Below are 144,179 nucleotides of genomic sequence, written 5' to 3'. Positions count from 1 at the left end.
AAAACAAGAACCTTAAAGCAGCGTCAGTTATAAAAGAAACCCATGGAAAAGGGCTGGATTTACCTCCCTGCTTCACGGGATAATGATGCTAAAATGTATTCTGAGTGAATATAGAATTTAAATAGAATGTAAATATCTCTTTCTTGCTTTCAACTGGAGATAAATTGGTTTTAGCCATTTAGAGCGCAGGGTTTCTTGCCTGACATTAGTGTATGGAGTAGCCAGTTGTCTCTGTGCTGTAGTTTATTCATTGTTCGGGAGAAAAGTAACAAATATTGGCTACCCACCAGTAACTGTTTGAGAAAACCAGATATGTGCTGCAGAGTCTGGCTGTGTTGCTAGTCCTTATATAAGCAAAATGGGCTGTTTCTAAAACACGGCGCTCGTCTGAACCAGGCGTACAGATGGTATTTGTACTAACCGAGCGCATTCTGCCCTCCACAGCATCCGCGCCAAGGCCACTGCCAAGCTTGTATCCCATTTGGGAGGAGTGTGGAAGCGGGGAGCTTTGGTTGCTGGAGAGGCACACCAGTGTGGGTAGAGATCCTAATTCCCCCTGTTCAAAACGGGAACAGAAAGGAAACCTTATAAATCCTCCTTATGAATTCCCCTTAGCTCCAAACCCCTTTACAAATCCCTCCAGCCCTCCTGCCTGAACCATGCCATGCACCCTCCCACCTGTGGTCCCTCCTGTTTTATGGGAGGGAGATTCCCATATGGGATGAGTTCCTTAGGGTTTCCTATGGGCTGCAACCAGTACGATATCCTGCACCCGCAGCCATCGTTGCAACCACTGCTAATGCACTGGCATGGCCCAAAGCTCCCCATGGCCAGCTTCAGAGAGAAACCCAACAATGGTGCACTGTATTTAATCCTGTGTGCTGTGGGAAATGGAGACAACACAAATAGACTTTATATTACTACATAAAAAATGTTACACCCTTTGGTAATATGTAACTAACAACTTAAATCCATTAAAAAGCCGTGTTCTGTATGATACAGCTCACAAGCAGAGCCAAAGCTGTAAAAATTCATGAAGGAGTCAGTAGCAGGCGGGCTGGGGTTACAAAATCTACAGAACCTGCTCGAAGTCACAGCTTTCCCTACGGAAGTTGTGGCCATAACAAATATACCACACAGCTTGCTCTCTAATCCATTCCCAGGAAGCTGCGTTGTGTGAGGCTGAGTGGATCTCAACATCCAGCAAGGTTGGGAAGCAGCAGGGCCAGAGAGGAGGGTGTGCGAGGATGAGATGGAGGCAGGGTCCCCCTGGACCCCAAAACATCCCTGACCCTCTAGACCTGGGTTTGCCCCGTTGTGGATGACGCAGAGCTGGGAGTTGACTGAGCACACTGGGGAACAAAAGCTGCTCCTGGAAGAAAAGGGCTCCTTTTCATTTCCGTTCCCCGTGTCAGGCAAAAATTAATGACTAAAGGAACCTTTCTCTGATGTTGTCCATCATGCAAATACTGGTGGGCAGGAGTCAATATGAACTTTAAACACACCTGACACAGGTGGCTCTGGCTTTTCAATGCTAAATGGCCACTGGCCAACAATTCACGGCGCAGTATAAAGGAATCCTTGTGGCGAGCAGCCTTCCCTCTGTTTATATTTGTTATTTCAGAATGAAGCTATTCATCGGGGCTGAGATGAAACTGCCCAGGTGAATAACTTCCTGAAACCCATAGCTCCTGCAGGAGCGCGACCAAAATCAACTGCAAAATGAATGTGGTGTGTGAGTTTGAACATCAGAGGGAAAGCACGGGAATCGGAGAGATGATGGAAGGCAGGACGCAGCTGGGAGGAGATGCCCGGTTGTCTGGATCCCACTGCCCCAGCATCCTTGTCCCGGTGTCTCTCCCAGGCACTGGTCAAGCTGAATCATTACCCTGGGGATTTTTATCCAACCAGTGGTCTTCTGGTCCTTTGGGCCATGTCCTTCTGCCAACGGACCAAGAGTGACATAGCATGGATGGAAAACAGATCAGTGCATGGTGTTACGTGTCCTGATTGTAGCAGTCTGTGGGTTTTTCCTAAAACAGGAATCTGAAATAGAATTGAGGCCATTCTCAGAAGGGATTCAACAGCACTGCTCTTTTCCTATAAAGCACTCGCAGCTTATCTCCAGGAAAGCAGATGTAACCCCCATCTTCTGCAAGTACTTCATGCTTCTGCAATTTCAGTGCAAGCCCCTGCATTAATTTGTCCCATTTGGAGGAAGCGAATCCTACTCCAAAATCTTTCCATCAATATAAAAAATAGACTGCACTGTATCCCAAAAAGACACACAGACAAAATATTTTGGTGTGTAGTCACCAAAATAACTGTAAAGGGGATTTTGTAAGAAGTTTGGGAAGTTTTCTTTCAGTTTATGCAGAGAAAAATCTTTCCATACTATCAGAGTCGGGATTAATTTATCACCAAGCCCAGGAACTGTTCCCAATCGGAATTAGCCACACTAATGTCTGGAGCTGACAAGCACAGCTGCAGCAAGCTCGCTCATGTTTATTGTTGTAGTTTTTCTTGTCTTTTAGCAGTTTGTACCCTAATGGGAGAGCTAAAACTGCTCTTCCTTGCTCTACTGTTGCAATGGGTTCGTTCAGACAATAAAGCATCTTAAGGCTGGTTTTTAAGCTCTTGGTGGGATCAGTAGTAGGTGCAGAAAATAGCTGCATGCTTCTAAGTCTTTTCTAGCTGTTCTTTTAGGAAATCTCTGGAAGGCAAGTACAGAAGTTGCATTCAGTCTCATCTTTCTCTGTGGCTTGATTCCTGTTTTAAAGCCTACTTTGGAAAATAGTGCTGTGTAGCAAAGGATGGGAGAGACAGGCCCTAAGTGAATAGGGAAACTAAGCAAAATTTAAAAGAAGGAAACTCGAATTTAGCTGGTGTATATATACATATATATATATATATTTCAAATACAGTGACTAGCAGAAAGAGGGTATCAACCGATGCAGCTGGCAAAGTTGGGATATTATGGCATCAAACAGTGTTTTATTTTCCTTGATGCATGTGCCGGTTGGAAGTCATTCTGCCTCTGAAAAGGAAATGTACTGACAGCATGAAAATCTTGTTTATTCAATAAGAAATTGCCATAGATCAAACTGACAGGTCATCAACTGGTGTGTATTAAACTCCCATGCAGCGCTCGTGGTATAATCTAGACCTTAGGGTTTATACCAGGGCTCCACCTTGGCTGTAGACAAATCTCTGCACTGGGACCCATGGCCACATTAATTCTTTTGGGCTTTGCTGTGGCTTTGGGTCTATGTCCTCATTTATTTTCCCCATGGAAACCATGGAGCAGGGTGAGAAAGCGGGTCTGACTTCTGTCTCACCTGCCATGGGAGCTGGGAGACAGCCAGGACAGGCATCTGGACCGAGGACTTGGAAGCAATTCCAGGTCCTGTATTCTAGGCAGCATAATAGGTCAGTAACGTATTTCTATCCTCAAGCTCATTCCGAGCATCATGTGTACACTAATTCATCTGGAATGCATCCAGATTATCTATCCATTTATCCAGGAAAACAGCCAGAGGCAGACCTGCCGAGGAGACAGTGCTGGTGACTGCCAGATGTCGCGTATCCCGCAAGATCCCTGTTTGGCTGGTGGCCCTCACCCTGCCTGCTCAGACCAGGCACCTCTGCCAGACACGAGCCACACCACCTGCCTCAGGGTCCCTCTGCTTCCTTCCAGCCTCCTGGCCCTGTCCTATGACGGGTCTGGGGGGCTGTGGGAGGGGAGAAGCAGTGGGGAGGGATGGAGAAGAAGAGGGGAATGAATTGCAGAGGGACAGAAGAAGGGGGAAGGAAGGGAGGCTTCTCCCAGAGTTTGCATAGTGCTCATCGCAACCCCGAGGGTATTCACCCCGTCCTACCTGTATCCACTTCTCGAAGAGGAAAGAGCTGTGCTGGCAGCCTGGCTCTGCATCTCTGCTGCTCCCCCAGGTGGGAAAACCCAGAATTAACTCCGGAGCAGCCGGCAGAGGTAATGCACTTCCCAGCGAGCCAAGGACCGAGGAAACGCTTCCCCACCTGGTCCTGACAAACCCATCTCACAAGGCTCTGCGCGTGTGCGATCCGCTGATTCAGACCCAGGCTAAATTTTCTCACCATTTTCCATCATGTATAACTACGTTTCCCTCAGTCACCCACGGCGATTAAGATACTCCACGGGTACCGTTAATGAGCTAATGGAGCCCTTTACCTGCAGCTACCCAGCAGTCCAGCCCAGCAAAGCTTAAAGGCTGTATTTTCAGCTGTAGAAGAAGGAATGGGGGAAGGTATCAGTTCAAACAGGGAAGCAGCTGGGAGAGAAGCAGACTTTAGGATTTCTTTTGGTTGATGTTTTTGCAGGAAAACTGAGGCGAAAAGCAAGAAGTACTCCGGCAGAGCAAGGAGAAGGAAAATAACTAAATGAGACTGCTTGTTAGGGAGATGGGGAAGCAAATTAATTGCTTTATCACCTTTGCTTCTTTTCTCCCACCCTTCCCCACTCCCCTTTAGCTCTGATAGGTCAGTGCAAGTATCTCACTAAGGCTGTATGGCTACAGACACACAGGTTCTCAGTCCCCTGGGTGGCTGCTCTGTGCTGAGATGGACAAACCTGCTGTGCCTGGGGGTCCTGGACTCTCCTTTTTTAGCTTTTCATGCCTGTCAGGGCCAAAACAAAGAACAAGCAGGTAGCAAAGGGGCTGGGTGTTTAGGTTCCTGCATTTGTGCTGACCAGCATCACTAAGCCTTGGAGTGGACTTGCAGAGCATCCCCCTGTGCTGTACCAGTAATAGGTAAACACCTTGTGCTGCCTTTTCCTTCATGACCATTGGAGGGCAAGCCCTGGGATGGATTGCTCTGCTGAGACAGGAGCTGGGGCACAGGGGGTGTCTCCCTGTTGCACTGACCAGGAGGAGAAGGTATCACTCCAATTAGAGCAAAGTCCTGATGCACAGACAGCAGAGGAAAGCTGCATCCCTTCCCTTTGCCTCCAGCACTATGCTGCTCTCCTATAGTTATATTCATTTCAGCTGTATGCCAGCTTGAAGGCTTCAAGGATTTTCCTGCAGTGACCTCTAAATCCCTTCACTGGTCAATATGATGCATCACCATTCAGTATAATATCCTTCTGTCTGGTTTGCTGGCTCCAGACTTATTATTTTATGTTTCTGTACATTAAACTGCATTTTCCATTCACTGGCCCAGGCAACCGGTGGATTCAAATCCCTTGTTCCTCGTTATTTGTTCCCTCTCCAATTTTGTGCCCTCTGCAAACTTTGATAGTTTGTGGAGGTACTTTCATTCAAGTCATTTGCAGGTATTATAAATGAGGGAAGTCCCTTGGTGTTCTCATTTGTTGAGCCTTTACAGTACAGGATTACCTTTTCAGAGGAGGATGTAGGGTTTAGCAGCATGACTACTGGATATTAATAGATACCTCTTGGTACAGAGCCTCTGAAAAATGCTGCTGCTGCCACTGTGGCTTTCATCTTTGCATAGATGAAGGCTGTGCATCAGAGCAAGGGCTCATGTCTTTGGTTGAAATGGCTCCAGAATGTAAAGTCTGAAAAATGGAAAGAGAAAAAGGGGAAAGGTAAGGCATTAGGAAGTGGGAGCTCTTGTGGGAAAACAGGAATATGAGGCACCAGAACTAATGCTGTAGGTGCAAAAGGGAATTTGGATGTGGAATAGGGACAAGACTGCAAAGGAAACACATTCCCTCTATTGATGCGTTCCTTTGACCCTGCTTTGTGCGTCACCCTTCCCATCAGCTTTTAGCCCTGCTACCTACCCCTGGTTTGCTGGCAGGTTTTTCCTCATGTTCCAATTGGAAAACCGGAATTGTAACCCCAAAAGCTGCAGAATTAAACTGGATCCCTGAGCCTGGTGTCTGACCCCAGCCCAGTGCCACCGCGGGAGCAAGCACAGGCCACCAGCCTGCAGCAATGGCACAAGCTCAGTTCAAGCCCAGATTCCTTATGGATATTTACAGCCACCACGGCACCACAAAAGGAAACAAAAGGGTCTCCCCATCAACCACGCAGGTTTTATTAAACATGTGTTTTGGTTTGAAGCCAACCTGCGCTCCGTTGTTTTATCACTGTTTATTCCTGTCTTTCACAGCCTTTATCAGTTATCCACATCAGACCTGTGAGCACCGCGAGGGCTGAGTCACACAAACAGGGCTTTTATCTGCGCTCAGATCTCAAATCAGGCAGCAAACCCCTCCCTCATCTCGCTTCTATTTAGAATCCCAGCTCAGGGTCTTAAGGAAAAAGGGACTTCACAAAGGAATTTCAGTAATTATCCTTCCCTTCCATCCCCCAGATGTTGTTTGGTATGATATAGGTACCTGTGGGTACTTGAAAAGCGAGCTCAGAGTTGCCGTCTCTTTAATGGAAAGACTTTGAGGAAAGTGAACTTTAACTTTTAAACTTCCCTATGAAAAACAGATCCATGTTAAGTTTGATACCATTTGCCTCAGGATGATCTCAGCTCTTAAAATATGATGGGTTTAGTCGGATTAAGAGCCTATATTGTTGCTGAAGAGAAAGAAGGGTGCCTCTTTAATTGCAGCTCAAATCTACCTAACAATTGCCACATGTTGAACAAGATTTAAGAGTTATTAAATATGAAAGCCCCTATTGCTCCTCCACCATGAGCAGCCATTGGTTTTGAAACCTGGAAAGCACTAAATAAAAGGGGGAGGAAAATATAAAAGAATAAACAAAAAACCCTACTGAAACCCTGAGGTTTTTCAGTATGAATTATGCAAAGGTACGTTTGCTGGCTGTGAAGGCTGAAGTAAGTGCAATGAATTTCTCTCTGCAGCAGCCCCCGCTGTGTTAACTGAAACAAACTCCAGGCAGGTCTGATAATCTTATTGCTAGGACAACTTTATACAACTTCACAACAGACGTTGGTTTGCTGCCATCTGTTATCTGAGGTTATTTACGAGCAATGGGCTGGTAACCTGACCAGAGCTGTGCTAAGCAGAGTCTCCTCTGACTCTGGAGCTGGCTCATGATCTGCATCTTGACTGCTGCCATGTCTCCCTGGAGCAAGCCTGCTGGCTCACCCAGCAGCAAAGCCCTAGCTGCAGGATTAGATGAGCTCACGTTGATGGCATCGGTTTGGGTCACTTGGCTTTGCAAACCAAAAGCACACCTAAGCCCAGGTACCAATCCCAGGGTAGGCAGAAGCCCTCAGGCAGGGCAATCTGCACCCCTCTCTGCTGCAGAGGAGGTTTAGGTTAGTGGGATGCTCAGGGACCTCTCTGTGCCTAAGAGCTTCTGTAGGAAAGGGGCTCTTCTGCAGAGCTCTCTACTAACTTTGCATCCCTCCATGCTATACATTACTCTTTGCTGCTTAGAGCACTGATCCCTGCGGTAGCTCAGCTGGCTGTATCCCAGAGCCCTGACACAGGTCTGGAAGGATCTTCAAAGTGGAGCATTCTCTCCTTCTCCAGCTGTGCTCAGAACAGCAAGGGTCACTCAAGAGACTTCTTCCATTGCTCATCAGTGTGAATTTTCCACTGAATGTGCCACATTCTTTTCTCTTTTCATGCTAGAGATAAACCTCCTGAGGACAGAAGCTCTGCTGGGCTGTGGTGCCTCTATGGGGATGGTCTGCATGGCTTGAGCTATCAGCTTCAGTTCCAAAGTAACAAGCCAGCACATCCACTCAACTGAGACTACAGGATACAACTGTGTAGTAGGCAAGAGCAGACATAAAACAGGTCAAGGGAGTAAGAGGTGTTTTTTATAAATCATCTGTTGTAATTTGTAGAAAGTCAATGTTGGGTCAGATGAAGAATTACAGCCACTGTATCTGAAAATAAAAGGAGAAAGAAAATCCTAGCCCGTGATTTTCAGAGGTCAGTGATTAGATTTCTTTTCAGATGTTAGCCCTCTCCTCCCTTTCCATTGTGCTTGAGAGTATTTCAGAGACATCCTCAGCCTCCAGCAGCAGGAGTTTAACGTTATGGCGATAGAGTTTTCATACAGTACATTATTCATTTGTCTAGGTCTCCATTTAGCGATCCTGGCAGCTAAGCAGGATGGTATAGTTTAGGACAGGGGCCACTGCAGGTCTTTGCAGTCTGGCAGGAGAACTCAGCTAAGCCTCTCAGGTTACAAAGGAAAAGCAATTTTCATTTTCCCTCCTGCTCAGCAGAGGAAAACCCAGCTCCTAATTTTCAGCAGAGGAATCACAATGGTTGGACTCCCCGTGTCTGATCTCAGACCTACCCCTGTAAATCTGGAGATGCTTAAAGAGCTGGGAACACGGTTCCCTCTATGGCAAGGTGTGGGAATGGGGAAAGCAACTGGCTTTCTACCCCGTTCTTAACCTTCCCTTTCTATTGGGCTAACAGAAGCCATTTGTTCCTCCCAAGCACTTGTACTGTCTCAGCGTTGCCCCTGAGATACCTGCTGGGAAACGCTCCCGCAGCACATTCTCCAGCCAGTTTCCAACCTCTCCTTGCCATAGCTCGGTGTCAGCCTCTTCCTTCTTCCCCACACACCAGATCAGCTGCTCATGGAACCAAGTCCTAGCTGAGGGGGTGGAAATGAAAAGAGGCCAGCAGAGACGCAAACTTTTTCCACAGCCTAAAATCTCCTTGACTAATTGCAATTTGTGCTTACAAGGCGAAATTAACCCCCTTCATCCTTACAGTAGGTGGAAGCGTTGTTTAGAGTATGTGCTTGTCGCCAGGAGTCCCAGGTTCTGCTTTAGTCCATTCTGCTGTGTTTCTATGGATTGCATTCCCCCAGGCGTGATGTTTTGGATATTTGACCAACAGGACCAACTTCCAGAACAAAACCAAACCTTTGTCCTCTTATCCATCCCCATGATAGAACTGGAAAGCTGGAAGAACAATTTCTTGACTAATTGCCAGGGGAAAGGGAACAATTGGGGCATTCAGGGCATAAATCAGCTTTCCTGAGCTTTCACTCTTTGGCTCCACCTTTTTCCCTCAATAATAAAACAGATCTTCAGTTGTTGTGCTAACAATTATGTGGACAGGGAATTGGCATTGTTTCCTCTTCTTTTCCTTCTTCTTCATTTTCTTCTTCAACTTTTCAACTTTTCTTTATTATAAAATTCCAGCTTCCAGCTGACCCTTGAATAATTGGTTTTGTTGCAAGGGTTATTTGAGGTCTAAATGAGCCTGATGACATCTGTTTAATTTTAGATGCCTGGAAAATGTTCGGAAATTAATGAAATCCAAATGTACGGCAAACTAACAGGACAATTTTATTTATTAAAAAGGATGGTGAAAATAGTTCTAAACATTTCAGGAAAACAAAAGAGGTGAATGGGATTTGTCAGTGTTTAAATTGTACTTTATTACATTACATTTCAGTGAAATGCCCTCTCAACCTTGCACAGTTCGCTCGATTTCCTCGTCAGGCTCCTTCCAGCTAATTTGCTTTGACAGAAACAGAAAGAAAAGAACTCAAGAATCAAAAGCAGTCATCCAATATTTGGGGTCTCGCTGCTGATTATAGCCAGAGACAAATAAGAATGAATGGAACTTGCTAAAAGTAGGACCATGTTATTAATTCTTCATGAATATTTGGATGGTCATGGGAAATGGAGGAAGCCATGCAGATCTCAGCCGTGTCACAAAGTGTAGCTTGAGTGCTCGCTCCTTTTAAAAATGTGCAGCTGAAATGCACAATTTGCTGGGTTTCTCTTTAGCAAGCCTCAGTCCGCCTCTTTGGGCTGCAGAAACATTAGGTGGCTTAAGAAAGCAATCACAAATCAGGAGTGAGGAAAGGTGATTTATCCATTTTATGCACTTGATTTGCTACATGTATTCTTTTGGAAGGAATGCTTAGCCAGGGGAATTACACAGGCATCATGGATCAACCAGGGCACTATTTCCGCTGGCATTTGTAATGGTCTCAGTGCAACTGGTGCTGGGATTCTCTTTAACTATCACCTCTTGCGTGGCTTAAAACTCTCCAAAATAAATACAAATTACAGTTTATGGGAGAATGTATGCACATGCATAATACACATCTTTTAATAGGAAATAAGATAGACCAACATGGGGTTTTATGGTACTTTTACATACTATAGTATTATAAAGTGAGCGATAAACAGCAAATTGGTCAGCACAAGTGACTTCTCTTGGCTCCTTGGTTGAAGCTGCCAGACAAAGGTATTCATATTGCAGCTCTGCTTTTGTACTCTGGCAATTCACAATTGTTGTTGCAGGTTACTTTGCTTTCTAGGTAAAGGTAACTAGTTCCTGTCACAGGTCAAAAGCCGTCTAACCTGTTCCCAAATTCTCTGAGCAGTGTTAGGTAGTTTGGTACTTCCTCAAATAGCTGCATATTTGAGAGGAATACCTCACCTTGCATAGGAATTGCAGGCAATTTTTTGATGAAATTCCAAGATTTCTGTAGGGGTGGGCAGAATGCATTCTGATGCCTCTGAAATCTGTCAGATTCTTAAGAATCAGTGATTGACTGGTAGCAGTAAATTAGGCTAACACTGACAAATAGGTAAAGGATTGGTGGAATCAGGGTGATCAGCATCATTCTGGAAGCTGGTTGTATTTGCTATACTTATATCTGACAACAAAGTAAAACTGTTTAACTATAGTTTATTGGACATTTCTCTGTAGTACAGGTGCTGAGCCCCAGATAACTGTGTTACGTGGCTCAGTGCTTAACCTTATCATTCAGTCATTTTTAGCTCAGTTGACAGAAGGATCACTGGTGTAGCTGTAATTGGAGTTTACAATGTTTGCAAGTATTAGGTGACTTGTAGCTTAATGCCATAACTATAGGGACAATAAATTACACGGTCATTAGAGGGCTTTAGCTATTCATACAGTATTAAGCATAAGAAGGACAGTAACATTTCTCTAATCACACATAAAATGTATATTCCAATTAAAACCATAATAGGATAGAGTTGGCATTACATTACAGCCTCTCATGAATTTCACTGCTCAGAAATTATTACCGTTACAATCATGATTTCAAAGACAGCACACTGGGGTAATAAATTCTCATAAGCAGGTTTAGACAGAAGCATTGTGCCCCCATGGAGGAAGACTGTGCTTTAAAGCTGTGAAAATTCAGTTAGTAAGCAAAGGGTTGAGAGGTTGGGTTTCTTGCTTTCCTTTCTCTTCTCTGCACTGGCTGGCTCTCCAAACCAAGGGAGGCTTAATTAAAAGCAATTGAGCAAGCAAAAAGCAGTCAAAAATTACATTTAGAGGCTTTTACCTTCTTCTAGAAGCAGTTCTGCCCCTGTGTGTTATTTACTGTGTTCTTGGGAGGCTTATTTGAAGGGATGTTGAAGCCACCTCATTTTTAAATCCCAGCCTGTTTTCTGTCCTTGATATGTGCAGGGTTTCATTTACCACAACGCAGGTAGGCAGTAGGCTTTGTCAAAGAAAGATTTGAATGTAATATATTCTCCAGTGTTCAAATACAAATTTTTTTGCCCCTCTTTCCCCTCACCATTTGTGTCCCCAAGGGCAGCACACAGCTGCTATGTGTGTGCATTCAGATGTCAGGGCTTGGTATATTCATTATCCCAAGGGTATGTTTCATTTATGTTTGAAGGTATTGAGTCTTATGAAACTCAAGCATCTGTCTCACTGCAAAGAAACAAGAATGTGCTTATATGACCTTCCAGAAGAAGGCTGCTGGTCAGAATGGGACCCCCTTTCTTTATCTGAGATTAGGCCTCCTTGTTTGTTCACCCACCACTTTATCCTTGTAAAGCTGTAAGAGATACGGAACTGTTTGGAAGACAAACTAAACTGTGCTTCCTTGGTGAGTTCTTCACCCCTCTCTCCCTGCCCATCCTGCAATAACCTCCATAAGTCTCGGTTGTTAAAATGGTTATAAACTCTCTTTGGGAGATTATGGGTTTGCATCACAGTTATTTGAAGTGTGGTTAACATGGACTAGGAGTTATCTCCCAAAGCTGTTTCACAACAAGCAGAACTACTAAAGACCTCATTCCAGATTGTTAGGAGACTAGAAAAGAAAGTTAAATAGGTCCCCAGGGAGGAAAAATGAAACACCTTTTAGAAAACAAGAATGTTTCTTGAAACACACTTTCAAGGATGGCGAAGGGATGTAGTTACTATTTTTCTTCAGGAATCTTCAGCACCAGGCAGAAAACAACAACAAATAAGCAAGACCGAAGCCACTACCAAGATGAGGAGAGTATCAGAGCCCTGTATTGGATTGGGAGCTGCTCTTTTCCCTACAGTTGTAGCAGACCGCAAAACTAGATGTAAGAATTACCCTTCTTGTGCTGTTGAGGGCTTGGCTGAACAATGTAGACTGAATAGTTCCAATCAGCTGCAAGTTACGTCCTTCTGATGTATTCCCCCCTAAAGGACCCCTCCTCGTACTTTAGGAGTTGAAGCACAATCTGCCCCTGCTCTTCCCTACCAAAGTTTCTGGTATATAATAAAAATAAACAAAGAATAGTCTCCAGGGCACAGGCCAGAGATCTTATAGTTGCTGTAGGAAACATACGCAAGCATCTTCCAATGGAAACAACGTGATGTCTTCTTGCATGTCCAGAAGTTTTTCATTCTGTCATAACATTGTGGTCTCTCCACTCCTTTTCATAAGCCCTTCATCCCTCTTTGCTAATGGTTTACAATACAGAACAATTTAACTGTATATATTGATGTAAATCATGTCACCTTCTCTGTGAATTATATAAAATAATTCATACTGAAGAACTCATGGAAGAGGCTTTAAGGCTGCAATTAATCTTCCCTTTTCCATTACCCTGGGCAAGAATAAAAGCCAGATACAAATTTGGCTCTTTCCTTTGGAAAAGATAAAATGTAGCTATTTGATACCTGAAAGAGTAGCTCCTCTATATTGGTAAATTGGACTGTACAAGCTCTGAGAATGGTGTGATAGTCTGCACTCTTCACTGAAATCAGTGGAGCTATGGAGAGCAGACAGCATAGGTTATATTTGTTTGTAAAGTCCCAACTAGTCAGTAATACTAAAATAATTGTAGAGAAAACCAACTTATCAGGTTTTTGGCTTCCTACTCAGTCACAAAATAATTTTCATAGCAAGTCTAATCAGTTGGTGCTTGTACACTTGGAAATGGCTATTGGATGGTCTGGTGATGAGCTGCCTCTTCCCCCATCTGTGTAGTATAATTGACGTTAGTGAGGTTGGACCAGGCTGCATTTCATTCCTTGCTCCAAGCTAGCTATGATATCCTACAAACACAAGAAAACATTGGATATCCAAGACTCCAGCTTGTCACTGGGCACCGCCTTTGGGGTAGCCATAGAGGATGGTACCACTTTTCCTTCCAAAATGCTATAACAAGCATCCATGAATTCACCCAGCAAGAGAAGGGAGGAAGTATGGGTTGTAGCAGCTGCATTACCTTGGGAGTGGGCAGTCCTGTCCTATGCTCACCCTCTGATCACTGAATGCACAGGGTTTGGATTGGTATCATGGACTGGATCCCTCAACCAGCCACCACATCTATAACCAGGAATGACCCTGCACATTCCCAAGCTGAGAAGTAACGCTTTTGTAATCTTAGCATCCTTGTAGCTTTTTGGAAAGCTGCCAGGCTTCTTTAAAAGGGGTCATATTTTATTCAACTTGCGTTTTCCCAGCCTCTGGTTGCCAACACTAGCCCACAGGGCTGGCTGATTCACACGTAAGATCTGATATTGAAATACAGGCACTTAAGCAAGTATTGGGGATTTAAATGGTCCAATTTGAGCATATGAAATAAGACTTTCATACATTTTTTCTCAACCTCACCACCCAAAAGTGAGATTTAGATACCCATTTAGGTGGCCACATCTGAGCAACTGGCACTCGAAACATATACATGCTCATTAAGCATGCAATTGTGGTCACCTAATTGTGGTATTCCACCATAGGGGCAATTGCTTGGATTTCCTGTGGGGAGAAATGAGCATACGTCCTCTGTGGAACAGGAGAATATTCAAACTGTATGCAGCTGTACTTATATGCACAGAATGCTTGGAAAAGCCTTGATGTGGGGCATCTGTGTTAAAACCAGACAAGGAGAGCCCCAGAAACTCAGGTATTAGGAGTTAACATTATAATAGCACAACTTTTGAAATCCCTCCTTGTACTGTCACTTTAAATGTTTTATTGATTAAGGCCTAGATTACTTAACCTAAAGCCCTGTATTTATATTTAGCCAAGGTAAGTTATGAGTCACGAGTAATCCTTTTGATCCAGAGGTTGCCATGGGTCACCAGAGAAATGAGTTGAGTTATAATATCCTAGCAAACTAGCTGTGTGTACAGAAGAGTAAATTAAATAAACTCTCCTTTAGCAAGTCCCACTGATTCCGTCCTCTGTTTCTGTTTAAGCAGAAAATGTTGTGTTTGTTTTCTTTTCTCCCCCCCCCCCCCCCCATCTAAACCCGAAATCTATTTGTGATGACAGATGCAAATACAGCCGCTGAGGTTTGCAGCCAGCTGAATTGTCTTTCCACTAAGGGTGTCAGCACTTCAGTCCTGAGTGTTGGCTGCTCCAGATGAGAACTGAAGTCTTTAAAAACACGTGTGAATAAATCTGAGCTCCAAGTTGAAGTGGCATCACCCAGGTGTGTTTGCATCTGTCTGAGCACGTCTGTTGTTCACTGCTACAGCCAAATAAAGCTGATCATCATAAACTTCCGAACCCACAAAGCAGATGGAATACAAGCGTATGTCTAAGTATTCCCTTGTCTATGCAATCCAAGTCTAACTGCAGTGCAGGAAGTTATTTCAGTTCTCAAGCAGGCCAGGTCTGCAGACCCTAAGGAGAATAGGAATGATTTGGTTTTCTTGCTTTTTATAGTCTTGGAGCCTGTTAACCGAGGTGGTGAGGACTCCCCTTCAAATCCTGCAGGCCTGTTCTGACAGTAGCATCTTTGTCTTCCAGGGATTGTTGCCTGTATCAGTCATGGATGCAGAGAGCACCTTCAAGGACTAACACTGTCACACTAGCACTGGAACATCGCACCACTTTTCTTACTCGGTGACGTAGGTGAGATGTAAGCCACCTAAATGAAAGAGAAACTGTCTTCATTGACAGCCTGGTGGGAATAAAACGTTCTCACAAAGTGATGGAGAAAAGGGGAGAAGATGACTCTTTAAAACATCTCTCCTGCATGGCTGACCATTGCATGTCTCTACCGATCTGAACTGATCACCAGTATTGGCACAAGCAGAGCTTTATATTCTTGGAGGCTGAAAAAGTTATTAAGTGTGAGAGTGAATGATGCAAATTCTGAAAGTACCCTCTTGTCAACATTGCCAACGGGCAGCATGTGCTAGTAAGAAAACAGGTTAAAAAGGGTAAGTCATTAGAATGCACAGACAATTTGTCTCATCTTTTGCTTGTTGGATATTTGTTACTACAACTTTTGTTCTGATCAAGGACATTCAGACTAGAGAGCCAAGCGAGCTATAACAATTACTATTTGTCTTCACAAGTTTTGACTTAAATTCCTCTATTCTTGTATATGAAGCTCCTTTAAAAATGCCCCCTTGAAAATGTGGGTAAGCAACCATCCCCAATGACCTGAATCCTAAACCACGCTGGCCATGACTTGACCTTGCAGGAGACTGGTCTGGGAAGAAAGGAGGAATCTGGACAACAGGTGCTCTTGTCAGCATCCCTCTCCTTTGAGGGCAGCATAACTTACAGTGCAATTTGTATTGCAACATAAATCATGGCTGCCTCAAGTTCCATGTAATTCCTCTGGTGCAGAGTCTGCAGTTCATGTGATACGGTGGGGGCTGAAAGCTGGTGCTGCAACAGATGTTGGTGAAGAAACTAGGTGACAAGTGACACAGCAAAGGTTGATGGATCGTAGCCTTTGTATGACAAACTCAAACATATGGAAGCAGAACGGAGGTGGGACATGGTTCTCATCTAGTCACACTCTTGAGTAATGTTCTTGTCACAAACCCCTCAGAAAATGGCACTGGACAGATGTCACTGTTCTTCAGCCAAACCCCACTCCTAATCCCCTTTTTTGTGTGCTTGAGACGGACTGTAACCAAAAAAGAGGAGGAGAAGAAAATCCAGGAGAAACTTAGACCTTTCCCGCACATACCACAGAGAGGCACCACGGTGGAAAGCATTGCTGAGCTTTGAGGAGCCGGCGGACTTGGAAGCTTGCAGGCAGGGTTGCAGGCAGCTTCCCCTTTTACTGGGACTTGGAAAATTCATTAGGCCTGCGGATTGCCAGCTCTGCTCCGAGGGGAAGGGAGAAGGCTCATGTACGGCTTGGAGAAAATTCAAACCCCTTTTCTTTTAATTTGCAGATTGTGAAAAATCGACCTGAGCTTCCAATTGTACCGGTTTGCCTAATAATAAAATGGGGTGGGGCTGATCCAGGCAGGAGATACCGTGATGAAGTGTTGGGCCTGGGCAGTTTCCACTGGCAGAGATCTTTTGGAACCCAGACTGGGTTTTAAAGCTCCCTGCAGGAGCAAAGCTGGCCACTGGTGCTCATTCTGTTCTGCTTCTTCATCGGCACTAATCCATACGTGCAGCAGCACCCCGGTTATTTATAGTCGACCTATATTCAAAAGTTGGTTAGGACTGTGCACCGAAAAGAGGCAGAAGGCAACTTAGAGGATACCTACGCCAGAGGGATGTGCATCCAAAAGGAGAGGGCAGTGGTAATAGTATGGAGCAGGTTGACAATGAGTTTTGAAAGCTGGGATTTGTTGGCCGCTGATTAACAAAATGAAAACCTGAGGTAGAGTTCAATGAGGAGGATTAGTGTGAGCTCCTAACTCCTCCCCAGCTCCTGAGAGAGGGGTTTGTCCAAGTGACCTTTTGTGGGGCTGGGCTGGAAAGATAGAAATGAGCTCATCATGCACGAATATTTTCATTTAATAAAAGTGCCCCCAAATGTGTTTGGAGTTCCCAGGCTTCTCAGGAGGAATAGAAAGAGAGCTATTATGTTCTACACAAACAGTGACATTTTACCCTCTCTGTTTACTCTTCCAATAGAAAATCTGCTGTAGGACAAGATCCCTATCACAGCAACACTTGGCACTTCTACTGTGCATTTCACATGCTGTTGGACAGCCAAATATGCTTGGAGAAGCACTTTGCTTCATTTGCCAGTCAGTGCTCCACCTTCCCTGCAGTAAAATGAGTTACCTTAAAGTCTTCCTGACAAATAATCCCTCTTAGCCTGAAGAAGGATGGGTTAAAAATAGATGGAGATGCACAGGAAACCATTCAAACTCCTGCATGTGAAATCTGGGAGGTGCTGGAGCCACATCTCGAGCAGTCCCACAAGTGCATTGAAGGCAGGTGAGGCAGGACCACTTGGTACCAGTGAGCAGTGAAGCCCATGCATGTCTTCCTTGTGCCTGCTGCTTCCAAGCTGAGAGTTAAAGGAAGGGAGGGCCTGGCCAACAACTCTGAAAGCTCAACAAGAGCTCATTAACGTTCATTTGGAAACACCAGTGCATCCCTTGTGCAATGCTGCATGAACGAAACATGCTGAGTTGTCCATACAGCAATGATGTGGGGAGGGTCAGGGGAAAGCAGCATCAGCGATGGGGACCTGGGGCAGTGTGAAGTGATCCCCCTCTTTGCTCACCTCAGCTCCTTCAAGCCAAGGTACACACGGAGGACTTGAGGCAGACACTGGTCATAAGACACTGCCAGAAATGAGCCCGTTGCTTACTCAGTGTCCCCAGTTTAAACCCTACATGGTGTTTCAGAGCCACGGGTGCTTGTATGGTCAGATGCATTTGTCAGTCCCCAGCTCATTTTGCAGAGCCTGAGAAGGGGAAAGCATAAAAAATACCCAAACTAGAAAGGAGAGTCCCTGGGCCAAGTCTCCGGCTCTGCAATCTCAGCACTCCAATCTGAGTTGGGAGAGGCTCTAGGCTGGCTGGGGCTGCCATACAAGAGATGTTTCAGCAGAGGTTGCCACTGTTTCTTGTTTCCACGGCATACTTTTCCTTGGCATGCATGTCCTGGGCTGTTAAAGGGGAATGGCTGCCTTTACTGCAGGAAAGCTGAGGAGAAATGGAGCCATTGATAAGTCACTAAAATATCCACTTTCCTTTGAAAGCCTCCCCGTGTGGTTTGCTTGAGTACCAAGCAACTTAATTGTTGGACATATTTAAGTAATATTAAACTCTGCCTTTTTTTCTTCATGTTCAAAGGGAAAGAGCCTGTATCGGTAAAGTTCATTTTTTAAAGCCTTTTAAAAGTTCTCTTTGGCAACTCCTCTTTGAAGTCTAATCCAATCTGCAATATACGTCTTCCAAGTTAATCCCAATTTTTTCAGGACAACCAACAACGTTACATAAAGGCCTTGCAAAGAATAACAAGAGTGCAAGGCACAATATAGTTAAATCTCCTGATAAGGGGGACAATTCGGCTGTTATTTACAACAGCATAAACCTACAGTGGGTTGCCCATGCAGGACCAGCCCCCGGGAAACCTATTTACTTCTCAGTTTTGCTGGGTTTACTCTGCGTTTGCCCCTTGAACTGAGATTTGGGTTCAAAATGTTAATTTTCAGTAAGGCAGCAGTTTTATTTTAGAAGTCTCCAGGAACCAGTTCTGGTTTGTGTTCACCGCAGAGCTTTATGGCTTTCTCAGGACCTCTCTAAATATTCCGTACGCATTTTCCAAGTACCTTTCTATGCAAGCTGTGCTACGTTTGACCCCTGAAGAGTGAAATTAGGGACTCCTTCTTCTGACATAAAATAAGACACTGGATAAATAAGGCATTGGATAAAAAGGACCCTTAAGTGGAAGGAAAGGTCCGTAAGTGGAAATAAAATTCTAGGTTGCGCTACCAATCCTTAAATGTCACAACTAGAAACCTGTTTGAGGTTGGCAGACAAACCAACGAAGCCAAGGATAGGAAAAGCAAAACTGGAACTAGGAAAGTAAACTTGAAACACAGCGTCAGTTATCAACGGAACAGCTTTGCAAGGGCCGTAACAGTCTCCATCACTTGAACTCTGGTCTTATGGCCCATTATGATTTTCCTCACGCAACTTCCTTCTTCAGCTACCCCTCTAAAACTCCAGCTCTGTGTCCCACAGGGTTAAATCTTACCTCCTTCTTCAGCTGCCAATCACCCTTTTTGCTCAGACTAATGAAATGATTAACATAATCACACCAAGCAGAGGTTTTCTCAGCCTGCGTTGGCTTTTGTGACCCAAACCTCCTCCATTGTTTTCCAGGAATATCTGGCTAGTGCAGAAACATCTCCTCTCCTCACAGACCGTGCCTCTTCAAACCATGTCTTGTGAAAAACGCTTCCAGCGGCTCAGCCATGTGTTGCTGTTGAGTGTGGTGCAGGAAGGATTGACTTCAACGAAGAGAAGGGCAGCCCCCATTATTCCTCTGTTCCTTAGGGCCTCCACTCTGTGCCAGACTGACTCGGGAAGGTCTCTATAGTAAGGTTTCCCCCAAAACACCTTCAGAACTGGGTTACTACTTCTTTGCCATCAGAAAAACACCTGGGCAAAAGTGGTGTCCGGTCTGAGCTGTTTTGGGTTTGATTGTGCTTTGTGCTCCTGGATGGTGGGTGCAGGGAGACGTTATGTTCACAAGCCAGCTTTTCTGGGCCATAGCTGCTTTCCAGGACTTTCATTCTGTGATGCAGGTGTTCTGCATTATAACTCATTTTTCACTCACAGGGCTGTAAGAAGATAGTGCAGTCCTGCTTATTATTGTCTTGTTTTACCAAAGCATCTGTATTGGCGCTTGCTGTTCGCTGATGGCTCATTTGTGCCGTCAATGGTATGATATGTCTAGTAATATGACCCAGCAGATTTACTGCACAGTTGGCAGCATTAGAGCACCCTGAGATAGCCAGAATGAAGTCCAGAATAGATTAGGTGGATTGCTATTGCAGATATAATATGCTCTATAATGTTGTTTGCAGGGTTCATTTGGATACTGTTAATGCGTTTGGCTACGAAACATAAACCTGTTTCCATCTATGTTTATTTACCTTGCAGCATGTACATGCTATTTGTGTGTACACATCAGTGCATACACATGTGCCTGTGTGTTCATCTAGATGAGGTTATGCACATATATATGTATGTGTTTACCACTGAAGTATTTTTCAGTCCAAGAACCCCTCACATGTCATTCCATCTCTTCCCTCTTACTGATTTAAAAGGCATGTCTACTGAAAACAGTTAATCTTCCCTTGCTTTCTTCCCTGAAGATGTGCTGCAAGAGTACGGAAATGTGATCAAAATGACTGTTTATACGATGGAGACATGAACGAAGAAATGTAGCATCCGCTTTGCAGATAGATGTTACTGATGTGTGGAGCTGATAAAAGATTGGGCAAGATTCTGCTGCAGAAAATGTGATGAAAACAAAGTTTCCATTAAGAGCAACTTGTTGGCAGGAACTCACACATAAAATTTGCACTTTTCAGCAGATGCGTTTCAGCACCCGGGTTTTCCTTTTCCCAGTGCAAAGACAAAGCTTTTAGCAGAAGGGAAGCACCGCACATGAATTTATTACAATTGGAACAATAGTTTTCCACAGAAAAAAACCCAGATTTTTTAGTTCTAATTTTTTTAAATAAGGCCTAGCTGTGTGGTTTTTTGGCTTCAGACTCTAATTCCAGAACTGGCTTAAACTAATATCTGGCAAGACGAACAAACCTCAGTTAGATTTAGGTCATATGTTGAGCACTCATGTCCCAAATTATTGCCTTGTTGCCTGTATGACTTTATAATGTTTCACCAACACAATCTGATCCCTTTGTTGGACAGATAAACAGCGCGTTAGATCATGCTGCCATCTTCAGAGTGGGTTAAACCCCTTTCTGGTCAAAAAACTCCTCATGCTGCTTGCGATAAGCAGAGAACTCACCTCATCAGTTAGTTATGGAAGTAGTAAGTTTGTGAAGACGTTGCAGGGCTGGATATAACCCATACCGCAGTGGTTGCACAATAACAAGGCAGAGCTATGATATGATTTTAGGCTGAGAAATGCCGTATTTCTGTCCGGGTCTTGCTTTCACCAAGTACATACCGCAAGGTGACCTGTGCAACACAGGGGCTGCAGGGGCCCTTTGGGTAGGCAGTGGCTGCTATTGCTCTGAAGAGTATGCATTTAAGTGGGACAAATTGAAGCAAAAAGGATTAAAATGCCCAATCCCCCGTGGTCAATATCTGTACCATTGTTATTCCCTTCTTTAAGCATTGCCCCACATGGAGGCTTTCCCAAAATGAAAAGGGAATGGGTTCCCTTTTTCCTGGCTGCAAAAGATGTGGCCTTGTGCACAGAGCAATGCACAAAGGTAATTGCCTTTACCAGACTTGTGTTTCCAAGAACACAGTCCCTGAAGAACAGGGAAAGCAACTTATTCCTTTCATTTTAAACTGAAAACTGAGATTCCACTTCGCATTTCTAGGTCTCCTCTGCCAAGAAAAGGAGTTAGAAAGGCCAGTGGCTTTGCAGACCTATGAAATTCCCCCTGAGCTGTTCTGAAAATAAACAGCATCAAAACTAGATAGTTCTGCTGAAATATAACCCTGCGTTAATAAAACAAATGACTAACACTTTCTATTGGTCTACGTAAAGTAGTACATGAAACATACATGCAAGCAAGTCAAGATGGATGAGTCATCTTGACTTCATAAAGCTTACAGAGACTTGCTAAACATTTGAGAAGTCACATGCCAGGAGCCTTCATCACTTGTTTTGTGAGACTCCTGCTTTGCCAAGCCAAACCAGGCAGAAATCATAAAAAATAATGCACACAATCTGTCTGAAAATGCAGGTTTTGAGCAGGAGCTGTCTTGGTTTACAGCAGCGAGTCCTTCATTCCGCCATCGGAATTGTGCAATGGGGAGCATGACTTCCTCTTCTCATAAGGTAAGCAAATGTTTTGCATTTATCAAGTTCCCAGAGTCTAAATGGAGATAGAGAGTCAGCAGACCTCACATGTTTATGTTTCTGTCCTGGAAATGAGCCACGGGAAGTTGCAGTTAAAAGGTTGCTATGTCCCAGGGTTCAAGGGACACAATAGACTTCAATGACTAACATAGCTGAACATGTGAAGCCCTGTTTGCCTTCAATATGAATTATAAGTGCTCAGAACCTCCTTAAAGAGGGCAAGAAACCAGAAACCTACATTTATTCATGAAGTTTATGTTGTTTTACAACCTTGATTTCCTATTAAAACACTAATTGCAGCCCCCACCCTGTCACTCTAAATCCCATCCAATCTAGAGCTACTCCTACATCTGGGTTTCCCTGGACATATTTTCCCACTTCTCCTGAAAACTTTGGCAGTGTAATTTGGAGATTTATTTATGTATTTATTTGTTAGCTTTTAGGGATGGATATCCAGATGTTTGGCAACCCAGCTGGGTTATTGTGCCAGTTTAGCTGCTGGCCACCCCGAAGTTTCAGCTCTATCCATCGCCCATGGTTAGATCAAAGCAATCACAAATGTGCATTGAGAGAAGTGCTTTGGGAATAGTCAAGACCTACTGCTTGTCATCTGCAGATGCAATCTGTGGTAGTGATAAATGCGATGTGTTCAAGACATAGTGGGCTTGTACCGATACATGTAAAGAGGGATTGAGTCTTCCCAGCAATGGCAAGATCATTAAATATGTCTAAAAGTGGAAATACTCAAGTGGTGTCTGGAAAGAAATACTGTAAGATAACCCAACAGTGCATGAAAAGGCAACAAGAAAAACTCGTTCCTTGAATCAAAAGCAGGGAATGCAACCAGACAGGTGAAAGGATTGAAGTTTCAGTTCCAGTTTCCCTCCATATTACTGGTGTAGGCTGAATCTGTTACTCACTAAGCACAAATGTAAGAATCAAGAGTCAAACAGGCTGCTCTTCCCTTGCAACTGCACTCCATAAATCAGAACTCAGGTGTGGCCCTTTGGCAACAGAGATAAATGAGTGATTGAATGTCAGTGGAACAAAACAAGTGACAGAAAGGGCTAAACATTATACACCGGCTTGCTGGGGAATTACATTAGCTTAATTGACCAGGGATGGATAAAATTTCTCTTGTTACCTGTCAGTTGCGTTACATTCACCATCTAAGGGCTTAATGCAGATTTAGCTCTCTGCTGTACGCATGCTCGGTGCCTGGGAAGAGTTGGTGTGCTGCTGAGCTGGAGCTCTGCAGTTATAAACAGGAAGGAACAGCATTTGGCTTTTACTGTTGAATGTGTGTCCCACAGCCTTCCTCCCATCACTTGTCTCTGACATGGAAGAGGCAGCCACAAGATTACTGGAAAAAGCTGATGAGGCAGCTCCCTGGACCACTCCAGACCCCTCTTTCCACCCTAGAGATGGAAAGACAACACAGGCCCTATGTGGTAAGGTGGAAAAGCAGACCCCCTCTTGGGAATGCCTTCACAGGAGTTTAGAGGAGTATCAATAAGCTAAACAGTTGTAAAAAATAGGTAATATAACCCCACAGCAGAACAAACTACACAGGGATTTATAAACATGGATTCAGGAATTCTTTTGTATTTGTTGGCTGCTTTCAAGGAAATCAGTTGGTACTATGCATCAATGACAATAACTTCACTCAATTTATGATGTTTTTAACTACTGAAATTCAGTGGCCAAACCATGGACACCAAGATGAACACAATTAGTTATTTATTAGTGTTGGAATTTTAATGAATAGGACTCTTTCTGTTAATGGCATACTTAAATGGAATGGTGTTTTCCCTTTTTGATGGTATCTACCTTGGTGTTTCATCCCTTCATAAATAGTGACAGATCAGAGATTTGACACTACTGTAGAACAGTCTGAATTATGTTATTAATATTATTAATTATTAATATGGGCATTATTAATATACAGTGCTTCTTTTTGCCTCTTTTCCTATGATTTTCAGAGTAAGGAAATGATTTTCATTCCGAAGTATCTTAAAGGATGCAGCACCCCTTCCTTTTCAGCCATCTTCTTTGTGTTTGCTGTGCACTGTGTTCCCCCTAATAAAACAAAATATCCAGACTCCCATTTTACAAGCTTTTAAAAGAACACCAGGCTCCAGCGACTCGGTAAAATCTCTTGGTTTTTAACCAAAGCTTAAAGAAAAGGAGAAGGAGTAGATAACTTGGGAATGTGTGGCATTCGTATTTGCTCTGAAAGCCTTTGATTTGACAGCATTCGCAACCACGTTTTGTACACGGTTGTTCAAGACAAGCAGTCACTGGGCTTGCTTATCTTGGGCTGTGCAGATCCTCAGTGGGAATAGCCCTCTTTATGTACAGTCCGAGGTATTTCTTTAGCAAAATGTGCTTTTGCCTCTATTGTTTAATTGCACTCAGAATGCAGAATAACTCTGACAGTTTTAATATCACAGTTATCTTTTAAATTCAACTGTAATGTTTTCGTGGTGTGTGCTTGAGAGAAACACCTTTAATTGAGCCTGAAGGGAGAACGTTTTGTCAGCACATGATTATTACTCATAATACCAGAGTTTCAGTTTTTTACTTCATGTTCATTTAAGTCTAACCTACTGAGAGCTTCGCAAATCTTTAAGATGACCTTGGAGAACTCTGAATCAGGTCCTAAATGCTTCAAACTAACTGAAAAATACAAGCAAAAAAGAGACGCGGCAGAATATTAACCAGAAAAGACTACATTTTGTTTGATTCCTACAGGCTAAAATGAGTCATTTCAAACTATGGAAGTTGTTGATTATTTTCACGGAGAGGTTTCCTCAAGTCCTATGTTTCTTAAGTCACTAAAAAGAAAGAGATTCAGGTTAGCTGATTACATTTATCTGCTTTATTTTTCCTGTAGAACCCCCCTACAATCAAATCGGCTTTATTTTTATAACATAAAAATGGAAAGGGGTTTTGAGCTAGGGAAATGTTTTCTCTGTGCATCAGCAGAAACAACAGAGAAGCAGCTTAAATATCAGTGGTGGATGGTAAGACCCTTCTCTTGTTAGTCTGCGCAGCTGAACTGTATGATAGCAGTTTGTTAGGCTATAGGGTTTTATTGAAATGCCTATTGAGTAAAACATAATTCATGCTGCTGTTCGCCCTTAAAACAGGAAATAATATACCCATTTAACTTAATCACAATTTATATTACATGTGCATATTTCTAAACAAGTGCTGTAGATGGAGAGTTTGGTAGCAATAATATTTATGAATTACACTTTTAGTTAGCAAAGGAAAATGTGTGACCTCTTACATTTTGTTTGACATTTGAATTTGGTATCCCGTATATGTGACAGGGGTGATGGATGCTTATTAACACAGCGTATAAACAGGAAATGCTTCTAAGCTGACCATTTATTAGCACAGTATGTGTGCAAACTGAAATCTGAATTTTAGGCGCCGTATTCCTCTCTGACAACTGAAATATAAGGCGGATTTCTCTTTTTTCTTGCCTGCTTTCCTGTACAGAATGGACAGATATAACAGCATATAAGGTTTATATTGAAATCAGTTTTCGATATGGAGCCTGAGTAAGGATATGAACACAAAGGCTTTCCTATGAATTGTACGAAAAGGAAATGCATCCAGTGGCATTCCTAGTGACTTTTCCTGGGCTAAATACATAAATATATGTGCCCACATTCCCCCTCGCATCCTGACGTATGCAAGAGCCGTTTCCCCCTTTACTTCATCGCTGCAGAAACTCAGGGAAGAGTATCATTGGCTTCACGGCAGCTTTGACTGCCGATCCACTTCTGATCTGTCCTTTGCAGGACTGGAGGCATGATCATTTTTCATTCACCCTTAACAGCTTCTTTAAGAAAACCTTAAATCCCTGACAAATATCCCAAAAGCTTTTTTCAGGGAAAGTTTCAACACTTCATCTTATCAAAGCAGAAGTGAAAAACATGTATTTAGATGGATTCTTCCAGTGGAGAGCAGCTTAAAAAGCAACCCCTCCTCTCCAGTGTTCCTGATGATTTACTGGGGGAAATATAGACTAATACAGAGAATCTGTTTCCCTTTCTGCATCGCATTTAGAGCCAGCCCTCAGGAGAGAGAACACGAATCTGGTTTTTCCTAAGCGCGGGCTTAATATTCCAGAGCATTTGGATAAAAATGATTTGTTTAATGAAAGCGCTGTGATGAGCCAGTAAAGTATCTCAAAGGGAAGATTTCATTTCAAATATCTCTGTCCAAAGGGTTCTACTGTATTGCACAGTGTAGGTGAAGGAAATTATTCTCTGTTTAAAAAGTCAGTGGAGAGCCTCCATCTCTTGTAAGTAGCAGGTATAAAACCAACTTGACTGCTACTATTAATATTAAATATCTTCACTAAATACACAGCTTTCCACATTTCAGGACCCAATCACAGGAAGGTTAGCAACCTGGAAATTGAAACTGGCAGATCTTTAATCTAGCGTTCTGCTGCTCGGTGGAAAAAGAAGTAATGTCTTTATAGATGAGAGTCAAAGGTTAAATTTAGTTTGTATCGGATTACAAAAATATGCTTTTGGTGAGGTTAGATTCTCATGCTCAGAGCAATTCGAACTGTAATGAAAGCAAACATTGAAAGAGATAATCCCATTAAAGATGAACTATTCACTTTAACCTCAAATATTTGGTGACTAAAATAAAACCATCCTAGTAGGAGGATGAAGTTCAGCTCCAAAGGGAAACTGGAACTCAATGCAATACCTCAGACTGCAAGAGGCAAATAACAGCACTCCTGTTTCTAAAAGAAAACCCTCTTTTGGGGGAACAAATTAATCCGTGTTCTCCTTTTGAGGTCTACACCAAACAGTGGTGACCCTTTTGACGCCGTGGGCTTGTGCACTGCAGGGTCAATCATGCTTTGCTCAAAGGAGCAGTGAATCCTGTGCAGTGTTGTTGGACAGCAGGGACTTGGAAGCAGGGGGATGGATGTCTGCAGCTGCGAGCTGGCTCAGGCTCATGTGTGGCATCCCATAGCAAAGGTCTGTGCCTACTCTTCCTCTGTGCCTACTCTTCTTCCATACATTCCATGCCTTTCTTTCACATCAGTCCCCTGTTTCCCTCATCTCGTTTCTGAGAGGGAACTAAAATTCTGCTAAAAACCTTAAATCTGAGCTCAGAATAAAATATCAAGGAAACCCGATTTCAGTTATCCCATTCTGATCCCTGTGTCCCCACAGCCTGGCATAAAGTGGGGAGTGTAGAGGGACTACTTACCTGGGGCTTGGTCAAGGTACTGAGTGTGGTCTGGAGGTGCTGGTGATTAAAAATGATCCACTTTTCTGAACAAGAAGGGGAGGAAGAAATAGTTTTAAAGCCCCATTGCTAAAGAATTGAGCCCTTTGATATAATATGACAAAGCTTTTGGCTTTCAAGAAATACCAAGAAGTGTCTTTAATCCCTGAACTTCTGATACCCCAATGAAAACTCACCCCTAAATGCAACCACAGCCAGAGTCTTTCTTCGTTCCCAGAGGCCTGGATGCTGATTGAAAGAATTTGGGAAGAGTCTCATATTCTTTCCTTTTACAACTTAAAATAGACTGAGGAGATTTTTTGCTAAGGTTAAATAAAGAAAAGAAAACAACAATCATAGACTGATATTTCTTTTTTTATGCCAAGTTTCAGCTTGCAGAAAATTTTATGGCTGAGTTCTAATCCCTCCCAAACCCTGGTTTATACCAGAAATGCTGACACAATGATAACTACAACGTTACGAACGCTGGCGTTATGATATTTATTGCTCCCTAGTGCCAGTAGGGGTTAATCCTTATTAAATGCATTCATTTTCTGGCCTTGTGGAGAATGGATCTTTTAGTGATCAGGCAGAGTATGGGTCCCTGGTAGCGTTAATGGAAGATATCACCAAAGACATAGTAAGTGAGGAGTCTTTAAGGGGGCTACTGTAGGTGTTTTTGAGGGTTAAGTGGTCTTCTCTGGAGGCTTGAGTTCAAATCCAGAGTGTCTATGTCCAAGAAGTGTCTTTGCTGCAGCAGAGCAGCACTCTGAGAACTGTGTTCTTTTCAGCACCAAGTAAGAGTATGAAGGGAAACACGACATTATCATCTCTTTCCACAGTGGAACAGATCCCACAGATAGGAATTATCGATCTCTCACACCTGCATATCCAAAATCCTCTTCTATATTGACCAGTCCTATTTAACAGTGTTAAAGCTGAGGAATAACCAGATTTCAGTTAAATATCTACCAGCTGATCCTTCTATTATTTACCAGAGAAAGAGGAACTTACAGTTTGATTGCATTCAAAAGTCTTTCACATCCCATCCTCATAAACCTGTATTTTAGCGACAAAAGGAACTGCAAATATCACAAAACTTTTCCATGAAGCTATGTGGGATGATGGGTGTTTTCTTCCCAGGGATTTACACACTGACACGATGTTCGCTGTATTTATATGACAAACTGGACAAGCATGAAGGGAAGTTGCAGATTTAGTTTCGAAAAGAGGAGGATACAGTGGGCATTTTCCTCTTGCTCTGGGTTATCCGGTATGAGCCTGAAATCACCTGCCAAGCTCTGAGACTTAGAAATCAGTCTGCGGAGCTTCAGCAAGGGGTTTGCCGGCTATGAAAAACCCATCTCAGGACAAAAGGAGTGAGCGTGCGTGCAAAGTTCATGATGAGTTCAGTGAATGATCACATTTTCCCCACAATAATAAATACTTCTATAATTTACAAATGCCTCGGAAGGCTGAGATATGTGGGGGATGCAGAATCAAAGTGTCTTGACAGGAGAGAGACAAAGGAATGAGCCCGAGAGTGAGCTGCCTACTAAAATTCCTCATCTCTGATTTGTTTCTCTTAGAACTTGTCCCCAGAGAAAAAGCTGCACTTTCTAGAGAGGCTTAAACAATAAAAAGAAATCCTCTGGGCTTGTGAACAGCCAAGGAGAGTTTAAAACCCCTTCAGTCTGAGCACAGAGCTGAAGGGCAGTGCTGATGGTTTTCTTCTCTTTGCTGACTGTTCTTTAAAATAGGAGCTACGAGACAGAGACAAAAGTGAGGCTTTTTACAGAGAGATTAAAATCACAGATAGGTTTTCATCATTCCAATGTTCTGCCTTGCTGCAAATCTCTAGTCAAGGAGAACCAAAGTAATTCTTATCAGAAGTACTTAAAACAAACCCAAAGTGTTCAAGAGATCAGAAAGCCATGTCTTCAGAGCTGGGAAGAACATGTTTCCATTAAAGAGATGTATTGAAAGAAAAGGGGTTAACACACGTTGCCTTGGTATGGAGAGGAACTGGAAAGGAAAATAAAACCAGCTTTATTTTTGTTTAATATATCCACAGGGCAAAATACAAAGTGATGACCTCCTCCACCTGAGAGAGAACATGAAAATGCTCATGTGAAGAAAACAGCCACTGGAATGTTCAGAAAGGTGCCTTTGACAATAAGTTGGGAAGGAGTTGCTTCCTTTTGTCCTTCAGTGGGGAAAACCAGTTGTGTGTGGGATTATGGGCTCCAGGGAACCAGATCAGACCAAGCCCAGGACTGCAAGGTCCAGAGCATCCCCAGAGCCCACTGACTATTAATAGGAGCTGTGGAAGGACTGGCAGGGTCAGACACAGCCCATTCTTATCTGGCCTGTCCACTGCACCATCCAATGGGAATGATGGTTTGGGCAAAGGTGGGCACAAGGCAGTTAATGAAATTTCTGGCATAGAGGAATTATTGAAATGGGGAAAGAACGGTATTAAATCCTACTGAAGTGGTCGCAGGGGTGCCAAGGTCTTCCAGGGCCTTCTCTGCAGAGCAGAGAGGAAAACCAGAGATTCACTCCTTACTTGTAGGGTCTCTTAGCCTCACCTGGCTGCTCATTTGTTCTCTGCCTTCATTCTGAAGGAGGATTGAGCTCTACAACTGGAAGAAATGTTTTCTCACCCATTAGCCATTTGACAGAGATAGATTCACGCAGAAATCAAACCCAGCCTCTTATTATCTGCCCCACCAGCATAGAGTGGTCCAACACAGCTTTCTACAGCTTTGAAGTCGGCAGCATAAGCGAGCCAGGTCTTTTTATAAGGTTGCACGTGAGATTGTCAGAAGAACGAAACCATTTGCAGATGGTGCAGTGATAAAGATGGTACAGTATCGCAGTGTCTCACTTGTGCTTGCCCCTCATTTCCTTGGGAAGAGAAGGAAAAGGGGAGGAGGGAAAGGAAAGCAAAAAGGCAGTGGAAGGAGAGAGAAATGAAATTCCTTTGACAACACAGTGTTGAAGGAGTAAGTGAGATTTCTGGCAAACCCACCAGGACTCTGAAGACAAGCTGACTGCTGCAGTATTTATTACTTTGCTTTCATGCAACCTCTGACATCAAGGACTTTGTTAGTGACTGATTTTTGTCAGAATAATGCTGCAGGAACTGGAAGTGACAGATGATTTTTTTTGGACATGAAGCCTGTGTATAATGGCATGAGAAAGAGGACATAAAAATGTCTGCCCTGAAGCAGCTTAATGTGGCCCTGGAGAGCAGAGCTGTTATCACTGCTTACTGATGTAGTCACAGCAAGAGGAACTGTTATCGAAGAGCCATAGTGAAGGCAGACAGTTCAGTGTGGGGAAGGTTTTCTATGAGCTGTGCTCCCTTATCCCAGCCTCATGGAGGTTGGGACAAGCAGGAGGAAATCAGGCTGAGGAATGAACCTCCAGAAATGAAATAGGAGTTGTCTTTATTGTGTCAGGTCTCTCCTCTGTATTGCAATACCACAAGAGCACACGCAGCAGCGAGAAACACGTTGAGCTTGACGCACGTTGCTGGGGCTTGTAACAGCCATTGACACAGAACACAATATCCCTTTGCTTATTCTTCTGTATTCCTGAGCACAGGGCGTGCAGGGTAAAAGGATACTGATGTGCCTACCATGAAGCGATTGCAGATACACACAACCCCAAAAACCTTCTAGAAGAAATGTTCCCAGACCAGCCATAGGATCGCATAAGCTTGTGTGCAGCCAGCTTTTCAAATAGTAGTTAGTACCTGGTTACTATAGAGCATCCAGGATTATGTCAATGGAGAAAGTTGGGGAATAATTGCAGATGTGGGCTTGGAGCAACCTGGTCTAGTGGAAGGTGTCCCTTCCTGTGGAACTAGAGGAGCTTTAAGGACCCTTACAACCCAAACCATTCTGTGATTCTATATAGTATACAGTAGTGGAGGGTTTTTTCGAAGTCAGTAGTTGCTTATAATACTAACCACCTTTTTCTCATGTCCATGTATACAATCATAGAATAGTTAGGGTTGGAAAGGACCTTATGATCATCTAGATTGAAATGTGGGAGAAACCTGCAGGTCAGTCTGGCCTGGGGAAGATACCTCTTCTGGTTTTCTTCCTATCAAAACCAGAAACACAGCTACAGTGCTCTGCAACAGGATGGTCGTCTTTAAACCTAGAGGCTGGTGTGGCGGAAAGACCCCGCAGTCCTCTCTGGGCATCTCAGTACGTTTCTCTGTGCTGTACAAACACGTTTCTGCTTTGCTTACACCTCATGCAGCGCAGTCAGGCTTGCTTTCCATGGGAATATTGTGTGGTGTGGTTCTATATTTTGATGGAAAAAAGCAAAATCTTTTCAGACCCCAAACGCTGTTTTTATTAAAATCAGATTTTGTTCTGACTCGCCTAATGCCGGCTGGACATTGAGATGTGGGCTTTATTCAAAGCATAAATCTGCCTGAAAAAGGAACTGGACAAAATGTGTTGTAGCTACTGATATTGTAAGTGTAGAAGAACACCTTCCTGAATGGTAGATACCACTTATTAGCCTAGGGAAGCAGTGTCGCTATCAGGCAATTGGTTACTCTGGGATGTGCTGAATTCCTTTTGTTCCCTAGAAAAGGATAAATAAGCAACTGCTAACTCTCGAAACATCTGTACGTCTGAGGCCTTGAGTGGGAATTTATAATTCATACATTCCCCAAGAATGTGACAGGATTTCCAAGTACTGGAATAGCAGACTCTGCGAGAGGCTGTAAATTAACCCACATGTGGAACCGCCGGCTCTGTCATTCCTGTTCATTGACTCATTTCAGTTGAATTGACAAGGCAGGATTTCTCCCTGGATCTCTGTATGTTACATACACCTGTCAAGCAGAAGCTTCAAGCCAGCCCTGGGGGAACGTCTTGAAAAGACACTCCTGCAATACCAATGAACTCCCCATGCACTGGCAGGCTGGTTCTTTAATAGGATCATCGATTTAAGAACACACTGACCTAACTGCTGTGATTTGCACAGAGCGTGCTCTAGGGCTGAGTGTGATAATGCCCAGGTTTGGACCTGCACCTCCTATTGCACACCCACAAGTGAGGGTAGATCTCAGAGAGCACTACCCCATTGCAAAAGGTATAAAGAGAGGGCATAGTGGCTGGTTAGCAGCCTTCCAGTATCTGAAGGGGGCCTATAGGGATGCTGGGGAGGGACTCTTCATTAGGGACTGTAGTGACAGGACAAGGGGTAACGGGTTCAAACTGAAACAGGGGAAGTTTAGATTGGATCTAAGGAGGAAATTCTTTCCTGTTAGGGTGGTGAGGCACTGGAATGGATTGCCCAGGGAGGTTGTGAGTGCTCCATCCCTGGCAGTGTTCTAGGCCAGGTTGGATGAAGCCTTGTGTGGGATGGTTTAGTGTGAGGTGTCCCTGCCCACGGCAGGGGCGTTGGAACTAGAAGATCTTAAGGCCCTTTCCAACTCTAACTATTCTGTGATTCTATGATTGCACCAGTACCTTGACCTGAGGGAAGCAATAAGCATTTCTGAAGGAGCTCTGGCTTTCAGCTATGCAAAGTTACAAGTCATTAAGATTTTATAGTAACTCTCATGAGTGTTGCACATATCTCGTAGACAATATTGCAATGTTCTGACCCCACTGCTCAGCAAAGACCCGGGTGTACAAAGCACATCCATGAGCAGCACTCAATGGAGCTGCCATACACAGCCCGCAGGCTGCTCCATGCAACTGGTCCCCTGACTTCTTTCTACCACGGGTTTCAGGGACTCCACTTGCTGCTGCTCTGAGTCAGGCCCTCTTCTCCTTGGCATGGGTGTGAGTAACAAGGGCCCAGGGACCTCACGCAAGAAGCTTGGAGTCACTGGGTCTGCACATGAACCTCTCTAAATCCTGTCTGCTTGCTCAGGAATGTGGATACCAACTCAGCCACGGGCTAATGAAGCAGATGAAGTGTTGCCTTGTGCATCAGAAAGAGCATCTTAACCCCAGCAGGACCCTGCTGACTGCTCTTAGGCAAAAAACCCTCTTGTTTGCTTTGTACAAGATGGGAGGATTCGGCTGATGGTTTAAACTGAGCTAAAATGTGTCACTGGCTTCTTTCCCTTTTCATTGTACTTTTGCAGTGCGTGCTGGCTCGTAACTTTACAAACTGGTTTTCAAGCATCTTTGGGCGGTTTAAATTTGTCCTTAATAAGTGGAAAGATTTACTAAACCAGGCCTGATGTGAAGACTTGGGAGGGATTATTCACCCCTGATGCCAATATATTCCAGACAGCCTGAAGAGTTAAGCACTCTGGGTGTCGAAAGCAAGCTGAATATCTCCTATAACTTGTGTTGAGGGGAGCTTTTGTCTGCAGGGAGTGAGAGCATCAGGAATCCAGGGCAAGGCAAGAGGCTGCTTGGCAGGTGAATGCAGGTAAGACCTCACTTTGCATTTTCAGATGGTGAAACCTGCCTGATAAAGCTGTGGGGCACAGCACAGCGTTGATGAATGGTGTTCTTCACACCTGCGTTCCTCCCAAGTGCTGCTGTCACTCACATTGTGTTTTATTCTAATGTGTGCTGTATCCCAGGGGTTAGGAATTTTCCCTTGACCCTCTTATCCTGCTTGTGCTTTCCCCCCTTTTTAAGGAAACAGATTTAACCACTTATAAACAGAATCTGCTAACAGTTTTTAATGGTGGGCTCTCAGACGGGAAAGGAATCCTAAGGAACTGCAGACGCTCCCAATGGATCAATGCATGCAGGTAGCACTGGTATAAGTCAAAGCAGAGTCCTGGCAGGATGGCACATCCTGTGAGAAGGGCTTTCCAGTGAGATCATTCAGGCATTGACGTGCTGAGAAACAGGCAAAGGGAATGCCAGGAATTATTCCCCAGGATGAAGCATGGCCAAAGCTGCATTGGTGTAGGATGCTTTTTGGTGAAATAGGCTCAGTTCCAAGGCCAGGTTGGATGAAGCCTTGTGTGGGATGGTTTAGTGTGAGGTGTCCCTGTCCATGGCAGGGGGGTTGGAACTGGATGATCTTGAGGTCCTTTCCAACCCTAACTATTCTATGATTCTATGATTCTATGATGTGTTTGGCTGTGTGTGAGCACTCTGTAGAAGGCAGAGGTCTCAGCTTATATCACGGCAATGTCCTCTGGTCAGTTTTCCTAAATGAGTGTTTTCCCAGATCAATGGACAGCTGGCAAGCAGCAGGAAGCTTATTTTCCCGTATTGCTGGCTTTCTTCCTCATGTCCACCTGTTAAAATGTCATACAGACTGTTAAATACCTATCTAAAGATGAGCGTGAAATATTACTTCTGCTGTAATAGCAAAAAGAATGTTATAGTACTGTGAATGCAAAGAGAAAAGGCTCTTTTAATTGCAAATGAATAGACTCATCCAATGACAGAGCCTTGAAAACCCTTTGTCGACCCAGTGTGGATACTGATTTGTTTTACTTATGTTAGAAATAAGCCTGTACTTAGTCAATTCTATGTATATGCATGAGCTTGTGTGACCTGTGGAAGGGTGTCTGCTAAGGAGACTGTGGAAAGTTCCTCTTGGCATGTCCTTTTGCATGACATAGCTGGTGATCAAAGCACAGATTCCAAGTCTAGTTTAACATCTTTCCTTCCACACTTACAGAGAGGACAGCATGAGGTGCTCGAGCTATTGCTCCAGCAAAGAAGTTCTTCACACCAAACACATGGATTTCCTTATTTTCTTGTTTCTGGTGTGTTTGTGAGGGTCCATTCGAAGATGTCTTGACTACAAGGAATAAGAGTGAACTGTAAGAGAAATCCTTTGACATGACTGGTTTGGTTTCTGGCTTTCCCTATTGGATAGTCACCTTTGAAACCAAGGCCTGGCAAGTTTCAGCTAGGGAAGTGGTGCCAATTCCAAGTCTGGAATCTCACTTCTGCTGCACACACAGTTGCCTGTGTTCAAAGTTAGGGGCTTGCTGCGGCTTCCCTAGAGCTAAACATTAGCCAGGAAAGTTGGGATCCAGATGCCCTTTTTACACACAATCTTTTTCATCACTATACAGCATACAAGGATGTCAAGATCATGACATACAGTCCAGAGGGCAGGTACAACTCATGGAATTTTATGTTAAACTGCCATTCCCAGTGTTCTCCATTGGTGATGCAGCCTCATGGTGCTTGATGGAAGACAGGCTGCCAGGGACAGGACCTTTGTGTTTAGGTGTGTAAGGACTTCCACTTCGGGAAGTAAACACCTTCAGTGGGAGCTGGGTCTGGCCGTAACCCTTGGATCTTCCTCTCTCCTTCTCTTGTGACCATTAAAAACCTTTACGGGCTTTGCTTACAGCCAAATTACTTCGTTCTACGTTATTTCTTTATAAGAAGTTATCCTGGCTGGAAGATCTGATTCACATTTGCCCACTACATAAAGCATCTCAGAAGGCAGTAAATTGTACAGCTAAGTCCCTGGTGGTACAAGACAATGAGCCTCTTCCCTCTGCCCCATCCTTAAGCATTCCTAGAACTACCTCACTGTAGGAAAATGAATTGGCTGGATCCATATGAAGCAATCCCAGCAGGGCAAAACCATACTCAGCTGAAAGATACATTTTAGCCTTTTGGATATAGTTTCAACATTCAAGATAACCATTCCTTTGAGGGGCTTTCACTATAAATCCCAAAGTGCCCGCAAGGAGTTGGGTGGAAGCCAAAAATGCCAAGTCAGAGGGAAGTAATTGTTTTCAAATGGAGACAAACCTGGAATGTCGGCAGAGAGCAGAGGGGTTGTGCTGCTGAATGGAGATAGCCACGGAACTCAGGGCTGCGAGCGCTGTACACTAACCAGAGCCTAACTTCTCCACAGGGTGTTCAGCTGCTGCCAGCGCAGAAGGGGACTGGTCTGCACTGGTCTAACTCACACGGCAGAAATTATATTGGAAGAGAATCTAAAGACGTGGGGTTTAGGCAGAATGTGTGCTGCTGATGCTTTGGCTTGTTCTGGTTTAGTTTCCAGAGGTGAAGAAATGACATCAATTGTTGCACTGAAAATAATTTGACAGCTCGGTCTGGGGTTTTTGGTGTCATTATGAAGCGTTGGTTGAGGCTGCGCAAGGCAATACAATAACTATACCGGCAAGAATGTCTGAGGATGAAGGATCCTTCGAGTGGAGGCTTTGCCACTGGTGTTGGTCTGGGTTCCTTTGTACCCTGGACAGATGCCTACGCAGCGTGAGAACGTGCTTCAGGAGCAGCACTGCTTTAGAAACTGCAGTTGCAAGTCATACGGAATCAGCTTGAGGGAGCCTGGTGATTACTTTCTAAGGACATCTACATATAAAAGAAGGTATGCCTGGTGGTATAAATCAGCATAGCAATGCTGACTGCAGCATAGCTGCATCCATCTACTCCAGCTGAGCATCTGGACAAAAGCACTTAGGCAGCACAGAGAACTGAAAACTACCAGAACACCTTTAAAGCTAATGTGCCAGCAAGCAAGAGGGGCATTCAGCTGCGTGGAGTAGGCTTCTTTCATCTGGGGTAGTTCAAGCAGGAAAGTGAACTTTAGATTCTCACCATTTTACTGCGTCTGTTAAAGCAGTATTGGCTTTCAGCAATGAAACGAGTGTTCAGGCCAAGTGTCTCTGCAGAATTTCGGGCACTTCATGAACGGATAAGATTTCAATTGCAGAAACAAGAGAAAGTACCAGACACAAATGCACCACGTATTACATTTAGGGGAAGACAGGGAAGCGGGCAGGTTACACCGTGGGAATAGGCAGCAGCTGGTGGCTGACCCTGGTGTTATGATTAAGTCATCGACGAGGCCACAGGAAAGTGAAGAACATCAGTAAGTGAAGGCAGCCTGCCCTTAGAAACCCAGGAGGGCTGGTCTGTGGGATAGAGCAGAGAACCACTAAGAGCTGGGCTTGGGCTCCAAGCCGCGTCCCTTGTTCCCAAGCAGACAGAGCTGGCAACAGCCCGCATCACTCTCTGGTGGCCCCTCGGGCCAGAAAGAGGAGGTATATTGGCAGCCCAGCGAGGGAACAGCAGCCAGCTCCCCTTGCCAGAAATCAGGTTGCTGAGGAAAAGGCGAAAGCAGGGCCCCTTTGATGCAGCAGGCATGGGGAGACGCACGGAAAAGACCTGTGACCGTGCCATTAGGATACGAGGCTGGAAAAGCCCAAGCCAGGTGGGACTCACCAGTCAGACGCCTGCTGGTCCAGCGAGCGATCCCGGTTGTCCTTGCTGCTGGCATGCTGCAGAGCCGGGTGCTGGCACAGCCTGGGATGTGAGTCACTGTCCCACCTGGCCAGAGCAGAGATTTCCTGAAGACATCTGTGCTTCAGCAGCTCCTGCGCCTGGAACGGGCTGCGGCTCTGGCTTCCCCATGCTCAGGGCTCTCTGCATATGGCTTTTCTCTTTCCACTGCTGCTCTGGACAGGCCTCCCGCTCATCCTTTCACTTCATTAAGAGGGCCTCAGCCCCTCCTCCAGCATCCTTAGAGACAGTGCTGGGACAGTCAGCAGTGACAGGAGTGACAGGCAGAACCGGAGCAGATACTGCACCCTTCTACTTAAAGCCCCTGCAATTACCTCCTGTCTAGGTGGGAATCTCTCCCAGTGATTATCTGGCTCTTCTGATTTTCATCAGCTGGAGAGCTGCATCTTTGGGATTATCCTCTCAGCATCCTTGCTTACCCCTTAATGTCACAGGCTTTGGCCACTTAGTCCAGTTATAGCTTCACTCAATTCCAGCCTCATCCTCCTGCAAGAGTAACTCACAAATAAAGCAAAGTGGGAGTTGCCATGTTAATGTGCTTTCCTCGAGCCCTCAGGGAAAGGTCCTGGACATGATTCCTTCCGCTTGGATGGAAAGAGGAATTTCTGTTCGAGCCTCCATGAAATTACCGTCTTCTTTCTCTCTTTTATGAAATGTAAAACAAAGTCAATATTACCTTAGAGTCTCTTATTCGTGTTGCAATAAAATGAGACACTTCCTTGGAAATCAGTTTTAAGACCCAAGTCTTGTAATGTTCGTATTTATTGGAGTGGAGCTCACGGCTGACCTGAGCTCTGGAGGGTTTGGAAGCAATGGTCTATGTGAACTTCCAATTCTTTCCCTCCTTCTCCAGCACACGAGGTGCAAAACTGGTCACTTATTCAGAGACTTCCCCACCCTTCATAAGCTCGTGTGCTCATATATCTCTCACGGTACATAAAGAACGACATATTGCAGTGAATCCGCTAAGAATAGCTTGTAAAATACATCATTATATGAATCAGCCTCATTAGAAGCCTCCTTCTCTCATGATTTAAAACAGACACAGTACTTGCAGGAATGGAAAGCAGGGCTCTTTTTCCCCTCTCTCTTGCTGGCATGTTGTGCTCCACCAAATGTTGAAACAGGAGAAAGTAATTCTCTGTACTCAAGGCCAGAAGTAGAAAGCAAGCACTGCATTACCCTGATGCCCCTCCGGCATAATGAAGGCTTTGGGTGTTTCCCTGCATATATGGCTTTCCAGATCATTAATAAAATATTATGTTGCTCTTCTAAACAGCACCAAGCCGCATTCTTTGCATACTCCAAACCCCCGGACTCAGGACCCTCTAACACCTCACATTCAGCATCCTCAGCCGTTGCAGGCTTTTCTCCCCCAGCTGCTGCTGTGTTTATGGAGGGGATTACAGGACATGGTGCCTGTGATAGCAGGAGACAAGGCTGGGTGACCCACGAGGCCCCTCTCAGTCCTATTTTATGCAAGGACTGGTGCACCAGGTGCTGCAGGGCTCAGGCCTTGCTCACATTGCTCACATGCTGCTGCAGCCGCTTGCCATACACTCAATGGAGCCAGTGTTTTACCTTAGACAAGACCACAGCAGACGTGATCCAAACGACACACAGGGATCACAGCAGCGCTGGGCTATGGCCGTATCACGCAGGACACATGGTGGAAAAGGGGTGGCTCTTTGCTCCAAAGCAATGACATAAACTCTCATTCCCATTCGCTCTCGGCATGTTGCAGAGGTCACTGACAAACTGCTGGTGCAGCAACATTTTAATGCTTCTCCCTTGTCACTTCAGCATCAGAGAATGTTTCTTGCTGTTATTTCTTTTATACCATGCCAGCACACACCCTCCACAGCATGTTTTGCCTTATGAGCCTCTGGCTCTGAATCACACTGGGTTTTTAATCAGTTGTGATAAGTACAATTACTCAGCTATCCTCGGTTGTTCTGATCTCTTCATGCTCCCAACCATGTAACCCAAGCCTTGCGTTGTGGGCTTGTCACCAAAGAGCTTTCTTGGCTGAACACTGCAGTACGTTTCTGCCTCCCACCCATGATTTTGGGTCATGGACCTCACGAGGAGCCTTGTCACAATCAAGGCATCATGCCTTTGAAGTCAAGCTGTATTTATCTTGAGCTTACTTGTTTACTAGACTGCTTTGACTAAGATGCTAAGATGGTCAGAGGCTGCACTAAATAAGCCAGAGAGAGACAGAGGCCGTGTGTCCTGCAGCTGCACTAGGGAAGGAAGCTCTTAAAGTCTCTCTTGTACTTTGGACATCATCTATGTTTTTATCAGTAGCAAATACAAACCCCTGATTTTCCTTCCGCCATAGGCTGGCTCTTCCAGCTGGTGACCAACCAATGTCTAAAGATGAAGGAGTATTTGCTTGTGCTCTGCACCTCACTCTGGCAGTGGCATTTCAGGGCAGAGAACAAGCACATTCCCTCTCTTGTTTCTAGACCTGGTCATCCTTTCCCACACATTTGCCTCATTTGTCATGATTTGGAGGAATTCTCTTTAAGAGCAATTCACATAACCTTTGCATCACTGCCGGTTTGCCACTGACAGAAGCGGGTTTACATTTCTTTATCACTCACTTTGCTTATCAATAACTGTTTTACAAGACACGCTGCATTTTAGCTGTGATTTTTTGCCTCGGGACTCGGCATCCTTGTAATGCAAGTCTTGCCTCCTGTCCTTTGGATTTGATGGGGAGGATCTGGTTCCCAAAGCTGGGATTTCACAGCTGTGGTCTGACTGGCTTCCTATCAGCACATACAAAAGAAGTGAGCGCAGCGCAACAGCTAAATACCCACTTCAAACTTCAGACTTCTCAGCTGGAACAACTGCTGCGGTTGGAAGTTGTTTTGTTAACTTCTTTGGCTAATTGATAACATCTGCATCTCACCACCCTTTCCTTGTGTCTTAAGCTACTTCCAAGGAGATTGGATAGATAATACTGGGGCAGATCTCAGTTTCTGTAGGAGCGAGATGCCGTTCCGCTTTGGAAAGTTGTGTGAGAACAGGGAGATGTCTTCAAATAATGCCTCCTTTATAAGGGCTTCTTTCACACAGTCACAGAAACAAGCCCAGAGACACTAATAAAACCCCATGCGATTCATCTGGCATTTCTCTCGTGATCGTGTTCAGATAAAAGAACTTTGGATTTCACACTTTTTTTCCTTCTGTTTTTCCCTACTGCAATTCCGAAGTTTGAAATTTACATCTGGGCTTTAAAATATGGGAATTAGTTTTTATTTTTCATCAGTTTTCTTTGCATTACAATGGATGGATCAGGAACGGGTATACGTGATATTGTAGTAAATAAAATCCTCGTATTCAGGATCACTCTTGAAGTCTGGTAATACACAGTGACACCATATAGGTCCCAAGGAGACATTATGGTTGTAATGGAAATATCACATATCTCATATCCCAGGTCTGATATACCAGCTCAGCAATAAAAAGAAACAGGATATTTGCAACTATATTTTAACAGGGATTTTGCTGTTACCATGAGAACATGGATTACGTGGAAATTTTGGTGAGAAAACCCTTTAATGGTTTCATCAATGTCCAACCCCAGGAGATTTCAGTTCTCTCACTGCTATTGAAAGACCTATTAATGCAGTGAAAATCAGAAACCTATGAGTGTGTTTCATTGGTGTCTTACTGTACATCTCAGACTTAGTCCATGTCAGATGGCCCCTTCTATCATATTTCAGGATTCCCAAGATCAGATGTGGGTTATGCCTAGAAACACACGTCCGCTAAGAGCTCTTCACAGCTTGACATCTTCCCAGCTTTGACTGGGGACAGGTTCCCTCCATCTCCACTTCCCTCTGGCTCTTGGGATAGTTAATGCTGTTACTGAGCGAGGCTCGGGATGTCTGCAGGCCCTATGGTGCGCAGGGAACCAGGCTAAGCCAAGACTTGAGGGCTTGACATGGCTCAGCCAGCCAGAAAGGCCTTGTGAATTTCCTTGTAAAAGGAATTTCTTAGGATTCAGGGAGACTTGTATTACATAATCCTTTGAAAACAACATCTGACACAGGATAAGGCTATCCCCTTTGCGAAGTCCCCAACAGAACCTGCAAGATGCCATAAGAACTGCTATTGTTGCAACTCGCTTTGCGCCCTTTCAGCATCGCAAGCATCCACAAAAGAAGTTAGACCAATTCCCAGACACGGATCTCATAGCTTTACCTAACGCAAGCTCAACACATTTGGTCTTAATCTGAGTGCCTGGACTGGGATGAGCTCTGCAGGGCTGTAATAAAACAAATATTTTGCTGCACTGAGAACGGCTCAGTGGAAGGTTCAATGTCGGGTCAGCACAGCGAGTTCTTCAACCGCGTTTTGTTAGACATGGACCACGTCTTCACCTAAGGAACTGTCCCAGCTCCATAGAAGCTGGTGGAACGGAAGTGATTTAAACCTCTTGCTCACTTGAAATGCTGGATTTGGTCAGTGTTTAGAGGGCCGTGGGCACAGCCCCAGCTTCCAGAGACAAACCCCAGTAGTGAATGAGGGACTTCCTGTGGTGTTCCCTTTCCTTTCCTGCCTGCTCAAGTTGGATTACCCACAGAAACAAAGAGAACAAGCAGCCTTGTTGCACAAACTAAGCCCAGGTGAGTTACTGGGAGCTCCTTAACAGCTAGCACTATAGGGAGAGCTCTTTTAATTGCTTTTTTCCAAGCAAACCTGAGCCACCTGTTCTGCCCTCTTAAAGCAGGGAGGAAAGGAAGTGAGTCACAGGCATGGTATAAAAGGGAAGCAGGGCGGGTTAGGTGGGGTTCTTGCCTTTCTGCTGCAGCATGAGGCAGAGTTTAGGAAGTCAGTGACTGGCTGCTTGGCTGCTTTGTGCCCCTGCTCAGCTGGGGCAAAGACAGCATGGACATCAGAAGAGTTTGTGAAGGTCAGTAGCTTTACATTCCTTCTCAATCGTGTTGTTTATTGGTATGCCATAGATGAATGAAAAACCCCATCTCCTCTCCAGTTGATTCCAAAAGCCCTTCCTATGGAGAATGTTACTATACTAAAAGTTTTGGTATCCTTACATCTATTTTTTGCCACCTCTCTTGCAGCTGGGTGCTGCTGTAGGGTCAAGACAGTGCCCTTTCAGTTTAGTGAGAATAGATTGTGAGCCTTAAAGTTCAGCTCTTTAGGTAGTGGTTCCTTAAATTGAACTGATTTATCAAGTAGCTTTGTTAAAGACTTATGCTTTCCTTGTTTGGGAAGTGAATCATCTTTTACCCAAGCGTGCAGGTAGCTGCTGGATGGTAGCTCCATTGTGCCAGTTAGAAGCACCTTTCTCATTTCTAGGCTCATACCAGCCCATACAGAGTGCACAGAGGTTTGAGAAAGTTCATGAGGCGGACTATGAGCGGAGCTGGAAATGAATGCAGGGGGTTTGGTTCCAGGTCTTAGACCTCTGGCTAATTAATTACTCACTGATGTGAACTGGTCTTCAGAAAGATCAGCCTTACCCTCCACAGAGTATCTCAGTTCAAAGCGGAGGTACCACATGCACACCTGCAGACCTGGGTCAGCAAGGAAGCCATTGTGTGCTCATAGCAGAAGTGGGTGATGCTCTTCATCTGGGCCTAGAACTTTTACTACTCCTTTAATTCAGCAAATGCACTCATTGTAATCTCATCTCTCTTGATAAAGCCCGGCTCTTCTTGTTCAATGAGATAGTTATTTACTAAGATACTGCAGAAAGAGAAACGCTTTTCATGGTTGGATTTACTGCAAAAATCATCATTTGGGATGTGTTTTCCAGAGAGGACTTTTAAGGAAAGATAGATCTAAGCATGTATTGTTTGTTCCGTGGCCGCCAGTAGAGAGGTTGTGTTCTGTCCGTGTAGGAGCTGGTTAAGTGAAAGTATTTCTTTATGGCCATTGCCACTTATCCTTTCATTTTAGAGCAGCACTAATCTTTCTCCTTTTAGGGTGTGTCAGTACATTTACAGTCTATGATAAGTTGCCCTGCATTGAAGGGTTTACAACCATATGTATATTTCTGATTTTTTGGGACACATACAGAGCATGTTAAAAACCAGAAGTCCATTGTTCAATCAATCAAGTTAATCCTGGTGCTCCTTGATAACTATAGCTATCGCATTTCAGAGTGATTTTATTGGATATTACTGGGATTACTTGTAGTAGCCACTCAGTCTAGACAGGGGTTTCTATTACAGTGAACACAGACAAAAGGGTAAGAAATATTAATGCCCAGCATCCATTAACCATGCACAAACTGCATATCGGGGAGTGGATCCTGTTCACTTGGCTGTGGTTCCCCCTCTCTTTTGTACATCTCTCAGGAGGGCACTGGCTTTTTCTTAATTAAAAAGAAACAGGTTGCTTTAAAGGGAGTCTGGGGGAGGAAGAGCAGCTTGGGAAGAGCTTTGGGAGAACTTTGTCACTTGGAAGTTGGATGCTTTGAACTGTCCTGGTATGGAAAGGTCCAAGTGTTTTGGCCAGAGAGCTGTCTTCAGAATGGTTTTCTCTTGACCTTTCTGCAAGATGGGAGCAGGGTCATGGTGATATTCCTTATAGAACCATAGAATAGTCAGGGTTCCAAAGCGCCTGCCATGGGCAGGGACACCTCCCACTGAACCATGTTACCCAAGGCTCTGCCCAACCTGGCCTTGAACACAGCCAGGGATGGAGCACTCACAACCTCCCTGGGCAACCCATTCCAGTGCCTCACCACCCTAACAGGAAAGAACTTCTTCCTTCTATCCAATCTAAACTTCCCCTGTTTAAGTTTTAAAGTTGGATCTCTGAGGATCCTGTTGTTGCAAGCAGTGTGGTGAAGTTGTTCTCAAGACTGTCATCAGTGCTGGATAAAATTATCCTCCTCGTCTTGTCTCTGAAACAAACCCATTCAGAATGACAAGCACTCCAGGAATGCTGCTGTTGGAATAGATGTAATGTGGCAGTGACATGTAGTTCCCACCACCCCCTACCAGACAAGTCTGCTACATTAGGGCAGTTGGTTGATTAAAATTAGGCCTCATTAACAAGGCACTGAGTGAGGTGGTAATGTTAAACTCGAAAGCATGGATAAAGACTCGTAACATGGGCAAACATTGCAATGCTGCCTAGACCATGTGTTGTGTTACGGATTGCAGTTTGGATATGGTGTGTCATAGACCGGTTTGTGTTGGAAGGGACCTTAAAGCTCATCCAGTTCCAACCCCTGCCACAGGCAGGGACTCCTTTCCACTGGAGCAGCTTGCTCCAAGCCCTGTGTCCAACCTGGCCTTGAGCACTGCCAGGGATGGGGCAGCCACAGCTTCTCTGGGCACCCTGTGCCAGCGCCTCAGCACCCTCACAGGGAAGAGCTTCTGTTGGTTGACATAGCTCAAAAGTAGGTTTGGTGGCTCCCAGGTCTCCCCTCCAGGCAGAGGGGAATGAGCCATGTGGTTGGTTTGGGTTGTTTTTCCTGTGAGTTGTGTTTCTATCCCTACTTTATGGCATGGAAATGTTGCCATCACGAGGTTAAGGGCCCGATTTATCAAGCTGTGCAAGTACCTTATTCTCTGGGTTATATTAATCAGCAGTTATGTTCTTAATCCTGTTATTAATATATTAAATGCAGAAAACCTCTGGAGCAGGGCAGTGTAGTTGGGTTCCTTCAAATTTTAGGCTTTCCAATGAATGTGTGTTTCCTCTTGCTGTGTATATGTTCATCCAGAAGCTGAAGGTCTGTTTGCCCTGATACACCTCCTCCCTTGGACTCTCACTGGTAATAAGCCAGGTATTTCCAGGTTACTTTTCATAGCAGCATCAGAAAGAAGAGGGAAGTATAGACTTCTGCCCTCATTTCCAGGAAGATCATCATGAGTGGTGTGTTTTGCGCCCTTCTTTTGAATGCAAAGCATTTCAGGTAAGCCCATGGCAGCAGCCTTCTCCACGCAGTCAGTGAGTAGACAAAAGCTAGTGCTTGGAGAGCAAACCCAACCTTCCTTGCAATAGATCGCCTTATTTTCTTGCAGGTGTGTGCATTGGAAGTGGCAATTCTTGCTGTGCCTTCCGTAAGGTGGAGGGTGATCCAAAGAAAGCATATGGTGTGCTGTTAGAGCCTGGGAAGAACACTATCAGAAAATCTCCCCTATGGAAACACTGCCTTTGTCCAGGGTGTTTTGCCAAACAGCATAACCTGGCTCTATTGAGAGAGTTGAATTATTGCTGTATAGCTTTAAAAACACAGGATCAAACTATCCCTATAATTTGAGGCTGTTTTTTAATAAGGGTTTTCTCTTGCCTGTGGTTCCCTCTGGTTTCAATGTTCTCAACTTCTTGGTCAGATAAATAACAGCTTAGAACAGTGCTTCTAGGAACAGATGATGCTGGGCGATGCCTGGGGTTTCTGTGGCTTTCAGCACGCTTTAGAAGGCTTGGGCTTATGTGTGTGCTCTTCAAGGAAACAGAGAGAACAACTTGGGAAGGTTTTAGCTGAAACATCATTTAAGACAACCTCTGCTTCGATTGTGGGAGCTAATGGGGGGGTTTCTCTTTATTCTGACTATAACTGGGCCTTCTCGACCTGTGTACACCTACCCATGGTTTTACTTTATTCTCTCATACTTTCCTTTGTCTTTGCTTCCTTGTTGCTCATCCATTCTTTCATGTCTCTGTGCTCCTCTCGCTGTTTCTCTTCCCATTTTCCCTTCCCAGTTCTTCTGCAGTTCTAAATTACCTTGTCTAGAACTGTTCCAACCAGCCCTGGCAAAAGTCAGCTCCTTGTCAAGGCCAAATTATGGTCTTGATCTAATGTGGAGATCGCATCTCATCCCAAATGTGCCTACATTAAAAGGGATAACACTATAGAAATGTGGAGATGAGGGCAGGGAAGCTTGGAGGAGTGCACCATGGAATGTCCCTGCTTCACTTCAGGCTCGTTTCCACAGGGCTATCAACAGCGGAGGGAGGATGATGAGGTGTGAATGAGAGCAGAGAACACAGCTCAATGTCTTGGATCTTCTGGAGGCAGAAGATGGGTCCGGGTGCTCTGGGTCTGTGGGATGTGGGACGCACAAACTCAAGGCCTGGGTTTTATTATAGAGTTTTATTAAAACATAGCTGGGGGTGGGAAAGTGACTGGGCCTAAAGAAGCAGAACCAGAGAGGTCCTTACCATGGAGTATCCGAAGGTTTTTGGCTGATTCCACTGGCTTGTGGCTGAGGTGGCTGCTTTGAGGAAGCTGGAAACAAGGAGGTTTCTTCCTTGTGCCAGATCCTCTTTGGATCCCTTCTCTCCCACCTGCTGGATACCCTGTGAAGCCTGGCCCTGTGGTGTCAGTGGATGACAACCACCAGGAGCTACCTGTGGCGATGTGGGATTAACTGTTGTGGAGGATGACAAAGTCCTGAGATTTCCCCTTTTCTGCCCAAATTATGCTATTTGACAAATCCACTGCTTGACTGTGCTGTCACTTCCCCGCAGTTCCCACTTCCCAGCTGCATAGATCAGCTCTGGATTTTAGGAAGCAAAATGCTCTTCAGACCCAAAGACAGCGAACTGCATTGATTTATGTGGCCTCTGTCTGTCCCATGAGTTTTTCCATATTCCATTACTTCCCAAATGCCGCTTGGGCTCCTGCGAAGTGAGCAGTCAATGGGGCAGTGTATTAATGTACCAGTGGCCTTAACTTTGCATCCAGACTTTTCTCTTTAACGTTTTCAGGGATGTGGACACTTTGGAAGTTACGGGCTCTGAAGGAAGTGATAATTGTCTGTGGGAAAGGCTGACTGATGTTAGTTCTGTGGCCATCTGGCTGGGAGATCCTGGTTGTACAGCTTCAGGCAGCTTTAAAAAGACTGAAGATGTAGATGTTTAAATGGTGATTAATAACAGTTTTCATCTCGGTGATTCTCTTGGCAAAACTCCTGCTTTAACATTGGCTTTCATAAAGCTCGGCCATCTTAAACTCTCATTTTAAGCAGAAAAATGCTTCTAAAGTTTCAGATTTAGAAGCTATTTCAGATCTTCATAAAAAATTGCTTTTGGGGCAAAGCGCAGTTGGTAGCTGGACTGATGGCTTCTAGGTAAAAACACGTCCCTTCTGTTTGCTGCACTTGAAGCTGCTGAAGTTCTTTGTCTTGCCTCATCTGAGCATCTTTTACCATCTCATAAGCATTAGAGAGAAGGGGGAAAATGCCTCCAGCATCACCAATAGAGAGAACTTGAGAGAGTCTCTTCCATGACTTTGTATTGATGTGGGAAGGACCTGGAGAGGTACCAGGGTGCTGGGGAGAAGAGGATGCTCTGTAATGCACACAGTAAATGGGATGGTCAAATGCTCCACTGTGCTTCACAAACTATCATGGGGTATGTAGGCAGCAGGATGGCCAAGTCCACCAGGCCTTTGTGTAGGAGCAATGTGCCCGTCATCCTTACCTGTTCTGTGACCAACCTGCCAGTAACAGGGCAAAGTGCTCCAATATATAAAAGTGTTGTGATGGAGGCTTCTGGTTTAAGCTGCATATAAGGTCCTATAGAGACAGTAATGACAGTGGTGGGAATCCTCATAGATGCTGTTGGGTTTGAACAGATAAGCAACAGCAAAATAACCAGAGAAATGTGGGCTACTCAAAGAGAATGATTTAGGGGAAGACACATTCACGTATGAATTGAGTGGGTAAAACGCCTTTCTGGGATGTGGCTCATCCTATTGCCACATTCCTGGACGCCTCTCGCTTCTCTAGGAAGAAGTTAACAAAAGGAATAAAAGGAAATCAAAAAGTTAATCTCTTCCCTAACTAGTAGCTGTATCTCTTTACCAGCTTAGCACTTCTGGGGCATATATCCATGTAGGAACCCCAGTTGTAGCTCTTTTTATGTGTATTGACTTAGTGGAGTGCAAACATGTTAAAAAGTTCACTTTCTCCTTTATACGAGTCTATAAAAAAGCTCTTAAAATGGAGTCATAGGGTTTCAATGAGACAAATGAATGATCAGCCGAGGCCCAACAGCCCTTCCCGATGGATTAGGTGCTGTAGTGTGAGAAACTCTAGGATGCTAATCAGCCTGAGTTTTCATGCCTCCAGCGCTATGTAATGACACCGAACACAGTGATGCCTCCAAGTTATGATGGAATAGGTGAGGAGGATGCAGTAATAGCTATCACTTGTGCTGCTTGAGTCCAGTTAAAACTCCGTTTGCAGAAGTCTCTAGGCAGCAGAGATTTCCCATGCATTTATGGGAACTTGAGTAAAACTAACCACGCACACACGAGCTTGGAAATGTTTCTAACAGCTCTTTGGACACAGCAATGCACAGATCTAATTGTAAACACATGCACAAGTGGATCAGTGCGTGTTTTCGATGCCTGCTGTTAGGACGAGTAACACATTAACATACTTTGTGTCTTGCAAACGCACGGCACAATTGGAGCCCAATAAACTTCACTTTGTATGTTCTCCCAAACTGATGACACCGGTAGAAAATCAAGATGTTTTCCAGTTGGGATTTAGGAAGCTGTAAGACACGACAGAAGCGTTCATAATAGGAGGTTTCAGCACAAACTTGAACTCCCCCGGAGGTATCGGCAGTCAGCTCTGCAGTGAGGAATGGATCTGTTTACAGCGCTTCCTGGGGAAGGGATCGATCCCACTGCCAGAGCAGTAAAACACATTTGCTGCAATAGCACAGAAGCAGGTCACAGCTTCCCAGAAGGAATCGCTTACAGTACGGAGCTGCTGCGCCTTAGTTCTGCACACTTGGGAATCTTCTTGTCCTGTCGCTTACCGCAGGTGTGCGAGTGCTGTGTTTGCGTTCTGCGCTGGTTGCTGACATCCCAAACATGATCAGCGCTGGGAAATGAAGGAGAACAAGCAGGATAATTCCTCCCCATGTCTTTCTAGGGGTGGTATTGATTTTTGGGGCGATGAAGAGCAAAATGGAAGTGTTTGAACACAGCCCCCAGACAGTGCTTTCTACAGGCTTCACTGGGCATCAACAGGAAGCACCTGAGCTAGTGCTGAAGTGGTTAACTAATAACACAAGGCTATTAGGAAATCAGCATCCATCCCTGGCATGACTGCTGCAGGAATGCTGCCAGAAGCCAGTAGCTGAAAGCCTCCCTGAAAACAACAGGACAACACTGTTAAATGCCTGGAGCGTTAAATGGTTGGTAGCTTGTCAAGGTGACACGCTTGTGGTCTTTACTGAAGTGCAGGCTGAGAGATATCCCATAGACATGAGTAAGCAATGCAGTTTGTGGACACTGCTGTCATTACAAGAACAAAATGTTATCTGCTTAATTACGAAGCTATATTCTGACAGGGATTCTTATTTAAGCCTGTTCCATGCTCCAGCAAAGCAGGAAATCCCTTTCTGAGCACCATTAATAATGGAGCACTGGGATTCTGTGATTCTGTGATTCTGTTTGATTTTTCTTTCTTCGTATGCATCTATTTACTTTTGAAACAACTGTTTTGGTGCTTTCTAGGGTTGCTTTCTCAGGTGTTGGAGGGGTCTTTTCCCTGTACCTGGCTACAAGAAGGAATGTCTCTGCAATTACTTCTGGTCGTGGTCCCTGTGCCTTGTTGGGAGCATTCCTCTTCTCGGTGCAGCCCACGGCAGGTGGGTGATGTAGTGAGGGGGGTATGTCGGCTCTAGGCAAAGTGCATGGGCCAGGAGAGGTTGATGATGTTCAGAGATTGCTTTTGGTAAGGATCAAACTGAATTTCCTTGTGGAGAAAATAGTGATACTTAGTGGTGGATTTGGCAGTGTTAGGTTAATGGCTGGACTTGATCATAAAGGTCTTTTCCAACCTGAATGATTCTATGATTCTATATGATGCCAGAGGACTAAAATACCTCTAGTTTTCCCTCAGCAACCTTAGTAGAGTCCATGGCCATATCCTCAGGGATGCTTCAAGCATGGACTCACACCTAGGCAGTGCCTTCAGTGGTGGTGGGGCTCTCCTGGGAATGCTCCTTGGGGACTAAAAGGGCTTTTCAGGCTGTGCTGACCCAGCCCTTCCCTCTCCGAGCCCAGTGAGTAAAGGTGCAGCATCCTTGTGTGCAGAGCTGTGACAGGTTTGGGAAATACTGTGCTCTTCATACTGAAAAGGGAAGGGAAGGAGTGTGAACCCTACAAAGGGAGAGGAGGGAGAAGGCAGGCAGGAGGGAAGGGTGGATGGGTGATTCCTGGTGGTTAAAGCTTCCTAGAGGCAACCCCACTCCCTGGGCAGAACCTGCCTGGGTGCTCCTTCTGCTGGTGCACACCAGATACATTGGCACAGCCAAGGATAATACAAAGAAATGGCCACCAGCAGTCAGGCTTTGCTTCTTGAGCCACTGGGAACTTGTATCTGGAGAGGCTGAGGAGCTGGTCCTGCATTTAGTGCTGTGTCCAGCTGGGATGTGGTCAGACAAGAGGGGACCAGTCCAAGGAAACCTGGCTTCCTCCAGGGATTCCCACAGTGCAGAACCCTGACACTGAAGGATGTCAGCAGGCTAACCCGCACTTACTCTGCTTAATGCCGCTTGCTGCCAGGATCCATGGATGTATCTCCCCAGGTTTAAGGCACAGCAGTAAATTAAACAGTAGAAGAAGAAGGCAGAATGAAACCCTTTTCCTAAGCTGGGCTCTTGAAGAACACGTTAAGTATAACATTAAGTTATGTAAGTATAATGTCAAGTACAACATTAGCATTATGTGGCTTTATTATGAACTTGTATCCTCTTGGATTTAAAGGCCAGTGGCTGGATGGTGGGAAGGGGAGAAGGGAAAGCATGTCTTTTCCTGTGTCAGTACAAAGGATGACGAATGTCACCAAGAACAGCTGCAGTGCACTTGAAACCATGGGAGACCAGCTGATTCCTGCCGTGCTTCCCAGCCAACAGGCACCACCTGAGCCCTGCCAGGTAAAAACCAGGCTCTGTGCTTTGTCCAAGTCATTACAGCCCCGCTTGGAGAGCAGAAAGCAAGGAACAAGCTTTGCTTCATTGCTTAAAGAGCTGCTCCAGGGAGGAAAAAATACCTGGAAGAAACGTTTCAGTCCATGGTAATATTTGCTTGGGTGCTTTGTGAAACGCCCTGCAGGTCACGAGCCATTCATCCTGCTGTGTGTTTCCCTTTAAGAAGGTGCTTGTAAGTACTACTGGAACACATGTGGGATGAGGGGTTGCCATGGCAAACAGGTCTTGGCACTATTTAAGACAGGGTTTTATTGCAGGGCAGAATAAATAAGCATGTTAAAGCCACATACAGTAACTTGTTGGCACATACATTAGTGCTCCCAAGGGCTGCAATAACTTAAGCACCCTCCCTTTAAATCTTTTTCAGTGTTTTTTCTCTTTTATTGACTACATGCATTTAGTATTAGGGTGAGGAATGTCCCATTTCCACCCCCTTTTGAAGTGAGTGATTGAGGCAAAAAAGGGGGACTGTCTAATAAATCAGAAAGGGGCATTGTGCATGGGCAAGAGGGGCAATTTTCCCATTCCTGACATTCATGAGGATAAGCCAGTGTGGGACCTGGCTGTGCGCTAAACCCTGACTTCAGATGGAGCAGATTGGCCTGTTTGTGTTTCTGATGGAGCCTCAATAACCAGCAAGTTGCACACCGTTTGCTGCTGCCTCTTTCATGCCAAGCCCGTCTCCCACATCACAGCAGCGAGCTGGTTACTCCGGCTTTAGTCATCTTAGGAACCACTTGTTCTGTTCCCAGTTTGGCTTCCCAGTTCACACCAGTGAGTCCTGTTGGGTCCGGAAACACTCCCAGCTTTGAGGAAGTGCTGCGGGGAGGCAAGAGGCAAATCGGTGGCTGGAAGAGGGCTCAGGGTTGTGATGCTCTTAAAGGTGAACATAAATTACACTTGATAATGAAAGCTCCGGTTTAAGAACCAGTTGTTAGTGTATTCGGCTGGGCTTTACCAGCTCGGAGCCATGTGGGAGGTGTGACACTGGCTCCCTCTTCTGTGGGAAGCGGAAACTTCCCTGCTTTGGAGAAAGCTGAAGCTGTCAACACAGGCCAAGTGCAGTCTCCCCCATCCCCTCCCACTTCGGGTCACCAGTACACAGCGCATCAGTGTGGATGCGGTCAGATAACACAGCTGGAGGGCGAGTGGTCCAGTTGCATCCTCCCCGGCGGAGCAGAGGATGGCTGAGGCTGTCAGTAATTGATTTCAGTTCAAAAACTGAGGAACTGGTGAGTGGATGGACCTGATTCTGCTAGGTTTGTTGGTGAAAGTTACTTGGGAGAAAAGTCTGGTTTTATTGGTTTATTAGGAAGAGCATCCTCCCTGTGAGGGTGCTGAGGCGCTGGCACAGGGTGCCCAGAGAAGCTGTGGCTGCCACATCCCTGTTCAAGGCCAGGCTGGACGGGGCTTGGAGCAAGCTGCTCCAGTGGAAGGTGTCCCTGCCCATGGCAGGGGTTGGAACTGGATGAGCTTTAAGGTCCCTTCAACCCAAACCAGTCTATGACACTCTCTATGGTTTAAGGATGAAAGCTGTAATGTATTTTGCCTTTTGTCTCATTGCAAGGCTTAGGCCAATCATCACAGCTACTTGTTTCTCCTAAACTTTGTTGTATGCTTGGCAATCACTGAAGCTGGCTCAGGCCTGTGAAACGGGGAAGGAAATAGAGCAGCTTATTTCATGAAACATACATGTTTAATGCTGCACACTGATAGCTTCATTATGAATTGCAATTTGCTGAATAAGAGAGCTCACAAGGGAGGGACAGTGCCTGCGGAGGGAAGAAAGAAGAAGAGGGAGGTGATTTTATGTCTGTAAAGGTGTCTCCCGGGTATAACCGGAGTTGAAGACCTACCATTTCCTTCCAGCTGTTTGGATTTGCTGGCAATTAAAGCCTAGTGAAGCTGTCAGGGGCTGTTGACAAATATATTATAAGCAACTCAGGTTAAGTGAAAGTTACTTAGAATTAATCCATCCCTGCACAAGACTCCTGTTTCACTTCAGAGGAATGCACCAGGAGGAATTCATACGCTCCTGGCCATGTTCGGAAAACCTCCTCAAGGTGGAAACTTGCAAATAGGGCTACTGTAGTATGTAATGAGAAGCTGCAGGGCTTTCAATTATCCCACATAGTCTGTCTCTTTGCAACTTGACTGACAGTTAATTATGCTGGTGCCATTTTTTTGGCAGTGGAATTTAATCTCCCCGATGGAAAGCAAATCAATCTGCCCATCGCTGCAGCTGAGGCATACTTTGGCTCAACTTTAATTTATTCTCCTAAGCCCAAGAAGGCTCTCGTCGTTTCAAGGTACAGGAATATCACGTGTCTGCTGTTAACCAGGCTGGTGGAAAAGTGTGGAAGAGTTGGGATTTCATAGGCTACGCTGGGAAACGTTGTCGCTCCTTCCTCCGCGGTTCGGAAGCAGCATCCTGTCCCCTTGATTCCTGTTTGTGGAGTCTTGACAGGGAAGAAGCATTTATGAGCAGGTTGCTAGTGATAATGGTTAAACATGAGTTGTGGAGGCATTAAGTAGGATTCTATGGAGGAATGAACTAAATCTCTGAAGAACTTGACACGGGAAGGAATCGGTGGCAATTTTCAAGCACTTCAGCCAGTGTGCAATAGCCTGGCTCCCCTTGGGTTTCATGTCAGGGATAGGGAAACAATCCTCTACTTACCTGCACTCTTCAGGCCTATCAATTATGCTGCTCCCTCTGAGCTGCTGTTACAACTTTAGGCATTACCGTCCTCTGTAAAACCATTGCAGAGCAGCGTATGTGACTGGTTGCCACCGGCTACAGACCTGATCCTCAAGTACTTGGGCACCTGCAGCTTCCGTCAGTAGGAATTTTTTTCAGGCTAGAAAACCTGATTTTAGCTAGGATCAAGGGGAAAGGAGCTCACAAGAACATGGTGTTAATGAGTGCTGGGAAATCAGAGCCTTGTTGTTCTGCAGACTTCTGTTTGGTTTAATGCGCTCTCAGACTGGTGTGGTACTGATGCTTTTCCCTTTTGGGATACTTTGATTTCTTAATCTGTTGGGTTATTCAATGCGTTTTTGGAGCATTTACAAATAGAAAGGTTCCCAATTCCCCTTCTTACTGGAAAAGGCATTTCTAAGAGTGTTTTTCTTACACCTAATTAGTTTGATTCTCTTTCTCACATTTGTACAAAAAACACAGCTGTTTTACTGACTCTTCCTTAGTACATTTGGAGGCTGAAGGGTTACAGGCCCTCTTACCTAGCTCTTAATACCCATATTCATATTATACATATTATGTTGATGCTGCTCCTAATAAGCTCTTGAATGACACTTTAATTATCATGAAATCTTCTACATGGAAGCATTTGTTCATGATGAATCTCTGGAGAACAGATGTTGTGATGCTGTCCCATCACTGCTGTGCTGTGTGATATATTGCTGCAGTGTGGTAGTTGAGGCAGCCTGTGTGATGGCCTCACAGTCTGCAGCAGGGAGATCATGCAGTAGATGATCAGAGCACTAATTAGTCTGTAGGAAGAGTGATCAATACCTGGGGAAATTCGGTGCAGGAGCAACTGCAATTCCTTTGGAAAGGAATGTCCTGTGTGCCTTGTAGCTATGTTTGAGGTTATAAATGCTGTTTAAAGCTGCAGGTATTTTGTTGAAAGTGTACATGTAGCACATGGGAATTCAAATCACCCAGAAATCACCAGCAAAATGAAGCATCATGAACCCCATCACTGCCACCAGATATTCAGACTTAGCATTTTGGTAAATTCACGGTTACATCAGCCCATGGCAGACCTTGGCACATCAGCACAAGTAGGTGGCCAAACAAGGACCAACCCCAACAGCAGCTATGGAAGTATGGTTAAGACTTTTCCCAGTTCCATCCCTGTTTGTGGCCTGGGGTCCCCATTTCCTCATGCTTTCAGATGAGCAGGCAGCAACCAGCAGCACTGCCCTCCACTCCTCACGTTGGAGTCTTAGGTCTTCAATGGTACATATTATCATCAGCTTTAAACTTCTGGGATGATTAAGAACAAACCTGAACATCCAAAATGTTGACACCCAGCAAGGAGCTGAAGGAAAAGCAGTCGGGGTTGTTACTGGGTCTTAAATGAATTGTGAAGGCTGGAGGGCTGAGTTCAGTGGGATGTAACATGAGGCTGAAAGTCTTACCTGTCCATCAGCACACTAACCAGCCAGCAGCCTCATCTGCATTACTGCTAGCAAATAATCCACCCTTCCCAAATGGTTTCAGGCAAGTAAAGGTTACGCAAATGTTGTTCATTGCTCCCATTTTCAGGATTAAAGGAAGGACTTCAGGGGAGCAAGGATTCAGAGAGCTACAGCATGGTTATTAGCTCTCTACTTTAGGGGGGGAAATGACCCCCAAACTTGGGTTTTTGCTTGCTTTCTCTCTAGGGCACAGCCAGGCTTCTGCTGGGAGCTAATTGCAGCTACACCCAGCCTGGCAACCAGGCCATGAACAGGGCAGGGTAATTACACATCTCACACAGGCTGACAGCTCGGGGTGAGGGGAGCTTCAGGAGGATGATGGGCTGTGAAATCAGAGGGAGCTTCTAAAGTTACCCAATTTGGTGCACCCTAAGGACAGCATTACAATGAATTTTTGTACGTGGAAACAGTTGACTGAAAGCAGGGAAGTGGTGAGAGCAGGATTTGAAAACTGCGAGTTGAAAATGCTGTTGGCTGTAAAATGCTTTCTATCTTTTAGAGTATTGAAACACTTAAAGAATGTCTATTTTAACTACTAATTTCAGGTAAGATCCATAAAGGGACTTACCAGTAAGAAAATGAACTGTAAAGGCCTTTTAACTGGGGTTTTACTGGATGTGGCAATCCCAAAATGCAATTGGTATATTTCATTTGCAAGTGAAGCTTGCACATTTATCTGTGACAAGCAAAATGCAAGAGAGATTCCCAAAGCAATGTTGTCCTGGCTGCAGGGCATATTAGGAGGAATTCCTTCTCTTGTTTTCCTTGTTATGGATGTGACATGGTATAACACTTTTCAGGGTCTTGAATATATGCCAGAACCTACTTGGGTTGTCCTGTGTGGCTGAGTTCAAGCGTGTTCTGGGATTCTCTGCCTTTCTTGACAGAGCCTGCTGGATCCTGGAACAGAAGAGGCTTCTTCAGGCTGTGGGGAAGGTGGGTGAATACTGATGCAGAGGCAGGGCCAGACTGGCTCACCCTCTGTGTACAGCGACTGTACACAGGAGCAAAACATGGGCCACAGTTACCAGTTAGGATGGGAAGAGAGGCTTCCTGGAAGTGGTTGGGCTGTGGCCTGGCCCACCATGGGACGGCAATGAAGCATCTTCCTTGCTGAAGGTGTTGTGTAAAGAGTCCTTGTTAGGTGACTTTTGGTTGCACAGGGTTATACACTAGGTATAGAGTAAACTCCACAGTGCAAAGAGACTGAGAGCTGTAACCTGTACACACATTTTGATGCCCATGTTCTTTCTGTGTTAAAAATCCCCTTCTGCGCTGAAAACATTAGGGCCCTTCTCCCACCGAGTGTTCCCTGAGGTACCTGCTCAGTTGTGCTTTATTTTCCAATCCTTTTAGTGACACCTAGTGCGACCTGTGGGAAGTGCAAGTTTCCGTTTTCCTCACGAGAACCCATGTCACTGCAGTTAACACACTTCAAAATCAAACTGAAGTCCTTAAGCTACGCATCCTTAGTATTTGGTAGTCCTGAGCTGACTGTTCAGTCAGCTGGCTTTGGTCCACTCTTTCCTGAGTGGCTGTGAAATCTCTTTCATCAATGATGAGGTTTTCCACAGAGATGGAAAATGTGGGCCTCCTACCTCGAAAGCAAGCTAAAGACTTCAAAGGAAGAGCTTCCTCCTCTGAGTGAGCATTCCCAGGCAATGCCTTTTGGAAGTGCAACCTCTTCTTTCTCACAAAACCAAGTGGCTTCTGTAAGGGTTTATGCTGGTATGGATTTCAGCTGTGTGAATGATATGGCAACCTATACAAACTGGGCTCATAAATTCCTGCAAAAAAATGCAGGCCAATATTAAATGGCTGGAACTAGTTAAAAATTCCTAGGCCTTGCTTGGGCTAAAAGGCTTTAACCTCCTAAACTAAACCACCCCTGAAGTCAGATGCTGAACAGAAGGATCCAAAGCACCAAGTGGAGAAAACCCTGACCAGAGCATCTCTGAGCATCCATGGGTCCAGCTGGCCCAGGTAAAAGGCTCAGCATCACCACACACAGTTCCAGGCCACCAGTTCTGATCTGTCCTTCTCACAACTAACTATCCACTTAGAAAACACAGGCTTAAGGTCAAAATTAATCCAAGTACACCACCAGCACCAGTTCAAACATTTTACTAAATCAATTCACACAATCTCAAAATTGTAAATATAATTAAGGACAACAGGGTTTCTGTATCTGGGTTTTTTCTCTTCCAGGTTTCTCATTAAGACAATAAACAAACACAAATTAGGTTTATAGCATCTGTTCTTTAAAAAAAATGAAAGGAACGCCACTCGATGTATCGATAAAGCACCACAACACAGTTACAAAATAGGGTTGGCCTGTTTCTGTCACAAGTAAAAGACTACGTACTCCTACCAGCTTCCTGCCTCAATCCAGACTTCATTAAAATAAAACTATAAAATCTCCTAGATTACACTAAGGTCAGATGATGCCTGGTATACAGTGCATTGACAGCAGTAATGCCAACTATCAGTGCCAACAGAAAACAGTTTAGAAAGTAAAAACAAACAAAAAAACCCCCAAACAAAATAAAAACCAACAAAAATCCACCTTTATTCCCCTCGATGAGCAAAATTCAAAATAAGGGGGGCTCTGCGCCACAATGAGTTAAGGATTTGGGGAGGATGAGGGGTAGAGGAAGGAGGGGGGGGGCTGGTACTGCAGCTTTCCAGGCTTAATTGGCATCTAGTTTGGCCATTTCCTGCACGTAGATCCCTATACTCTCGCTGTCAAAGAGCACGAAGTACACAGTCTTGATTGAAGAAGACATTGTTGACACGAAGTAGCTGGAGATGGCTTTCAGGATCAGCTGAGCAGCTGTTTGCTTTGGGAAACCATTTCTAGGAGAGACAAAAAGAAGAAAGGAAAATCAGGACTTGCTGACCCAGCTTTGGATGGTGCAGCCTTGCAGGGAATGTGCCAACTTCTCTCTACCACTGCACGGCTCAGTGGTTACAGCCTGGATTAGAAGATGCAAACTTGTTTGCTTAGACTTATAATATTCAAAATTCCCAAAATATGGATATAGAATCTATACACTTTAATGGGTTGAACCTTACAATATCTGATGGGTCAATTACTCTCACTTAACAGACAGGTAAACCAACAGCCTGAAGGGGTCAGGAAGCAGCTATAGATATCAGGGCTGCAGAGTCAAGCCTGCCCTGAAAGCAAGCCAACCATTAAAGAAGAATAAAAAGGGACAGAGAACTTGATAAGGAAAATGGAGCATGAAAATAAAGAGTACAAAATGGTTTTACCCCTACTAATGGTTAATAATAGAGCACAACATTTTAAAAGTTACTTGTACAGCCTTGCTGCAGGCTGGAAAGGAAAAGTGAGTTCTAGTAGTTTGGTAGCAAGAAACAGCTCTGGCAGCACCCTGAATCACTTCAAATGTGGTAACTCAAGTAAAGCAGCCCGAGTGATGTGGAGAGCCTCCTGGGTCACATCAAGCCTTGTCTGAATGGATCACTCTGACTTTACTGGGGCTGGGAAGCAGAAGTACCTGTGTCAGGTCTGACCTAAGGGACCTGGTGGCTTTTCTATAAGTCAGCCTCAGCATTATTTCCAACACTCCTTACATGCTTTTTAATTACAGGCTGATTCAATGTAAGTGCAGTCCTAAGAAAAAGATCTTGAAAGCCATCTGCTTCGTATTAGCTGCAGAGATCTGAAAACCAAAACCCTTTCTACTCCTCCAGCTCCTGCCTCCTCCTGGAGAAGCCACAGCCACACAGAATAACCCTCGCTGCTTTCCTAGAGGACAAAACTCTGCATGACTGAATTTCAAAGCTCACTGCCCAATTTGGGACCAGTTCTCACAAGCTTTTTCACATTTTTATCCAGCAGCCCTCGTCCAAAAGTTTTATCTAATCTTAGAACAGGTCAAGCACAAATAGAACGGTATGAACAAAGCCATGACTTGAACTCTAAGTTTTATAGGTCGTGGCAAACTCCTGGTAACTACACTGAATGAGGTCAAAAGCTCTGCTGCTGCATTACCCATGAAGTACTGCTGCCCACCGACTGGGGTTTCACTGCAGCCCAAGTCCTAAGTGCTCCCCAAACCACAGTGAAGCATGCTGCAGTAACCAGCCCGAAGGGGATGGGACACAATCACTGTTACGAGTGGGACCCAAAGAGAATCAGAATGAGCCCATTGAACATCACCTGGCTCCTCACAAAGCACTTATAGATGTATGGTGGTCAATACTCCCCATTATAAAGCATGTAGTATTAACACTGATTCACAGATTACACAAGCAGCTGAGTTTCTTGGAGTTTCCTCAGCAATTTGAAGAAGCTGGGCTAAATCCACCTCTGGCACTAACAGCCACCACATTGCTCAGCATTTGCTCTCTGAAGCACCACACTGATCACAAATGCTGTTGTACTCTCCTCCTCATTACATGCTGCAAGACACAAAATGAGAAAGGCAACCGGCTGTGTCATGGCCCACTTACTGCACATTACCTTACCATAAAATATACTCTGAAAGCAATGCTGTAGTAGTGCTGCCTGTAATGTGATATTATACCTGCTGCCTGAAGGTAATGCTTGTTATATTTCAAAAATGATGTCATGAAATAGCTCATGCTATTTCTTTCTTTTCTGAAAATGACAATTTATCTTTCACTGAAGAAGGGGAAGAAAAAAAAAGGCAAAAGGCATTGTGAAAAACCCTTGTACTCTTCCAAAGCCAAATGAGCTGGTCAGGGAGAATCAGCTGGGTGACAAGTTAACCAACTGAGAGCATAGTTTTGACATAGGAGCTGCTTCCCACTGTCAGCTTACCTAGAGAACAAGACAGACTCGGCATGCCTCCACAGCTGATCACTTGCTAGGTACTTATGAAGGCTGCATCCTGGCAAATAGTGAACAAATCTTCGAGGAATTTTGCTCCTGAGCAGGAATTGTCATGCAGGCCAGTATCAAAACCAGGGTATGCACTGCTATTGAATCGCTCACAGAGGACACAAGGCATCCAACTGCCCCTTCAGCAGCGTGGTCACCACAGGGCAAGTGAAAGAGCAGCAGCCTGGTCAGAAGGGGGCATGCACATGGGGAAGTCAACAATGTAAATTGTTTAGGACCACACTCCCAAAAGAAAGGAGAGTAGAAAAATGAGAAGGAAGGTGCTGACCATGTGGCCATGTGTGGGCTGCAAGGAACAGAAGCCTCTTGCACTGATCTAGTAGTGGTCTGAGTTAAACTCCTGTGAAAAGGCAGTGTGAGGCTTTACCAAGCTAGTGTCAATTCAGATCAAAGTCAGAGCCACAGGATGAAATCCCTACTCCAACGATGGTTTTACATTCAATCCCTAACTCTCCCTTTTCTCCTGCTGGCCCTACCAGACTGAACTCCAGGCTACCTCTGCACAGCACCCAACTTGTGCTTTCCACAAGTTGGCCGTAGCTGAGCATCTGGCCCACTGAACGCTACAAGTATGTGATTTTATTTCCCCCCGTGATTTATTTGAACTGCCCTCATGTAATCCCATTCCTCAACTATAAAAGAGAATGAAACTGTTTATGTGGGTTTATTGGGTGATGTCTGCTTGACAGATGTCTGTACTAGAGCAGCTGCATACATGTGGTGTCTCTGGCATTTGCTGTCTTTAAAAGCTTGACTTTTATTTTTCTTTTAATGCGCCTGACTTCATAAAGACAAGTCAAGAGCATTGTCAGAATATATTATGTTCTCTCCAAATTTAATTTATGCTTAAGTATCTCTAATTAAGAGGAAAAGAAAATACACAACCTCATCTATTTCTCAAGGCCTTTTGATTCCTCTCCATCGTTTAAAAGCACCACTTCAACTGGCTTGAGCGAGAACGATGTGCACATGCCAAGTGGAGGACTTCGCCTCAGATCTTGCCTGTCAGTAATCAGGTTTCATAACAGAATGTGAATCTAATGATTGTTCGGGGTTTCATCATCTTCCAATACCAATCAACTACTTCACAATGAGGGTTGGGAAGGATTCTTCCCTGGGAGCTCTCCAGGAAAGACAGGGAAGATACTTCACATAGTCTTGTTTTTAGATAACCAATTCCATAGTTGCTCTACAGCCTGTGGAGGAATAGAGTTTCTCCCAAAAGCAGTTCAAAGCTTCTCTTTGTACTGACTAGCCCATGAACCTCACAGCTAATTCAACTGGTTAGTACAAACCCTCTGCTATACTCCTCTACTGTTGCACAAGGTTTGCTCCTATTATCCTCTTAAAAAGACTCTCATGCAAATTAACCTTATTTGAAGCTTTGACTCACACAAGTTGCTTAAATTTATTATCCTTATTTATTATATGGAACTTCTACTTCTTTATTGCCATTCACCCAAAAGCTCAAATAGTGCTTTCTGCTCTAACCCAAGGAACAGGCAGGAATTAATCCAGTGCTGCAACACGGAACAATGGGAAGAATATTCTTCCTGTACCTCAGCCAACTCCTTTCATGGCAAATTCAAAGAGGGCAGTTGTGCAGGGTTAAATACACAACCATGTTGTTCAGCCTAGAGTTGGCCTCATACTGAGCCATCATTAAGGTCCAAGTGTTCCCTTCCCACCCCAAACCCAAGAGCCTCAGATTAACAGCATAGCCCATACCCAGACTCCACAGGCACCGAGCATCTTGTATAAAGCCAGAGGACCTTAACTTTAGACTTAGGCTTTCAAACACCACATCTTGAGAATCAAGGCATTTTAGCTTTGCTGCATAAGCGAACACTAAGTCGCATCTTCTGGCTATCCCAGGATAAACATTGCAGTAAGTTTAATTATGCACTAAAACTAGGTAAAATTGACCCCTTCATGTCCTCCTCTACATGCCAATTTATATGAACTATTTGTCTGAAAAAAACCCTCTCTTATAGTATCCTTGTTAGAAGTTTATTTTATGATATTTAACCTATTTGCATGCTTTAACATTCTGCAGGGATTACTATGAGACCTGCCTGAACTAGTGTTCATACTGCAAGCTCCACACACAGCTTGAACAAGCCTAGAAGAAGCATTTCATTTAGGGAATGGATTTAAACAAAGAATAAAGTCAGCATTGTACCAATGGGTTTGTACACGAGAAGGGACTGCAACATACGAGATGGCACTTAGAAAACGTGACCTATTTGGCATTGGGGTTGTGTAACAGCCTTACCTGCCACTGCCAATTGAAGGAAACGCAATTGATTTCAGCTTCTTTTCATCAGCCAGAGCCAAGCAGTTCTTCACCGTCTTTTCCAGCAGCTCCTCGCATTTGTCTGAGCCCCAGCCTGGGCTATTACAGTGGATCACAAATTTTGCAGGCAATCCATGGCCAGCACTGACAACAGCTAGTAAAAACCGAAAGTGAAACATAATTGCTTTCCTCTCCTTAGGATTAAAAGAGTGCAAATGTGATTAAAATCGCAAACAACTGACAGACATTCCTTTAGCCCCAGTGAATGTTTTAGATTACAAATCACACAGCCTTCAAATATAACAACATGATTACAGAGACTTTGTATTTTCCATTTCCAGCTGCACTTTGCTGTGGTAATTTATAAATCATAGCTATAATCGAGCTTATTTTCGAGAGAGCAAGAATTCATGGCTGACATCAAAGGAAACATTTAAATTGGGGTTTGTGCAAACCTGCGCAACGTTGAAGGAAAAAGGCAGTAATCTTTTAGAAGCTAAACCTGTTCAAGGGATGATCTTGCTTTGGTTCAGTTTATTGCAGAGCTACAGTAAGTATCAGGGTGCTGGACAGACACATAAAGACTTGTGAGACCTTCAGCTAAATACAATTTGTTTAGGTTGTATGTAAAAAGAAACCACACTACTCACAAGAACATAAACTGAACCTTCACAAACAGTCAGGCTCCTAACATGCTTTGGGATATAATTATACACAGCCACAAAAGTGTAGGGGTAAAATGGCAGTTTATGCCTTCAAAAACAATAGTAAAAATACCAATAATTTAAAAAATAATAAAAACTAAGGAGGTTTGTAAAGGTGCTTAGAGGGCAGAAACCCTCCACTCCATTCTGGAATGTTTATGAGGCATTTTGTTATTTAAGTGTAGTAGAAAAAACCTCTTGGAGCACAATCATCACATATGGATACTATCCTAGAGCTGCTGCAGGAATGAGAAAATAGACTTTGTCATATGCCATTCTGACTAGAGGTGAATCAGAAGAGTGCATTCTGAAGGACAATGGAAGCATGAGCATTTCTGTTCTGATGGGTTTGCAGATCCCCAACATGTTGAACAGCCTCACTGTTAAGCAATGTTAATTTGTCATAATGTGCAACTAAAATGTTGGCAGATTCAGAATACATCATAAATCCCAGGAAAAAAAAAAATAAATCTATTAAAAGCAGCTGACGTATCTCTAGTCAGACGTGAAATGTGGATAATAACTTCATCCTGCAATAATAAAACACTGTATTCACACACATCACCAACTTCACTATTTCTCAGGGACTGTTTTCTGGGGTTGTCATTAATTAACTCATTAGGATGCTGTTGAGGATAACTGTTCATTACCAAGAGCAGTTGTCCCTTAATACAAATGCAAATGCTCTGAAAGGGGAAGTTATGCTTCTGCTATAGAAAGAGACAAGCATGGAAGCATTCTGTGCCGGCTACAGTTACATTTCAGCTAAGGATCCTGATTATTAGTAGATTAAAGGGATATCTATATAATTGAGAAGTCTGAAAACTGGGTATCCATATGACTGAGAAACTGACACGTATCAACTCTTCTCTAGTCCTCCTACAAGTCCCTGCCACCCAGTTTCTCACAGTGCAGTGTAGAGCTCCCCATGAGATAAGACTGCCAAGCAGCTTCCACATCTGGGGGAACTTCTCTCTTCAACTTGCAACCTATTTGTAAGCAGCTGGATGTGGGCTGATAAGGAATATTGTACAGAACAAAAAATAAATAACTGATTCTACAAACTTCTGCAGGACAAAAATTCCAAGCAAAATGTATAAAAATTTTAAAAAGCCAGGGAAAAAATAACCCCAACTCAATGTATTAAGCACCAGAAGTAAACAGTTGTAATTTTTCCTGTCAGAGCTGAAGCCTTACATCTCCCCTTCAGCTTTAGTTAGAATTCGTTTACAAAACTGCGCACACTGTATTTATTTTTATAGCATAAACACAGATGGCAGAATCAGCCTTCTATATGAACAACATGTATCAGCAATTTCACAGATGGTGTAAAATTATATATCGCCATTACCACACTTTATTACTCATATAGTAGATTTTTCTCAGATATTACATAAATTTTGATAACTAGGCATCAAAAAGTCGTAAGCTTTTATAGTGATGATTTTGGCACTGACTAAACCAAGTGCCCAAGCAGATGCTGAACTTTAAGCACGTGCTGAAGTTCAGTGAAAGTGGGCAGCATTTCAGCAAAGCAGATGTTTAACAGAGTTGGACTCAACTGTTCTGAAAAATAAGTCTCATGAATTGCTTTTCTTAGTAATCAGTGTTCACTGTGTATGTGTATACCTGTTAAGAGACTGCTCTTACTAGGAGTATCGCACCACTTTCCTGGTAATGGTGACTTAAGATGCAACGCGTGTATATTAACTTTGGAGAACAGAAGTATCATGTAAGCCATAAAAGCTGCGTGCAGATCCCAAGCGTTGTATTAGTGCACTAGTAGGAGCTCTGCTGTCTGAATGCTGCAGACAGTGAAGCCAGGTGCCTGTGTGTTTTGGCTGCATGTTACCGAGCGCAGATCCTCACCTCCAGCTATGTCCAATGGCCCGTTCTTTTTGCGGAGCTCAATGACAGCTTCCACAAACTCCTTGCCGCCTTTCTTTTCCAAAGTGCTCCCTGAACAGAGAATGGTTATTTTACTCATCTGATCCCAGTTTCCACAGCAAACATGTGACTCATCATTATTTTATGACATTCCTCTAGAGTTTTCTACCCAAACATTTTTTTTTTGGGGACTGCAAAGTAAGATCTAAACCTTTTGGGACTTGAGAATTAGCTACTCATTAAAAACAACAACAACAACAACAGAAAGTAAAAACCAAAAGAGACAACCCTAACAACCCAAAAACCTCACATTGGTTTATCCCTTGCTAACATTCTCCGATTTCAATGTCAAAACATCTGACATGACATCCCTACCTCTTTCCTTATCACGAGCATCTGTTAGGGTGCAATGTTCCAGCAGGATGCGCTAGCTCATGAGTGGTCGAAGGTTCATAATTCCTTCCCCTAAGATTCATTTTCCCCTCTCTCTTACAAATTGCTTTAAAGAGCCATTTGCCACAATAAGAATTTGAAACTCACCTGTTCTTGGTCCCTGACCCCAACAGGTGGCACCAGGAATGAAACAGTCTCGTGAGTGCAGCGGGCTGCTTTACTTGGTAACTGCCCAGCTTGTTGAGCCACCTTTAACCAAGAGGAAGAGCCTCAGAAATAAGGAGAATCTCTAAGGAACATATTCCTCCAACGCACTTCTCTAACTACAGCTAAGGAGCTGGACAACGTCATTCTGGGAGGAGAAGAGCTGTGTAGTGTTTTGGGGCAACCAAAACGTATGCTGTTTACAAAGGCAGTCCATCACTAAATGGTTTAGATCTTATTTTGCAGCTCTAGTTGTAAATATTAATGTATATAAAACAGCCCAAGAAAGCATTTTCCTAACTACATAAGCATCCCACATAATTTTGCACTGTGCATATTAATTACAGAGGTAGATAACGCAAAAAGCGGTGATGTTTCATAAAGGCTCCGATTTATTACTTTGAAAACTGATTTCCATCAATTCAGAACTAGGATCTATAAAGATCTAGACATTCATTTGGTGGAACCCCTTACTTTCACTGATAAAGAAAGAAAACAAATGCATTTTCTGATGGAAGTGCACATACTATATGCTCAAGGAAGCAGAGCCCTTCCTCCAAGAGTCCGTTTACTAAATAGGGTTATAGCTCTAAGCACTAAGAGGACTGAAAGATGCTTTTGTTTTGATACCATTGCTAAATTTCTTCCAAACTGGAAATTAAATGTTGGAAACACCACATTCAAAAACTGACTCTGCGGCCCTGCCTCTATTTTGCTATTGGGAAGTTCATGCTTTTTGAGGTACAAAAGCTGAGGACAATTACAAAGGGTCTGTCTGTCTTTCATTTTGCCTTTTTTCATAACCATTTCATACTGGGTGCTTGCCAAAAGCTGGATTGTGAGGTCAGACTGTGGAGGTCAGAGTGTGATTTGCTTTTTGTGCTCATTTAAGCTTTTTTATAGAAATGCTTCAGTCTAACCTTATTCATAATCCTAAGAATTTTGTGAAACTCCAAGTTACCCATCCCTGTGCAGCTCAGATCCCCCAAATCTCTTGGGAAAGGCAATAACTGCTCTTTCTGTAGCAGCAAAGAGTCTTAGGAGAGTGCTAAGGAAAGAGATCCACATCAGCACGGAGGTGCCTAGATATGTGCTGCCCTTCCAAGGCAGGGACGTGCTGGGCGGCACGAAGCCCTGTGCTGAACCAGCCTGATGCAGCAGTCTTACACAATCACTCTGACAGAGAGGGGATGGGGAGGGAAAGCAGCAGTCTTCCATTCTAGTTATATCCCTGCTGTATGTATTTCCATACCATTCCTATTTATATTTGCTTATATTCCAGTTATATTCCCCTTGAGTCCATGAACTCAGATCAGTCCAAAACCCCATGACATGCATAATCCTTAATTTCTCTTGTTTCAAGGGGAAACATAATTAAGCCTTGCACAGAACCTAGGAACAGAAAAGATCTATTAAGTAGGTCATTTCTTTGCCATTGCAAAGCTGTTGTACATTTAATGGAATTTAGCCTAGTTTGGTTTAATTCAGTCCAGAAGGATCAGCTTTTTCCCTTCTACTGGGAATTAATTCATAATTAAAAGCAATGAACAACACTGTCAGTCTATTTCACTGAGCTCTCTGCTTGCAGATCTGGTCTATAGAAGAGCAAAAGCAGTGTTTGGTATGACTCAGTAAGGTTTTCTGCATTTACTCCTCAATTATGTTCTCTTTCTGATTAATAGCAAGGGTTTATATTGAAATTATATTTCAGAACTATGTTGTAAATTAGCTTCATCTGGGAAAGGACAGACTGTAGTTAAGCATTTTCCACTACATTAGCAAGTTTCTTGATGGAAGTCTTGCTTCACAGCTTCAAGGTTAGTAGCTTATTTGCTCACAGGCATAAATATGTGTCACTCCCATGAGAATAAGATCATTATCTCATGCTTTCCAAGCAGGCATTGGTATCAGTGTTGAAAACAGCGTTAGCAGAAATTTAGGCTCTAAAATTCTCAGGATAAACCCCCAGTACATTTAAATTGTTAGGGAAAAAAAAAACCAACAGAAATTAAAAAAAATTAAAAAAAAAAAAATTTAGATGGGGAAAAGTTAATCATTGGAAGCTAAGCATTTGTGCACTTCTATTCTTTCTTACAGCAGTCAGAGGCAACAGGAACCTACGCTAAGGAATGAGCAGTACAGCTTCAAGAGACAATTTTCTCTGTAGGGTAGCAAAGCATTTCTTTGTCAAAGAGTAGGAGGCACATGAGCTAAATGGGTCTGACTTTAGAAAGTTAGAACTTTAGACAGTTCTAGACTTCAGAAGTGTATGCTTCAGATACAGGGTGTTACGACACTTGTTTCAATGTCTTTGCATGATGTTTAGCCAGCCAAGTCACAGCTGTTCCTGCCCAACAGGCCATACAGAGCTACATTAGTCTACACGTTACTTGGAAAGTAGCCCCTTTGGAAAAAGCAGGAGTTGTGGGCCATGCCAGCTCTGCGGCAGGACATGTGTCCCGCTAACCAGGTACTCGAACAGGGCTGCAGGCGTGGAAGCAGACCATCTGTATAGCGATGATAAGGTTAGGGTGAGATGTAGAGCAGAGCCTGGCAGCTTAAGCATGGTGGGTCATCACCTTTACCAGTAATTCCACATTCAGCCCAAATGCTGATTTGCCTTCTCAAATTACCAAGGCAGTTCAGTTAAATTACTGCTACCCTTTTAGAAAGTCCTTCTAAATACCATACCTAGAGCAGGGTGTTATTAAGGGAGGAGTTACTCAAGGGACACTGGAGATACTGAATAGAGATGTCATGTTTCTATCATGCCTTCTCTCATCGGCGTAGCTTAGGTGTCTGATTGCCTGAAAAACATATGTAGCATCACTACCTGTGTGCTTGTGTGTGTGAGGACTGTTGACTGGACTATGGATATAATCAGTCCATAAACCACAAAAAACCTAACCTAAGAGTTCAGAAAATATGGATGGGTTAGATCCAGCATGTCAGATGTGAACATCTGAAACTTGGCATGGAGAGGGTGCACTGGAACTGGTTAGAAGTCTGAAGATCAAGACTCAAACCACATTCAAAACAGGCACTTAACATGTCAAACAAACAATGTGGTAATTCATTTTCCTCGGTCACATGCCTGCACTGAACGTACTGTTCCTGCACTTCAAATTTTGGCGGTGCAATCTACTGTTACTTCTGAAGAGTCTGATTTGATGATAAAACCCAAAAATGCCTACTGGGTTTGCAATTCTTCATTTCTTTTAATATCAGTCAGGACTGCTGGAAGTGAGAAATGAATGCAAATCTGCATAGCTACAACAAGCTTGTGGCTGCTGATTGACCATGCACACACATACAAACTCCGCAGCACTGAACTTGCCATTACCTACTTCACCACCGGTGTAGAAGTCAGAGTTTGTCGGGTGAACGACAGCATCACTGTCGATCGTGGCAATGTCAGCCTGTACAACTTGCAACTACAACAGGTAAACAGATGTATATCAACCACGTTGGACAGAGACCCAGCACAGGCTCTACATTTACACATGTACCAACGTCCATATTTTCCTACCTTTACATCTCCAAACCTTGCGCCAAAGGAGTATGCTGAGTTGTGTGTGCAGGTGTGTGTAGCGAAAGGGGTGTAGGGAACAGGAGGAGGAATATTGAGTATGACATGATCAAATAAATGTTAAAATGACAAGTCAGAGCAATCACATGAGATCATTTCCAAAGCTTTAAAATCAGCTAATACCCCATTTCACTTGGCAGTAACCTAGAACAACCAGTTCCCCACAGAGCATGACACTAAAATATGGAATCTGTTTAAAAAAAAGAAATTCAGGATCATCAAGCCAAACAAAATAACTAGTTTCTCCATTTTGTCAGCATCAATAAGCTGACAGGCACTAAGCTTCATATGGATAGGACGCATCGTTTTGTTTCTATAAATGACAGTCTCCTTCATATGGAGGAAACGGTATCTGCAGGCAGGGTTGTACTGAACGGGCTTTAAAAAACAGAAACGATTGTTCTTATATTTTAAAGGTTAAGGCACATTTTCTAGTTATGTGTTGAATGGCTGAGACACTTGTAAAAATGTACATATTTCTGGGAAAGGCTGATTTAAGTCTTTTCCTTGTTAAATTACTGTGTACGCTCCCATAGGAAACACAGTAGTAGAAGAATTATGGTGTGTATTCCATTAAGGAAGTTTAAAACCAAGACAGCAGCAGGTGTACTCAAATAAGAAAGGAATGCAGTACTTAATGCATGGCAGTTAATCTTTTTTTAACTTTTCCTGAAGAACAGACTTCTGTTGAAGAAGGATTTACTTATTTTTCAATATGGAGCAAGACAGAAGCTTTAGAAGCGATACATCCTATACGATAGTATCTACAAGTTCAGCGTTGGTATAACATCAGTATTTGTTTTCAGCTGAATGAAAGTGCCAAGGAGTAATTGAAGTGTAATGGAAATAAAACTATTTGACTGAATTAAACATGAAATTGAGGTAGGAAAGATTTGGGAATAGTTAATTATTTAATCAATCCTCTTTAGAAATATTTATGCCTACACTAAGCATCAGAAAAAAAACCCAGATTGCAGCGAGAATGGAGAAACTGCTTATTTTGAAAACAACCTGACAAAGAAGTATTTTAGTCCTCAAAGTATCCAAATAAGAAACCCCCCAAAATAGCTAACAGTCACATATGATCATTATGGAAAAGAATTTATGAGTTTGCTTTAACAGGCATCAAGACTAGCAATTGCTGCGAGTAATCAGATTTGGTGAAAAAGGATTTTGAACGTAGTTCTTCAACAAAACAGAACCTGCAGGATTTGAATTTCTGCTCTTTTTAAATATAGGAAGCCCTAGAGAGTAAATTCTGGGTTCCATAATTTCCATGTGACCATTAGTTGTGTCAACCCATGCCCCATTTACCTAGGTCATCTTTAAGGTCAATGTCAGCATTGGTAGGATTGATAATGGCCTCCACCTCGAAGCCGGCTAAATTACTGATTTCACTGTGAATAAGGTTCAGCTGAAAAGAAAAGCATGAGGTGGGAAATAACAGGACAGCTGGGAAATCACAGAGAAGCTGCAGAAAAGTGAGCTTTGCAACACAGATGGAGATAGCATCACTGCAAACAAATATGCAAAATAAAAGGCAGGTCATAAAGGAGGGTTATTATCCAAATAAAATTCAAACACAAGACTCAAACATTGTTCACACTGGGAGGGGGGGCACTAAAGGTATCTACTAACAAGGTCTAGTTTGGCTTTATGCTGACCACTATCAGATTGTTATAAGAGGGTATTTGTTTCTCCTCTAAGTACAGATGAAGGACACCCTGACCATTTCTTTAAGTACCAATTACAGGAATGTGCCATGACCCTTGGGCACTGAAACTTGGATAAACGATGCTGCTCCTCCTCCTTTAAGCCAGTAAATTTGAGAAAGCACATGTGTCTCCAGCAATGCCTCCAGCCTAACAAGGGGATGTGTTCCCTTATGAGTGGTCAACACATTCCATATTGTAGTTTTCATTTGCATTTTCATCTACAGCCTTTGGGAAGGGCTGGGGATGTCCCATAAGCAGGCATTATTATGCGCTTACTGCTGCTAGGTTTTATTTTATTTGCTTTATTTCCTTCTGTCAGCTACAAAAATAGAGATTCTGCCCCCATCCATTAATGCTCATGAGCTTCTCCCACTAACACCATGTATTTCAAGCATGCCTTTCAATTTCTGTCTGAACTGCTACAAAATTGGAAGGATTTCTCATGGGCACACAGTAAATTGAGGAAGTCAGCACAGATAATGTATTAGGAAAATATTCTTCCCTGTGAGGGTGTTGAGGCACTGGCACAGATTGCCCAGGGAAGCTGTGGCTGCCCCATCCCTGGCAGCGCCCAAGGCCAGGTTGGACAGGCCTTGGAGCAAGCTGCTCTAGTGGGAGGTGTCCCTGCCCGTGGCAGGCGGTTGGAACTGGATGAGCATTAAGGTCCCTTCCAACCCAAACCATTCTATGATATCTCGCATCTGTACTACCTGTTCTTAAAAGAATAAAAAGAATTAACGAAATATGAGGAAGTGCAGATTTCAACTTCTAACAACAAATTCTGAGCAAGACTTAACAAAATATCGTATAAAATAAGAAGTCAGTGAAAAAGTCAGACCAGCAATGGTAACAAACTGATCCTGCCATGTCTTTCTAGTAAGAATGCTTATTTGGAAGTAGTTAGAGGTGTAAAGTGACAGCCCAGCTTGCTTCCTACTGATAGTAGAGAAAGTTCTCATTCATTTATGCAAGCCTTGAAGCCAACTGTAGCTAAAGCCAGGCTTTCCTTCCAATCCCAAACCCACCAGGTTCAACCTCTGAAGCGTAATATTCAGGCATAGCAATTTATCTCATCAATAATAATTTTGTCTCTTGGTTTGTATCCCATGTTCTATAAAATGAACTCTTCAAATCTCCTCCTTGTGTCCCTTACTTTATTAATAGGGAATATGAACTAATTCATGGAACCAGTACAAGTGAATGGGTCATTTAAGGAGGCCAACATCTATGTATTTGAGTTTTATGAATAAATTGTTTCCATTTAATTCATGTGATTATATGAATTGACCTTCTTTCTCTTCTTAAAAGCCTGCAATTTCATGTAATTTGCAGATGGTGCTTGACTAAACTATGGTACCTCAAAATAGGGTTATTTTGGCTAAAAATGAGTGTAATTCAGCCCTGCTTTAAGTATGGATCTGTTGAGGAATTTGTAATAAAATCTAAGCAGGCTTGCTTTCCAAATAGCTTAGAATCCTTTAATATTTCACACATGGTGACTTACTCATACTGGAGTTTGAGTCTTGAGTTTGACTACAAGCAACTGCTGTTTAAAAAATAAGGTCAAATCAAATCAAACCAAAATGTAAAAAAAACCCCACAAAAACCAAAACCAAAAAACTTGATGAATTTTGAAATCAGAAAAAAAAAAAAAACGAAAAAAAAAAAACCAATGACAAAACACATGCACACACCAAAATACTGTTTTGTGGGGATTTTAGTATGTTCCTAAGCATATTTTGTTCATTTAGGTGATGCTCTGATTCCTATGTTCTACAGGTTTATGCTCCAGAATACTGGCTGCAGAGCATTTTGGTGTCAGACCGCTAACCTATCTCTGTGCCTACTCATACATGGGATTTACGTAGTAATTAGATGGCAATTAAAGTTTCAATTTAACAGTAACATCAAAAGGCTTTAAAAGCTGCTCATCACTGACAGTGAATGCTGTTCAATGTAGTGTTAGTGACTGCCCAAAACAAAATGCCCCAGAAGTTTTCCTATAGAATTAAATCCTTCAGTGTGTTATTGCTCAATTTTACTACCCAATAGTCTGAAGCACGTATTAAGACAGAAGTGATCTCCCCTAAAGAGCCACTTAAAACCGTATAAACAGGCATGACTTGCACATACATGTGCAGCAAAGAATGGATGTAACTTTAGGTAGCATTTAAATTGAATGTTAGATAAAATGCAGATGGTACTTAGCACATCCATGAATATTCTCTGGGCCAAGCCTTGCATTTCTTATTTCAGACAAAATTACTTTCAAAGTCTTGGGAGTGCTTCTGGTACGAGTTTCATACGTAAAACTGAAGATGCCTGTTGCAGGCAACAAGCTGAGGAGCTTGGAAATTCCAAACCCTAATGCTTAGGCTTGAGGCCTTACAATTCTGCCTCTACTCTGTAATTGTCTCAGGGAAAACAAACTAGCTGATGTCAGAACATCATGTTTCCATTGGGACATCACTTGTAGATGTGCAATCATTTCCGTATTAGCTAGATTTTAATGCTTAGTGTGGCACTAATATACTTCCAAAGGTGTAGCTGAAGGGTTTGTTGCCCTTTCCTGACCTCTAAGAGTTTCTAGTTGAATGCCAGCAAGATTTAATGATTTCATGTCAAGATTTAATGCAGTAACTACATTCGAAAAACTGCGTAATACCCAGGTTTGCAGTATTCTCATTTGTGTTTTCAGTAATTAAATCTGGGGATATTAGAAGCATGAAGAACTACTCTTGCAAATAAAACCCTTCCCTTCTGCAAGCTTGGAGCCAAGAAGATTTTTCCCATTAAACACTTCTGAATGACATGATCCTAAGGATTACTTTCTCCCTTCTCTGCATTTAGTCCATTATTTCCTGATCTAGCAGGTAGTGGTTTTGCAGCCCAAAGAGACACGCTGTAAAGGTGTCCAAAGACATCACAGGAGGTCCAAAAGGTACAGATTATTTGTTTGGCTGGGTTTTTCAGTCTCAGGTTTCTGTGTTTGCACTGCACTTTATTAAGAACACACAGAACATGAAAATCTGTATGTATAAACTCAAAAAAAAAATCAAATAACTATGACTAATATGAGTGGGTTTGCTTTTCAAATGGAAAAGTTCAAAGTGTTTTATCATATTAAGCTTTCCTACCATCACTGTGAAGAGTATCTCCAAGTGTGTCTCCATTATGCAAATGTGGAAGGCAACAGAGGGTGAGGAGATGATTTACAGTACCTCTGACTTGCCCAAAACCAGAAGCCAGAGTCATGGATTCCAGGCCTCCAGGTGAACCTGAACACACTATCCTCCCTATGCAAGAAACCAGTGTATTTCTCCTTCCCTCAAAATGCTGTTTAAAGGAGTGCAGGCTCTGCTGAACAGAAGGAAGGTCCTTCCCTTCTGCCCTCATGCTCTCCAAACAGGCAACACACACACATCTAAGGAATCAAACTGCAACTCTACTGTCTGCAATAACTACTGACAAAATTCTTCCTTCATTATGTTTATGAATACCTTGTGGCATTCATTTAAGACAACCCTAACAAATGTGATTTCTTGCTGTTAAGCATCAGATTTAAATTTAGACAACTAGTTTAAGAACCAAATATTACCTTTTTAAACAGCAATTGCATGTAGAAATGACTAAGCAGAAGCATTTACCTGATTAGAAGCCACTTGAGTTTTTATAGAGAACTGTTACATTTAATTTGTAGATTTGCCAAATAAATAGCATTTATTTGGGACTGCCAAGTGTCAGTTCACCAACAACCACCTTAGTAGGCTGCTAAACCTGCACGTAGCAGCAGATATCCTGTCACACCCGGGATCTCCTGGCCCATGCAAAACACATCTCATGTTTGGGAGCATTCAACTCTCCCCAGTTCCATGATTGACTGTTTTATCTTCATCTTTTTTATCACAAGAAAATCAAAATTTTTTGGGGTAGTTTTGAAAAGGCATGTTTTGAAATGAATTTCTGGCGAATGGTCTGAAAATATTCCTGGGAATAGGCCAGCATAGGGTGTTTTTTTGGTTATTTTAATGCTACATAAAATCTCTTTGATCACTATAGTGTAAAGGGGTTTTTGTATTTTAAGCTTTTCACATTTTCAGTCTTAAAAGAATTTAGGTTGGTCTCCACATGCTATTCTGGGGGTAAAAACTGGAACAGAGACATGAATACATTATTTAGTAGCTCAAGCAAGGCAAGAATTTCATTTTTAACTCAGAATACAGAAAATTCTTATATTTGTTAGACATAGCCTATCTTTAGATTTGTATGCTAACCATTCACTGCCTCTGAAGACACTTTCTGCCAGGGAATCAGAAGCAAACTATAATCTGTGCTAGACAAATGTGCTACACTCATCTCCACAGCACCTATGCACGCTCTATCCCTCAGAAAACAATCCATTGCATTTAGAGTGTTCACTCTAAATGGAGGGGGTTTAATTTTTGTTACAAATAAATGCTAAAACCTGTCCCCCTCTCACATGAAGGGCTAACTGACCGCGAACCAGTACAGGGGTGGACATAACATTGATTTTTAATAGGGGGCTGCCCTCCAGGTGAAGGAGAAAGCCAAAAAGTCCATTTCCCAGTGCAAGGGACTCACTGGAAAGCTCTACAACAGGCACTGGCTTCGCTCATCATAGCTTAAAGCAGTCCCAGAGCTCATGACTCTTCCACTGAGGCCGACAGCAAAGCCCCACTGATTTGATGGGTCACTCTTGCTGGAACACAACACTAGGCGTTACTACAGGATTCCTATGGTAACTAAAAGCTGTTCAAAATCAGGTCCAAGAGTCTGACGCTACTTGCTTTCATGAAACACTAATGTGTTTTACAAGTTTGGGGTTCTGATTTAGTCATCAAACTATGTTCAAAACCAGCCCCTTAGCAGTAGTCAAACAACAACCCCCTACCATAGCAGCAATCTGGCTCTAGCTGTAAAATTCATTGTGGAAAACCAAAACTCTTGCAAAAAATAACAGTACTCTCATGCATGTTAAACCGAGCAAACAAACTGTGGAAGGGTAAATGGAGAACAACCTCAGCATGAAATAAAAATGAGTCAGAGGAGATGCATTCCACAATGGACAATGGCTCATCGTTTATGACTTACAACACAATGAGCTGATTACTGAATGATAGAAGAAAGATGCAGTTTTACTTCACAAAATTTTCTATCACAAACTAAAGGCAGGTTTCAAGATAAAAGACCAAATTAATTTAATGAATTGCCTCTTTAACTGGATCCTCTCTTTAAGCAGATATTTCTGTTAGACCACCCCATGTCCCAAAGCATATTCACAGGGAAGAAAGGATTGTTGATTTCTAGCTTTTCATAAAAAGCATCATTCATTATTACACAGCATTAACTTTTGTAAATAACAAAGCAGAACAAAACATAAAACCACTATTATGAACCAATGTTTAAAAGAGGTTTTGATAAAAACCTGGAAATCATTTCCATCAGCAATGAAGCGGGCTGCCCATTGGAAAAAAGACAGTTCATTTTTAGGATTAGCTTTGGCAGAAGGTTAGCTGGAACAATTCTGCTGTTATGAATAAGGTAAGAGATACAAGCACACAGGCTTGCCTTCTCTTTGAGTATTACGAAGCCATCTGAAGACTCTCTTGTATATTTTTAATGTGTTCTAAAAGTTGTTTCAGAGAATTGCTTTGTCCAAAAATTAACATACATCTCCTCAAGTGCTCAGTGGGGAAATGTCCATTGTACGTAGGTGGTTTGGGGAACGGGGAGGGGTGCAAAGGGGTATTCCCTAGGAAGCACTGAGAAATAGGTATTCATTTAGAAAAATGCTGGAGCATACCTTCTGTCCAAGAAACAGACTTTTGGTGGACAGGACTGTGAAACCATCTGCCGGAGTTCCCTCTGTTGTGCTGTCAGCACTGGCTGATTTGCTCACTTCTCCCTGCTTCTTCTTCCAAAAATATAGTTAATTAGTTAACTCAAGGCTGAGAAAAACAGTTTGATAACACTGATATATGACATGCCATAAATGCTCACAGGCAATAAAGCGCCAGTACAAACACCGGCATTTCGATTTTATCCTTTAGTCTAACTGAAGTGACTGATTACAGCTGAAGGAATCAATAGGAAAAGTGACCTCAGTGTCTGTATATCTACATAAGTCTTTTCTTGCCTATCACAGTGCACACTTCAGAAGACAGTTGTCTTAAATAAGAAAACAAACAGCCTGAAACTTTTAACAGATTCCTAATGGCTTGTGTGGAAAAAGATAACGTATTTGTTCATATGTATGAAAAGACATTCATTTTAAGGTAAAACCTGACTTGCCAGAGTGCAAATTCTCTCTCTGTGCGAAGAGAGGAGCTCCCAGATGTCACAAAGTTCTGTTTTAGAAATGCTGCTTTGTAATCTGGCCGCCCTTAGAGGCAGGGTCAGAAGAACACATCTACTTTCTACCTGCCTAGTAGTAGCAAATGAACTGAATCATTTTCTCTGTCTTGTTTAACACCGTCACCCTCCTTTATCTCCAGTAAAGCTGTAGTGGAGAGGGTGTTCCCCTCCACCACCATTCCTTTTTTCAACTGTATTCCTTAAGTAAAATAACAGGTTTCAGGAATGAAATGATTTAATGAATAGAAAGAGAATTAGGAACATTTTGAAAGGGATGTTTCATGGAGATAGTGAATTGACTGCTGTGGTTATAAAGTCAGTTTGTGCCAAAAATAATTTCATATTTTCAATAAAAATACTATTTATGATTTCATATAAATACTTGGTGCCTCAGCAGTACCTATGCTGAAGCTAAAAAGCACACCTGGAATATTAAGCAAGCCACTGTTCTCCTATTGGCCCTTTCCAAAGTATATAAACTAAATCTGTGGCTGAGCAACTAAAATGACTGATGCAAGGTATACTGGTGCTTTAGAAGCTGTAACCATGCTTTGCTTTACACAAATGTTTTGGAAATTAGATTTTCATGGGCTCTCTTTCAATTCCCCAGGAGTTTACTGTTAGCCAAATACCAATATAGTAAGCAGACAATACAGTTTATTGTGTGGAAGAAAAACAGAACCCCACAACAGACTTCCTGCTTTTGTAATCAAGTAAGGGGAAAAAAATTCCAGATTTAGGGAACTTATTAGTGCATGGTTATTAGAAGCACTGCACTTGAAATGTCAGCTAGTCTGTGTTCTAAGAGAGAAAACTAAATTCAACAGTTCAAAACAAGAGTGAAACAATCATTTGAGTGACCAAGTAATTAGTAACAGAGACACACAGTTCTGTTTGACCTGGAAGCAACTTTCCACATGCACTGTTCATTTCATGTGAAAATCATGTACTTTTCTTCCCATTTTCATAACCTATGGCTTGACAGTAGTTGTTTTGCAAAACAAACAAAAGATCCTTTCTCACACACAGACATTAGAAAGATTCCCTGTTCCTACAAACAGACTAAGAAAAAGGAATGAAGGAATGTTCTCCTCAGCTTAAAAATAAGATGCTATTCTTAGAAAAAAAAAAATCACATTTTGGTCCTCTTGTTCTTGCCCTCACCTCCATATTTCATTTTGAATGACTTTCATTGATTACTAGGAAATACCCCCTCCCCCCAAAAAAATAAACATGGAATAGTCCCAACTCTAACATACTAACAACAGAGAAGGTCATTTGTGGGACTTCAGCTCAGCCAAAGACATCCTGTATAGCCAACAATACAGTTTCTTTGATGCAGCTATCTGATGTTAGCAGTATTGCATCCTACTTCAGGGGTATTTCTCGCTCCTTGGGTTTCATCAAATCAGCTATGAGGAACCTTACACTAAACTAGACCAAACCAAAATGCCTTAAAAAACCCAAGCAACAGAAAACCACAAAACTTGAAAACAGGACTCTGTCATGCTAATGGCTGAGGGCATTGTTATAAGTGACTTAGGCTGTTGTTTTCATTCATCATTTAAAATTGCAAAATGCTGCTTTAGTTTGACTTTACCTGCTCAAAGAAACACCCCAACCCCGGATTCTTTGTTTCTTGCAGGCCCACAGCAATACCTGAACAAAGTCCAAGCCCGTGCACTCTGCCCAGCCCAATGCAGGCACTTGAACAGTCACAGCAGACCCGCACCTTTAGTCACTTCCTATGATCTTTTTGGTCATGGGTAAGGCATGACTTACCCTCCCCACACCCTTCTTCTGTTTCCTGGTGCCTTCAGTGTGTGCCCACCTAAAGGCTGCTTCATACAGTGTATTTACAGCTTGTCTGCAGTCTGTCCTGCAGACCTATGCCACTTCTGATGGCTGTCAGGGTTCCAGCTGCGCTAGGGAGAGGGCAGCACTCCATTCAGGATTTGCTTACACTGTACTGTCATCACTACTATCAACAACACATGGAACAGACCATCTACCCTACACATGCTGCTCCCTGCAGCTACTACTAGTAAGCTTGTTTGGGTTTAAAATGAACAGATTATTCTACCTTGGATTTCCTTGCCCCTTTCTTGCCGCCTGTTTTCTTTGATACAGTTTTTTTCTGTGATGGAGACTTTGCCTTCTTTGCTGGAGGTGGTGTGATGATGGCTTCCAGTTTTCCTTTTGATCCCCGCTTCTTTGCCAGCAGCTCTGGGTGAATATTGGGTAACACTCCACCACTGGCTATGGTGACCCCTTTCAATAGCTAATGAGAAAATATAAGAACAAGTTGTAGGTGACAAATTCCAGCATTTACTCACCAATCAATAGCAAATGACATTTACTGCAAACACTGCACATTGTCTTGAGATTTAACTGGTTCTTGCATGTTTTTCAACACATTGTCCTTAAAGAAGGAACATGAAATGTACAAAATGAACTTGATCACATATCAGATTTTAACTATAAAGGGATTATGTATTCTTACACACATGCTTGTAACTATCAGTGCCTCTTGGGCTCACATAAGGTCTGTTTCTGTGAAGCCATGAAATGAAAACTGTTACCCAGCTATGAGAAAACACGACAGCCCCAGGCACAGACGTGAGGGCAGCTTGTGAGAGAGAAATGGGATCCCAAAGTCCATCATACAGGACTGCAATGGGTACCACGCTGTGGAGAACCCAATGTGTGTCCTAACTGATGAATTTTCTTAAAAGTGTATTTTTAAAACAGACTTTTTTTTTTTTCCTTAAAAAGAGAAGCTTCAGCTATAGGGTAACATTCATACAAATCTCTATACCTGGAAATCTTTCTTCAAAAAAACTTTATGTAGTTAAAGAAAAAACTATCAAAAGTGTACAGCTCATTCAAGCCTATAAAAGCAGAGGTGAAATAGATCATGTTCTGTATTTAAAATGACTTTAACCCATTTTTTATATATCTAACAGGGACTAATTCACAATCCAGGAAGATACAAACAGTGACAAAGTCCCTCAGGTACTCCCACCTTCTGATTTGTGTTTACTGCTCTCCAACCACAACTCAGTGAGGCTCCAAGCTTACAAAGGGATGATGAGTGGAAAGTATTATCGGACAAAGCCAGAAGGAGGGTGGTTTGGGGATATTATTCTCCCTATCACGATAAAAAGGTTTGGAAAAAGTATCTTTTCAGATGTGTTTTTATGGCGCCTCACACAAAGGTGCTTTAATCTTCGCCTATGACTCTGGCTGACACCACAGCACTGTAATAAAAACAAAGTCCAAGTTTTCTGTGGCCAAGTTAAAAGCATCTTGAAATCTACAAAGGACACAGACTTGCAAGAGTTCCAGAGCTCTTAATTCTGTGGTCACAGTGATGGACTTCAATGGGAACAGGATAGGTCCCACTGAGTCCTAAGCTACGTAACAGGGAAAACAAAACAAAACAGAAAACCTCATCTACAAGATTTTCTCTGTGTCTTTGTAGAGTTTATGACAATATCCAACTCTAACATAAGTGGCTGTAATAGTGCAAACAAATGTCATATTACATCCCCATTGCATTCTGCACATTTTAAGAGTCCTGAAATGCATAATTAAGCTGAGCGCTGCTGTTAGTTACACAGGCAGTGTGCTAGTGAGGGAAGGAGCTGATTCCTGGTGGGCTACTCAACAAGCAGAGATCTTGAGTTACAAGTCAGCTATATGGAAAGACAATTTAAAATGCCCTAAAGGAAATCCTGGCCCTCACACAGTGGAGTTTTTTCTCACCTGATTTAATTCTTCATCATTTGCTACAGCCAACAGGATGTGTCTAGGAGTGACTCGACCCTTCTTGTTGTCTCTTGCTGCATTTCCAGCCAATTCCAGAATTTCCGCTGGGAAAAAAAAACAACCCCCTTTTAATCACACTGTGATCATCAAGAGAAATCAATGTGTTATTTACTAGCATCCATGCAAACAGGTATCTTATTTACATCACATTATTCCTGCCTGCTGTAGAATACCATCAGTAGGTATCTACTTCTAAAACTGTAGTTTTCTTTTGTGTGTTGACTCCCTGAAGGGTGAATGCAATACACACTTCAAGTCCTGTGGTCTAAACTGTATTTACTTTTTCATCCTTTTAAAGCAGCTCCACTAAATTCTTGGCTTTACAATGTTCTTCTCAAGGCTACTGTGTGTTCATCCCCAGGATCCCTCTCCTGTCAGGCAACAGTTTTAGATGGACAATGCTATAGGTTTTTTTGCCTCAAACCTGTCATAAACATGAGTTCTGACTTACACTGCTTCTACTTTAGCACTGGAAAAGGTGCTATTCCCAGTTTCTCATTTTAATATTATGGAAGTATACGAGCACACATCCAAGTTAGGACACTAAAAATACAAACTCTGCTGCTGCACTACAACGATTTTGTTTTTTCCTCTGAGAAGAACTTTCTGTCCAGAAGAAGTAATTGATGAATCATGTTTGTTTGCTGCTAGTAAATTATCCCTTAGAAGAAATCTCCAGTCCTGACAAAACACATTTAACAGCTGGGCATATGATGGCTTTTATTAGAATTAGGAAAGATTAACTTGCTCCCCTGCAAGGATCTATGAAGCAAAAGGCTGCAGCATTGCCTCCTAACTTATCTGTCTTCTATTCAGCAAGCCTTAGGCAAAGAATGCTATTAATTACAAGAAAGTCAGGGGAACAATTCAAGAAGTGACATAACATGTTTATCTAACTGCAATTATGTGCTACTGCTGTCTCCATTATACCTAATCTTTCATCTCCTTCTGTACAGACTGTGCTTCACTATTGCTTTTGGTGCATTTCCTCTTGCAAACCAGTGACATTTGAAGAAAAAGGGAGAAAAAAAAAAAAACCAAACTTTTTTTTACATCTATTACACACTAATATAATAAAATTTCACATTAGAATAGACTATGATATTGATTTCACATTTAGCAACTGACTGTACCATGAAAGCTCTCCCATAAGCTTGCTATAAAGGCAAATAGAACTGAATTAAGACATTAATCTGGAAAAGAAAAAGACTAAAATCAAAGCCCACATGACCACATACCTTTACCATAACACATAGTAAATCTGAAGTAATACTATATAGCACAGACTATGGCTTCTCATTAGCCCAAGTTTAACATAATACTCCAATTACTTCTCATCCTAAGTCCCATAATAAGCTAGTTATGACAGCCGTTTCTGGATGTTCTACACTTAAACTTGATCAAGGATTTTGGTAGGCTTTCACTAGTTTTATGTTCTTCAAAGAGCACAATTAACTTTATTACAGGACGAGATAGAACATGAAGTCCAAGCCCTCCCAAACTCAACATTTCATGCTGACTATTGCTCTAATTTCTTTTTAAAGCAGGATTAGCAGGGTAAAGTCAACCTGACCATGCTTTCCACACCTCCAAAGAACTGAATTAAGCTGGCATAATCCTTTTCACATATTCTCAGAAGCCACAGCTTGCACATGTGTGGTTTAGTTTGCATTCAGCACTGCGTACAGCCATTTGTGACACAAGACCTGATTCACCTTCCAATGGACAAGCTAGGTACATCCTGTGCATCCCCACTGCCCTCAGGAGGATTCTGTATCTCCACCTCTCTACATCAGGAGTTGTTCTGTTTGTACCTCAGACATTATTAATGGCTAAAAAACATGGGATGGATTTGTTGCAAGCAGCAGACTACTTTTTGGTTTGCCTCTGCTTCCCCCACCTCTACTCCTTTACTGCATCAGGCACTGCTAAAATAGTTGAGCCGTGTTATTCTCTGCGACTGATCAGCATAACTATGCAGACAGGTCATTTTGTAACTAAAGAGTCTAAGAAAGTGTTATGCCTGTAAAGCACAGAGGAATGTTTTATTTGTTCCTCATAAAACTGAAATGTCTGCCTTGTACAGTGGAGAACTGTTCTTGTAAGTGCTAAGCCCTCTTCCTTGGACAGGAAACTCATTTTGAAATTACAGTTTTCTAATGGTCCTTAAGGGAAGTTGAGGTACCCCACTTCCCTTTCAGGAACAGAACCCTTTGCACTGGTGTTGAGGACCACAAAAGTGGAGCTTGGGGAGAGGAAGAGAGGAGGAGGAGGCATGGAGGGTGGAATTTTTCTTCTGGCCTTCTCCTCAGCTCTCCAATAATAAAGTACTGCTTGCGCACACAGAGGGACCCAGCAGAACTCAGCTGTGCACACAAGGCTGGTCAAAGGGGGGCTCTCCCCTCTTTGAAAGCAAAGGATGAGGAGGTGTTTGAGCTGAAGCCAGCATAGGTAACAATTTTTGATTTGGCACTGACAGAGACAAACCTCATCCAAACCCAATAGATTCGAGCACTTACAGGTGCTAGAAATTGAGACTTTCCGGATCTGGATGGGGGCTGGACTACTTGCCTGTATTTTGCTTGCAGCCAGCTTTACTCTTACACTCCTTGAATTCTGAAGGTTTAAATGGTTTCTCATCCACGTTTTGAACCACTTTTAAATTACATTCAAATCTCTCTCTCCCTGTAAGGGAGCTGATTCAAATTGCCAGAATAATCACTCTCGATTTAGGTGTGGAGCTGGAAAGAGTAGTAGGTGGGAAAAGGCATTTAAAATTGAGATTGGATCTCAATTCTTAGGTCAGACCTATCTTCGGATGCGCCATTCTACCAGGTGCAAAGGTTGAGTCATGGAGGAGCTCTATTTCATTAAGGGTAATCTTTCCAACAGTGGCAAAATAATAAACACGAAAGTACCAACTCCTGCAACTGAACAGGATCAAGAGAAAAAGCTTTGCTTGTAAGAGTTGAGGCAAAAGCAAGTTTTAAGAGCTTCCATGACATCAGGATTCACTCAGCCTGTATTTACCCAGCCAGACTCAGCCTGTATTTATTCAGCCAGACTCAGCTTGTACTTACCCAGCCAGAAGACCAAAACAAGAACAGTTTACAAAAATGAGGCCTCACAAAAAGGATGGAAGTTGCATAATGTCTATTCCATTCCTTTCATATATTGACTCAAGGCATTTCCCCCCTAGGGAATAATTACAGCACCACCACTCAGGCAAAAGGCAACTCTTGAGACACACTTTACAGAAGGACTGAACACCAAAATCCCTATTTTTGTTTTAAATGAGGAAAATATACAAGTTTTTCAATATTTAAAGTTTTTTGAAGGGATAATTTTCAAGTACTACATACTGAAATCTTAAGTTAATATGAAGAGATATTCTTTATATTTCCACAAGTGACTTTTCCTGTGCTTTTCAATGATTTGAACCAAAAAAAGGAGAACATGTACAGCTTTAACTGCAGGTATGAAACCATCCAGTGAAAAAGCTGGGAGAAGTACATCATTACGAAAGGAAAAAATTGATTAGGAATGCCATGTCAGCATGAAATATATTCATGTACGGACAGCTCTTGTGTAGCCGTTGAAATCTGACTCTAAGATGAACACATCAATGCGATTTAAAAGACATAGCTATGATTAATCTTTTTCTTTTCAGTCATCATTAAGTGGAAGATTAAAGTGGGAAGAGAAAGTCTTAAAAGTTAAGAAATTTTCTCTTAATATTTAACTTAAAGGCACTTCTCATATCACTTGAAAAAATCCTTTGTAACATATAGAACTAGGCAGATGGCTATGGGCAGTGAAAGCTGCTCTAAGCCTGGTCTCTACATTTGAAACGGAACTGCTTTTCTTGTGCTGAGGTTTTTAAAGTTCAGTTAAAGATTTTAACCCAGGTTGTGAATCTTTGTACTTCAGCCTGAGATAAGACCACAGGAAAAGCTATTCTCAAGGCATTTCCTACTCAAACACAACCAGAAGCCTCCACAGAAACCTCATCCTGAAGCAAGTTTTGAGGGCAAGTTCCTCATTCTCTGTTTGCAGAGACTCTGGTCATGTCTTGGACATCCTCCCAAGCTCCCAAGCTCACTATTTGCACTTCCCTGTTTTGCAGTGGTATGACTCTGCCTTTAGTACCCTTGCTTTGGTATTTCACAACACTTGCTGCAGTTTGGAACAAGAACTCCACACAAGGTTAAAATGAAACAAATTACTATTAGACCAAAACAAAGCAGGCACAGTAGCAACCACAAACCTGGATGGAAACAAAGGCAAATGCATTCTTCCTCCACTCTAGTTCATTTATCCTCATTTTCAAACAAAATATTACTGGCCATTACTGAAGAAAACTCCTTTAAAGCCTCAATGACAAGGCCTTTAGCTTATCACACAGTCCAGGCTGTAACACTTTATAAATGTAAATACTCAATTGAATCTGGTCTGAGTTCATCCCCAAAATGCTTTTTTTCTGTTTTTGGTTTACATCTCCAGCTAAAACCTTGCTGTTGCATTGAATCCCTCTGTCCATCTTCTCTTCAGGGAGATGAAATCATAGCTTTGAAACTAAACTCTTAACAACTAACAGGTGATGTGCTGACACAAAGCCAATTCCTGAACACGCAAGTTCCAACAGGAACAAGTCAGGGGTTTCTAAAAAGCATGTGAAGCCTCCCTCGCCTCAGCATCAAATTGAAAACAATGTCCAGAAATGAAAGAAAAATGGATGTTGATACAATTCCACTGAGAAAATACATACTTGCTACAAAGCCAACTACATGACAAGGAGTCTGTTTATTGTACTTTAAATTAATCATCCTTCCATCAGGTTTTTATTGACTTCAGAATCATTTTCCATGATTCCGGAAGGTTTTAACCCAATCAACCCCAATCAACCACGACTGTTCAGAGTTTCCTGCAGCCTCCTCTCTGTGTATTCCACCCAATCCCCCTGGAAAGTAGAATCATTTAACAACACTTTCCCTCTTACACATTTCCAATAAAACAGTTCTCAGCCTTGGTTCATAGTCATAGAAATCTGATGCAGTGAAAATCAGTTCAAGAACTTTTATTGCTTTGAACAAGCCTCGATGAAACCTTAACTCTCAACAGGACAATCATTCTCTTTGGATACAATAAAAACCCCAAACCAAGTCTTTAGTGTCTGAGCTCTATCAAAACTAGGCCCTGTAGAGGAGAACCTGTAACTGTGCCAAGTTATTGTAAGCTTTGTATTTCTGCAAGGCAGATGACAGACTGCTGTTTACATAAAACTCAAGTTCAGGCCACAAAAGCCACTTCCACTTAGAGCTTTCTGATGTGTCTCACACTTCAGCTCTTTTCTACACTTCAATACCATCAAGGTTTAATTTTTTTGGTAAGAGATCCAACATTATTTAGCTTCCTAGTTCTTTTAATTTCCTGGTTTACTACTAATGCAAATTCTGATACATATTTATCCCTCTGAACTAAGTGTCTATAGTGACATATCAGTATACAATGATGGGGCTTTTATTATGAGAAAATGCTTTGGCTTTTATTGGTTTTCATCAACCCTGATCTGTGTAGCTTGGTGAATACACTAGGACCCTAATCAAGTAAGCAATTCTGTATTGACTTAGTTTTTTTAAGTCGGATATCAGCTGAAGTTTATGGAACTACAAGATAAAACAGGCACATATGTGTTTACAGGGCTGGAGCCAAGGCAGGGCATATTAGTGAGAAGAAACTTCATTTATATTCATTTGAAGCTGATCAATTCATGCATGTGTAAGTTCAGAATGTTGGTCATTCAACTGCTAAGAGTGCAAAGCTTTATATCTAAAGAGGCGCTTTTTACAAACACAGCAATGTTAAATCATGACAACCTCACTTCTCATGACACAAGTCTTACCTAGAAGAGGAATATTACAAAGGAGTTTTGCTATGCTGACATTCTCAAAAGTTCTCTGGCTTGTGAGGCTATTGCCATCAACAGCCCTGCTGTATTTTAGGTCCAGTAGTGGTCCATATTAAAGCCACACAGGATCTGAAGAGGTAGTTTCATGCTTGCTCAAGTAAGGCACAGGTCCTACAAGTCCCCATTTTATTTTAAACCTCTTTTGGGACACAGTTTGTAGCACAACACCATAACAGGGACTAGTGCTTCTGTTTAAACAGAAGAAATGCATCTTGGTGGTGAATGCATGTTTCAACAGTATCAACAAGATACTGTCAATTAATTATCTTCTTAAATTTCATTACTCCCTAAGGACCATTATTTATGGCAGTCTCTGAGTGCCTGGAACTTGAACCTGCTTTTAACCTAATGCTTTTTTGCCGTGGACCTCTCAGCTCCCCTCTGCTTCCAAGCAGAAATTCAGCAGTACATTTGCTTTGACAAACAGGGCAAAGCATTGTTTTCCTCTGTGACCCTGGAAAAGTTTTCAGCAGCGAGCAGAACACGAGAGGTGAAAAGCAGTTCAAGTTGATCAGTTTGCACATCGGAAAGTGAGCATCTGAAACTTCCTGCATTGAGGAAGGGCTTTCATTTTGCAGCCTATCAGCAGCTGGCTTAAAGTTTTCCACATCGAAAATTAATCAAGATGAAAATACAACGAACTGAACTCCAGTACATGAACCTCCATTAAGGGATTCTGGCATCAGCACAAAGCCTGGAAACAAACACTCAGGTAAGCACCAGAATGCCTCATGCAATTCTACCCGTGGCATTCAAAAGGTGCTTGTTTTACACTTGAAAAAAATGCAGGATCAATAGTACACAATGGGCAATAAAAATCCAGTTGAGAGAGAAATCTTATGGAGAAAACAGACATTTAACATTTTCTCCTACCTTCCTTCACTGTGTACAGGACAAATATAAATCAAAGTCTCATTTCTTCTGTATTCCTGTTCTCCTGCTGTTTTATAAACTTCCCCCTCTCCTCATCTGCTATGACATTTTGGCAATTGAAAATTATTTACAGTGGAGAGAAGATGATGGGGGCCAAGGAGAGAAGAAATCACTTGCAGGCCTGGATCTTGCTGCCTTTAAATATGTTCTAGGGATTTCTATTTTTTAAGGGCAAAGGAGTATCTTTTTCAGTTGGCAAGAAAGTTTGGACCAGATTGTAACTTGTGCAAACTATACATCTGAAAGAAACATACCTGATCACATGTATGGCTGCACCAGTTCTGACAAATGTAAGCCACACAACTTCATCCGAGTGAAGTCTGTGGCCATCCTCTGGACTGACCTAGTACTTTTCTCTTGACATAAACTGGTACTGATGCACTACTTTGCAGTGCAAATAAGGAGTGGATTGCAGTTTTCTGCAGTACACATTAGGGAAGATAAATAAGCGATGAACCATTGTAAACAAGTGCCACAGTAACAAAAGAAGACAAAAGCAATTACTAACAGCAAACTATCTTAAAGCAGGTGATAATGCTTAAAATTAGTTCTGCAGCAGAAGCAGAAATTAGTCAAATATGCTGATTAATCCGTGCAAGACAGGCAGCACTGCATGAAGTGCTACTGCAAAGAAATAAGAACCATGCATTATAGCTCGTCAGCATCCACACTATTCCTCCAGATTAAAGAAAGGAAGTACATACACTTGTTTCAATATTGGTAAAATTCAAAGGTACCTTCTGCACGTTCACCCATGAATAGACATTTGCATCCTGTTTACAGTGGACATTACACTTTATTTCCTTAGATGAAAATCAGGGAAGAATAATCAGGTGGTATGCTTAAGAAACCAAACTGCATACACTGAGTATGCTGATGAGAAAATTACACTGTAATATTACTTGTAAGGAAGAAGAACCTTCAGTGAATAAGTAATAGGAGGGGAATACTTGCTGTGCAACCTCTTTATGTCAAGTATACTTAAATGGAAGATAAAACATCTTTATTAGCTGAAGGCCAGAAGACAAATTGTACATCTAATAACATAGTAGTTTTATTATGATGACTTTTGAAGTTACTATAACAGACAACACAGGGAAGCTGCAAAGCAGCCAGCCCCTGTAGATGAAGGTGTCAGAAGCTAAGCGACTGAAATTCGGCACAGCAAAACCACACATTTTTTAGCTCACAGCAACTGGAGCAACTAGACTAATTCCTATGTGCCAAAACAGTGTGTACTCCTGCTAGCGGAGCTGTACTGTGTATGAACAGGCTAATACAAAAATAAGAACAGCATAAATGTAGTTTGAAAAAGCATTTCATTGGGCATAGACTGAAGAAGAGCTTAAATTACAGATGGGCCCATGCACTACAGGGAATTAGAGACCATACATTTTTACTTCTAATAAGTAGCTATATATACATGGTAGCAGTAAGTTACCTTCAAAGTACCAAGTGGATAAAGTCACAGCTACAGATGGATTCCAAACAGAACTCCGAGTCTAACAGCTGGAAGCATTATAGAAGTTCAAATCTCAAACTGAACCAAACCAAAACCTCAGATCTGAGCACATTAGGGGCTAATTTCAGATTTACAGAGTTAAGTTTTCTTTAGCAAAGGCAGCAAAATTTAGCACTTTGTCTTCTAAAGGATTAAAATCAATGCCATATTCTGCACACACATGAGACTGTTTTCAAACCTTAGTAGGTTCCTTTCTATTAGGTCACATTCCCTGCCATTTCCCCTCATGGTCTTTTCTGAAGTTCTTCTTTTCTACAACTGGTTTTGATATTTTATGTTTCTTCTCTCCTTCCTGAATGCACAGGATTGGGTTTTTGATGTAGCCAATTTATTAGCATGCCACTTCACATGGTCTCCTTCCTATTATGTCACGTTCCTGCTTTTACTTTGAAATGGTTGAAATGCTTTGATTTAGTCTCAGATCATGTGCTGGCATGATCACCTTTAAAAGCTCTCCTGGAGAGAAGTCAGGATTTCTCTGGGTTTGTGAAGTAATAACTAGCAAGAGGTAAAAAGAACACAAACCAAAAAGCTCCAAGCATCCCATTTCAAGGGAGTATTTCTGAATTATGCTGGAAAAAATAAATGACCCAAAGTTCAGAAAACATACTGAGCATTAAAGGTGAAAAAATTATGCTACATAGAGTGTGAAAACTTACAGAAAGAGAAAGGGGAAAAAACCCTAAAATCACCAGACTGAAACAGTCATAAACCATAGAGCTATTGCTAACTCAGGAAAGAAAAGAGTATCTGTGCTTTTGAGATGCATTTATGTATGAGAATGAAAGAAAACCCTAAGATACAAGTTACTAAGCCTACCTACCTTGCTTTCAGAGAAGGAAAAAAAAGCGCAACCTACAAAACCAGCTTAAACATATTTAAAGGAAGAAAACTAAAACAAACAAGAAAAAAAGTTACCTTTCCCCTTAGCTTTCCCTCCCCATTTTCTCTTTTTCTTAATGAAGCTATGTATGCAAGTGGTTTCAACTTTGTTGTTGTTAACCTCCTCAGACAGTTTCCCAAGCTGCCCAGCAGTCAAAGAAACACCTTCGTTTCCCAGCTTATTCTCAGCTGGCCAAGCCACCAGTAACTTAGTAAACACGTTAAATCAAAGAGTTAAACAATACCATGTGCTGCTCATTAGCAGTGGCTGAAGCTCACCTGTATTGTTCTACTTCTTTAAAAGGGCACCATTCAAAGCACCCTTCACCCTAAGAAGCATTTTATTTGAGTTGTTATTGCTGTAAGCAGGAACCAAGCTGAAGGAAATGTTAATTTTTTTAAGGCCATCTAGGAAGTTTAAAAGCATTCTTTGGAAGAAAAGGCCCAGATAAAGAAAACTGTGAACACGGACAAGTGAAGGAAACAAGAAAGGTATCTGATAGCTAAGGAAAGTCAATAATGTAATATGAACACCTTACAGAAAACAGCTTCTCTATTATTCTCTGATATTACCAATCTTCATCCTTAAGGGAAGAAGAAACTTCACAGCAAAAAAAAAATAAAATAGACTACTTGTGTTCTTCAATGTCAATATCCATTATGAGATGTAACTAAAATTGTCTTTAAGTGTCAGGTCACTTCAGTTTAAAATGCTCCTCCCAGCAAAGTTAAACCACATCTTGCTACTATGTGCTTAAGTTAAAGAAAGAATGAACTGTATTGCTTCCTCAGAGACCTAGTAACAGCTCATAGATGGCTCTCCCTTGAAACACTTGGACCTGCTGAAACCCAAACACTGACATAAGCAGATGCACTGGAAAAAAGAAACATTGCTATGAGAAATTAGATCCAATTCAAGTTTTTCCTTCATCATGCTAATAGCATCTCTATCCAAATATTAATCCATCTACCACTTGTGCATTTTGCTAGATCTCCAGCCTACAGGTATACACTTAGAAGTCAATCTGGCCATGTGAATATGACTGAACTGGTGATTTATTCTTCTCCATTTTTTGAAGTTTATTTTATTTTAAACAAGCCAATATTGCAAAAAGCCCATATGTTGATGCTATTGCAGTGGGGGTTCGTTTTCCATTAAAAGAATACTTTTGTGTCGTTGTTTGAGGGGTAAATCCAACATTTTAAGTTTTGTTTGAGGGGAGAACTGGTATGTAAAGATCTTTACTTTCATGTCTAGTTGTGTACGTCTTTGGCAAAGCATTTTCTTCCCATGAAACTCCTTTCCAAATGGAGGAAAAAACAGCAGTTCCATTCTCCCCCAAGAAGGTACTGTGAGGAGAAGACAATAATTTAAGGTGTTCTCATTCTCATATGATGAGAGGAACATAAAAAGGACTACACATGAAAGCAAATAAGCTCTGTTGATGCAGGACAGAAAACCAGTGCGTCTATACACAGATTCAACCAAGCAAACTGGAAGCAGCATATGTAGTTTCAAAAATAATCTGTAAATTCAACAGAAATGTTTAAACAACACTGTAAGCAACCTCAGCCCTGTGTAAACATCGAGAAGCTCTCTATGTAGAAGGAATGTATATGCTTAACAGACAATTGTAACCCAAGTAAAGCCGTCATGCACAAAGTTGAAGCAGGAAGCACTGCAACACTGTAAGCCCAGCCCTTATTCACTGATAGTAACGAATCCCTCTGCCTGTCTATGTGGAAGAAGAGTGTTTACATGTCAAAGCAGATGCAGCGCTGGAATGCACAAGAGCCATGCAAGCTGAGGCAAGGGTAGGGGATGCCTTGATTTTGGCTTAGATGTGCGATCACCAACCATGCACTTCAGCTACAACTTCTTAGTCATTTATAAATCAGAGGCTCTTTCTCATTTCCCCTGTGCAAAATTCAGTTTGTATTATTACTTTCACATTGTTCAGCAAAACCTACCAGTCAGATATTCCAGTACAGCAGCCATATACACTGGAGCACCAACACCAATTCTGTACTTGGGATGGCCTTTCTTAATGTAGCGTAGCATTCTTCCAACAGGGAATATGACCCCAGCCTTCGCGGAACGGGAAGTCTTGGTTGACTTCTTCTTTCCACCCCTGCTAGACATTTTGTCTGTGTTGGCTCTGGAACAGCACTCTACATATTAGGAAGGAAACAAAATAGAAATAAAAGGTTATCAATAAGGACTGATGCTATAATACCATATACTGAATTTCTAGACAGAGCAGTATTTTGGGGCAGGCAATGCACTGGGGTGCTTAAAACATACAGACAAGTTGCCTTTTTAGAATATATACAAGAACCTAAAATAAACATCCTGTGGAAAGTTATTTGCCATTGCAATCCCAGCATAATTTTATACAGTAAATACATAGGCCATAGAAATTATTTCCTATAAATTTGCTTTGGAATTACTTTTCTGAAATTCCTAACAGATAGAAGCCAGTACCATTAATGCAGCACAGTGTGATACCTACCTAATGTGAAGTACAGCTTCCGCATTAAAGTGGAGGATGCTTCCTGCAAGGACACAACCCTTCGCTCTCTGGATAAAACTCCTGACTGGGCATTTGAACAGCTGTGGTAGGACTGTTATGCTCACAAATAACTATGTTCCTAACTAGGAAAAATTGTACCCACTAATGCTTCCATAAAATGGATTCACCTTCCTCAAAAAACTAGGTTTTTTTCAAGCACATATGAATTCATAGAACAAAGCCTATGCATGGCAAAACACATTTCCTATACACTAAAAGTTCTATTTTTAGAAAGATCTGAAATTAGATTCGAGCCAACTACCTCCACATCAATGACCATACTGCTTCAACATGCCCTCTAGGAAGCTGATGAACTTCCATCTGCCACCTTTCCTTAACATAACGGTGGTCTAAGCACCCAGCAGATCTGACAACTGTATCTCAGTTCATGTCAGTGGAGATGTCCTACTGCTGATACAGCTGTCAAGCATATTCTTTTTCTCTCCTTCATTTCTGCTCAGCCTGTAAATAGAAGCTGACAAATCCAAAGAGGTGGAGGGTTTACAAGCTCTCAAAGTATCTTTGAAGGTTTAGTCAATGTGCTAGGTTTTGAAATTAACTCAGAGGAAAGGAGACAGTCCCCACCTTTCCTTCCCTTGAAGCTGAACTCTAAGGAAACCAGAAGCATGCATCAGTGATGCACATAACTCTGTGCATCCTTGTTCATTCCTTGCTGCACAAATCCTACCTAATACAAATGCAAATTTGCAGGTGTGTTCGTACACTCCACAATGGAGCCCCAGTAAGCCTGCTTTCCCTTTCTGTTTTGCTATTTTATTCTGCATTCTCTCCTTATGAACCTAACTGTATTTGCCATACATCTGAATCCACAATGGGGGAAGCTCAGAATTAGGCAGAACAGGTTCACCAACCCCACTTCTCAGTTTTGCAACTTCTGTTCTGTGCTGACATGTCCTCCAGTCTTTTACATCTTAGTGAGTCACTAACATTCAGACTACATAACTACCAACGAAGACCACTCAGGATAACCAAGAAATGTATCAAACATCATTTTTGCTTTCTGCTTCCATGCTCCACTTATGAAAGAGTCTGTACTTGCACAGCACATTAAGTAAAATAAATGCAATGGGTTTACTGCTTGTTAGAGGTAAAGAAAACAATCCCATCTTAGTAGCTCAGATGAAAGTCACGCTACTTTTATGAAATATGTCAGAAAACAGACAGGAAACTGTGGAAGGGGGAAACCATCAAAAGGGCTCCTTCTCCTTTGCTCTGCTGTGAGCTCAGCTTTGTAATAACTATTATTCTATGATGAAGAGGACAAAAGCCCATTTTCTTGCCTTGAGAAACTAACTGGAAAGCACAACAGGCTTCAAAACCCCTTCCATTTAATTGCATGGTCTCCTTTAGTTAGTTCTTTGTTAGCACAAAGCTGGGTGTGGTTTTGAGTTGGCTATGGACTTTCTGCCAGAAATTATTTTCACAGTTCATATTCCATTTCCATCAATATCAGGCATGTCTAACCTCACAAATGTTGAGTTGTTCACTGAATCAAACACCAGGGAAAGCAGGCATTAGAAATACCTGTGCTTCTAGCTTCCACTGTAATTCCTCTGCTTTGGAACTGATACAGGAATGATGAAACCCCTGATTGTTCTAGACAAAACCTGCAAGCAGGAAGCCTCTATGAACCATTTGGCTTATGAGTTTATGGGATAGTCAGAATAGCTGGAAGAGTATATGTAAATTACTACTTCCTAATGTTGCGGGGTTCTTTTCCCCTTTAGGAGAGTGTCATCTAGCCACCAGCTGCTGTAATATTTGGATCAAAGGGTGATGTAGCAACACCAAATTACTGCCAAAGAAGCTTTGAGGGAGCTGGAGGAAGTACAACTCACCCAATCTAAAAATCCAAATGGGACACACACACACAGACAGCTGTGCTGTAGCTGGAAACAGGAAGAGATGAAAGAGCACTGCCCCTTCATTTTTGGTTCCAAGAAAACAACTATTCTTAGAGAAGGAAGTGGTTCCTTCACGAACTGAGACAAATGGGTACTGTATATCACTGTCTCCGGATACATATCACCTATCCAGAGCAATGCTAAGTTTGTTGTTAACATATTGTCGCCATCAGCCACACTAAACTGACTTCCCTTATATTACCCTTGAGCAAAACACTTTGCTGTTGATTTCCAACCTCTTTCACCTGATGTTCAGAGGTTCTTCCCTTTAACATACTATTTCTACTCAGTACCTTCAAGTCTTCTGTATCTGCAGCTATCTAACACCTCCCCATATATAAAATGGCATATTTTCTTCTTTCATAAAAAGCTTATTTATCACTTCTGCAAATTCTAGAGGTTTATTTCCCTCTCTATTTTATACTCCTGGCCACATTCCTCTCATTAATATTCAGGATAACCCTGTACCTATCTTGACAATTAACCTTATCCTCTTACACTGCACATTAAAGAGCTTTCTAGCTGGAAGTTTATTTGTAAAATGTGATAAAGATGAGCTTCAGAGCTTCCTGTCTCATGGATGCCACTCCTACATGTAGTCAATCATTGTATTGCTAGATGTTGGGGATGGAGGGAGGGAAATTCCAATTAAGTTTCAAGTGCCACTTTTAATTTTGCCAATCATGTAGTTCAGAACGGGGAGAAAAAGAGGGCCTTTCATGGAAGACCCTTTTCGGGCTTAATTATGGAGTCAGGATCATTACTTTGGAGAACCTTTCTGTTCTAGCTTTTTGCTGAGGAATGGCCCAACGATCCTCCAGAGTCTCTTCTCTACTCCTGGCTCTCCATAGCAGAAGAGAAGGGAAAGGGAAAAGATTTCACTTGCAACAGTCACCAAAAAAATGTATTAAAGTTCAAGGTAAAGAGCATGGCAAGAGTTCAAAAACCAAAGAAAACAGTGTGCCTTACATGTTCTCAAAAGGTTTATCTTTGTAACACCAGAAACTCTGGAATGCTGCCAACATTAATGAACCAGAGCTGTGTGCTGAGTCACTGCTAGCCAGCAGATGAGGGAGGCAACCAAAGGGAACCTTATCACATGTGCCATGGTTCAGACAAGATTTGAGCAGGGTAATTAGGACAAAAAAAGTAAATAAATCACAGTCAGTGACAGTCAATGCACCGGTCCTTTCCTTCCCGTCCCCACTGCTGCCTTTGCCATGGAATTTCTGAGAAACTTGACCAAATACATTGCAAAGTCTTCAAAGATTTGACAAAAAAAATGATTTTGTTTTAATGCGACAGTTCACTAAATTATCACTGTGATAATGAGGGGTTATCACTGAGGAGTCAATTTACGACTTTCAATCAAATTTAACCCTGTGTTCTTCAATGGCTCTGCCATGCTTGGACACAGCTTGCCCTAGTTGCAGAATTGAGCACCTGAGTCATAGCCTTTGGAAAACCCCGTAAAGACCACAGCAAGATTCACAGAAATGAGAATTTGAAGATATATTAAATTGGCTCACAGCAAAGTTTCAAGCTACAAAGCTGCTCTGCAGCCACATCTTTGCAAGCCAGAAATGCATTTTCTAAGAAACAAAGTAATATTAAGGTATAGTGATGAAAGCAGCAGAATTAGCATTTTCTTGCTGTAGTAACTCTGGTTGGCTGTCTGTTTCTGTGTGAAGATAGATACTCTGCTAAACCACACTTTCAAATACCATCTTCCTAAAATGCACACAGGCATCTGTTTTTCTGAAAGGTTTAAAACCCTATCAAAGTACAGTCTGTACATCCTGGTAAAGTGATACCTGATTTCCAAATACCAGTACTTCATTAGCTCAGTCAATCTGACACCTTCATCAAAGAGTAGTAATAAACCCCCTGCTATTAATGGCTTTCAGGTAGTGGTTCTTAATGACTTAACGAATTACTATGAACGCTGCTCCTGGCCTCATGGGCTTACACTGGTATATTATCTGCACTCAGCAAACAGATGATTCAATTTATATCTACATCATCACATCAGTAAGTGTAGTGAAATCCAGAAGAACATTACTGGTACTTACTTGTACTGAATAGTACAAAAAAATACTAAGATATAGTGATTATTCTTCTCTTCTTTCCAGGACAAAAACCAGGGTGGAAAGTTCATTTTTGTATCACAAGAAATTAACTGCAATGCTATTTTCTTTACACTGTTTCAAAAGATTAACAATGTAAATGCTGCCATTCTCTTTTCACTTTATTTACATTCTATAATAAGAGCTGCTCACTGAACTCTTTTGGAAAAGGTGCATTTGAATTTGCTTTGACAACTAACTTGCTCTGTTCTTGGCTAATCAGAAGCTAGTCTGGCATATTTACAAAGTGCACAGCTTATGGAATTGGTATTAAATGGTTTCTAATAACATTCACCTAGCACAACAGCGTCTCAGCCTGTGACTGTGGTTTCTAGATACGATGGTAATAAATGAAGAGCTAATCACTCCCTTATCGTTTGATCTGACGTGATCTCAAATTCTAGCTTAAGTGTTTTATCAAAGCAGTAACTCTTTGTGGTTTGAAACGGACAGAGGAGCAAGACCGGTTGTGAAACAGCCCTTCCAGCACTATGTTAATTTCTCATCTGAAAAGGTAGCACCTTACACAGACTTATTTTCACTTGGAAAACTGAGAGAATATTCCTGACATAGGAATGCCCAATAGGCATACCTGTACTTTCTGTTACAGACTAAAATTCCCATAGTGATAATGTAAATGATGGGAAAAAGAACATTTTCCCCAAATCTGTGTGCAAAACAAAATACTGCCGCACAATTGTATTAAATTGGCAAAAGTCCTCATCTTCCACAATGGGTCTGAAGCCCTCAAACAAATATTCCCTCAAGGTGCAAACCTCCACTAACAACAGTACTGGGAGTATGACAAGCATTTTAGCTGGGCATCTTGCCACCAATAGTCAGGAAAATGTAAATACAATTGTCTTCACTGCCCACTGCTGGGAGCACTGCATGAAATCCAGCCCGTTTATACACTACAGCATTTTGTGTTCTAGGTAGGAAGCATAAAATTTGATGCAGGACCTTAAATGACTGGACCATTTATGAATTTGATGTTCAGAAAGAGTGCTTTAAAGAACATTTTGAAAACTTCTTTGCCCCTTGACATTTTTGGAAGAAAACAAAATGCAATAAAGAATTCTTGTGGATGCTTCCCAAGGAAAAACCCAGATGCAGAATGAAACTTAACTTAGATGCTATACTGCTGAGGGAGGGAATGCAAAAATTCAATCTGCTGAGGAGACCATGAATGGTATGATTCTAACATCATTCCTTTTGGAGCAAGGACCATGATCTGAATCCTACTATCCTCTCTTCAGAAAGGGCCTGGGTAACAAACCGTAGCTTCTTGATTTGTTTATAGCATCTTTCCCTAAGAATCAAGCAAGTTTTCCACAAACACTACATGTTTCTCTTCTGATTTTTCCACTAGGAAGCACTGAACTGACAAAACCTAATGCTCACTGTGCTGCCCACTGGGTCGATATTCCCTCTGCTAAGAGAGGCTCTCTCTGAAGGCTCTTTTTATCTCTTGGGGCATAAGTTCCAGATTCCTGCTCCTTTATCCCTAACTTTATAATCTTACTGGGGCAGGACTAACTTTTATGCAGAAGAGACAACAGGCTTTGATCCTGGTTGACAGGATCAAGGATGTACAAAAAGGATTTTATACAAAAATACTTGTGAACTTCTTTGAAAGCACAAGATTTGGACCATTCTTCCAGAGTGCGACTAAATCACCTATCTTATCAAGAGAATATCATTGGTGTGCGTTGGGATTTTACCTGCAGAACAAAACAACTCCTAAGGACAAATTTTAACAGGCTGATTTCTTTTAAGGCTAAGTCTGCAGTGGTGGACTTCTCTTTTTGCTAATATTGATCTATAAAATAAGCAGTGCTTAAGCTTAAGCTCTCCCTATGTTACTGTCATTAGCAAAATTCCAGTCTTATTGCTAGTTTTTAGACCGCTTATGGCTTAATCTACACTGTCAACATTTGGCTTTACCGACAATCAGAAGGGTATGCTTTACACACAGCAAAACAAAGTTACTCTTTAGGAAGTCAGAAGATCTAGATGATTTCAGTGCAAAAGGTTATGATACATAACATGGCAAAATAATGCAGCATTACGAAGTAAACAACTTGTAATTCCATTCTTTCAGAACACTTAAAAAAACTCCGCCAAAACCCCAAACGCATTGGATAGTTTTCTAGGGACCAGTAGATACAAAGTCTCTCATAACCAACTGCAGTAAGAAACACTTTTCAAAGCAACTGTAACTTTCTTGTTCCCACTTAAATCTTGCAGCTCTGGGCTGTACCCAAGAACCCAGGTTCTGGTTTTACTAATTGCACACTTGCTCCTGAGCTTATTTATTTCTTCTGCTCTTCAGAATGGGGGAGGCAGAGGATCTGCAAAGTTCCCTACAGACCTGTTGCTAAGTGACAGCCACACACAATCCTGAGGAAAAAATGGTTGGTCGTTTGTATGGTCAAGAGATAAATAACCAGCCTCATCCAACTATATTTCAACAACCAGTCTCCTTTCATCAACAATAATGAAGCAACCTCAGCTTTACGCCACCCTACTCACATACGAGCTGGTTCCAGCAGCCTTCATGCCCTTTCTGCAACTTACTTCTAAAGATTACAGAGGAAACAAAAGGGTTATAGGAAGATACAAGTTACAGGAACAGTTTGACCCCCTTAGTGTCTTTTACACGCAGAACCACATCAGTCTTCGGTCTAAATCCAGGTGCTCCTGCATTATGCCTTGTGCAGAGCCTTAGGAACCTGCATCCACCTGCGCCCTGCAGTACTTGCAGTCCCCTATGAGGAACACCCACACCCAGACAGTCCGTATAGGTTGCTCAGATCCTGCAGGCAGACATATTGCGGGCTATACAAGAAGTGACAGCCTTAAAAGAACAAGAGACCCTGTTTCTAGCTGAATATGTATTTCTACCCATCTCTGAAGCCTTTGCTTATGGTTTTAATAAGCGGCATTTGGCTGTTTTGTCACGAAGTCATTCACATCTGGCAGGTAACTTTCACGCCACAGCGTCTTCATCCCAAAGTGAAACACACTGAAAACACATCCTGCTGCTCCTCGCTCGCGGTCCCTCTACATCACGGTCTCCTGCCCGACGGCCCGCGGTGGGAGAGACTCAAAACGCGTCCGTGCAAAGGCGGCGAGAGGCGAGAGGCGAGGGGCCGCGGGTTAACCCCCCCCCGCCCCAGCCCTGCCCGGAGCCCGCTGCGCTCCTTCCACAGCCGCCACCACGGCCCCGCGGCGGACTCCGCGCCGGCAAAACCCCGCTGCCACCATTTCGCGGGGAGCGGGGCGGATCTCCCGGCTTCACCCGAGGCGCAACGAGAAGCGGCAGAACCGACAGAGCGCACGGTGCGGGCCCCGGTTTGCCTCAGCGAAGGACTGGGGCGGGGGGGAGCAGGACCCCACCTCCTCCTCCACAGCCCACCCCGGCACCCCCACCTCCTCCTTCCCCACACAGCCAAGGGTAACGCGGGCTCTCCCCCCGCGGCAGGGACTTACAGCACGGCCTCCGGCGACAAGATGTCTCCCGTGGGCCGGCGGCGGCCCCGCTCCCGCTGCCTCCACCGCTGCCTCCGCTCCGCCCGCGGGGCCAACGGGAACGGCTCGACGGGCTGGCGGCCGAGCTCCCACAGTGCCTTGCGCGGCCCCGCGTCACATCCCACTCCCCCCGCGCGTCCAACGGCCGCTCCGCGCGGGGCTCCTCCCCTCACGGACCCGCTGTACGAGGGGGGGTCCCCGGCTCGGTGCCGGTACCGGTGTGGGGCCGCCCGCTTTGCCACAACGCGCCCCCGGCTCCCCACCGGCTGGCGGATGAGGCTCCCCAGCCCCCGCGGCGGCTGTGGAGAAGCCTCGTCCCTGCGTGACGGGCTCCCCAGCGGCGCCTGGCCATTGTGTGCTCGCTCCTAAACCTGCCGCGGGGAGGACAAAGCGGGGGATAATGCTGCATCCCGACCGAAACGGAGTTTCTTGGTCGGGGGGAGAACAGAACGACTGTATGGTTTGCTGCTGGTGGGAGGGCGTACGCGCTCCGGCGGCTCTCCCCTGTACAAAAGTGATTTGCTGCCATTTCACAAAGGCCCCAGATGATGCTTTCTGAGGAGTTTCCACATGGGTGATGCGGAGGTCCTGGAGCTGGGAGCGCTGGGTTGCTGCTGCTCACCCAGCCGGGTGATCCTCACTGTCCTGGGGCTGGTCTGAGAGGCGTCTCTTCAGAAAGGGTATGTGAAGGAAAGGGTGAGAAGACATGGTACACACAAGGCTGCGTGTGTGCAGCCTATAAAAGCAGTGTGCAATTCCACAAGCCAAGCTCAAACATTATAATGACAGTGTTCTCGTCCATAGAAATGGCCAGGCTCGGTCTGGTTTTATAACACAGCTAAGCTCTGTTGCCCAAGCCATCTCTGATTACCTTTCTGTGCAGCACAGCCTTGGCCTGACTGTGCCCCCAAATGCTAATTGTAACCTGAATGCTATTCACACACACAGTTTTGCCTAACAAAGCCCCCCTGCTAAGGAAAGTACCCAATAGTCCCTGATTGCCCTTAAGCCAAGGGTATGGATACAGTACCATCTGCCATGGCTTGTCTTACACAGCTGAGGACACACTGCTTTCCCGGTGTTCCAATCCACACACACCAGCTCCCTCCCACCTCCTCCTCCGTGTTCGCAGCACAGCGAAGCTCTGCTCCTTTTTCCTTGCGGGTACTGCTACCCACACAGTGGCCCTTCCCACATGCTGTGCAGAGCACCAAACAGAGCTGGTTCTTCAGTGCTTGGCTCTTCCCACTCCATTTTGCTGTCACCCACACAAGTTTTATTTAAAACAAAAAGCCCCAACAAACCCCAGATGCCTCTGCTGACATGAGCTGCAAAGGGCCATGTGGAATTTAAAGAACCCCCAGTGTTGTGTAACGATACAAGGCTACATGGTGAAGGGAGCTGACCTTCAAGGGCAGGTAGGAGTCACCTCGGAAACCAGGATAGGTTGATTTCTGTGCTCTTCTACTACCATCATTATGTCTGTTTCTTAACGGGAGTCTCTGGATTTTGTGCTTTAGAAGAAAGCTTTCAAAACACACTTGGTGAGACTTTCTGGAGTGAGAGCTGCCTCAGTCTGCAGAGGGCCTGGGCAATTTGTCCATGGAATAGGATGCCAGCATGCAGATCACTGCTGGTCAATTTGATGTCAACAGTGACTGTCTCACCTCCTACCACAGCACGCATTTATCATACTGAACATCTACTGGGTCTGCAAAGAGCACCTAGTTTGAAAGCACATAGTGTGTCACAAGCGTCTAGAAGGGAGCAATGCTACAAAAGTCTGTGAAACTACACTCCATAAACTACCTCGCTAAATCAAACCTTGGCTTACATTTTATTCCCTTTGCCAGTTTATGCCAGTGATGTATTTATTTATATATAGAATGATAAAAAGCACCTTTCCAGAGCTCCTTTGTCTTTATGATTAATATAAATGGTTCCTATTCTTACATCCTCGTATTCTTACTTTATTTTGACACCCTGGCTCTCTAATCAATTTTAGCAATCTCAAAGGACTATTTGCAGATGATAGTTCTGAGTGATTGAGAATATAAACACCTAACTTGTTTATGCAGCATAGGTGGTGGAGAAGGAATTATTACTTGGGAGGGGGCAGAGCAGTGTGGGAAGAGCTGTGGCTGATGGTAATCCTCTTAAACTTAGATAAGTGTTTTCACTTCGGGATAGCTATCTTAATTCTGAATGCATCTTGTCATTTCTCACTGGTGTTTATTTGTCACTGTGGGTTTATTGGATATTGAGAATGCCTCTCCTAGGTTACTTCAGCTTGCTGAAATGTCTCTGGAGGATGTAGTGTGCTCAGCCAGCAGGTCCCTGCTGTTTTCCCTCCACTTTTGCATGGTCAAAGGAAAGTACAGATTCCTCAGGCACGACCTGCTTCTCTGAAGAGGCTGTCTGAGCCTCCTGCAGCTGCTTAGTGTCCTCTCTTCTTGCAGACTGTCTGACTAATCCATGCTTCAGTTAACTAGGTTCTTCACATATATGTACCTGTAACGTGCATAATGCTATTGACATTCTCGCATTCTCTGTCAGATGGGCACAGTGACCTTGTCCCAAATCCAGCCAGTCTCATCATGCTCTTAATGCAACCCACAGACTGTCCCAGAGGAGTATTAACTGCGATTTCCAGAGGGCTGACACTGGCCTTCCAGCAGACTGCTGTAATCTACCATGGTTGTTAACTGTATTGAGACATTATGCACTATAGTACTTCAATGTGCATGGGACAGGTCTTTTCTTTCCCTTCTCTCTGGTTTCTAGCCACCATAAAGGTATGCAGCTTCCCTGTTATTCCAAATTAGCCCATCAAGATCAGGAGCTTCTGCAGGTGAGATTGACCACAAGCTGATAGTGGAACCATGGTGTGTTTTGATACCTGTTTTGTTCAGGGTCAGAGACACTGATCTTAATGATCCCTTTTTACCTTCATCATCTAGACAAATGGAGATCTACAGTTTGGCTTCCAGCATGCTTCAAAAGCTGACAGCTGACTTTGACAAAGTGAGCTGCTGCTTCACACTCACCCTTTATCTATGGCAGGTTGAACAGAATTAGTTCCATTTTCAAATAGTCACTCTCTCCTTTGACATCCAAGTCACAACAATTAGGAGGATATTCCCCCTCTTCTGAACATGGAAAACAATAATTTGTACCTGCCACAGTGTTCTCAAGGCACTATTGACTCTATACTAATTGCCAGGCTTGTTGTTCTGTAGGAGAAATGCCAATTGGTACTAACATGTTGTGGTGAAATTAATATTTTCAGGGGAGAAGAGTGGAGGTCTGAGATTCATTTCCTGAGCTGGTAGACAGAGATAAGTTAGCAATTTACTTCTTTTGTTCCAAATTTTTGTAGGCAGCTACCTCTTTTTTTTCCGAAAAGTAAATTTGTGCCAACCAATTTTTTCAAATACGTTTATGCCATTTTAGTAGTTGCTTTCTTCTAGACAAGTATCAACTATGGACATTTTAATCAATTTGACATCCTTCTCAAAAAACATGATCGATTGCTTTGAAAATGTAATAAACAAAATGCCACTTTTAAAAAAAGAAGGTAAACTTTTCCCATTTTTAATCCGGAAAAGGAGAGCAACTGTGATAACTGTACTTTTAAACCCAGCTTCGAAGTCATTCATACGGCTAACAGATGCTGGGACTGAAAATAACACCAAAGTCTGTAAAATCATAATTAATCATAGATTAACAATAATATTAACCTCTAACACCTGCTTCTTTCAAATAACAACTAAATGCTGTTTGGAGTTACAAAATCAGCAGCCCAACAGCAGTGTGACACAATGATGACAGGAAATGTAAATGCTTGTTTTACAGCAACGGGGAAGAAGTGTGCTCTAAAATCAGACTGACGTACCCTGGAGCACACAGGGAACAGGCTCACGTGTTTGCTTCTCCTTTAGTCAGCCTTCTGCCCTCAGCACAACCTGATGCTGGGCTGCGCATTAAGCAAAGCAGCTCATTCTCTTCTGGTATTCATAGCAGCCTCTTGCATGTCTGCATTTTTAATGTCGAGTGGCTGGGGAAAGTTCTGTGTTATTGTGCAAAGCAAGTATTAAATCTAAGAGCTATGATTTATATTACTAAGTCAGAGGATTCAAAATTACATCCCATGATGATCTGCTCAATGGTTTCTTGTAGCTGGTGAAAAGCTTGGTGGATAGTCATGTAGTAATAACTCACATTTCTTATATTTAGTTATTAAATCCCACTGCTTCCCCAACATTAATTTTCCATGTAAGCAATAGCTATAGTTGCCAGAGGGATTTTATGTAATTGCAGATGGTAGCAGACATAGTTGGTAATTGCAGAAATACAGAGGGAGATGTCCAGGAGATGATCTGCTATTAAGATGTGGCTGTTGCTATGGCGTACTTTACTAACTGCTGTTCAGTGTGAGAGTGCTGTGATACATCATTTCAAATAGGAGGTTATTTTTAAAGCAGACCCATTTCTTTGCCTGCAAAAGCAAAATCAGATCACCTCTCTGAGGAATATTAATTAAAAAATCTCCTATGCTGGACAACAGACATTATATAGAATACAGTTCTTGAAGGAGTCAAGAGAATTAGAGTCTTCTTGAAGGAGTCAAGAGAATTAGAGTCCACCATAATACCAGGCAGCAATGAAATTAGGAGCTTTCATATCCATCTCATGAAACAAGACCAACTCTTTAAGTTAAACAAAACTTCGTTAGCAGATACAAAAGTCATGACCTGTCATAGCAAACAAAAGCTTACCTGAGGCTGATGTCCTCAGTTTAAACTGAACTTCATAAATTCAGTCAAATCAGAAAGACCATTATTTCTTCTCTTTATTTTGAGGCATGTTCTCTGTGTGAAGGGAGAGGTACAGAAGGAAGAAATGATGCTGCTGGGTGTTTGTGTTGGACACAGAAATATGAATTGTGCCCGTGTGTTCGTGTCAAAAGGAGTGCCAGGTGACATTGTCACCCTGGGCTTTGCTGAAGGACCTGCAAAGTGCTGGGAATTGCTTCGTAAGAACAATTTCTATCTGTGTCCCTCTTTGGGAAATGTAATAAGGATAGGTTAAGGAAACAGTTATGAATTGCAAATTTAGTAATGCTGTCTCCCCAGTTGACAAGTCACTACTCTGCATCTTTAGCTCTTTGTGGAGTAAAAGTCTGAATATAAGCTCTGTGTCAGGACAAAGTCATAGACACGAATCACAAGTTCTAGTGCAAGCTTTGCTCATCTTAAAGCGCTGCATGTTGGGCAGTGTCAGCGCGACGAGACGACGGCAGCGCACGAAGCGTTTCCCCACGGCACGGACAGAGGAAAACTGGAAAGCAAGGCAGAAGCAAAGCAACATCTCCCTCTACGGGAGTCACCTGAATTGCACTCCAGGCTCCTGGCACTCCCCTGCCGTGCGGACTACCTGTCCGATGCGCCAAGCCCCGGCATCGGCTCCTGCGAGCTCCTGAACTGCAGGTCGTCTCTGTGAACTCACAGTGAGCCGATGCTGAGGATATGAACCACAGCTACTTCTAACTAAAGTCTTGGTTTCTTGACGACTGCTCAGAACTTGTGCCTTTAAACAGTTTACACCCGTTAAGGACAAACCCAATGACTGTTGCTGGGTTTTGCTTTTCTCTTCCTAACGGGCTTTGCAATATGACTGTGTTTACACGTGCAGTTTTGGAGAGTGTACTGCTAATGGTATGGACAAACACGTCCATCCTTCTGTGCTTTGACAACCCACCCCTTCTGCATAGCCCCTGGAAGAAGGAACCCCATCATTTTGCCCATTACAGAAGGGAGGAAAATGCACTGTGCTGAACCCAAGATAAAATCTGGAGATAGATAACAATAGGCAGGTGCCTGTATATGTATATATATATATATATATATATTTGTTTTTTTTCTGTGGGCAAATATTCCTTGTTGCTTTACTTACATAAAGCCCTACAATTAGTTTTGGGATGTCTTACTTCCTTCTACTTGCTTCTTGCTAATTCGTCTGATGACATTTTTGCTCATTAAATATGGCTTATGGATATCCTTATGCCAGGATATTTGTTTGGAAGTGCTTAGAGGGTCATTCTGAAGCTTGTGGATCAACCAGGCAAGCAGAATTAGTCCCAAGAGTCAGCTGTCCTACAGATTGCATTAGGGAACGTAAAGCATTCTCTGGGTGCTAGTTGTAGTAAATGCTTTCCAAACAATTCATGTGTTAGAAATATGGTCACATAAACTTCTTATTGGACAATAAATGAATAGGAAATATGAATATGAAACACAATGAAAATCTGAATCTTCCCATATACTATTTTGAGAGGAAAACATTGTTTGGTTACTTCCTGAATGCACTGATTCTTGTGAATAAACCCCCATAGCTTGGGAATATGCCTCTTAAATTGATTTTTGATTTCCCTGTATGCTGTGCCCTGAATTCTCAGAGGTTTCTCTCTCATTAATACCATACCATTTCTCTAAGGTCTGGCCAGCTTTGAGAAAATAAGAGATGTGTAGTTTTATCCTAAATTACCCTTATCACACATGGAAACATTTACTAGTGCACAGCATTGCTCCTGAATGCAATCCTCATACTTTTAAACTGCTCTTGAGATTGTTTTTCCACTGAAGTTGCTTTTTAGGTACTAAAATAAAGAAGAGAAAACAAAATCCTAATTCTCTTACAATGTCTGGTTTTGTAAAAACATAGGAATAGGAATTCCTACAAAAGTAAATGTCCACTTTCTGCACCAATCCCATTACCGTCATTATTGCGTGTGTGCGCGTCGTGTTCCGCACGTGTATGTACGATGGGTGAATTCCATTATTATACAATTACTTGAAATATATCTCTGGAAACTAGATTTGGCAAACAAAGCAACATCTGGTCACTCAAACCACTATTTCAAGCCTTATTCCTGAATTACATTCCTTATTTTTTTAACCGAGAGGACATTTATTGCTTCTCCTTAGACCCATTTGTGTTTCAGAATATTTCTGGGCTGCTGTGGCCAACATTTTCAAATGTGATTTTGCAAATCAGATCTTTTAGACGTGTTTCCGTTAAACAGAGCTATGGATCATTAGTTGCTTTAGAAAGTCTTGCCTTATAATGAGCTCTTTCTTAAGCCCCTTACCACTGAAAGGGGAGCATCTGAAGCACCTTGCCCATCAGCGTATGAAGCCGTGATGCCATTAAGGAGCTCAGCCAGCAGGTGGAGTTTAAATTGCATTTAGACAGCAGAGCTTTTGGTTAAGGTTTAGCTGGAGCTGTGCTACTGGAAATGCCTCTTACTGACAGCCCTGGAAGACCGTTGGGTGCTTAAAGCTTCCATCAGCTGGCAGACCATTTACATATAGGCTGCATCACTACAGCAAAAGTGGCATGTACAATTTATGAGCTCACTCGTTTTGCCTTTAGAGTGATGTGGAGTGCTAAATAATTGTCACTGTGTGTAAATTAAGTTTTAAAAAGTCAACTTTCAATTTTATATGCACCTGAACACACATGACAGGAGAAGAAGCACTCAGATGAACTCAACTCCCGATTTAGGCTTTTGTATTTTGTGCCTCGGTGTCAAAAAATAGGATTAGGATTGGATTAGGGTAGGATTTGATGACAGTGCATCACTAGAAGCTGCATTAAGCACTGAAAGAGATGAGAGGGTCAGGAAATACCTGACAAAAATCATAGTGCTGCATTGGTAGCGGTGGGAGGTAGATGAGAGAAGGGTTTATTGCATCCATCACTAAGTTTTATTGTGAATCTAGTGCTGAACAACAGCCAAAGCAAGAGCAACTAGAGCTGACCAGCCATTCTGAGCAGGAGATGGCTATGGCTGGCATCTGTCCGGGCATGAAGCCAGGCTCCAAGGCTTATACCTCCTCCTCAGAGATGAACTGTGTGGTCTGGCACCACTTTATCTTACACTATGAGTTCTGGCTTAGAGTAAAAGGCAAGACCTAATTTATAGATGCTGCTATGATAAATTATTCTGTTCTGGAGGTAGTTCCTGCTGTTATCCAGAAAGCAGTGTAAGAAGTGTATAAGGCTGCAAAATAAAACAGTGGTGGGATTTGCTTTGGCTAATAGAGATGTAAGCAACTGGCATCCAGGGAAGTCCGTATGTCACTGTTTCCGGGGGGAAAAAGAAAACATTACCCTCTTCTGTGGTGGTTTGAAGGGTGAAATTTTGCACCTTTCTGATAGGAATGGCTTGCAGAACCTCACAGAGATACAGCCTATAAAATCTAAAGTCATACTGGGCACAAAACCAGTCAGGAGTGTGCAAAGAGGAAAGGGAACCAGACGGGCAGATCAGAGCCTGCCAGGTTACCTTGACTTCCTCTAAGCTATGCAGGAGAAGAAAGGGAATTGGCAGCCATTAAAAGCACATGATGACACAACCCCGCTGCTGCAGAGACAATGTGAATTACAGGCAAAACACTGAAGAAAAATACACAGGCTGAAATTTCAGTTGTAGAGGCTATAGAAAAACTGCTGCTTTAGTTGAAACCAGGTCCGTTCCTGAACTGGTGATACTAAACCTGTGACAAAGCATTCAAAGGATTGATGCAAAGCACCACAAAAAGCATGTTCAAAGCAGATGATACAGGCTGCAGAAAGACTGCTGAGAAATGCCCCAGTGTCTGGAGCCATTGAAATGTTTTTCAGGTCCTTGCAGATGAAAACACACTTGTAAACTCAGATCAGACGGCACCTGCTCAGCAGAATGTCTTTGAAGAGAGAAGGAAATAACAGGAGCTATAACATGAGCATCTCAGCACCCATAAGGGATGCAGCAGCTTAGGGACCAGATGGACAAACTGCACCAGACCCGAGTAACACCGAACAAAGCTCTAGCAAGATTTTACTAGCAAATACCCTCGGTTCTGTGAATTTCATCTGGCAAAAAGGAGAATTTCCTCCATATTAAGTGCCAAAAAGAGGGAAGTTGGCAACTGATGCTGGAGAAGGAGAGCTGCTGTGGCCACGGGGGCTGGCATGAATAACACCGGGAAGCATTTCAGGAGGCAGGGCATCCCTGCCTGGGTGGTCTCAGCCAGCCAGCCCTGGATTGTTCCTGCCATCCCGCTGGCTGCTAACATTAACATCGTTTTGCTTGCCACCTCACCAAACCTCAGTGATCTAAAGGCCTGGATGATGTGCTTTCTGCCCTAGCACAACAGATCTAAGGATCTGTTCCAGTCCCGGGTCTAGTGTTTCACTTTCACATCATCACTTTCTCGTAGTTCACTGGGGTGCAATGCTGAATCAGCAGCTCACTCCATGAAGAATTCTGATGGAAAGCTACAAAAAGCAAAGAAAATATATGGTGTTCCACTCTTGAAACGATATGCTATAAACTGCCTTTCCAGTCTCCTGGTGCAATGCTTCATGCCTGATGTCAGCATACTTGCGTACTTTGGTGCTTACAGTCCCAACATTATTAAACCTGCCAGTATGGAAAGGAGTTGCAGACATAAAGGAAGAAAAATGTGCAAAGGATGAAGGCTGCAACTACTGGCAAACTGTAAAACTCATCTAAACTCTAAGTGGGAAATTCTGCCAAGATCAGGCTATTTCTTCTTTTTTTTTTTTTTTAATTAAATGAACTTTTCTCCTATTCTTTTTCTTCCAGTTCTGAGCAAAATCTTGCTGCCATTGTGCGGGGTATGAGGTCAATGGGATGCACCTGAAATCAGACAGGATCCCACTCGTAATGTGCTGCTTGGATTCCCGCATATTAACTGCAATATTTCCAGCACACTGATTTTTATTTCAGACATCAAAAGAAATGAACAGGCATTAAAAGAAAGAGAAGAGGGAAGGAATTCAAAGTCACGGACTGTGATTTGCTGCAGAAGATGAAAGAAGGGATGGTGAGGTAACACCAGAGAAGAGGCTAGTGGCATTTTCTGTGTGTGCTGAAAAGATGGCAAATGGCTGGGGAGACCAGGCCTTCACTTCATTAGTCACTAAATTACAACAGATGCTTTTCAAGTTACTTCAGCAGCAGCAGGTTTTGTTTTCTGCAGAGATCCTCAACCCAAAGACAAAGCAGACAGTGGGTGTTTTATTATTATCACGTCTTTGCTGGCTTCTGCCAGTCAGAGGGAAGGAGGAGGGAGGAATGTAAGATGGGGAATTGGCTGTGGGAGAGGGTTATAGAAGATCATCACCTTTGGTTTTCAGGAAAGTCATGTTTTTTTGTTAAAGAGACCCTTTTCTCTGTGCAAGAGCTCCTGTATCACATAGGTTTAAGTGTGCAGGAGACCTATGGCAGCTCGGTACCATGGGCTGTTGCTTGTTTTAGGTTATTGTGCTCGATGTGTGTTTGTGAAATGTTCACCTCCTGCTGCAGAGAGCAGTGTTTATCACTGTCACCGTAGCGTGCGTGAGTGCAGCTCCTTTGCAGATGGCTGCGCTGGAGGTTGCTGTGATACAAATGCAGCTCTGCTTTGCAATGCTCCTTTCTTTAAAGCCAGGAAATCACCCAACAGCCACAAAAAGCAGTTGTTGAAAAGCTAAGGGGAACCCCCCAGGTTTGCTATCTGACTGAGTTAACTGCTGAACTTAAAATGATGAGATTGTGATCAGTTCACGCTGTGTAAGAATTGCCATTGACTGTTTAGAAGAGAGGATGGTAGCGTGAGAAGCAAACAGATACAACATTGCGGCTGGCAGGAGCAGGTTTAAGCTGTTGAGGCTGCAAAAGGATTCATCAGAAGAGAGTTTGATGATTTTATCAAATAAAGACCCTTGTCAGATATACATCCTGAAGATGTGTATCCCATTAGGAGCACTTACAGTGTATTGCATGAGGTGTTGATTATTTTGCTTTATATTGTTATTTGTCAGTGCTCTGGGTTGTGCAAAACATTCTAGAGTACCACCCTGTCTCCTGAACCTCCCTTATCCACACAGCATTAGCTAGGCTCTATCTGTTCCTTCTGGAGGCATATAGGAGACATGGTACTATATTAAAACAGTGAAATGTACAACCCCAATGACTGTACTTTGGTTGTCAGACAAGCTAACAGTGATAAAAGCAGAGTTAATGCAATTAAACAAAAATTCAGTCCTAAAAATAATATAGAAATTTGCAGGGGATGGAGCAGAATAGGAAGACAGCCTCTGCCCAAGGAGGTGATGTACTATGAGTGTGTCTAGGACTTGATCTGTACGTTCAAGAAGAAATAAATCCTGAATGTAGCTGCAGAGCTGCCAGGAAAATGGGAATGAAGGGATGCTGGAACAGTTTCTGCAGTTCTGGCAATAAATATAGTAAGAGGGTTAGTGAAATTACTAATAAATCCAGTGTTTTGCTGCAAGTTTAGGGGTACAGGAGGGGGAGAATGGCGTGACAGAAGGTCATGTCCCGTGTACAGCCAGCATGACAGGGATCCCTGATTTGCTCAAGAGCTTAAAATAGTTTAAGTACTGCTCAGCTCATTCTCTTTTTCTGCATGAGCACCAAATCCGGAGAGGCCTCACTGGTAGAGGTTTTGAGTTTCATCCATTTCATAGTCTGGTTGATGCCCGTGTATGAAAATTATTACAATATGAGCTGATGCTGTCCACATCCAGCTGGTGAGTAACAGAGATGGGATTTTTATTTCTGGGAAGTACCAGCCTTTCCTTATGAGCCAACTTAATTCCAGCTTGTGCACCTAATGTTTTCATCAAAGAGGTTCAGAGATAAGCCGAAGTGAGTGCCTTTGACATCCTAGAGGCACTCATCATGGTTTTAGGGAGCTGATAGCAGGATAATGCTTGTGCAGCGAAGATTTTCACAGAGGTATCAGGAAAATACAGGGACAAAAGGAGATTTAACAAGTTTAACAAATTTGAAGGAGATTTAACAAGATTTTCATATAGATATGATATGTTCAAGGCCAGGTTGGATGAAGCCTTGGGTGGGGTGGTTTAGTGTGAGGTGTCCCTGCCCGTGGCGGGGGGTTGGAACTAGATGATCTTGAGGTCCTTTCCAACCCTAACTATTCTATGATTCTATTCTACATCAGGAAAATACAGGGACAAACTGATTTGTTAAAGGAGATTTAATCCAAATCTTCTCTTCATAAACCTCTCAGCAGTGCTGTCATTCAGAATGATAGTCTAAAGCAAGTCTTTCTTTGATACCAGGAGGGAAACCAAACTGCATTTCCTAATAAGAGAGTCATCTCCTTTGTGAATCTGTGAGGACACATTGCAGCTCCATCCTTTAGGAAGCAACGGCTTCAAGACACAGCCCTTTTTTCACTGCAGGTTGACAGCCTTGCTACACATTATTGTGTTTTTCCAATTTGGACTCAGGAAGACTAAAGTAAAGCAAAATAAATCTGGAGAACAAGGACATTGTTTTTCCTTTTTTTCTTTCTGGCTCATTCCTTCCTAGAGGCATTTATCATGTTCTGTAGCAATAGCGAGTTGCAGCAGAGAGTAGTGTGCCTTCAACTTCAAACAATTAAAGACCTTTTTGTGGCAAGCCTGGACTGCTGTGCCAAGCACTCATACGCAGCAGTTAGCTGCCTCTGAAGAGCATCCGAGCATTAGCAGAAGAATTACTTCATGTTGTATTACTTCAGATCAAATTTGACCCCCCGCAGAGACTATTAAAAAACTTAAACCTGAAACATGCCAAGATTTATGATAAATAATGGCAACAACTGAAAAGCAAAGCAGAACAACGCAAAGGTTTCCTCTATATGTCTGTAAATGTCCTGGATCCCAATGACTGACCAGATGTGCTGTCAAAGAGGTGGATCTCTGCAGTTTGATTCCAGATTTGGAACATGTCAAAGCCTAAAGCTGTTGTACAAATGGCAATAAAACCTACTTACTTTGGTGTGGTCTTATTTTCAAGCTGATGGTGGGGAAGATATACAGTGAAGAGTAAAGGACAAGTTTTAAACTGTCTTTGATTAATCTAAACTGGCTTCAACAATATAAGCAAGCCAATTACGCTACTTGGAATTTATGGCACCGAACTGTCTATTTGGCATAAACTGGCGCAGCTCCACCAAAATGATGACACCAGAAGCAGGGAGAAGAGAAGATTCCAGGGAGACCTTATTGTAGCCTTTCAGTACTTAAAAGGGGTCTGTGAGAAAGATGGGGAAAGACTTTTTAGCAGGGCCTGTTGTAATACGATGAGGGGTGATGGTTTGAAACTAAAGAGGGGAGATTCAGGGTGGATGTGAGGAAGAAAGTTTTTACAATGAGGACAGCAAAATCTTGGCACAGGTTGCCCAGAGAGGTAGTGGATGCACCACCCCTGAAGACATTCAATGCCAGGCTAGATGTGATTCTGAGCAACCTGATCTAATTGAAGGTGACCCTGCTCACTGCAGGGGGTTGGACTGGATGAGCTTCAAATGTCCCTTCCAACCCAAACCATTCTATGATTCTAAGACAACATGCCTGTATTTTAACAGTATTTTAACCTGATGACACTTTGAAGCTTGTAAACCAGCCATGTTAAAGAGATATTCTATGCTTTATATGGTGCAGACTGCATGTACTCCTACTTCCCCTTTCTATGCATGGCCTACAAACACTGCATATTTGGTTGCTGTTGGTCACATTTATGAGTCCATCATGGTATGGAGGCACCAGCAGTGCTGCGCGTTGCCTGGTAGGCATCAGTTTTGTGAGAAGAAAATTACAGCTGTGACTTTTATTATCACTTTACCACAACCTCTTTTCCTATGATTCATATTGCCTTAAGAGATTAGTTTTCTTTACCATTTAACCTTTCTCAATATTGCTGCCTGAACCAAATTTATGTCTAGGATAAAGCCATGTCCTCCTTTTATTGAATCCAGGTACTTTCCATAATGAAACGAAGGTCATGTGATCTTTGATTGTGGTACTTGGAATTCCTTATTGAAAATGTATATTATAGACTTTTATGGCATTAATTAAATGTCTCAAAAGAAATGACAACATAAAAAATAATTAATGTCTCTGTTTGGCTCATTATCTCTTTGGATTTGATTTGTGTTCAGAGCTGGAAACTCATCTGACCCATATAGATTTGGATGTCTGAGAGTGCTGCCTCGTGGCAAAATTTAGGACTGAAGACAGAGGGCTCATTTCATGACTATGGGACTGTATTTTTATTATTTGCTTGCAAGTTCCTTGGGTAAATTGCACTCATTTATACAGGATGTTATTCCACCTTCATCGCCGGAGAGTATCTGAGTGCCTTCCAGCTGAGCATTATGCGATCCAGCTAACATCTGCCATGCTCATTCTCTCTTTCATCCTTACCCAAGCGTGTGCATGTTTTGTTGTTGGGTTTAGATCTACATGCTGCCATGTGTCAGTGTTACAGAGAGTCATATGTGCATCAAACACTTGTCTAAATAACTTGCATATTGATCCTGCTAGACCCCTCTGGTTTATGGCCTGAGATTCAGAAAACTGGAGTGGGGGTATGAAGCTATTATAATCTTGCAAGAGCAATAATTATAAAATCCATGAGGATTTCATTATCTTTATGTAAATTCTTATATATTATTCCAGCATCTTGGAGATCTTTCTTTAACCATGAATTAGACCATTTGTACTAGAAGCTGTACAGTCTGTACTCTCAAATCACTTACAATCTAATTGAAAGACAACAGATCTTGTCTTTTGGTACATTAAAACATCCTATTATAGAAGAAGGATGCAGCTGCTTATTAAATCTCATAGAGTTCTGAATGTCAGCAGAACTAGATTTCTGTTAAGTCTTACAAGTAATTCTTCTATGGGGATTATTATTAGTATTGGTTTTATTCTTCTTCAAAATAATAATGTACTGTACAAACACACATAAATATGCCCGAAAGCTGTTTCAAAACTCTTTCTAGTGCACAGCAGGGAGTTCAGGTGCTGTTCAGATTCCAGTTCAAGCCCTGCTTAGGGCTTCATGAAAGAAACCATCTGACGAGGTATTTGCAGTGGAATATGGAAGGGCTTGAAAGACAAGTCCAGTGTTAGAGGACGATTGACATTTATTGACTTCCTGCACCATCTAGTGGGGATTAAAATTAATTGTTCTCATTTTAAGAAGGCTCTAAACTGTTCAGGATGCCTGTGGCTTCCTCTCCTGGGCACTGAGAAGAGCACTGGAGAACTCAATTCTCATCATCCTTTGCACAACAGGACCAGGCTCCATTGGGATCAACAAGACAGGGTATAACTGTCATTGGAGTACATTGCATCCAGCGCCATGTAGGAGTCAATCCACTTGAATTAATTCCAAGAGGATCACAGGGAAGGGCAGACCTCAAGGAGCATTACTGGTGTGTCATGGAGCTGTGGGTGTATGCAGGACCTTGGGATGAATTTCAAGAGATCCAAGCGTGACGCCTCTCTCTTTCACGACCCAGTTGGAGTTGCAGCTCTGGGGCTCTCCTGAGTGACTAGGACTTGGGAGAAACACTTTTCATCATGCATGAAAACCTCAGCGAAACCACAGAGGAGAAGCCAAGGTCTGATCCTGCAGGCGGAAGTGAAAGATCACTGCTGTAACCATAATATAAGGCATTTCCTTGAACATAATTTGCTTAATTATCAGTGAACAGGATGACATGAGGTGATTACACTCCTAATTTTCAGTCTAGGAAACAGCAGCAGCTTTTTCCTGTTGCTGGGCAACATAGATCTGCTTTGAAATTTGGTTAAAGTAGTGAGAGGCAAACATTTCTAAATAGCCATGCTATCACTACAGAGGCAATCCTGCTGCTATAAACAGGCAGGAGGCTGGAAAATCCCACCTACAGAATCTAGTTTAGGAATTAAAAGACTGCCCGAGCTAATTAAAAGGGAGGAATATATAGAAAAGCTTGAAGAAGGGGAGAGAGATCTTCTCCCCTGAGAAAGAGTGCTAATTATTTCATATGACTGTGTTTGCTATTCCTGGCGCTGTCCTTGTTCAACCTATGACTCATTTCATACAGTCTGTTTGTAGGATATGGTCATCCATGTGTACCTGTATCATTAGAGCGGTGGAAAGCATGCTCTGCCTGGGAAATTGGCATGTCGTAGGCTGGAAAGTGGTCTGTGGAATACATTCTATACTGCAGCTCTTCTCCCCTTCAACACCAGAGCATATCTTGACCTGTCATATTGGCAGGGTTTGGCTTGAGTAATAGGGACCAAGTGGATTAGAAACGCTGCCCTTCTAGTTTGACAGGTCTTTCTATGGCTTCACTTGAGCAAGGTCCCAAGGAGTTAGCTGACCTGAGGAGCTGGGCACAGCAGAGACTGCAGCTCTGTAGCACGACAGAAATCAGAAAGCCGAACATAGTGTCTGCCCCGTTTTCTCCTTGTGAGTGCAGGATTCCAGTATTCCAACACAAATTTCATGATGGCAGAACATCACTCAGTTGTGCTGTAATATCCTATGCTGTTTCCTAGTTTGCAGTGGCAGAATTTCCTATACCTTTGTTGTAAGCTTCCTTTGTTTCCCTTTTTCCTTTTGGTCTGACACTGCCTCTCACTGCAGGCACTGACACTTGCTTTGTTGCTTTGTCTCAGGGTTTGGAAAGATCTCTGTTGCATTGCACTGATATTGATGTGAAAGGCAACTGGGGCTTAAAAGTTTGTCACCGAACCACTCGAAATAGATGTTCCAGCTCTTCGAACACAAACAATATGTCTTCAAAATAGTGTTTTCTTTAAAAGGCCCCCCACTGCAACATGTGGGAGCAAATTGCTTCCTAAAAGATGCTTCTGCTTTTACACTGATAACCACAATGTTTTTCAGCCCAAAATAATTATAAAGCTGATTGAGAAAGTGGTATTTCTCTCCTCCCCCTGAAGGAAAAGGGCCTTCTGTTAAAGAACTGGACTCAGTAGTTGGGATGCTGCAAGACATGTTGTTGAAGTGCCTGTCTTATGAGTCCTGCCAGTAAAACCTAACACTGCCTTCCCTGGGGAGGTCTCACTCCTTTGGTATTGAAAGTTCTTGGTCTTAATAGTCTTCAAGTGCGTGAGGAAGCTGCCTAGCAAAGTGTCTTCTAAGGATAAAGGACCTAGTTTTCATAGGGATTTGTGAATATTCATATTTAGATTTACTGTGAAATAAAAAGGAATGTCAGCAATTTGGGGTGAATCTTCTATTGAATTCACTTGATTGCTTCCCTTTTCAGCTTTTTGTGGTGAATTTTGCCAAAACATCCTTTAATTGCCTGTGTTGCTTTGACAGATCTGGCAGAACTGCACACAGAAATGACTGCAGATGCCGTGCTGAGCACGGGAAAATGGAAACTCCATGAACAACCTTCTTGAAAACCTGGCTTTAAAGACTTGGTTTCCTTTTACTTATTTCATTAATTAATCCAGGTGATAAGAGGCTGAAAGTGCTGGCTGGAAATGCCCCTCTCGCCTTCCTCCACACAGCTCTGCCCACATGCCTCAGCCCTGATCTCCTTTTCTAATCCATGCCTGAGCTCCTTTGAGGAATAACGTCACATGGGGTGTGCCAAACCCTCAGGTATTCTTGCTGCTGAGGCCGTTGACCACAGGGACAGGTGACAAAGCTCATCTCTAGGCATGATCCCAGTAAACACTGCAACCACTTTATAACCCAGACGGATAAAAGACCCCAGACCTGCCCTGTTTATACTCTGTGTTTGAACTGGTGGATTTCTTGGCATTTTTGTTGTTCATTGCCTTCCACAGTGAGATTATCTATGTACCCTCAATGTATTTATACAGCTCATACCCACAGATGTTGCCTTCTTGCTTCTCATTTTGATTCTGATCACAATCATAGAAAAGAAGAAAAAAGGCGTTCTGGAACTGAGATGGGTGTTAATAACTAATGGGAGCCCACCAAATGGGCTGAAATACAAAGGTGGGTCAGATGAATGGTTTGGATAAAAGTAACTCCCAGTGAACCATCAGGTGGGAATTAAAATTTCATTTCCAATGCACTATCACTGCTGTGGTGGTGGTGGTGGTGATTTATTTGATTGACTGCTGGTTTCTTTCACCTTTGCAAGCCTTAGGTTTTTACTATCTGAGGAAATTAAGGCTGAATTGCAGCAGGAAATTCCTTGTAGCCAGGTGTTTCTGGTTATCCGATGAATAACTCGGCTGGTGGGGAGGAGAGGATTAGGATGGGATGGTTTGGAATCTAAATGATTCTCATTGCTGAGTACCACACATTGACATTCTGGCAGCCTCTCTATTTGTTCTCAGTGAAGGATGGGAAAATCCTACTGAGCTGAGCAGCAGGTCCGGCAAGCAGCAGTAATTTCATTGTTCTTTTTCCATAGTTAGGGTGAGGAGCTGGTTTTATTTGGTTGTCCTGATTTAATGCACCGAGTTGAAAAACCACTGCTGAATTCTGGTGGGTCGTGATTTGAGTTGCCTTAATAATACAGCTGTGTACGCTACTGGTCCTGTTCTCCAGCCTGATTTGTGCTGCTTTTCTTCCTAGATGAAAGCGTAAAAGGCCCAACCTCAGTTCCACTCACTTGCCGGGAGATGGATCAGGCTGAAAGGCCTCCAAATACCCGAGCTGCTCTTTTGCGAATGAATACAGTCGAAATTGGCATTAATTCAGTGGCTGGTGACCCTGTGCTGGACAAAGGTGGTGGTGATAGGCTTCATAATTTAACTAAGTAGGTGAACAGAGAAACAAATACACCTGGATGAAAGTAGTGATTTCTGACCTTAAAATTCTTGATACAATGGACATGCAATGGCAGGGCATCTTAGGCATGGGCAATACACACTAACTTCCCTTCCCTGTAAGGGTCAGCTTCTCCAGTGCTGTGGTGATGTGGTGGATCTGGTCTGTTACGACGATGGATGCGGCTGCTGTGACCTCTGAGTGCTTGTGGTCTGTGTGGCCCATTCCTGGGGTACACAAAGGTTACCCAAACACAGGCTTTGCCTTCTGCCCTGGGCTCCAGAGCTCTCTGAACTATGAGACCTTGGTCAGGATATCCCTCAGCAATAGTAGCGGAGTCAGGAATAAACCTCCCAGAACCTCAATACACTTCTCGAAATGTAAGTTGTACTCTATTCCTACTTCAGCTGCCCATGAGAAATGATGGGATTAAAAGGAACAGAAATGTCCTTTCCTTTGCCCAAAGCTGAGGAAATCATATTCCACGTACTGCAGTGAAGCTGAACAGCTCAATCTGAGACTGCTGTGGATGTGCAAGCTGGCAGCCTGGCTTGTAAAAGGAACAGAGGGAGTAAGCAAGCAAAAGAATTATTTCCCCAAGCTTTTACAGCTCTAACTCCTGTATATCTCTTGGCTTGGTTGCATTGTCAAAGCTAAGTGGATGGAAACAGGATCTTTTCCCTTAAGCAGTCATTAAGGAAAACGGCTTCAGATCATTCAGGGTTTGGGGCAGTGCTACAGCAGCCTAATGGAGTGATAGCCAGTTACATCTTCGTGGCCTGTAACAGCAGAGACAACCTGAGTGTTGTAAAGCACCAAAAGTACCAGCTCTTCTTCCCGGTGCCACAGACAGCAACCAAAATAGCAATGCTATTAGTAATGCTTTGCAAACTGCCTTTGGTGCCAAATGGAAATGTAATTTGCAGGCATGTGTCAGCAGAGAAAGTCTTTTCCTACCGGAGAAGAAATTCAAGCAGCCACATGGAAATACTTTAATTTCAGCATTAACCATCAGAGGAGATGGCTGTTACAGATCATGGGAGCCAGGTAATTTAGTTCTGAACTTTAAATACATGCAATGCCAAGAAATATCAGGGGATGTGGAATGTTTAATGCAGCCCTGCACCATCAGTGCTGCGGAGTCAGGAGGGGAACCAGAGCAAGGCTTTTACTGAGCTAATTGATACCTTGGTTGGAGCTATGGCATGATATGCAAACTGAGAGCTGCCTTTGAAAAGCCTGCACTCTGCTATTTACCTCTTAGGAGATAGAAAACCAGCCTGGACATTGCCACCTTCTCCATGGTGTGATTTTGATGGTCAGCAACCTGTGCATGCCAGGGGATGAAGGATGGAGCTGATGCCCATCAGCGCTCCCTCTCTTGCTCCAACATCCCTACCCCCAGACCTATGAATCCAAATAGCTCCAGGGTAGGTGGATTTTTCCACCCTGTTCCAAGTCTAATTTCTCTTTCAAACTAGTACCGTATATCTTTCCCCACCTCCCACTTGTCACTTTATGGCTTGCTGGATCTGTTTCCTTTAATGCTTGAAAATATACAGTTAAAATCACCTTAAAATTTACTAATATGCCTTTTTATTTGAAAGGCTTATTTCCCTGAAAGGCTTTCCCAGTCTTATATGAGGCCATGCTCTCTAATATTAAACATTTCTTTAAAAAATGGGTGCACATCTGTTTGATATTTAACTCAAAACAAATGGTGAGAGTGGAGAACATGAACAAAATTATGCTTAAGATAGCTATAAAAGGTCATTTTTGCTTTAAACTACAAAGGATGAATAGGGACATATGACACACGTAATAAAGGCAGAGATAGGTTTAAAATGCCCTCAGGCTGCTCCGAGGTCAGCTGCTAGCTTACAAGAAAAGACACATTTTGCCCTCCTCTTTTTTTTTTGCCACCCAAAAGTGTGGAGTAGCAAGCTGGGATCTATGAGGAAGGTCACTCAATCTCCGCTTTAAACCCCATCGCATTTCTCTCTCTTGTTTTCCTAAGAGATACCAAAATCTTAAGCCTAATAATTAAAGAATTAACCCCAAATTAAACCCCCTTTCCTTCCTGGCTGAAAATTGGAGAAGGGTTTGGCTTGTCTTGCTGAAGAAACCACTGCTTGTACCCTGACATGTGATGAAGAACTCCTCGCCATCAGACACCTAGATGATCTGGAAATATGTGTGCTCCCTTATGGTGAGGGCTGGAGAGTTTCTGCCAGAGATACTGGAAATCAGCAGCATTTGTTCTCCCTGCAGTGGTGCCAGTGCAGCAGGGCTGAATAACTGGGTTTTGCTTCTGGTTGCGGATTCAGCCTGTGCTTGTGCTGGGCTTTTTGGTCAGGGCTTGGTTTGAAAACTGCCAAAACCTCCCTGTGAATTTGGAAGGGGAAATGAAGCGGGAAATGGGCCATTTCTCATTCAGATCTGGCACTGGACCAAACCAATGAGATTTCCAATAAAACCTTCCTGAAAGGCTAAACAGCGGAGAGACAAGACGCTGGTTGTAATCTGCCTCCAGCCATCTGCTTCAGAAGCACTGGAAACGCAGGGCAGGAGGATGCTGAGCACCTTGTCCATAAAAGTGAGATGGAAACAGGGGCTCAAATTTGGCCATCAGGTGGCTTTTGCATCTGCCAGAACATCTTTTCTGCTATTAGAGACAGATTAGTGAAAAAATATGGAACACAAAGGTCAAAACCTTACACAGAGCTCCATCCCTTTAAGGCTTATTTGAAGTCTTGTACTTGTTTCTGTACTGAAGAGTAAAAATGTGAGTCTTGCTGTTTCTTTGCAAAGTGATGCAGCTTTTCAGTTGATTTCCCTTTTCTTCCCCCCAGAACACAAGGAGTCACTTTATCCTGTTGGGAGCTGTTCAGATGGGGTATTTCTAAGTTTTAGACACAAGATACACATGGACATTCAAAACATTTGGAGCAGAAACTCTGAGTTTTCCTGAGCTTTGTACTCCAATCTGCAATCACTAGAAAGCAAATTGTCCATAGCTCCATCTCATAACACGTAGGTTATTAATGGGAACCAGGTATCCTCCTTCAAAGGAACAGGAACATCAAGAATCATATCTGTTTCTCATGTTCTAGAAAGCATTTCACAGTTTTAATGATTATTCAAAGGTGGGGAGGAAAAAGCTGGACAATAAATTCAGGAGCTCACTGGGTTACAGCGAGGTACAAACACATCCAGTGCCTGAAATGCCTCTTATTAAAGCCTGATATGCTTTATCATACCAGGCACACGAGCTTCCAGCTGCCAACATGAGGGCATGCTGGCAAAGAGCCGACCCAGCTGCCGTGGTGACGGTGCCATTGTAAACTTTATGCTTTATGCTCAGCATGTATTGAGAGCGATCCCTTTGTTCCATATGGCTTCCATATAGTGACACTGCATCCTGTGTAGGAGAGGTCAAGGAGTGGATTATCAGCAAGTGTTTCAAGTCAAGAATGAAGGGAGCTGGCAGGGCAAATCTGCACAAAGCCTGTTCTGTGCTTCTCATTGGAGCGGTGACCCCTGGGTTTCGGTGCCTGTATGTTCCCCCCCTGCTCCCTTCATGTGCCGAGCACAGAGCTGGCTAACGTGTGAGCACAGCATTTCCCTGGCAGGTTTTTAGAGGCAAAAAGAGAACAAAAGCAACCCTGAAAGCCTGGCTGATATGTTTAGCTACAAGCAGGGAGGCCAGGAGCAGGGAGGGAGCAGTGCAGGGAAGAATCTCCTTCCATCCCCATCTCCATCCCTACCTCACCCTACTGTCCCACTGCCCAGCATCCTTGGAGCCAGGCATCAAGCTGTAATTGCTGAATACTCACAAGAGTGTATTAACCCTGCTGTGATTAATGGTGAGGAGAGGGAAAGGCTTATAATCCATGATGCTTTTCATCATACTGCTCTCTCATCCAGCCCTATAGAGCTGTGCATGTTTAAGTGGTGTAACAGGTTGCTCAGCATTTCCTCCATTGATAGGGATGCAAACTTAATAACTGCATTTTAATAACTCATGACCTGTAAGACCTGAGCAATTATAAACCTCATAGGGTTAGTACCGACCAAGTAAAAGTAAAAATTATATTCCATTTGAACATTCCTCATATAATATCCCCACTGCAGTTAGCATTTCAAGGAAAACAGCATTTCCAGTGCTGTTTCTCTGGTACCTAATGAGTTAGCTTTGGCTGGGGATCAGGAGCTTTGCACGGGTGTAGTTTACATTGACCACACAAAGGCTTTAGGCATTCTGGACCTTGTTGTTTAATGATATAAAGTTGAACTGGGGCCGGGGGGAGTGTAGTCATCTGCTTACAGCAATGCTGGAGAAAGTGCACTGAAACCTTGTGCTCAGCCCTTCTCTGCAGCGGAGGAACAGGGCTGGAGCAGGGTTGGGGACAGGGCAGTGTCCCCAGCAGGGACAGCAGCCAAGGGGCAAGGGCCAAGCCTCTGGTATGAGCCATAGTGCTGGGTGCTTCAGAAATGCTTGTGGGGGACTGCGCAGGGACATTCTCCCTCTTCACCCTCACAGCATACATCAAAAGGGAAAATTATGTCTCTTTGAGTCTGAAAATCCTCTGGAGATTGTAAAGAAGTAGTTACAAAGATCCTCACCTCTCCAATGGGAGCCGGGGGGGACGAGTGAGAAGGGGCTGTTGCACCCTCCTGTTTTAGCTACACCCAGGTGTGGAGGTTGGTAACCCCTCTTGAAGAAGAGAATATTCTGGGGAGTTGGGAATATGTAATCAATGCCATAAAAAGAAAGGATGTACAGAATGGCAGGGATCAGTAAAACTCTATGTGCGCAAAGTGAGTAGGGAATGATTAGTCCTTATTGTCCTAAGACAGAAGGAGGGAGCACTCAGTGAAAGCACAGAGCAATAGCTTCTGTATTAAACTAAATCTTGGAAGTAGTCCTGCAGCTCAGCTTGCCCTGTGCTGGAGCTTCAGGTTAGGGAGCCCCTACATACCAGCTTGCCACAGCCAGGAGAGGATGCTGGAGAAGCAGCATCCTATGTTCATCCTCTACCTCATTTTATTTACAAGCCTGAGCACAGCCGCTGTCAGCTGGTGCATCTTTGGTGCAACCCATTGCACACATCCTTATGTTCTTCTGATTTTACATCTGGTTTACAGTCAGATCTTTATTCACCCATGCAAACAGGTTATCATTCTCTGTAGCTTTATGTGCCAGGAGGAAGCCAGCAGTGAAAACAAGCCCGGAAAGTTCTTCCCTTACACTCTGTTTACACTGGATCATCTTTTGTCTCATTTGATTTCTGTACCAATATTTTTCCTTTATACCCTTGTGCCATGCGAAAAATGGAGGTGCCAAAGAGATGTCGTGATTATGTTCCTGTAAATAATGTTCTGTTGACTCTGATGTGTAGTACACATCATTTATTTGGGTTAAAAAGATCTATTATTGACTGTTTCTGCCTGGTGAGTCTGAAGCTCATTTAGAATAATAATCCCCACTTTCCAGCTGAATATTCTGGAGTGCTTAACATTTCAGTTGTAATGGTGTGGCAAATGGATCTCAGAAACTCTGGATATTCAGCGCCCAGGTGCTATAGGAAACCCTGCTAGTGGAATGTGCCTTTCCAAGTGCTCAAGTGGTCGGGTGGCTTAACCAGCCCTCAGCTTGGTAAGATTGTTGAGAGGGGGAAAAATGTCTTTTCGCCCTACTTGTGCCTTCTTTATTAGCTGCTTTTTAAGGAATTATAGAAAGATCTTTAGGAGGTGGCATTTCACTCTATTGCTGAAATATGTTAAGTTGTTCTTCTGCCCTAACAGTGTTGGCTCCTTTCCCATAGACAATGACATATCAAGCTTGCTGAGGTCTGTCCCCTGTGAGAACATGCAGAACCATCTCATCCCATGAAATTAAAAGGAAAGGTTGGGAGCCTTACACTGTCTAGGGAAATAGTGCCTTACCACTAATGCATAAAAGCAAGCACACAGAGACATCAGTCCTGTGCAAAGTATTTGATTTGCTTAATTTAAGCAAAGGCCTCAGATATTTGATTTAGACTTCCTGGGTGAAACTCCTCATGGATTTTTGTTCAGAGATTCATGGCATGGGAAGCTGGAAGCGCATTAGATTAGGTACAACTCATCTATCACCAGCCAATAAATGTTGCCCAGCTCATTTCTGTTTGGAACATCATAACTCCTCTCTTGCTAAAGCACATCTTCCAGGCATCCTGCCTTTGTCTGAAGACCTCAAGAGATAGAAAATCCAATTCTGCCCTTCCTAATGTGCTAATCACCTTCATCATTCAGTGCTTTGTTTCTGGTTCAGTTTAGCTGACATGCAAACAGCCATGAGGGCTTGTTAGCACATTATATCTGACAGGGTTTTGCTCTGAACACATTTCCAATAGACTCTCATTTTCATGGAAGTGTTGCCAGGATTTTAGCATCTCAAGTTGGTGACTTTCTCAGTGTGACCCTAAAATGTTTGCAAACTTCCCAAGATTGGTGACAATCTGCTGTTGTGTCCGGGAATGTGTGCTCAGTTAATTTTGTTCAGACATGCAACTCGTTTCTGGGTCATGGTGTTACTGAATCATTAACATTTCCAGATCTCTTCTGTATCATGTCAGCATATTAAAATCTGCGAGATCTGGATCATTTCTTTATTATTGTTTATGGGTATTTATTATTTAACTTAAAAATGCCATCTGGAGTCTGATAATACTCTCACTTGTTGATTCCAAAAGAACCTGATGCTTGTTTGTTATCTAAAGCTGTGATTGTAAAACATAAGAATAAAATGGGAGCGATTTATTTTCCAGATCAAATTTTCTCTCAGCAGGATTAAAACTGCCACAGCAGTAAAGAGTTTACAAACTCACTAAAGAACTGTAATAACTTCCCTTCTCGCTGCCGGGTCAAGGAAAGGTAATACATGTTTCCAATCAGCTTTGAATTGAACTCAAATTGTAGGTTTTATTTCACTTTAATCCATATGTGAGTTCACGTTAAAGGTAAGAGAAATCACAGCGCTGGAACCATGGAGTAGAGTTAATTAAATTCTACAGCTCTTTTTGGATGAAGCCCTGGCTCTGCTTGTGCATGAAGGCTTCCAGGGTGCTTCTGAGGGCAAGACCGACTGGGTAATGGTTCTACTGGTGCAGCAAGGACACTGGCAAATGGAGTTGTAGTGACCAGGCATTGAGAAAAGCCTTGTGACACTTGGGAAATAGTTCTTGCTGAGCTATCCACACACACACATATCTTCCTCCACTCTCCTCCTCCTCCCTGAGCCAGTGTTCAAGGGCAGGTTGGATGGAGTCTTGGGTGACATGGTCTAGTGTGAAGCGTCTCTGCCTATGGCAAGGGTTGGAACTGGATGAACTTAATGTCCTTTCCAACCCAAACCATTCTATGATTCTCAGTTCAGACCAAAATGAGCTCTTTCTCCAAGGCAGACCCCACTGCAAACACTGCTTTTAGAAATGAGAAATGCCTGTTAGTCCTCCTCCTCCTCCTCTATTTCCTACTTACTGGGGGAATTGGTCTTTTTTTTTTCTTTTGGATTTCTGGATTCCTGACCAATCTTGTTTTAAATGTGTTCTGGAAAAAAAGCTTCTACTAAGTGGGAGAGACTTTGACATGCTTAAAGTTCAGTCTGCGTTTCACTGTCTTGCAGAACAGGGACCTGAGCTCTGGTCACTTTGCAGAATCAGGTGCACTGAGCCCTTGCTTATCCTTTGACAGGTCTCATTCAGAAGTGCAGTGTGCAGATGTGGGATGCTGCATGCACCTGGGAGGAGATGCATCTTGAAGAAATAAATGCTTTTTTAATGTCCTTTTGGTTCTGGTTTGGGTTTGTTGTTTTATTTATCTCTCCACCTAAGAGGTGCTCTTAGAGCACCCCAATATCGACAGCAGTGTTTGGTGTAGGTCAAGATGATGGCTGTGGCTCACCCCAGATTGCACATCTCTGGACACACATCAGATGCACACAGGGCAGGATCTGGGAACCAGAGGTATCTGGTTACTGCAGGGAAGGCAATGTACATTTAATTCTGCATGTAGGCATGAAGCTGTGTCCTTACCATCATGCCAGGCTGATCAGCAAGTACAAACCTCTGGAAAAATCTGTTTTGGATGTATTTTGAATGATGGATTCCACTCATCGCGAACGGTTTGGGAAGTTGAATGCTCACCAAACCACCCAACAGAGAGATCTCTCTTGGTGCTCTGATTTCTGGTTGTCACTGCTTCTATCTGCACCCAGGGAAACAAATTTCTCTTCCCACATGAAGCTGGCAGTGCAAGGGTTTTCTGCCTGAAAATGAGTTGTGTTCCAGAATGAATTACACCCAATGTGTGAGATTGTGCGAAAGCAAACGTTCCTCAAGCACTAAAATGTGACATTTTAAGAATCTCGATTTTAAACTAATGCACTGTGCATTCGTTTTGCCTCATGCAATGAAACAAAAGTCTCCCTCAAACAACTTCATTGTTCTTAAGCTTCCCACTGTATTTCAATGAGAATATGAGTCACTTAAGCATCAAATACCAGATTCGGGGTCTCCTGAAGTTTCTTGGTGGCTTAAACAGGCGTTAGATCAGGCTCTGAAAGATCACCTACTGCTATGCCAATAGCGACTGGCCTTTCTGTGTAGGCTTGGAGCTTCACCTTCTGCAGAAACTCATCCACTCGACAAAGGAGTGCTTCAGACCTCACTGAGCAGAGCTGAGTTTGTGCCAAGGAGCTCTTCAGTTTGTCATTGCATTTCAATAGCAAATTCCCATTTTCCTGCATTCCCCTGCTCAGATGCTCCAAAGAGCGCTCGAAAGTTATTTGTCCTCAAGGCCACAGGTATATGAAGAGGCTGCTTTTATAGATGCGCCTAAGAGCCTTCCCCCTGTTTTTCATCCAGCTACTTCATTTCCTCTCTATGCAGAAATGTCCTTGGTTACTCTCAGGTTCTGCTCCCTCAAGTTTCTTTGCTGGCAAACACAGATGCTCAAGTGCTCTGCCCCCAGTGTTTAGAGGTGATTTCAAAGTGGTTCGCTGCAATTCTCCTTTTGCTGTAAACGCTTCAGAATTACTTTCAGGAAACTGAAATACTTGCACATCAGCCAAACGGGTTTTGGTGAGAATGATCTTGTGTTCTGTGCATCCAAGTGCCCTTGACTCAAATGGTGTTCTTTTATATAACAAGCTTTTTGCCCTCAATCATTCCCTGACTGCAGATTCAAGCTTTACTTTTGGACAAATTTGGAGCTATGAGCACACTCCTCTTTTCTCTGTTAACACTCAAGTGTTAAAACAATTCTTTTCCCATAAGCTCTTATCTCAGAATTAACCTGGAGAGTTATTTATGTTGCTTTGGTCTGTACAGTTGTCCACTCACTGAAACAAAACTAATTCAGGTCTTGCTTCTATTCGGTCACCTCTGGTTTAGCTCCATTTATCTATCAATCCAGGCTTGAGGCAAATCAGTTCCAGGTTTGAAGCAAGAAGGCTCTTTTGTGAAAGCATCCGTAACTACATCCATCATACTTGGATTCCAGAATCTCTAGAAAGGTGCAGTCCACAACCTAATTGCAATCACAGTCTCTTCTCTTTATGCTGGTGCCTTTCCTTGGTCACATTTCTGAGGTCAAATGCCAGGAGAAGGTTAATATCCAAAGGTTCAAGGCAAGTAGGCTGACTCCATATCCTTCCTCCTGAATCTGTATGTGCTCTTGCAATGAACAGATCATTAACTTTGCAATGCAGCTGCTGAGAAATGCCTTGAAATCCTTCAGCTCTCCTGTCAGGGTGATAGCAGCTCATTAGAGCACAGTATCTGAGCCCTCTGTTCAGAGAGGGTTTGGAGAGCACGGCTGGTTTTTCTTTCTGTTTCATCAGAATCAGGAAGGAAATAGCGCTCGGCTGAGGTTTTATGTCCTTGTGCAGAATGTGGTGACCTCAGAGCTGAAGCACTTGCAAAGGCATCCTGTCCTGTACCAAAGCAATCAAGAATACGTTACCCAACACAGGAACCCCAGTGCACATTGGGTTAAACTGGAAATGGACTTTCTTTCTGGGAGCTACCTTAAGGAGATATATCTATAAAAGCTACTTCATATTCTCTAACAAACTGAGATTCCAATTTAAACTAGCAAAATCCATCCTTCTATTCCTTTCTTTCTCACCACTGCTGCAGCATCCTGCTCCCAAGCTACTGCTCCTGAACACATCACTTCGCATCAGTCTCCCCATCCAGGAAAGCCACATGAGCAGCTGATGAAAGTCCTCTTTACGAGCTGATTACATGTTTTGACATTTCTCTAAGCTGAATATGTCCATATTTTTGGCATATGTTTGATTCAGCTTGGACCCAAATCTTTATAGATGAGAGGTAGATGCTGATGTCTGCAGTGCTTGCTCCTGAGCTGCCCCACTGGGAGGAGGAGACTTGCTTCCATCAGTAGTCCCATGCTTGCGTATGCAGTGGCTTATCCCTGTTGCTGGTTATGAATAACAGGTAGATAGTTGCTTTAGAGGAGATTTGCCTAATGGTCAAAGGGGTTCCTGGAGCCAAAACTTAAGAGTGAAATCCAGCTATTCCATACAGAAATGTGGCAGGACTGTGTATGCATCTAATGAATAAAGGAAAGCCAGTGAATGAGTTTCCCTGGGGCATCTGCAGGAGATAACTACAGCCTTGCGCTTTCTCATGGGTATGTGAATTATGTGGGTTGTTGCAAGTGCATCTTGAACACAGCTTCCAGAGATGTCAGTGTGGTCCTTTGTCTCCAAAGGGTCCACGCTGCTGTTCCTGGGTGCTGAGCAGCTCAGAGTGGCGAGGGGGCTCCACACAGTGTGCAGCTTCCCCCTTCTTAAGCCAAGTTTCACAGCCTGCAGCCGGTTAGAGCAGAGCTCTGGGATCAGATGGGTGAAATTCCAGGTCTGGAGTGGAGCTTGCAAAACCTGAACTGCTTTGTGATCTGGGTAGTAAATGGAGGGGAGAGGGAGCTCCTGCTCCCAGCATGGGCCTGCATTGGGTGTCGGAGGGGCTCCAGCTGAAATCCATGGTGGCTTCATTTGGCCCACCAGGTTTATTAAAGTCACAGTATGCTGCTAGGACCATCTGTTTCCCAGGGACTACAGGGATGAGTGGAGCAGGGAGGAGAAAGTGGCTTAAGGGGTAATTGAAGGTCTTGCAAGCACGTCTGGTTTCTTTGAAGGAAAAGTGATTTTAGGCAGGCTCTTTGTCTACAGCTACAGACTATAAGTGATGTGGTGTACTTGAATGCATTATTGGATGGTGGGATGACATAGTAAGACCTGAAAAGACTTATTTCACAGATGATGCAAAGATCTTGTGCTGTTCCTGCAGCATGGATGTCACAGGAACAAGATAGAGAACAGGCAGGAGAACAGCGCAAGGCTTGACTGGGCACCAGGGCACTTGCTTTAAGTTGGACTTTTACCTTAAGCAGGATTCTTTCTGACTTTAAATTCCATCCCTTCCCTGCTGACACGTGATTAGAAGGAAGAGCAGAAGCAGTTTAAAACCAAGAAGGGGCTGAACTGGAAGGGCCATAACGAACAGAGGGAACCTAAGCCCTAAAGAAATGATGACTTCACAAGGTTAAACCCCTTTTTTATACCTAGTCTGTTGCCTCCAGTGATGACAGAGGAGCAGGATCTGAGCTGTACCTCTCTGTTTGATGAGACTATTGCCTTACAGAAGGTTGAAAACTTACATTATAGTAATTTTCATTCATTTTATCTGAAGTGACTTGAAATACGTTTCTGTAACCAACCAAGCTCATTCTTAACTCTCCCTGCTACACATTCAGCAAGAATTTATAGGCAGTGTTCGAAGTATTCATACCCTTGGCTATTGTTCCTGCTGAAAGCCTCTGTCCTGGAAAAAGAATTGCACTTCCTAATGCTCATCCACAACACTGTAAATCAGGAGCTGGGGTGAGCATAAGCACATCCTCTCCTGTACTGGGAATGTTTCTTCGCATGAATAAGAGCTTCTTCTCTCATCTTAATGCCTTGATGATCTGGAAAGAGACCCGGTTTGGTCCCTAGGTGGAAAGGTGTGCAGAGCTGAGTAGATGCTGTGGGATGTTCTCAGAGTGGGCAGAAGCAGCAATCCCAAACCACACCCCAGCCATGCAGACACCTCCCTACCACAAGCAGGCTGAGGTCACGTTGTGGGACTCCATGCAGACATCCTGTACCTAGCTGAGAACTGGGATGCATCTGGGGACCTGGGGACCTTGCAGCCCTCCTGGCAGTGTGCAGGAGCAGGGGAGAAGCTCTCAGCATAGCCCAAGTCTCCTCTGCAGCCTGACCTTGTGCTTGTGCTGCCTTTTCTCCCCTTCCGACAGTACCTTCCATCTCTGGGATGTGAAATGTACCTGCCAAGATAATCAAAGATCACAGGTAATGAAGCAAACCTCAGGTTAAATGGGAAGAGGAGATGGTTCAGTCTGTGAGAGGAGCATCAGAGCTGTGGCTCCCATCAATTTTATTTGAATGCACTGGGCAGCGAGAGGGCAGTTCTGCTCTCAGGGAAACTGGAGCAGCTCCACTGAAGTCTGCTCCTTCCAGATTTACCTTCATGGATCTGAGAGCAGAAACTGGCCTGAAGTATGTATAAAAATTTATTAAAGCTTTGGGACAGATTGTGCTTTGCTTGAATATGTGGAGGGGGAGGGAGCAGGAATTTCCCTCTTCATTCCCACAGGAAAGTGCTGTAGTCTCTGGCATTAAAAAAAGCAGGACTTTTAGTACATTTGCCTAAAATGACATCATCGAATGGCTCCAGGAAGGTCAATTTGAGCCGGCTGGAAAAGGCCGTGTTCAAACTCTGTTCCCCAGCCACTGCTTCCACATGTCCCAGCTTCCCAAGGAGCATCCCGCTCAGGACCAAAAGGTGCAGATCCTCCACCTCCCCAGGTGTGGTGTCACATATCCACAGGAAAGCCACCAAGTAGATGGCAGAAATGCACATTGTGCTTATTTGGACATAGTTTGTCAGATCCAGGGTCTGATCCTTTCTCAGCTGCAAGCACAGTTCTCCCAAATCCAACAAGAGCTCAAGCACATTCTCAGTCTTCTCTGGCCAGGAGCATAATAAAAACTCGTGGTCCTCTGGCCCTGATGGCTCATACTGATTATCCCACAAGAGATAAGTGGGAGAATGCTGCTTTTCCAAATATATGGAAAAGAACTTAAGCATAGTACTGAAAATATATATAAAGACAAGAAAACGATGGAGATGATGAATAGCTCTGCTGACACCGCAGTGCCTGGCATTTTGCCTGTTCCTTGTTTGCACTAAAACTGCAGTGTCTCTGCTGGCATTCCCTGCTCCCAGTGGGAACACCCTGGGGATGATGCTGGCTTCCTCCAAACCTGTCCTGAGAAGCTGAGTCATAAGGGGGAGGCTGAGCGGGCAGCTCTGTGGGCATCATGCCTGTCCTCTCTGGGTGTGCAAGGAGGGATGCAATAGTGGTGTGATTCCATGGGGAGCGCTGGGGCTCTACATTATCCATCATGGAGATAGGAACACAGTCATCCAGTCTGTCACCCTTTGGAGGTGTAAAGCTGTATCTAATCTGTTAAACTGTGTTCTTTGTGTTATGTCTGGAGGATCTTACATGGGGAGATCGGTGGGTGTCAGCCTGCGGTACCCATAGGTGCTGCAACAGGATGCACTTGGCTCCACAGGTCCTTCAGGAAGCAGAAGGCTGTGGGGTTTGTGCACTGGGTTATGACAGCCCTGAGGATAAGCTGAGCTATAAAACTGCAAGAAAACATTACCTGTGCACACAGGAAAGCCACCTGAAGTCACACAGAGTGACCTGCACATTCTGCTTGGTGCTGGGCCATGCTGTCTGAGTTTGTTTGAGAAGAGATTTAACATCTTCTTTACATTGCTGATTTACTTCCTGAGGAGTAAGTAACATAACACATGCTATTTCCTATTTCACGGTAATCCTCACCCTTTGTTGTCAGAATACAAGCCAAAGGTGCACATTTTTCAAGGAATTGTTTGAATTACTTTCCCCATCCTGATTACTTTCCTTCACTTTTTCCTTCATCAACCATCCTTTGGGTATTAACCTTGTATTTATGCTCACATTAACCAGGGTCAGCATCGGAAAATGCTCTTGCTCTTGCTTTTGCTCAGCCACCTGGAGAAACAGAGAAAGGAGACAGTACCAGACACACACTAATTTCTAACATGTGTTTCCTGCCAGCACTGGCCTCAGCAGCTCAACCACACAAGTCACCAGAGAATGACTGCAGTCTGAGTACAGTCTTTGCACGTGAATGAAAGGAAGCTCTGCCATGGAGTGAGTGTCCTGGTGAGCATCATCAGAGTGAGAGTGAGAAGGAAGCCAGGCTTGGTATAGGTTAGTGAAGATGGAGTTTTGTTGTTGACTCCAGTGTGACCAGAGTTTGGGTTTGAATACCCATCAGTCTCCTGTGACAATCAGAACAGTGTGTGGAGGAGGCTGTTTTCTGCAAGCTGAGGGTGGGATGTATTTAAGGATGTGCCTGGTTCAAACACATTGGAAGTCCTGATGACTTCAGAGACGAACGTGGCCAGGAGCAGTGCTCACAGATGAGATCATATTCCTTATAAAGGATAATGATGTGGAAACTTTTCTGCCATTTGCAAATGAAGGCAGAGCAGCCCCAAGCCTAATTTCTCATCAAAGTGAACTTCCTAGTGCTTGTATCCCTCGCCATACCCGCCCTCTCCCATTTCCTCTGCCCTCCTGTAATGTTTGAATCTATTGATCAGTTTTATCCAATTGGAAAAGCAATAGGAAAGCTCAGAGATAATTGAATTCTTAGGAAATTAAAAGAGCAGGAAGTGATGTATGTGTATAATGAGTGAGAAATGTTACAGCACCAGCTAATGCAGAAGATACTCTGGAATCCTTACGTGTGATCAACCCCAGAAAAGACTACTCCTGCTTCACCTTTAAAGTCAATCACAAGAAAAAAGCGTGGAGAGATCCAGGCTTTATGAGTTTTGCTGTTCACAGCCTAAATCACTGTGTTAAAACTCATGAAGAAGTTAATATTCTCATTTCCAGCTTATCTGGGAGGACGGCAAGGTTTATAGCAGTGGGAATCTGGATAAGAAGAAACCAGATCATTGAGGCTGCAATGCCAGAACCTTTCCTATTGACAAACTGGGAAGATGTTGCTTTCAGATGCACCTTTAGGGGCAACCTGTAGGCAAGGGATGCAGTACTTGGTGAGTGACTGCCTGCCCCAGAGCTCTCCTCACACCCCGTCTCCTTTTGGAACCTTATTCTGCGGACCAGGAAAACCAGGGTCTGGAATTCTGGGGCTCCGCAGGGGGAACCAGCCTCGCCAGGTTTCCATTACGTTATTTCTTACATCTTCTCTTATTTCAGTTGATGTGAAACCTTTTTCTGGAGGTAAAAGGATACTGTTGGAAATGTGATGTTGGAGGGAAGCCCTTCCCCACCCAGCTCTGCTCCTTAGCCTCCGAAGCAGAGGGATCACAAGTCACTTCTGACTCTATTTCTTCCATGCAGTAATTCCTGAAGAAGTGGCTCCTTTTTAAGCTGCCTTGCTTGCTTTCGGAGTTCCTCTCCTCCTTGCTTCACTGCAGGGACTATGAAGCTTGCTGCACACTGAAATCCTTGGCCCGCTTTTAAATGCTGTCTGTCAGTTACTCTTTATGGGCCACTGAGCAGGGCTTTCCCATGTTGGGTCAATTCTTCATTAGCAAGGTTTAACAGGACCTGGGTTTGTCAGCCAGAAATAAGGCTCTGCTTGCAGCAGCAGCAGACACCCCATCCGTGACTGCAGCAATAGGGCACAGGTCTAGTGCAGGGATAAGTGTACAGGGACAATGGTGGGAGACTGGGCAAACACAACAGCATTAAATGCACTCAAAATCCTTTCTCTTTTCACCTGCAGGCCTAAAGATGTACAGGGCTGTGCTGGCTCGTGGACCCAGGGAAGGGCTGATACAGCCAAACAGCTGCACATTCCTAGCGTGGGTTTAAGCAGTCACTGGGCAGGATTTTAAAGCCTTAATTTCAAGGCGCAGTCAAACTTACAGTTACTCTTTTATGTCCCAGCATCTGTCTGCGATACGGAAACATCATTTATCACTTCCACAGAGCTCTGGTGCTGCCATAAATCCCCAGCACTTCAGAACAGGTTGCCCAGCTCTGGCTATCTCCAAGGCAGCGACAGGCTCCATAGGGCAGCCCCTGCCCTGTGGGTCTGAAGCTCTCCAGCGCTGGGGGTTTATTTAATTTGCATTCCTCCTGTGACTCAGCATTCAAAAATGTTCCTTCTACTGCACTATGAATGGCTGAGATGATTGCATTTTACTCTAGTTCTCGTTCCATGCTCCAGCCTGTTTTCATAACCAGATATCTGCTGACATGAGCATCTTCTTTGGGGACAGCATGCAGCATCCCCTCGGTGATACCCACACTCATTTCCCTAGGTGTGGACATACAGCTTTGCTGTCATGGGTTCTGTCTCACCTCCTCAGGCTGACTCCGGTAATGAGAGGTTAATTATTCCCAGTGGCAAGATGTAGGGTCAGAAAGTGCCATTCCCCGAGCCATGACGTGGCTATGACTGTTGCCTCATGGTACCCATGGGGCAGACAGGTCTGAATAGGTGCTGCTGGCACTGTTTCTCCTAAAAGCAATATATATACACATAACATACATACATATATATGTGTATATACACATATATATACATGTATACATATACACATATATACACACTATATATATATGAAAATATATATGTGTTTATAGATACACACACTATATATGTATATATTTTTTCCTTTGTGTTTTCCCAGCAGCCAGCAGATTTCCATTGCTGGAAACTCATCCCATGAATTCCCACTGCACTGGTCACAGAGGAGGTGGGAGAGGAATGCTTTTCGCTATAAATACATGTGGGAAGCCCGGCTAGCCAGACCTTTCCTGCCTTTCACTGCCAGCTTCAGAGGCTCCACCTCGCATCACCCCTTCCCCTGCAGCCTCTGGCAGCTGAGGGATGCTGCTCACACCACAGTGGTCAGGTTGCTGCTTCCAGTGCCGGTGTGGTACCATCCATCCCTCTCTCAGACATAGTGGGATGACTCACTCCCAGTGTTGCTCCTGGATTACTTGGGCAAATGGAGACACAAGGATACGTGTGTGTATCCTTGCTGCACTGCATAGCTCCGAGAGCAGGAGTGCTGAAGTGATGACACAAAACTGGCAGCCGAAACAACCTCACTCCAGAAGATCCAGCACCTCTGCATGGGTTTTCTGCACAGCCCAGGGCTTTTCGTTTCATTTTTACTGTAACTACCTTCCATGGTCCATAAACTATATTGTTTTCATTTAATTCTGGGAACATAATGAATTTCTGTGGGCTTGTTTCCTGTTCAGTGCAATATCTTTGCTAGATGTGAGGTTTATTTCACAAGCTAGTTATAAATTCACTCAGACTCCCAATTGTTTCATCTTGGGAGCAATCAATAAAAAGGAACATGAGGGAGATTTTAGACCCTTCACATCCACTGAAATTCAGGGATGTAAATCTGTCATCTGACTCTTTTTTCCTACCCTGAGTGCTGAGTAATGCTGGAAAAATGCTAAACCTCATAGTCGTGCCTCAGTGTGCCTCTGGAAAGTGTGAAATTCTCCCTTCTTTACCCCCAGAAGAGTCTTAAGCATGAAAAAAAGCACATTGGGTGCTGTGAAAAGGCATTGAAAAACTGCCAGCAATGAAGGGTGCATCAGCATCAGGGTCCTTTCCATATGCACATGGATATGTACACGTACGGTCCTTCATCTCATGCCCTTACCTCAGCTCAATCTCCTCTGCCTTATCACGGCTTCAAATGGGTAATATCTATTTTCCCCTCAGTTTCCTGAACACTTGATGAAGGCCATAGGATAAAAGCTAACCTTCCTGCAGCTAATCTGCAGCTGCCCCTTCCGTGCCTCCTCGCTGGAATACCCAGATTAAAGCTAACATCTGGCTATCAGCACACAGACTCGGAGCAGCAGCTATAGATTGAATTCTCTAGATTTATCCCCTTTTATTTTTGGGCCAATAGTGAGAACCCTCCGAGCACTCGTTTGAAAAGCTTGCCAAACCCCTGCCTGATTCCTCTTTTCACTTGCGCAGGCCGCTTGGAGATCGTTGCTGGTGTCAGTCTGGTGTGAATAAAGGCAAAATCAGGCACAGGCTTCCCAGGTCACCAAAAGCCACTTGGGAGGCTCCACAGCATCAGGGTGGTTTTATGTTCAGCCTGGGGATGCTGCTTATGCTGTCAGATGCTGCTTAAGGAGGGTAAAAATATACCCTCATCCAACCCAGTTCTCTTATGGCCACGTTTGCTCATTTTTCTCCTCAGTGCTATGGTTCTAGAGATGTTTTCATCCCTTTTATATACTTATATCTCAGGGAGATGGGTTGACGCTTGAGAACCAGTGTGAAGCCCCAAGGCAGGCACACAGACACTGGGATGGGGTGCAGCAGATGCAGCCCAACAAAGCTCCTGCAGGTCTCTTGCTGCCTATAGGACCCACTGTGGGACTGAGAGCCAGCTGATCCCTGTACATCTTCTTATCCCGTTTTTCCTTGCTGCAATCGCACAGAGCCACTGATAAATAAGAACTTCATGTGCTGGGATGGATTTTGTCTTGTTTGAAGGCAGACCCAGAAAGCTGGTGCTTTGTTTTGGTGAAGATTATTTTGCTCTGGCTTCTGTCTCCTTTGCTGACTTTGAGCAATTGCTGTGGGCTAAATGCAGAATCAACAGGACCTGCTCCTGGGATGCAAGAGGTGAGTATGGCTCGTGAAGGAGCAACAAAAGCCTGAAAAGCCCCTGCTCCCACTCTCCTGAGATGTTGTGATGACTGTAGGAGTGCTCTTCATCTGTTTCAGCGTGGCGTGAACTAAACTCACATGAGCTGTTACTAAAGCAATCTAAGGAGTTGGTGGGGAATTAACTTGCAAAAGCAAATTCTGCATCCACGTATGTTACCAGCCCTGTGGAGCTTTAATAATAAACCAGGTCTTGCCACTGAAATCAGGCGTAATTTAGGACATGATGCTCTTAGTTAAAAGTACAGGAGTATTTTATTACATCCCTACACAGCAGATGAATGGATTTGTATTGATTTCTTATGGTTTTGCTGTCTACTTCCCAGCTCAGTTTAAACCTCCCAGCCTGAATGCTTTGTGATGGAGCAGCAACCTGAAGTGTCAGGAGCTGGGTGAAATGTGGATGTTCAGGGTCCCGTGTCTGTACAATTTCCCAGTGCAGCTGCATCACCAGCCTAAGGGGTTTAGCTGAAGTAGAAAAAGAAAGGACAGAGGTCTTCAGACCCAGCAGTTACCATTGGCTTTTGACCTTGTCAAGCCATATATCCCCTGTGCTCACTCCTTCAGTGCGATGCTGAGATGGGGTGAGACAGTGACCCCATTGCTGAGCATGGGTCTGTTTGAGGGCGGGATAGGTGAAGGTGGGAAGATGAAGATGGAGCTTCAGATATGGGGTTTAACTGTCCTTTGCCTCGGATACGTGCTCCCATCTCCTGTGCTGCTCTCTATTCAGCATTGCCTGGGAAGGGGATGAGGGATGCCAATGGGGCCAGGCTGCTCGCACGCATGCAAAGTCTGGCACATGGATTTACACACCTTCTCTGGAGAGCTGCGAAGCAGGCAGCACCCTAAGACATAGACGCAGAATAACTGGGAAGGGAGCGTGGGTGTGAGCACAGATATGGGAGCATTTCACCCTTATTTTCTTTTTCAAATGTGGTTTGAAGCTCTTGTTATTTCAAGGTGGGGGGAGAGGGGGGAACCCACAACAGCCTCACTCCTTTGTGTTTCATTTGTGTTTCGGAGCTGTCCCAGCTCACAGACTGTCGTGGTAACATGGAGGAGCATGAGGCAGAGCTGGCTGCTGGGCTGCATCCCAAGCATCGTCCCTGTGGTGATGAGCGGCTCTCACTGGGGACCTATCCTGCACTGCTGCAGTTCAGCAAGGGGCTGCAGCTCCCCTCATCCCACCCAGCTGGTGGAAGGGGCCTCGTACAGCTGCACAAGGCTCCCCTCGGTGCTGCTGCTGCCCAAGAGGTGATGGATTTGTTCATTTGCTTACGCTCTTTAACTGGAGGCGGTGTCAATCTCATGTGCTGGGTCCTTGCTGTCGGTAGTCATTTGGTGCTCACATTAAACTCACTAAATACACAAACTATTCCTGATGGTGAATCCAAGAAAACCAAAACGTTTAGGAAACGCTTTTCGAGGATGATTCAAACCCACCTTTGTGCTCAGCTCTGATCATGCCATCTCACCCTGCTCAGCCTGCCAAAACAGGCCGGAAACACCACGGTTCCCAGGGCTTTGTTCTCCCAGCAGCTGAGGAAACACCATGGAAAAGCTTTTCACCTGATGTTTTTGTGCTTCCATTCCCAGTTCTGTTCAAGACACGTGGGAGGGAAGGTACATGACAAAATCACTGTGGGAGCAGACACAGGGCTGGGTAAGTTGGATGTTTCAGTGGAAACTTGGACCTAAATCCTTATTTCCCACTCCCAAGTGAGCTTGTCTTCTGGCTCAGGTTTCTTGCAGCCTTTTTTTAACTTTTTTTTCCTCTTTTTGGCCTTTCTGAGGGGGATTCTTTGTAACCTGAAATCCAAATCCCGGCCCGCTGCTCAATGGAGATGCTCACACTTCACGGTCCAGGGGCGCTGCTGCTCTGCATCACGTCTTATGCTCAGGGCCACCCACAGAATGCTCCTCGACGAGCATTTAGAGAGAGTTTGCTCATGGAGAAAGTTCTCCCCCACCTGTAATAATGAGAGGTCAATTAATGCCCAGAAGCACAATGATGGGCACCATCCTTTCTTGCACAGCAGAGTCACATCCTGGCCCTCCTGGCATCAGTGGCAAAATGCTCATACCCTGTCTCATCCCACTTTCATTTGTTATTATTCCTTATCCAATCTATCAATTTATTAGTCCTGCTCATTCCCCCCCAACTGCCTTCTCTTCTGCCCACCAGTACGTTCCTTTTATGCCCCCAGTCTGGTTGTGCAAAAGCCTTTTCTGTTTATAGCATCCACAGGACAGGGTCCGCAGTAAATCCAAGCTCCAGCTGGGACCATGGGCAGCTTTGTGTGGCAGCAGGAGATGCGGGTCCTTCCTCCCTCCCTCCCCCAGCCTCTGCCTCATTTATATCTGCAAATCTGTGATGTTGCCTTGAAAGAATCCGCAATGACTCATTGCCTCTCCTGGACCTACTGCCAATAACAGAGTTATAACCAGTTAATTAACTGGAAAGTCTAATTACTTAAAATTCAGCCCTTTCCAGGGATTTTGCTGTTGCAGGAGAACGCCAAATAATAACTGTGCTTTTCAATATGCCCTCGCTTTATTTTTCTTGGGGAACATACAAAAGTGATGTGTAAATATTGCTTTCTCCAGTGAGCACACTTTATTATCCCTTTTCCTTGAGCTTTCATTAAAAACTGCTCCCACCCCTTCTTTAACTTGAGCATATAAATAAATAACGCCTGATTCAACCAACCTCAGCCATAAAAACCTGCTTGAAAAGAATCTCAGGCAACTACCACATCTGGAATAATAGTCAACATATTTCAGAAAGAGACTTCATTTTTCTCACACAGGATACTAAATCACGATGGCTCCATGTGCCAAAAATAACACAGTGGGATATGACTATGGGAGGACGTGAACCTATAATGAGGTTCAATAAAGTACTAATCTTATGGGGTAATGCAATCTGGTTTGCTTTTGCTTAAGAAAAAGCCTGTATGTGTGTGTGTGTGTGTTCATACATGCTGGCGTGCTTTTTAAACAGGATTCTAGGGTCTTCTTTCAGACTTTCTTCCCTGTTTTGCTATGCAAATAAATATTTCAAAGCTCATTAGTTTTGTCCCAAATTAGCCTAATTCCAGGCAGGATGACAGATTCCACCTGCCCCATCATTTAAACACAGGAAAAGCTAATGGGGCAATTTACTGTTGTGGGAGAGGAAGAGATTTACCATTTACTGGGCATCTCCAGCACAGCGCAATTTCCTCATGTTCAACATGATCGCTTTTGCTCCAGTTCATCCCCACTTAGAAAATGAACCCCTAACTACAGGGGCAGGTATTAAAATCATTCCTGATCTTGGGGAAATAAAGATGAGTCCCCTTTTGCACCATGGAACTGGGGCAGAGATGTAGGTAACAACAAGAATGAGAAACATGGGACAAAACTAACCAAAGAGCAACTCTGAATTACAAAAAGCTCATTCTGAAGCTGAAACCCCTTAGTCTAGAGTTGATGGAGGGAAAGGGGAAAAGTCTTACTCCTTCAGATGTTCTCTCCATAGTGGAGGAAGACTGGCCAGGAATGTTTTGTGTCCAATGAGGGGTGACAAACTTTGTCTCTGTTTTTCTGGAAGCCCATTTCCCTGGGGATATCCTCCATGGACCTACATCTGGATCCTCCAGGGTCCTGCTGTGCAGTGGACAGGATCTCTGGACCAGGAGGACAGTGCTGAGGCGGTCACACACAAACCCAGGATGGAGGATCCCACCTTCCTCTTCCTTCCCTTCCTTCCCAGGTCTCACAATCCCAATGGAGGAGGCACTTTGCTTTCAGCTGGTATGAAAACAGTGAAAGAGTTTGGCCAGGTCACCCTGATGAGCAGGAGCAGAAATGAGAATGAAACCCAACTCTCTGGAGCCCCATCTAATGCATTACTGGACATTTTTAGCTCACAGCATTCTTCCTTCCCTTCTCCAGGGGGCTGATAAAAACGTTATCCAGCATTTGGGTTTGTTATGACACAAGAAAACATGACACACGGATACCTTGGCTCAGGGAACGCTGTCCTGGGCGGCTTTTGTCAACCATAACTCACCATCTCCCCAGACATCTTGATCCCCAGCACAGTGCCAGCCCTTCTGAGCAGCCTATTTACTACGCTGTAAATAAATCTAGCTTCAACTGCTATATTTTTTGCCATGTAATCAGTCTGCTTTCATAAAAATTCCCCTCTCTTGGCATTCATTCACATGTGCCTTACAAATGTGCGCGCTCTATTGAATCAGATGTGTGGGAAATAGATATTTTTTCCATATGGATCCCAATATACCATAAAAGGCTTTCCCCTGCCCCCCTCTCCGGCAGTCTCTTGAGGGCATATATCATAACAATTGAAATCTGATGAGAAAATGAAGAAAAAGCTTGGTGTTCATATCTTCCAAGTAGTTTTCCAGAGTCCTGCTGCTGAAAGGGGCATAAATCATTAGCAGCACTCAAGCAACGCTGTTACCTGAATACACAAAACAAAACTCATTGAGTTTCTTGCTACTTGGAAAAGGAAAGCGTTGCAGCCACATAAATGTCTTGGAATTGTCATTCAGGTTATATTTTGCTGTAGAAGTGAGGCAGGCTTGAGGAGATGGTAGCCAAAAGGGGGGGTGCAGCCCATTGCAGGCATCTTTTGGCATGAGGAAGGAAAGCTGGAGCATTTCAGTCTTTTCTGCCCTGGGTGGTGTCCAAACTGCCATCCAAAATGGGCTTCCAGACGTGCCAGTGTACTGGCAGCATCCCATAGGATAAAGCTGATGCAAATGACACTCACCATAGTGTGTCTGCCTGCAGCCGTCACTCTCTGAACCCTGGCACCAAGGGAAGGGGACAGAGCAGCCAGCAAAAGCCTTCTTCAGACTAACAGACCCTCTAAGGTCACAGAACTGAAGCTCTCCTGCAAGCATCCTCCTAGCACGGGGCCTGGTCTAACCTGCCCTCTTGACAGAATACAGCTGGTAAACCTGAAACAAGTTAAATAAGTAAAGTCTTCGACTAAAAAGTCACCTTTTATTAATGTTGTTTTTGTAAGTGAAACATCTAAAAATGACAAACCCAAACTCCCCTGGATAGTTCTTGCAGACAGTGAAAAATAGGTGATAATTGTTATGAAAATATGGCCCAAATCATTCACTTCCCACCCCAAATTTTGAAGCCCTGCTATTAATCAAAAAACCCAAAGTGCTTTGAAAATATCCATTGGGTTTCTGTGTGTGGTGAATGCATTCCCAGAAACCACACTCTGCTCCAGGCTGTGGAAAGAGGACAAAACCTAGCACTGAATTATATCTTGTGAGTGACAGCACCTCTGCTTCCCACTGCAGGCAGGTTTAGCATCCCATGCTCCCAAATCTGTCGCCTCCAGCAATCACAGGGACACCTAAGGTCTTGTTCTGGCCTGGAGAATATCAGCAGCAGGACTGGGAATACATCCCATTTCATCCTGCTATCCTCTGGCGTGGTGCAGTGGGCAGTGCAGGAGATAAGAGGAAAACCAGACTCCTTCCAGCAACCCATTGGTACCCTGTAGCATCTCTTCTCCCCATGATGTGCCACCTTCCTCACCGTAGGATGGCTCTTGGGAAGGAATAGGATTTGTTCATGAGCAAGAGTGGCTTTCCCACTCTGCAGCATCTACTGCC

At 43.4% G+C, this 144,179-nt stretch overlaps 1 protein-coding gene and 1 long non-coding RNA gene across 7 annotated transcripts; one reads left to right on the top strand and one right to left on the bottom strand.

The window, feature by feature from the left end:
- The first annotated feature begins 42,271 nt into the window (after positions 1 to 42,271).
- LOC136020235 (uncharacterized) lies at positions 42,272 to 47,373 on the top strand. Of its 2 annotated transcripts, none has more exons than XR_010615251.1 (3): positions 42,272 to 42,374; positions 45,228 to 45,356; positions 45,466 to 47,373. It is a non-coding gene; the product is annotated as an uncharacterized LOC136020235 (long non-coding RNA). The 2 variants fall into 2 exon arrangements; XR_010615250.1 differs by having other exon boundaries at positions 45,165 to 45,356.
- Positions 47,374 to 58,172: 10,799 nt separating this feature from the next.
- On the bottom strand, positions 58,173 to 101,087 carry LOC136020234 (core histone macro-H2A.1). 5 transcript variants are annotated; one of them, XM_065691115.1, is made up of 9 exons: positions 100,940 to 101,087; positions 92,792 to 92,992; positions 81,453 to 81,559; positions 79,768 to 79,965; positions 77,134 to 77,241; positions 69,349 to 69,439; positions 65,391 to 65,480; positions 62,797 to 62,971; positions 58,173 to 58,483 (listed from the first exon to the last, which is right to left on the bottom strand). In XM_065691115.1, the coding sequence occupies exons 2-9, from the start codon at positions 92,961 to 92,963 to the stop codon at positions 58,318 to 58,320; spliced, it is 1,107 nt and encodes a 368-aa protein (XP_065547187.1). In that variant the 5' UTR covers positions 92,964 to 92,992; positions 100,940 to 101,087; the 3' UTR covers positions 58,173 to 58,317. The 5 variants fall into 5 exon arrangements, with proteins under 5 accessions (XP_065547187.1, XP_065547183.1, XP_065547186.1 ...); XM_065691111.1 differs by lacking the exon at positions 69,349 to 69,439 and adding an exon at positions 70,909 to 71,008 and having other exon boundaries at positions 77,134 to 77,244; positions 100,940 to 101,086; XM_065691114.1 differs by having other exon boundaries at positions 77,134 to 77,244; positions 100,940 to 101,086.
- Between the last annotated feature and the right edge of the window lie 43,092 nt (positions 101,088 to 144,179).

The sequence above is a fragment of the Lathamus discolor genome, chromosome 10, assembly GCF_037157495.1.
Source record: "Lathamus discolor isolate bLatDis1 chromosome 10, bLatDis1.hap1, whole genome shotgun sequence".
NCBI classification, from domain to species: domain Eukaryota; kingdom Metazoa; phylum Chordata; class Aves; order Psittaciformes; family Psittacidae; genus Lathamus; species Lathamus discolor.
The sequence above is the reverse complement of the archived record's forward strand: the minus strand, read 5'-3'. Positions and strand labels throughout refer to the sequence as shown.

Excerpts from the sequence above, each read along its gene's own strand:
- LOC136020234 (XM_065691111.1), bottom strand. The coding sequence starts at position 92,963 with ATGTCTAGCAGGGGTGGAAAGAAGAAGTCAACCAAGACTTCCCGTTCC. Across the intron at positions 81,560-92,791 it reads TGTACTGGAATATCTGACTG|CGGAAATTCTGGAATTGGCT; the intron begins GTAGGTTTTGCT and ends TTTTTTTCCCAG. Across the intron at positions 79,966-81,452 it reads ATGATGAAGAATTAAATCAG|CTATTGAAAGGGGTCACCAT; the intron begins GTGAGAAAAAAC and ends TTTTCTCATTAG.